This window comes from Manis javanica, chromosome 16, assembly GCF_040802235.1.
Source record: "Manis javanica isolate MJ-LG chromosome 16, MJ_LKY, whole genome shotgun sequence".
In the NCBI taxonomy this organism is placed as follows: Eukaryota; Metazoa; Chordata; class Mammalia; order Pholidota; family Manidae; genus Manis; species Manis javanica.
In genome coordinates, this window is record NC_133171.1 from 35,860,700 (window position 1) to 35,974,826 (window position 114,127).

Genomic DNA, 114,127 nt, shown 5'->3' on the forward strand with positions numbered 1-114,127 from the left:
GCTACATCATTTTAAGAAGATTATCATATCTTCACTGCCCTTTAATTCCTTCCTGAAAAGGACTTTGTCTCCTTAATGGAATCATCATAGAAACTTTTCCAACAACTTTTGTTCTTTCCCTCCTATTATAGATTTCTAAATAAATTCAACTTCTCTGTTTGATTCATTTCCAACTCCTATTTTCCTAGTAATTGAATTACTACAAATAGAGCCTGGGATTAATAGTATTGGAACCTGAAGTTTTCCATGTAATCTGACCCTTTATTTATTGAGATGGTCAGAACAAACTTTCCTTTTGAGGGCCATACCATCATCGCTTTTTTTGTAGAGTACTACTTTTTTCTCTTTTTTTTTCTCCCTATTTTCTCCTACATTGCATTTTTTTCAGATTTACATCAGTTTTTTTTTCTATTACAGTGTAAAAGTCACCCCAAAACTTAGCATCTTAAAACAAAAATAATTATTTATGATCACTCACTATTTCTGTGGGTCTGGAATTCTGGAGTGACTTGGCCAAGTGTTTCTGGCTCAGGATTCTTTTGAGGTTGCAGTCAGAGATGTATTTCGGAGAGATAATCTTGAAAGCCTCCTATTCATCTTCTTTTTGCAAGTTTGTACACTCTGACCATCATCTCCCCACTTATTCAATATACGGTTTGCAAATATTTTCTGCCATTCCTTAGGTTGCCTCCTCTTTTCTTTTTTGTTTCTTTTTTGTTCAGAAGGTTTTCAGTTTGATGTAGTGCCACTTGCTGGTTTTTTGCTGGTGTTGTTCGTGCTTTTGGTCTCATTGCCAATACCAATGTCGGGGAGATTCTCCCCTAATTTCCTTCTGGGAATTTTATAGTATTAGGTATTATATTTGAGTCTAATTCATCTTGAGTACATTTTTGTGAGTAGTGTAAGACAGGAGTCCAGTTTTATATTTCTGCATGTGGTTATTGTTTTCTCAACACTATCAGTTGAGGAAACTATCCCACTGAGTGGTCTTAGCTCCCTTGCCAAAGCTGACTGTATATGTGTGGCTTAACTTCTGGGCTCCCTAATCTATTCTGGGCTCCAGTGATCGATGTATCTGTCTTTATGCCAGTACCATACTGTTTTGACTACTACAACATTGTAATATAGTCTGAAATCAAGGAGTGTGATGCCTCCAGCTGTTCTTTTCTTTCTCAGGATTGCTTCAGTTACTCTTCTGTGGTTCCATACAAATTTTAGGATTTGTTTTTCTATTTTTGAGGAAAATGCCAGTGAAACTTTAATAGGAATTGCATTAAATCTATAAATGGCTTAGGGGGGTATGGACATTTTAACAATAATAAATTTGATCCATGAACACAATATATCTTTCATTTGTGTCTCAATTTCTCTCATCAAAGTCTCATATATAGATCTTTCACTTCCTTGGTTAAATTTAGTCCTGGTATTTTATTTGCTTTGATGCTATTGTGCATGGGATATTTTCTTTCCTTTTTAGATGGTTTGTTGTTAGTGTGTAAGAATGCAGTTGATTTCAGTAATTTATTTTATATCCTGCAACTTAACTGAATTCATTGATTTGTCCCAACAGTGTTATGATTGCACTTTAGGAATTTCAATATGTAAGATCATATCATCTGCCAGTAACAAAAATTTTGCTTTTTCCTTTCCAATTTGGATATCTTTTATTTCTTTATGTTGTCTGATTGTTCTAGCTAGGACTTCCAGTTCAATGTTGAATAGAGTGATGAAAGTGAGCACCCTTGTCTTGTTCTTGATCTTAGAGGAAAAGCTTCAGTCTTTCACCACTGACTCTGATGTTAGCTGGCTTCTATTCTTGCCAGGGCATGGGATCCAAGAAGTTCTGAGAGACTCCAAGCCTGGTGCACTGCAATGGGATTTTAATGCCAGTTGACAGCAGGGTGGCCCTTTGAGGAAAGCAGTCCAAGTGTAAGCTGTACTACTAAAGAGCCTCTCAGTCTTAGACCTGGGACATGTTTTGATAGGAAACACCCTTTGATATTCATAACACAAGAAGAAAAAATGTGACCTGCTCTCTTCTGTTTATAGTAGACACACCCACACTCACAAACACACACTCAAACATACACTTGAAGACACAGGGGAGAGAAGAGAATCCCCAGGGCCGTGCTTGTGCATCAGTGCCACCATAAACAGGGGAGCAGCCCATGGAGCAGGCTGTGGTGATCCAAGTGGTGGCAGGTTCTTGGCCCTAAGAGTAGCAAATTGGCAGCCGTGTTTGGGTATATCAGGCAACATATGCAAGGAGGGGTGGGGATCATTGGTTAGAGGTCAAAGAGAAAGAGGTCGGCTCGCAGAGCGAACATCTAACTTTCCCTCCCCCCTAAACACACATACACTCAGAAGAAAGCATGTTAGCAAGGGGAGGGCAAGTTTACAAGTGCAGTTAAAGCACCTCAGCTACTGGAACAGCACTGCCTCTGTTAAAGCGGAGGGTGGCTTGGGTCCATTGTAAATAGAATTAGACATTAATGCAAACTCTCTTATTTCTCACACCTTCATCTCGATATTAAATCTAATGTTTATTTTCCAGCCCCACTGCCACTGGATTTAGATCCAATCATTATTCTTGAAGATGAATAGTTCTATAACAACCTATCTGAGACCTAAAGTGACAATACCCAGCTCTCAAATTCACTGGCTACAGAGCTATTAACACTCACCAGAACCCAAATCTAATCATATCTCTCCTCTGGATAGAATGCATAAATTGTTCTCTATTACATAAAACTAGTTTCAAATTTCTTCAAATATTACAAAAAGCTTTTCAGTATCTACCCCTACCCACCCACTTAATGCCACTTCCTGCCAAGGGCCCCAGTTTTCCCATTGTGTTCTGTGCAGTTCCTGGAGGGAGTCATAATGCTGCACATGCCCAACCACTGGTGGATTTGTCCTTCTGCCCAGCATGGGTTCCTCATCTCTGCCTTCAAACCCCAGCAAAGCCTTTTTTCTTCCAAAGTTACCTTTCTCTAGGCAAAGACAAGTTTCATCCTAATACCTAGCACCTAAAAATTGATTGTTTAACTTTGTTTACATTCTCCCTCACAAAATGGTTTAGCTTAAGGTAAGGTTAGCTTCAGATGTAGTCCTTTTCACCTGTAGAGCCCTTCCTAGCACAATGCTGAGGTTAAGTAATAAATACTCCGTCTATTTTTCTTTATGAACAAGTCTCATATTGCTCTAACAGTTTTCAGAATAGAGTGAAATGAACTACAACATTACTTATGGGCTCTTCATTTACTGATTTAGTCAACAAAGGTTGATTGATTGCCTGTATCTTATGAGGCTCATGGGCTGGCACGCAAATATGAATACAGCCCAGTTCCTGCTTTCAAAGAATTTATATACTAATAGGGAAGAAAATGCTTAAATCCAAAGACCCTGAATGACAAGTTACTGAGAAGATAGCTCGTACTGGAGGAGTCTGAGAGGGTATCTAGTCGATTACTGAATTAATAATTTCTGAGTTGTTTATACTTTGTCAAAAACCCTTATCTTTCAGTCTTAAGAAAATCGTAACTGAGATGGTCATCAGGATTTGAAACCCATGCATTAAGAAAGGATTTAAATGGATTTGACATTGCAAAAATCCTTTCTGGGAGAAATTTTTATATAAAAATGATTAAAGAGACTGATCATTTGGTAGATACCAAATTCCGCCCGGGGGTACCGAGGTACATAAAGCAGGGATCTTTACTCTTCAGTCGCAACATGGGCAAAGACAGCTTATCCAATAATCTGTGGAATTTGGAGCCAACCCAGCCCACAGACGCCGCAGTCAGGGAGACGAATCCACATTTGTACCTTATCCATATTATTTAAGTTCAAGTCCTCCCTCTGTGATAGGTTAGTAATTTTTTAAAATAAATTATTTGCTAAAATACACAAACTGCTCTATATTTGTAACTAATTTTCAGTTTTGCTTAACATTCATCTCTAAATTTTCCTAAGTACTTTTGTGTTCTCAAACAATTTGTATTTATTTGTTTCAAAAACAATGGAAGTAAAAGATGACATCTTAAAATGGAAATGCCAGAGAATGGGGGTGAATAAGAAGGAAGATAGAAAACAAAGCGGAAGGGAAGCTCCATGGGGGTCGGTCCACACAGCGCTCACTGTAGCGTCCTATGTACAGCAAAGGTGGAATTGGGCAGGTTGCAGATTTGCCTCTAATCCTTCTAGCAGGTGATGTGAAAAGTGAGCACACCTTTTAAAATAGCAAATCATGCTATATTCTTAAGATGAATGAAGTACTACTGATACTAAATCCAGGCAGAAATTCTTCCTTATGTGTTCCTTGACCGAAAACCTGGAATGTCACAAACACAGCCCTCAATACTTTCAAGTAAAGAGAGCAACATCTTCTTAGGACTCTTCTTTGTAATGCTTCTCAGTGAAGTGTGCTATCATCCTACCAAAGAACAGTGAGACATAAAATGTCTATATTATTGTGTGTGTGTGTGTGTGTATAAATTCACAAAACGGAATAAGAGGACACAAAATGGATTTCAAAGTAACGAGAGGAAAATAAAAGACATCATATCCTATAGAAAATTCCCCAAAGATACTGTTTCCTTCTATAGGTTTTGATATGTAAAGGATAGTAGTGTATTTCTGTAAGTTCTTCTAATCATCTCCTAATTATCTTCAGTTAGTTTCTGAAGGCCACTCAGAGGTCTCGTTACAGGTCAACCCAAAGCAACACCATCTGGTGGTGGCGAAAGAGTTTTGCTTTGGCTTCTAAATTTTGGGTATAAAATATTGTTAGTTGAAAATTTGTGGCTGGGAGATTACTCATGAATCTTGATAAGAGCCTAGAATACAGCTATGTGAAACAGTAAAGAACAGAGTCATATGATTTAGCTCTTATGAAACTGGAATTGTGTTGACAGTTTATGAAAATAAGAAGCCAAACAATGGTAATGGCTTGAATGAAATGTCACCCATTCCAATCAGAGTCAGTCAGAGGCCCCAAGACTATAAATATTCTCCTCAAGATATGATGGGGTCAGCTCTAAAGCACACAAATGAGCAACTCACTCCCTACCATCACAGGCAATAAATCAATGGTCAAATGCCAGTCCACACCAGTTGAATCAGAATCCCTGAGTTTCACCCTAGACAAACCAAAATGATGTATGGATGGTGTCAGGGACCTGCATTTCTAACAAGAATCTCAGGGGATTCTCAAGCAGATGGTTGGGTAGTCCCAGATGAAAGCTGGGACACAATTATTTCAGCTTGGCAACAAGATATAATCAAGCACCACAACCATTTAAAAATGCCCAGTAAATCACTCACAGAATGCCCAACTTGAAGCATCACTTTCTTGCTACACCCTTCAAGATCTCCTGGTTGAAAAATAAACACAAACATAACTGAATGATAAGTCCTGCTGAGTAGATGGTCGTGACTTAAACTAGCTAAAATCTTAGGTCAGTAGCATCAAATTGTACAACTTTTGGTTGGTGGCTCTTCTGGGACATAGCTATACAAAATAATGATGTTTACTTAAAATATTTTATTTAAACTCTTTGATGGTAGTAGTTAGAAAGCTATTTCAGTGGCCTACTTTGGATTCTCCCAGTAGCAATTGATTTTGTTAAATGCATGTAAAATGCTGTCATTTTGTTCACTGCAATAGGGAAAAGTGATCCTAATATTTATTAGATTTAAACACTGTATTAAATCAAATTTTCCAAATACTTAAAGGAGGGAGTAAAATTCTTTAATGTGTCATCCCATTGGAAAATCTTGTTAGGGTAGCATTTTGACAGGTCCTGACAGTTGAGAAAATATTGAGCTTTAGAACCAGTATAAGCATCAATAGCAGGGCTTACCTGCACTCGTTGCAAATAAGATAGGGAGGTGGTTTCGGTTCTCTGAACAAGTTGCACTCAAGGCTGAATTTAATCTGCATGTAAGTTGTTGATGTGTGATGAGCATGTTAGTCTCCTAGAGGAGCACGGAGAATACTGTTAACTTTCGCTCCACAGATGTCTGCTAATGGAATGACAGAAATTTTTTGCTTTTCTTAGTCCTAAGAACTCCATGATCTCATTCCATTCCAGTTATGTGCAAAGTCAGTCATTCTAAGAGCACAATTTAGGGTCAAGAAGGTAAGGAGATGATGGCCCCTTTGAACGACTGTAGTAAAACAACCAGGGAATAACTTTTGAAGCTAAATATTCTGAGTCTGTTGGTAAAACAAAACAATACAAACAGAAACATGGTTTATAGATGTTTCCTTATAATAATACATTCTAAGCCTAGATTAGGTTTTCACATGAGGAAAGTGGGCTTTTAGAATTGGTAGAATATAGATTCCAGGCAGGACACATGCCTTGTAAAGAGAAAGGTACAATTTTCTAATAAAACATTGTAATTGATTAAATCATTTCTTCAATGCCAAAAAGTTTGACAATCCACCTGGAGAGTCTCCTCTTAGAGTAAGGAAAGTGCAATATTCGTTTTGTAGTCAAATGGAGGGCGCTCTCTGGGCTTTTCAGAGGCTGGAGTGTGGCAAAGTAAGTTCTACTATTAAAACAGCTCTCAGCAGAAGGAACACAGCCACAGATGTATAAAGTAAAAGAGGCCCAGCCGTAGATGCATTTCAAATGGAACATTTACAAAAAAATTAATAAATTAGGAAATTATTAATAGCTAGCCAAGAAAAAAATGAAATGACCTCCTCTTGTCCCCAAACACCCAGGTTAAAAGTGAAGATTGACCACAAGAAGAGTTGTAGAGGATTTGCAAGATCGAATTAAGTGAATTTATATGGTCTTAAAGAGAATTCATAAATAATGAGATTATTTTCAGAGCAGCTTCTGACGCAGAAGGAAAAATAATGAGGGCTCATGATAGCAGAGATAGGGTGAAGGAAGTGACGCAGTTCATGCCATGGCCGAGCTGGAGAAATGGGTCTCCGGAGTGCAGTCCCGGTTAGAGAAGGGCGGCTGCCTCTGCTGGCCTGGCTACCTAACTCAATAAGGCTTCATGACGTGCTCAAGTCATTTATTTTCGATGCTATAGGAGGGCAGGCTGTCCGTTGCATGAGAAATGTCATGACTTCATCAGGGCAAAGTGTAAGAATTTGGTGAACTACATCATGTCCAGGAATGAGTGCCATGCCACCTGGTGGTCTTGTTTCTCCTTGGGTGGGGAAGAAGGTCAGGCCAGGATGGGACTGATAAAGTGGGATAAAATAAAAGGCTAAATAATCCAGTAGTCTCTTTGGGGTTGAGGGAAATTGTAGTGGGAACACAACTGTGAGATGAAAGGATGGGTAAGTGAATGCTGGCTCTGAATAGACTATTAATGTCTTATATTTCAGAGGAGGATCTGTTCTCATGGGAGATAATAAGGTACAAGGTACACAGCATATAAACTGTGCTATGCAAAACTAGGGGTGAGTTTGATGAACAGGGGGACTCAGTCTTTCATGTTAAGGAGACCAAGGAAGTGGAAAGCTGAATTCTGGGCGCATCACCCACAGGGACTCAGGCTTTTGAGTTGTGACTACAGGGCAGATGCTGAGGTATGTGAGTGAGGGGCAGAGAAATTAGGAGCAGCAGAGAGAGCTCAGTGATGGAGAAGGCCCTAAAAGGGGCCAGCTCTTACTTAGGGATGGAAGAGTGGTGGTCTGAACCTAGGATTGGTGAGCATACTGGTGCAAGAGATCAGAAAATCTTGGCATCTCCGCCTCCGCACTGGGTCTCCTTTGCTGCTTTAACCTTTAGACCAAAAGGGGAAAAAAAGGGGGGAGGGGGTGGGGAAGTGTTTTTTGCTCAGCCCTGTAGCCCTGCACATAGGCTTGTTAATCATCAAAAGGAATTTTGCTGACAGCTTGAGATTTCTGCAAATAGCTGCTTGCCCAAGGCTTGTCTCCCCCAGGGAGATAAGAATGTCAGGACCAGACCTGTGCCGTGGGAGTCAGCTGACCAAGGACGGGGGGGTTTACAACTCTCCTCGGGCCCTCGCTGGTGCTCGGATGTCTGCAGTTATGTCACCTCCTAACCTCAGTCTCCTTCTGCTCCCCCTTTACCTGGCATTAAGGGAGCTTGAAATCAACTCTGCATTTAGATGGATCTTTAGGACATCCTCCCACGTCCAACCTGCCGCTTGTTGAATAAAGCTCTTTACTCCACGGTCTGTCTCTGGGTGTGCTGGCTGCTCAGCTGGCTGTGGAACGGAATGTCTGCGTTACACCAGTGCTACCTCCCAATGTGATGGTGGCCCGAGAATGGGAATCGGTGTTCTCAACGTACGGTTTCATCTCGGTAAGGAAAGAAAAAGGTCTGAGCTGTGTAGACTCTGAGAATACAGGGCATTTTTGTTCTCAGTGGAAAGGGAGTTTTAGAGGCCACATGCAAAGAATTGGGAGAAAATGGAAGAAAAGGATGAGTTGGGGAAAAATCTGCCATGCAACTATTGTTGATTCATTAATTTGAGAGGTATTTAGCTAGTAACTTTGTAGATGTGGAGTTAATATTGATACTGAGAATAAAGTAAAGTAAGTCAGGGGCCTATTAAGGATATAGGGTCTACGCAAGTCCTCTTCTTTGAAACTGCTGATCTCAAAAGAATGTTAAACTTTGCCTTCTGCCAAAATGTAAACATCCTGGACAAACATTTGCCGCCTGCACAAAAGTGGACATTTTTTTGCCTAGTGATCACGTTAGCAAGCGATTATGCATAGCTAAATGTAGGTTACAGTAGTTTAGCCAATCAAGACCATTTACATAAGCCCTCTTAGAGTTACCCTTTTTGTCTTTAAAAACCCTAAATCTTTTCTCCTCCTTGGAGCATAACTTGTGGGTTTTCTCCTGAATCTGTGTTCCTGAGCTGCAATTTCTAAGACCCCAAGTAAAGGCAATTAATCGTTCTACAGCTTTCCCTTTTCCTGGTCGACAACTTCTATATGCCAGGCAAGGTTCTAGGAACCAAGACACAGCAGTAAACACCACAGAGAAGGTCTGGGGCATCAAGAACCTTCGTGACTACTTACATGGAATTTTAGAGGAGATAGGAGTCTACAGATCTCTTTTCACTTGCCTCACATTGCTATAACCATAGTTAAATAAATAAAAAGAGAGGAGAGAGGGAGTGTGGGAGGGAGGAAGGAAGGGAGGGAGCAAAGGGGGAAGGAAGGGACTGGGGCAAGGATACATCTGGAGAGTGAGAAGACACTGGAAGCGGGCAGGGGCAGAGAGGGGCTGCAAGCAACGTCCCCCCTGGCCTAGATGGGAGTAGAGGTGGGTGTCTTCTCTTCAAGGCTCACTCTAGGAGCAGGGGTATCTGCCAAGTACCTGCTCCATGACGATGGATCACTCAAAACATCCTCACCCCTGAAATCGCTATTCCTGGGATTTCATTCCGAAAGTTTCACTCTGTCTTTAAAAACCACTGCACACTCCAATCACATTTCCCTAGAAGGAGACAAGTATTTACTTTGCCCAGTTACTTTGGCTCCATTTTTGATACAAGTTAGAATAAACAGTGCTGAATAAAAATGGATTCTTAAATGAAAATTGTTGGCATTTTATTCTGCCATTTTCAGAATCATTTTGGTAAACAAAAAGCAGGAAATACACATTCTAAAATGTATCACTGAGATTAAAAGAATTCTAAAAGTTTTATATATAATGACCAGGAAAAAATTACTTAATTACATAAATGCAGTGCTTACTAGTCTAATAATAAATTAAAAATCACAAGGTCATCATTTCCTCTAAGTCAAAACAAGATTAAATCTCTTGGCTCAAATAAATGCTCTAAAATGTAATGCTATATATATATGTGGTATTACATAATTTTTATGAAATATTTCTGTATTAATCTTAGCCATCTTTTTCGTAGTACCTGCTCTAAAAAGCATTAAAAACCCTTTATATCATGATTATCCCTGGTTATATAACTTAATGGGAAAAATATTTTGGTCATTAAATACTGTACCCGAGGGCTTAATTCAATCCTGAAATGCGAGGCTTCGACATTAGCTGTGAGTGAACATCCAACTTATCTAATCAACAAGATTTTTCATAAAATAGAGCAATGTGAATGTGATTATAGAATTGTCAATGTGGTTTTTACTTAAAAACTATGTAACAAGCATCCTTTACTATAGTTCATGTATAATCACATTGGATTTGATAAGAAGTTTCTTCATGAAGACACAGTAAATCAGGCATAAAGAGGTTTAAGTGTGTAAGATAATTGTTAAACAAGTGACATGATGTTACACAGATGAGATTACAACACTTATACAAATACATTTCATGAAAACCTTAAAGACATTCTAACTCCAGCGCTTATAAAGAAATGTAAGATCATAGAAATACGTGGCAAGTGGAAGGGAGTTCTTGTCCCCTTTCTGACTGTACTTATGGTCTAGAAAACAATCCCCTTTGAATTTGGGATAACAGTGAGCTTCACGCCTTTGCACTCCATTTTCTGAGGTACATAAGGTAATAGACCTAAATTAACAGTATTTTCTCTGTTTACATATTGTCTCTGAAAAATTTATTTCTTTGCTTCATGCCATTTGAAAACTAATTGCACATAACCTTTTTTTTTGACTTACAACTTGTAAGAAGTAGAAAAGTTATCCATTGTAAAATTAACTGGAATTGAAAAGCTTTCTAATTGTAATGACCGACTACACATATATTTTTTGAAGTGCAGTTGATTAGTATGATGACTTATATCAAGTCCAAAACACTATGATTATGCCAGTTATTAAAATAATAATAGCCCTCTTCACAGTTTGTATCCATAAGCATCTTTGGGATTGGTCGTTCTGAAAATTAGGGTTATGTATATTCAGACTACATTCTTCAGATTAGATATTTACCTGTGTCTTCAATAAAACAATGTACACTGGGAGTGAAACTTAATATTACTGTGCCCAACACTTTGGCAATTAACTCATCAAGGATTTGTAACAGTTATTTAATATTCAAGAAATGCTCCAAGCCTTGGATAATTTAGAAGTCACTGTCTTAGAAACTGGCAGTCATCTTTTGCCAAGAATGAAGTAAAATATAAAAGTTTTCATGAGTTTGTAGAAATTCAGAAATAATGAAGTTCAAAAGGATTCTATGTCAGATAAAATTATTCTCATCCTAACTGATAACAAAATTTCAGTAACATTAATGACATTGTACATTAAATATTTGAAATATAGCAAAAAAAAGATACATATTCTATGTAGAGCATAAAATAATCGCAACACATTCCTTTCATAAGAAGTGTTCTCATTTGTGTTATTAGCACATAATGAGGTAAGTTGTTGACTCTTTGTTCCACCAGATGGGCAAGTTTTGGGAACACCAGTTTCTTTACCACGTGTCCTAGTAAGGTAGCCATACTAAATCCAGACTTCTGAGAATTCCTGTGCCAACGTGTTGAGAGCAATGTGCATGGTCTATTACTCCATTCCCACAGTTTCTCGTAAGTATTGGTGTTTGTTTTCCTTTCACACAATGATCATTCTTAGAAACGGTCTGCTTCCGCCAAACTTAGCCTTAGTAAGTACCAATAGAATTGGAAATTTGAAAGATTTAGTTAGAAACGGAAGTCATCGAGGCAGCCATAAAGCACACAAGTGCTTTCAGACAGGCCTTCTTCACACGGCACTTGTAACACAGCGGTTGTTTCACAAACCATTATCTCTTTGAGTGAGATGGCACTGAGTGACATTCAATGCTGATGCTCAGCCTCTTCGCCTAGACCTCCAACCAGGCTGACGGTAGTGGTGGTCCCTGTTGTAGATACCTGTGCAGTAAAATACTTTATTTCACATGAGCTAATTAGCAGGTGCCAGGTATTATTTGGAGGTATTATTTGATGCAGTGGTTCTCAAATTTTAAGGTACCTCAGAATCACCTGTAGGACTTGTTAACATACAGATTCCTGGGTACCACACCCAAAGTTTCAGATTCAGCAGATTTGGGATAGAGGGTGGAAATCTGATGTCCAATAAGTTCTCAGATGATCCTGATGTTTCAGGAACTATTCTTCGAGAATCACTGATTTAGAGCAAAGGAACTCTGTCTTATGAGTCTGTCTTCAATGTACAACCACACAAGAGCCACCTCTCTGAGCCACTCACTGGCTCTCTTTTTCCTTCTTAAATGATAAAGAACTAGATACATTAGGGTCTAAGGAATTTAGCTCTTATTATGCTTAGCTATTAAGGCATATTATCAACAATTTTTGAAGTTATCCTCAAACTATTTAAAGTGCTAGCTTCCATCACAACCTGAAAACCGACTCTCAATTCGTGCAGCATAAATTTAAAAAATTCTCAAATGTATAAAGGGTAGAAAGGAGAGACAATATTTTGCTTTCATTATTATTCTTGTAATTAGTGATATAATTTTGATAAACCTCTTATGCAAGGGTACTTTTTGCTTTGAGTAGTGAAAAGCACAAGGCAATCCCAAATGCTAAAGTAGGAAAACAATTTGTGGATAATTTTACTGAATTACTTCTTTCTGAAAGCGATGGGTTGGGAAAAAAGAAAAGAACAAGATGATTTTTATCTTCTATGAAAATTTTTCACAAGTAGTATTCTCCATCTGTTTTGTTTCAATAAAATAAGAACACCTGCTGCTGTAGTCTAATAAGAGCAACCTCTCATGAATATTTCTTGAACTTCAATATTAAAGTGACTCACTGAATCAGAAGAATTTTGCAGAGGAACAAACGTGAAATATTCAATGCTTTGAATCCCAGCTCTCACATTTGTACAAAATATACAATATTCCTACTCATTTGTGTGTGAGTGAAGAACAGTCACCTCCATTCTAACCACCTGGCTCTTAGCTGCAGGCTCGGGTGGAATCTGCTGATATTGACAGTGTCACTGTAATTAACTAGAAACCCCAAGTGACAGCTTTACTGCAATGTCCTGGTGAGGAACTTTGCTCATGCTTCACTGCTTTGCCCATGGTGTCCTAATCTGTTCCCCAGAGAGGACTGCTGCCCTTGCAGACTCCGTGAACACATGTCTCCCTCAGTAGCCTCGAGCTCTTCTGAAGGCACATTTGTATAGATCCCTACCTCACTCCCTAGCACCTAGTACAATGGGTGCTTTCTAGCAAGTATTTGAAGAATGTTTATAAAAACTAAATAAGTACCAATATTTGCCATCAAACCTCCATGGCATTAACCTGTCCAATATGGGGTCCCACTGTGATTCAGTTGTCCATTTTTCTTTGTAAAGTGCCTTCTTCATTTGTTCCAGCATGGCCCACTATGTCATTTTTATCAGTTAGAAGAATATAATACTGTGATTTTATCTATTCTTAAATGCTGAAGTCTTTTCATAGAGATGAAATGATTATGTATTTGTAGTTCCTCCAAAGTTTTTGTTTTAATACAGTCTTACTGGCCATATGTTGAGATGAGAAATGTTAGCAATGATAAGGTTACAAACCTGAGAAAATTGTGTAAATGAGTGACAAAATTAATGGAAAATAAAGGTTAAGAGTGTATATTTTTAAGTAGTTTTTAAAAGGTAGCTTTTTGTTATCTAATATGCTGTAGTGTACATAAATATTCTCTCAGATGTTACATCATGATAGTCTTTGTGGGTTTTTTTTAAACTATAAAGTCAACTAAGAAGTCTGTTGTTAATTCAGAGTTAGTGATTGCTACTTCTTTTAGTAGCCAAAAAGAAAAAAAGAAAAAAAATTAGTGGATAATTTTTAGTAATTCTTTGCAACCAATTTGAAGGTGAAAGATTGAAATAACAATTCAAATTAGAAATGTTCTGACATTTCATTGACACAAATCCTAATGCCTGAAACAAAAAGTGAAATAGCCTGATGTAAGTTCAGTGAAGGTTAGCTTTCTAACAAGTTTAAATCAAAAATTGAGAAATTATTTTAAACTAACTTTTTTTATTTCCAAAGAGCCATAGTTAAAAAAAAAATGGGTCCACAAAGTCATTTTACCTTCATATCTTTAAGATCATAAAATTTCTGTGTACAGATATTTAAAAAAAGGATAGTTTTCCTCAGATATCCCTGTCATATGAATAAACATTCTACCAGTTTTGAAGCGGTCCTGCCCCATTGGCTGCTGGGAGTGTGCTTATGCTGGTGAGCACAACTTGCTCGGAGAGTTTTGATATGTTATCAAAGTTGCTGATCTGTGTGGTCAGAGATTTCCGGCTCTCTGTGCTCGTTCGTCCCCTGGCAAGCCGATCCTCCTGGCGATGGTGAATTCCAAGGCAACAGCAAGAAAATGCAGCTTTAAATTCCTCTCGAAATTTTCCTGGCAAACCAAGGAGCATGGAAGGAAAAAGAATTCCGTGTAAATATGTTCCAACAAATCATGATGAGGGTACAACTGAGTTGCTCCCTTGAGCCAAACTAACAATGAGGTGCAACATTTTGCAAAGAAGGGGGAACCAGGAAAAGGAAAGCATGGTATGGGGAGCTTGGGAGACTCTTGAAACAATAAGGTATTTCCATAAAATAATACGACTGCTTTTCATGTATGATATTTGCACTCTGTTTCATTCTTTCAGAGGCAAACTTTATACATTTGCCAGTGGGGGTTATTTTTAGTTAGATGATGATAAGAAAAGTGATCAACAGTAGGATGCCCAGAGATATTTAATAATTTCAAAATTGATGAAACCTATGTTATATGTAGGTAGCCAAAGCTATACAGAAATTCCCTCTGTGTTATATTTTGAAGAAACTATTCTACTGACACAATTAGTTCAACAAAATATCTGGAACAGTATCTTTAATATCTAGCAGGTTACTAAAGCTTCGTGATCTGCATAAGGTACAACAAAAAAATGGAAGGAAAACTAAACAACTTGAGAAGTTAGTCCTTGTCTTTAAATTACTGATATGAAATTGGAGACATAGGAAAATAAGCAATCACCTTTTGAAGGGTAAATGACAAGATTGGAAATCATCATTTCTTCTCTCTGAATTTCATTTATCAAACTGGGTTATTGAGTGATTAAACGAGAAGATGAATATTCATGGACCTGGGACAATAGCAGGCACATAAAAAGTCCCCAGTGATTATCAACCACGTTCCTTCCCTCACTCTTAGCCTCCATGATAGCACTTTCGTTCTGCGGCTTCAGCTTCAAACACCACCCTCTACAACCTTGTAATAGGTTTTTCCCGCTTAGTACAGGGATCAGGGCTTTACACGTCCCTGCACCCGTGACAACTGCTTCCCCATGACTTTCCGAGCCACGATTCCACATGACCCCTTTTCCCTTCAAAGACAGCAGGTGGGAAGTGACATGTGGTTATCATAGCTCTCCTGTAGCCTTTATTCTGGAGCCTGGGGTTGGATGTGACAGGCAAAGTCATGAAAAGTGGCAACTGAGTACAAAACAAACCTCACATATACATGATTGAATTCCTAGGTGAAAGAAGGCAGAGGTAGAGTATATGCCATGATTATTTTAAAAAGTTATTTAAAATATTTCTAATTGGTTGATTGTCTTTAAAAAAAAACCTATACAACCCAAAAGATTAAAGATGAAGTTGAAGAACACACATACTTTATTAAGTATGCAATAAAATAAATTGCTTATCCTTTCCTATAAAATCGTCATATATTTGGAGAAAGAAATGAAAAAGGAATAGCCAACCAGTTAGAGAAGAAGATGATGTAAAGATGTACCTAGCTGAAACACAATTCTAAGTCAATCAGGCAACATGTTATAAATAGAGCAGTTATTAGTTGGAAAGGTTTTTATAATTATATTGGTCACATAAAGAGATAGATTAAATCAGTTACTGGTATGTGTATGTGAATATCATTTAGCTGTGTTACTTAGGAGAAATACCACTTTTTGTAGTGAGTGAGGAATCTCAAGATAAACCCCAGAGACATTATCCACAAGAGAAATGTAAACACAGAAAAATACCTAAAGGGGAAGATTCCAATTCAGTCTCAATTAGGTAATCTCAATGTTGGCAAAGAAATAATATAGCAAGGCTATTTTATTTCCAGATAAAACTATTTTGCGTTTTTGTAAATCATAATTTTAATGTATGATAAGCAAGGTTCTATGGTTATTCAATTCTCACAATTTTCACTTTCCTTCTATGTCAACATTTCTTCTAAATTTTACGGGGAAAATGACGTAGATAAATTTCTCTGATGACGCAGGTAATGTGTTCCCTCCCATAAGGGGAAAAAAATCTCAAGATAGATTAGGGGGGAAAATGTCATTATACAACAAATAAGCTCTTTATAAAATTCAAGAATGTTTTTTTGAAAACTTCTGGCCATTGACCCCACACCTTTGGCTAGGATAGTGGTTTATATGGAAGAAATAGTTGAAAACTCACCACTGAGAAAATTATAAATAATTGGGTTCGCAGCACTGTTGGCATATACAAGCCAGTGTGAAAAGGTAAACCAGGCGTACACAGTCTCTCTGTCTTCCGTGTGGGTGAACATCCCAAATACTCTGTAGGAAAACAAACAACAACAGGAAATTCAGTGTGATTCTGGAAAGTACCTTTCAAATAATTAAATTCAAGGGTGATCAAAGCCCTGTGTAGAAGGGCGATGAAGGCACTGACCATGGTCAGGTTTAGAGCACTACAGTGGCTTTATTATAACTTCAGTGCCTGAGCACAATCTCTAGGGCACAATTGGTAAATCAAAAGTCAAATCAGGTGAGAGAAGGGTCTTTCTGTCCAGTAAACAGAAAATGTGATAATATTTCTTGTGGGGAAGAGTTCAGAAATTGAGGATCTGTCTATCATCTCCCTTCTTGCATTTTGTTTCTAAATACTATTGCACAATGTTTGCTAATATTCCATTTTTTGTGTGTTGTTTAAAAAGCACTCCCAACTGCAGTCTGTAAGTACTTCTTCTGATTTTCATTTGTGCATTGATCAAAGCACTACATTTCTTCAACTTCATTGCTGAAATTTGGCTTCTGGGACTAGTGAAATTCATTTTCACTAGGCAAAAACTCTGGTACTGTGTTAAAATTCGTAAGTTTTATTATTTTTATTTATTATTCTAAGCTCTGAAAAAAGATTTCACTTTTATATCCTCAAAAGTCATGTTTAAGTTTTCTTCCATATTTAGAAATACCCCATCTATCAAAATCTATTAACTAGGCAATAGCCAGTAACTTGCAAGTACCCAGTAAACTTACAGGCTGAAGATTATAATGCATTTCCTGCCACAGGCTCCATCTTTGATTGTGTCTTTTGTGCCCATGACAGAAATGCATTCCTGCAATAAAATGATGCACTGTGGGGTATGAGAGTTTTATGAAAATACACTGTGGAGTTAAACAACATGCACAAATGGAATTAATAACATCTTATAACTCTCTCCCACAGTTATCTTTGAAGTCCTAGACAAGACAGAATTGCTTTAAAGAAGTTGGTTTTTGATGAATCAGACAAAAAAATTAGGTTTCAAGGAGCAGAATTTAGGAATGTATTTGTAAGAGAAAGAAAACCCAAGTGTAACAGGCAAGGGCAAACAGATAAACATTGGAAGAAGATGGGCGGGGTAATGAGAAAAACACTTTTCAAGGTTATTTAAATTAAAAAAAAAATTTTGTGGAAAAGAGCAGAAGTCGCCAAAAGCTGAAAATATCTTAAGTTTAACATAGACTCCTCCTTAGGAAGCCATTTATTTTTATTGGAAAAGAAGGTATGTCCGAAGAATAAGAGGAATATTATGGACAGGTAGGTATTTGAAACTAGTTAAAGGACAAATGTAGGTGCTAAGCTGTGGGAAATCCAAGTGAGCAGAGAACAGGAAATCTAATTTTCATTGAATTTAGACAGACTAAAATAAAAGTAGAAAAAGGAAAAACGGGAAATTTTATTCAGCATCATACCATGTTTACAAAGTCCTTAAAAGCAGAAAACATCCATCTAGCAAAAGATCATTATAAATTTGGCTGGATTTCTGTAGTCAAAAAAAGTAAGAAAGGAATTATGGAAAGATATGGAGGGCAAAGTAGCTTTCATTGTCTCGTGAGCTGGCATATATCTCAATGTCATAAATGGCTGACCATCGCACACATTTCAGGCTGTGTCTGTAGCAAATAATGAAATAATGTTCCTGAACAAAAGTTCATTTTCCATTTCTTCTTCACTGAAAAAGTCACTAAGCAATCCAGAAGAAGGGCAAACAGAAGCAGAAATCTCTGCAGCTGGTTATACCACCTTGAGTCTGTGTGACCTCAATAAACCTGCCTCTCTCCAGAGTCCCCAGCTGTGAGGAATATGACACTGACTTTGAATCAGAGGAAAGTGGGAGGAGTAATCCTAGTTCAAGTTTGAAGACTATTATAAACAGAGTCACTATTCTCTTGGGATCATGTAGTAGTTAGTCTACATGTAGTAGTTAGAATAATTCCAATAGATAATAATTCCCACCGTCCCTGAATCACTGTGTTGGTCTATTGTTTCAACTTAATAATGTGTCTACTGTGTCATCAATACATACTTTCTCTCACTCAAAAATTTTGTGCTGATTTTTATTAGTATTCATTCTGAACTTGATTCAGTGACTTTAGAGAATGGATTTCTTTCTGTGGAAGCCTTCAAAACATGGTATGTGCCGTGATTCCATTTGTGTGTGTGTGTTCACTAATGTATCTTTAATTATAATTAGGATGCTAACAAAACATTCTTCTCCCTTTTAATCCTTCAGATAGGAGGCTGTCATGATTCTCTGTGTCTGAGGAAAAGTTTTAGAAAATCTGTTTGTTCTGGTGAAAAAAGAACACTGAGCTATAATATAAACGGAGCTTTTTGTATTAGAACTTTTTCTGCATCTAAAGCTTTGCAATTAGTTTGAAGAAGTCAGGGGAACATCTGTTTTCCGTCTGCCATTCAACAGAGAATTCGTACAGCCAGCAGCATTCAGCGCCTGAGCGGTCTAAAAGGCTGTTACCTGGTGGTAACAACACATTGAGTTTTCTGGCCTGACGGTTTAGTTTTTACTTTGACTTAAAAAAAGAAGTTCTTAATTAAGAACCAAGGAAAGACAGATCACTTCTTCAAATAATAGGAGAGCTTTACCTCTTTAGCACATTGAGGATGCTAATTGGTAGATAGCAAATTGCAAACACGAAAAGCACAACCATCAGCATCCGGGCTGTTTTCCGTCTGGCTCGGATCTGCTTTATTTCAGCAGCCACAGCACTAATCCTGGACTTGGTCTGCTGTCCTGGCCCTCGAGGCTGTGAAACAGGCTGTAGGGGCTTCCATTTTCTCTGAACTACAGATGATGTTCCAGGGATCTGAAAGGAGCAGAGGAGACCATTCATTGCTATCTGACTTTGGAAAGTTCCACTTTGCAGAAGTAAATAGAAAGCACAGTAAGGAGACTGTCCCAGAAGCCTTTGATCTGGGAGGTTTGAGGGCCTGATTTTCCTTAGAGTGTTTGCCGAGTTGAGAATGTTTTTGAGTAATAAAGTAGAGTGCCAAGTAGGAGTTTAAGGTGGAAAAAAGAAGTTGAAGCATCACAATTTGTCAAGGTCTGAACAGCTGCAAATGGAAAAGGTATCATTTTATAAAAAGAGAAGTTATACATCCAGTCAATGGAATATTATTCAGCACTAAAAAGAAATGAGCAATTCAGCCATGAAAAACCACAGAAGAAACTTACGTGCATATTACTAAGTGAAAGAAACTACTCTGAAAAGGCTGCATATGACATAATTCCAGCAGTATGAATCCTGGAAAAAACTGTGGAGACAGTGAAAAAGATCAGCATTGCCAGAGTTTGGGAGGTGGTGACTGGGGACTGAGGGGTGAATAGGCAGAAAGCAGATCATTTTAAGGCCGTGAGAACACTGCATGATACTGTAATGATTGTCACAAGTCATTATACATTACACAGTGTGTTTGGCTACATTGTCCAAACCCATAAAATGAATGATGGAACCATAAGGTAAATTGTGGGCTTGGGGAGGTTATGATGTGTCAGTGTAAGTTTACCAGTTGTGACACATGTACCGCTCTGGTGAGGGATGTTGATAATGAGGAGGACATTATATGAGCGGAGGTGAGTGCATAGGGGAAATCTCTGTCCCTTCCACTCAAATTTTCCTGTAAACCTAAAACTGCTCTAAACCAATAAACAAATACCTCTTAACTAAAAGAAGAGAGAAAACAACTGGCAAAGAATTGCTGTAAAAGGATGACAATCATATTGTCTTCTTAAAGAGCAGGAAAAACGGAGAATTGCAGAGGAACCCTGAATGGATTTCTTCATGTGTCAATACTGCCATCTGCTGCTAGACAGAAAGATAGGCTCTAACTCTCAGGCTTGGCCAAAGCAAATCTTTGAATGAACGGAATAAAAAATAAATGAAATATTCTCTGTTGCTTATTATCTGCTGTTATGGAATTACTGGAAACCAGTTCTGCAGTTTGGCCCAGCGCTTCCAAATACACACAAAAACATTGAGAATCCCTTGTGGCCTTACATGAACATTTCAAATAACTGGAATTTGTAACCACCGTTACACAACGTGTACTTTTCCATTTCTTTTCAAAGTTGTTTGATAAAAGCGCAGAGTCCCTCCAACCATAATATTTTCTTAATTACAAGCTCATGAAGATCGACAGGGTTTAGTGAGCAAAACAGTAAAATTCAGCATGTGTAATTTTTTTTATAAAGGAAAACCTGCCAACAAGCACCCTATAGCTGTGCGCTTGTTCTAAGACTCCATATACGTCTTCTATAAAGATTCTCAGCTGTTGCTTTTATATCTGTGCCACATGCCAGGACAGACGGGTGTGCCCTGTGGTCTCACAGAATAAATGTTGGATGGATTCTGTTGCTTTATACATCACAAGAACTCAGTCTGTTTGATAATCGTTAACTTGGGAAAGGCATTTTACTTTGATTTCCACCCAGATGAATAAATAGGATGTTCCTTTTGACCATAATTATTCTCTCTCTCGAAAAGAAGCAAATGAAGCTAATGAAAACTTGCCCTTAAGTAGAGAAACAGTTGATAAATTATTTCTCTTTTGAATCTGTATGTCCTGTCGTGTAGGTTGACCTTTTCCCATGGTGGTGTAGCGGTTGGCCCCACTCAGGCTTCTTATGTGTCTCACTAGTTGGAGGGAGATAGGAGCTGAGAATCCTTCCCTGCTAGTCTCTTTTTCGATAGCCTTCTTTAAAATAATTCAGGAGAAACTGCAATGGATGTTGGAAAGTTCCAGAAGACTTCCAGCAGGAGCAACCCTATAAATGTCTGCTAAATGACCTCAGGCTGTTTTCTAAATGATCTCTGAGAGGGCATTTAAACTTTACAACTCTATTACTGAATGCCCTCCTTAAGGAAAGAAACAGTATCCTGCGTCTGATGCAGAAAGAAAGAGTTCCTATGAAGAGAAACTGCCATAGGGAATATGACAATCCTCCCTGTAATCAGAATTAAAAAACAAACAAAAAAGCAGTGATAATATCCTCTTTAGATGATGATTTGCATAAGGACAGAAGATGTTTAATCCTGTACTTATCTTGAGGAGACATGCAAGTCCCCATTGATAACTTGTTTGTGCCCAGAGAAAGTCCTAAAAATAGAAACTACTGATCTTCACTGAACCTCAGGAATTATGCATAATCTTGAGTCATCATTAGTATAGTCCTAAAAGTAGATTATTGGAAATCCCAGTTAATAGCCGGACCTTGACACCTGCCTGTCTTGTGTATTTATGAACAGGATGAAGTCAGAAGCAAAAGGCAAACATGCTGCAGACATTAAAAGGGGAATGAGAGAATATAATGAGCAACCAGTAAATTTGAGAACTTAAAAGAAATGGATAAATACCTTGAAAAACAAAGATTATTAAAACCAACACTATCATTACAAACCTTGCTAGATAGATTCTTAATGAATGCAATCAAACAGTAAAGAATAAAAATTACCAATTTTATTCAGGCTCTGAAATTCAAAGAAATGTTAATGCTTTCCAACTAATTTTATGAGACCATACTTAAATTAATAATCAGACATGACAACAGAGAAAACCACTGACAGAAGTAGATTTTCTTCATGAATGGAGATGAAAACCTCCTTAAAAATATATTATCAAATCAAATCCAGCAAAAAAAAAAAGATAATAGATTTTGCTGAATAAATCCATCAGATTTATTCCAGCAATGCAGTTTGGTTTAACATTTAAAATCAATCAATGTCATTTACCATATTAGCAGAATAAAAGACAAAAAATATGACCATCTCAATAGATAAAGGAAAAGCATTGGAAAACTCGACACTCTTTCATGATAAAACTCTAGTAATAGAAGGAAACTTTCTTAAAAGGCTTTAGCTATCATCCTATGGAGGTCTTAGCCAGAACGAGACAAGAAAAAGAGATAAAAGGCATATAGAGTCTACTGAGAAAACATTATTGCTTAGAAGATTCCTAAGGAATCTACAAGAAGCCACTAGAACTATTACATGGATTTAACAGTAGGCAGGACCCTAAATCAGTAAGCAAAAAATAACTGTACTTCTATATATTAGCAGTAAGCAATTGGAAAATGAAATTTCAAAAAACACAAGTTTTGATAGCAAAAACTTGTATTCTTATTCTTTAAAAAACTATGGACAAAATATATGTGCAGAAAATTATGAAAACTGCTTAGCATTTTTAAAGAACTACATAAATGAAGAGATACATCAAGTCATGGATTAGAAAACAATATTGTTAATATGTCAATTCTCCCTCAATTTATCTATAGATTCAGTGCAATCAATCCCATTTAGAACAGCAGCAATCTTTTCATAGAAACACTGCTTTTTAAAACTTTAATGAAAACGGAAAGGACCTGGGATAGCCAAATCAATTTTAAAAATGAACAAAGTTGGAGGAATCATATCATCTGATTTTGAGGTTTATAATAAAGCTATATACATAATGTGTACGTATGTATATGTATGACTGTGTGTAGCAGAGAGGAAAGAGGACCAGCCTGATTTGTACAATTTGCAAGTAACCTCACTTAAAAAGAGCTTGGGAAAGAGATCACCTAAGAAAATGGTATGGAGTTATGCAAGGACCTAGCAAAGAGCCATTTCATGGCCAGGAAGAAAGGCTGAGTGATTCAAAGGAAAGAGGAGCAGAGAGACAGATCCGAGGGTCCTTGGAAAGGGAGGATGCGCACAGTGAAGCCATGAGCAACATTCCTCTATGCTGGCGAACGATCAAGCAAGAAGCCTTTAGGAAAATATTTTTTGGAAATCATTAGTGATTTTAATGAGAGCTGATGCCATGTAGTGATGAGACTTCGACAGAATGAAGTGGGTTGAGAAGTCATTGGGGGTGGGAAGCGGGGAGTGGGGTGGAAAAGGAGCCCATAAACGGACGTGTCAAGAATGTCAGCGAGGAGAAGGAGCCAAGTGTGAAATCGCAGCCGGAAGGGTCTGAGAGTTTGGATGACGCTCTTTTCTTAGTACATACGTAACAAATGCCTGCTGCAGGGAGACTTCGTTACTAACCACGTTTGTTAACTCGTTACCCATATTCCATAATAAAGAGCAATTGGTACTTGGTAGGCGCTGTCTCATTTGAAACAATTATCTCCTTGTATTTCTTTGTCTGTCAGGGACAACGGGGCTTGTTCGTGTTCCTTACATCCAGTGCCCTTTGAGGGTGATTGTGCTCCCAGACCAGCAGACTTTTTTCCATTTAACTCTACGACTTCTTGACAATTTTTTTTTTGACTGTGGCACTGGTCTTTTAGAGTTTTGAGGCACATGCTAAGATTTTACGATGAAGTTCATAAATATTTTCTTTGTCCTATCTCTTGACTTCATTATCACAATAAATCACTCTACTTTCAAATTCTACAGATAGCCCTTACGACTATACTGCTATTTCCGATCCTCTTCCCACAGCCACAGCCCCATACCTCCTGTCCTTTGTCCACCCCCAGATCTGCTGTCTCTCTCCGTGATTGCATCATAGTCAATTACCGCGTCTCTGTAGAAATTGGTGTCCCCTCTTCTTACTGGGATTCAGTAAATAGTTGTCACTGAATAGGCCCTCTCATGCTTCTGGACTTCTATGGACCTTAAAAGCTTTAGTCACAAATAACCTGTGGCTAGTTCCCATTGTATACTCTTATTACAAAGTCATGTCAAGCTGTGTGTTTAACCTTTTTCCCTTCCCTACAGTTTCAGCAGAAGAATTTTCTAAAAGATATTCCTTCCATTTTCAATTTCTTTTTAATTTTTAAAAACCTGTCACATTTTGGTCTTTCTTCTTTAAAAACAGATTTGCTGAGCTATAATTTACATACCATAAATTAATCCTTTAAGGGATACAATTAAGTGGTGTTTGGTGTATTCACAGAGTTGTGCAATTTTCACACCATCACTAACTCCAGAATATTTTCATTACCCCAAAATGAAACTTCAAACCCATTAGCAATCATTCTGCATTACCGTGTCCTACCGTACTTGCCAACCATAAATTTTTCTGGCTCTAAATTTGTGTATATTCTATATTATTTAACACAAACAGAATCATACCGTATGTAGTCTTTCGTCTCTGGCTTTTTTCATTTAACAATGTTTCCAAGGTTCGTCCTTGTATCAATACTTCATTCCTTTTAGAGCTGGATAATATTTTGTTGTATACAAATACCACTATCAATTCATCCATTGATGGACATTTGAGTTTTATTCACTTTTTTGGCTACTTCGTGTAATGCCACCATGAACTGCCATGTGTAAGTTTTTGTATGGACGTACCTTTCCATTCCCTCAAATATATATATAATTTAATTCTTTGAGACTATGAGGAACTGCTAAACTCTTTTTCAAATAAGCTCCATCATTTTCCATTCCTACCAGCAATGTATGAGGTTTCTGACTTCTCCACATCCTCACCAATAATTATTACTGTCTCTCTTTTTAAAAAAATTATTTCAACCATTCTATTGAGTATGAAAATGTATCTCATTGTGGTTTTGATTTGCATTTCCCTAAAACTAATTCTGCTGGGCATTTTTTTATGTGCTTTTGGCCATTTTTATACCTTCTTGGGAGGAATATTCATTCAAATCTTTACCCAATTTTAATAAGTTATTTCTTATTATTGTTGAATCATGAGTTCTTTATATATTTTGGATACAAGTCCTTTATCAGATGAATGATTTGCAAATATTTTCTCTCATTCTGCCTTTTCACTTTTTATACTTTGAAGCATAAAGTTTTTATTTCAATAGCATCCAATTTATCTTTATTTTTTCATTTTTTTGCTTGTGATTTTGGTGTCATATTTAAGAAAATATGACCCAAATGAAGACCATAATGATATGCGACCATGGTCACAAAATGAATGCATTTTCTTCTAAGAATTCTGTGGTACAGATGGCCCCAACATACAATATTTCAACTTACAAGTTTTTAGTTTTACAGTGGTGCAAAAGCAGTATGCATTCTGTAAAAACTATACATCCAGTTTTGAATTTTGATCTTTTCCAGGCTAGCAATAGGTGGTGTGATACTCTCTTGTGATGCTGGGTAAATAACTGATACACTTAGAACCATTCTGAACATGTACAATTGATTCTGGTTTTCACTTTCGGTATAGTATTCAATAAATTACATGAGATATTCAACATTTTATTATAAGATAGGCTTTGTATTAGATGATTTTGGCCCAAATGTAGGCTAATGTAAGTGTTCTGAGCACATTTAAGCTAGGCTAGGCTAAGTTACGATATTTGGTATGCTAGGTGTGTTAAATGCATTTTCAATTTACAATATTTTCAATTTATATAGGTTTATTGGGATATAACCCCACCATAAATCAAGTAAAATCTGTATTAGCTCTTATCTTTAAGTCTACAACTCATTTTATATTAAATTTGATATATTGTTGAAATGCAGTCCAACTCCATTCTTTTGCATATGTTATAGATACAGTTGTCCAAGCACTATTGTTGACAAGACTATAATTTTTCCCCCATTGAATTAGGTTGGCACCCTTGCCAAAAATCAATTAACCTATAAATATAAAGGTTCATTTGTGGACTTCTGAATTCTATTTCATAATGTATATGACTATCTGTATATAAATACCACACTATATTTATTATTTTAGCTTTATAATAAGATTTACTGTTGAGAAATGAGCCTTCCAACTTTTTTTTTTTTGAAGGTTACTTTGGTGTTCTCTGCCTCTTGCATTTCATATTAATTTTAGTATCAGTGTAACCATTTGTGCCAAAAAAAACACCACCAAAACACCAAAAAACAAAAAAGACAGCTGGGATTTTGGTAGGGATTGTGTTTAATCTATAGGTGAATTTGGGGAATTTTTCTATCTTAATAATATTAAACATTCCAATCCATGAACATGGAATGTCTTTTTATTTATATAATTATTTTTTAAGTTTTAAATATTTTGTAGTTATAAATATATAAATCATGCACTTCTGTTATTAAATCTGTTCCTAAGTGTTTTATTCTTTTTGGCACTATTTTAAATGGAATTATTTTTTTAATTTCATTTTTCAGTGTTCTTTGCTAGTGTAAAGAAATGAAATTGACTTTTGTCTATCAATCTTTTATTTTGGAAACTTGTTGAACTTGTTCATTAATTCTAATATTTTTTATATGTGGATTCTTAGTATTTTCTATTATACAAGATAAAATAATCTACAAATAGAAATAGTTTACTTCTTACTTTCCAAGATTGATGCCTTTTATTTATTATTATTATTATTATTATTATTATTATTATTATTAATTATTATTATTTCTTGACTAATTGATCTGGATAGAATCTAGTTTCATTCAATACTGAATAGAAGTGATAAGAGCAGACATCCTGTCTTGTTCCTGATCTTAGCAGGGAAATACTCAGTCTTCTTTCACTACTAAGTACAATGTTAGCTGTGGGGGTTTTATAAATACCCTTTATCAGATTGAAGAAGTTCCTTCTTATTTCTAGTTGATTATCTTGAAAGGGTATTGTATTTTGTTAAATACTATGTTGCATCTATTGAGATGATTGTGTTTTTGTCTTTTATTCTATTACATTAACTGATTTTCATATGTGAAACTCACATTGGATTGCTGAACATTTGATCATTATGCATAACCCTTTTTATATTTTAGATTTGGTTTTGTAAGATTATGTTGAGTATTTTAACATCTATATTCTTAAGTATATTCGTCTGTAGTTATCTTGTGATGTCTTTGTTTATTTTTAATATCAGAGCAATTTTGGCTTCAGGAAATGAGGTGGGGACTGTATCCTCCTGTTCCATTTTTGGAAGATTTTATGAAGGCTTGCTATTAATTCTTCTGTAAACCTTTGGTAAAATTCAATGGTGAAGCCACCTGGAATTTTCTCTGTGTAGAGTTTCTTTATTACTAATTCAATCTCTTTACTTGAAATAGATCTATTCATATTTTCTAATGTATGAATTAGTCAGTTTCAATAGTTTGTATCTCTGAATTTGTCCATTTTACCAACATTATCTAATTTTTAAGCAGCCAGTTGTTCACAGTATTCCCTTATTTTTTTACTCCTTATTTTTGTAATACTCATGGCACTGTCCCTGTTTCACTTCTGATTTTAGTGACTTGACTTGACTTCTTTTATTTTCCTTGGCTAATTTAAGTAAAAATAGGTTATTATCTTTGATTTTTTTTCAGAGCCAACTTTTAGATTCATTGACTTTTTTCCAATTTAATATTTCATTTATTTAAATGTTAATCTTTATTATTTCCTTCCTACTATTTGCTTTGCTTTTAAAACTTTTCTGTAGTTTCTAATTTCTTAAGGTAGAATGTTAGTTTATTTATTTGAGAACTTTCTTGAGCATAAGTGTCTGCAGTCATCAATTTCCCTCCAAGCACTTCTTTTGCTACATTTAATAAGTTTTGTTATATTGTGTTTTTATTCTAATTCATTTCAAAGTATTTTCTAATTTTTTTATTTCTTTTTTTTTTTTTTACCTATAGGTTATTTAAAAGTATAAAGTTTAAATTTCGTATATTTGTGAATTTTCCAATTTTCTTTCTACTGTTAATTTAGAATGTAATTCCAATTAGTAGAAAAATGTACTTTTAAAAATGATCTCAGTTGTCTTAAGTGTTTTGTGGCTTGCTTTATGACCTGTCATATGATCTAGCCTGGAGAAGATTCCACGCACACTTGGGATGAATATGCATTCTGCTGTTTTTGATGGAGTGTTCTATAGATACGTTAAGTCTAATTGGTTGATAGTTTTGTTGAAATCTTCTATTTCCTCGTTAACCTTCCTCATTTTTCTATCTATTACTGAAAAAGAATATTGAAGTTTTCAATTATTATTTTAAATTGTTTATTTCTCCCCCAATTCAGTTAGTTTTTGCTTCATGTATTGTGGGTTTCAGTGGCTAAGTGCATATAAGTTTATAATTTTTATATCTTCTTGATGGATTGACTTAGCATTAAGAACTATTCCTCTTTATGGATCGTAACACTTTCTCTTTAAGTTTCTTTTGTCTAATATTACTATATCTACTCTAGATTTATTTTGGTTACTTTTCAGATGGCATATCTCTTTCCATTATTTACCTTTAACCTATTTGTGTCTTTGAATATGAGAGGTATCTTTTGTACATAGCATAAAGTTGTATGATTTTTCTTTTTTTTAACTTCTTTAATCTATTCTGCCAATCTCTGGAGTGTTTCATTCATTTACAATTAATGTAATTATTGAAGAGATATAATTTACATCTGTCATTTTACTATTTGTTTCTACATATATTATGTGCACTTTTTCCTCTATCTCTTCACTACTGTTTTATTTTGTGTTAAACAGATATTTGCTAGTGTAAAACTTTTAATTAGCTTATTGTTTTTTCCACTACATTTTTTCTGAATTATTTTCTTAGTGGTTGCCCTGAGAATTACAATTAACAACTTAAACAATCCATTTGTATTAATGCCAACTTAATTTCAAAAATGTATAAAAACTTTGCTCCATTCTAGCTTCATTTCCTTTGAATTACATCTTTATATATTATAAGCTGAATCTTCAGTTTTATAATTATTGCTTAATACTGTTATCTCTCAAGCCAAATAGAAGAAAAGAATTACAAACAAAAAATACACTTATACTATCGTTTATATTTATCTACATGGCTACCACCACCAGTACTATTTATTTCTCTGTATGGATTTGAGTTACTGCCTGTTGATTCTGTTTCTGCTACTACCATTTGTGGTCTATTTCCTTACACTAGATTGACTTGTCATCATCTAATATTAATTATTTTAAGTTATTTTGGAAGAATGTTGAAGAACAAAGGGAAAGTAGGAGAGACTGTGAAAGAAATTGGAACCAGAATGTCCTTTAAAGTTACAGTCCTTGGAAAGCTGAAATTTACTTCCAGATTCATGTATCAATTACAGTTCACCCCCATTTTCTCACACAGTACCATACATATAGTAGGTGCTTGATAAATATTTGTAGACTTAATCAACATAAAGTTGCATGATTATTAAGATGGAATCAAATTATCTGAGGGCTAGAACTAGAAAGAATGGTGATAGATACACATTCTCTAAGATTAGGCAGATCTTCAAAAGAGTTTTAGAGAAGAGTCTAGGATATCCAGTCTGAGTGAGTTCTCTGAGTCACATTGTCAGAGAAAGAGAATTTAAGTCATTGATTATAGCAAAGCACTGGATAATTAATTTAAATGAGGCTTAAATTTCTCCAGAAAGTCAGATAAGGATACACACTTTATTCACTAATAACCTTACACTCACAAATTCCACACACCTCTATAGTTTTAAACAAATAGGACAGGCCCTCCATTTGTCGGCTCACTTAATATAGTCTGTAGCACACATAATGCTTTGGAACTCTGTTTATGGGCATTAACAGTTGGAAACTGAGAGTTGCTCAAGCAGAATTCTACACAATCATCCATGTGGGGTTAATTTACTTTACTGTGGCTGCTAAAGTGAGCTCAGCTGAACTTGGCATTTTCTATTCCAATCTGTTTGTAAATGTTTTTAGTTTCACAGCCCAAGCACTTTACTGCAAATCTTCTCGATCATGTGGCTTGTACTAACCAGGACAATTCATCAAAAGAAAGTGTATTATTTTTAAACCTGCAATAGAATTTTGAATTCACTGTAGAGTTTGGGAAATGGAAAACCATAAGCCGAAATCATGGAGAAGTAAACTGGTTAGGGTTTGGTAATTATCTAATTATTTAACAAATATATTTTGAATACTTTCTTTTGCAAAGTACCACTTTAAGCGTTGGGGATATAAGGATGAACAAGACAGATTTATGTACCCCCCCCAGAAGCTTTAAAGTTATGTCAATCTGTAAAATAAATGAATAAGCAAATACAAATACCTATCATATAATGCATACTAACTAGTAAGAATACAGAAGTAGGGAATGCTCTTTATACTGAGCATTCCTAGTCAAAATTTTCAAACTATATCTAAAATGTCCTTATCATACATGATCATTAATTGCTTTTTCCTTAAAGTTTTCAAATTCTAATTTTTCTATGATTTTTATAGAAAAGCATAATAATATTATTTAAAAGTACCATGAGAGAAATCTATTTAAGAAAGTAGTAACAAACACCAATCCATCACATGTTTGTCATTTTAGAAATATAAGCAGGATTAGTTGAAAGGCTAGAGTTCATTGAGTAACAGCACATAATATTAAGGTATTTTATTTAATGTATGATTTCTATGCTCTAGGCACTTGAATTAATTCATCTAATAAGTATAACAAACTTGTGAGATAGATGCTATATGATGCCACTTTAAAGATGATGAGAGACACAGAAATTTAAGTAATTGATAAAATTAATGTATTTATTAAGTTGCAGAGCTGTCTGGACCTTGACTCTGTGTTTTGGACTTTGCTGTACTATATAATTCATGATTATTTACTCCACAGCTTGCACGAAGATCCCCATTGCCCTTAGACTTGCAGTGCCTTCCTGTGAGAGTGGGATAGTTCCCTTCTTCACGGTCAAGCTTAACCACATGACTTATTTTGGCCAATGAGAAGTGAAGAGACAACATGCCAGTTCAAAGCAGAAATTCAAAGAGATACTACATATTTATCCCAGTGTTCTTGCCCTTTCCCTCTGTCCCAGAACAGCATGTCCCAGCCAGTGCTGTTCCTTCAGACTGAATTCTGGAACGAGAGGACAGGAAAAGCCGCAGCCTATCCTCACCATTCACATGGAACATGAGAGGGAAAAACTGTTGTTGCAAGCCACATATTTTGGGGTGGTCTTTTCACAGCAGAATGAGCTGGCTAGCAAAAAACTGACTAGTATGATAACAGCTACCAAGAAGGGAGATGCAAAAGTAACAAACACACTAAAATCTGTGGCATTGGCTTCATGGCCAAGTGGATGGTATAGAGAAAATTATTACTAAAATCTGGAAACTCACCATGTATGTGTACGTATTTGTTGTTTTAGTGAAAAAGATTGGGGAACAAAATGCTAACAACTGATGGTACTGGCTACTTTTATAAAGCTATCAAAGAAATAATTTCTTTGGAAAAAAGAGGAAAATGAAAAGTTTGGAATTATAAGACATGCAGGGTTGAAAAATGCAACATGCGCTGTATGAACCACTACATGTGTTTGTTGGTAAATTCCTTCAAATCACCAAGGTTCAGCTTAAATATTACCTTCTCTGAATTAGATCTCCCTCCATTAAGCCTTCTGATCCCCCAGCTTATATTTTTTAAGGTGATTTTCACTCTTCATCTGACTGCTTCCATCCTCAGACTATAAGGTTATCAATGACATAGAATAGAGCTTTTATCTTTTTATCAGACATGCATGCAAAAGAAATATGATAAATATTTGATGAACAACTAAGTAAAGCAATAAATTCATTGACAGAGCAAAGTTAACTAATTTCAGTGCTCCCAAGTCAGCACAAAGTTTCTAAAATTCTAAATTCTGCCTGATTTTTCTACTATTCAAAAAAGGAAAGTAAGATCTTTGAAGTTAGAGATTAAACCCATATAATAAAAACGTATTACATAAATCTCATAAAAAATAGAACATTCTTTACTTATAGTCTCAGGAGTCTTTAAATGAATTTTTATTTGTTATTTCTCATAAAAATTAAAATAAATTTCTAATATTAGTCTTAGACAAAAATCAAGTCAATTAATCACAGAGGCTTAAGATTTAAAGTCATTAAGGCAATTCATAAAATACATTCCCTAAAAACTGTCCTAAAAAAATGCATAGACACAGTTTCATTGGTAGGCCTCATTATTTTAGAACAACACACATACTCTTTTGTTGCATAATATGCTGGTTCAATCCACTCTTAAATTTTGTGTTTAAGCACATCCTAAAGCCAACACAAGGAAATTACTTGAATTTACATACCTGTCGGCACCAAAGTTTACGAAATATCTGCAGGTAGGCCAACACCATAAGACACAGTGGTGCCATGTATGTCACCAGAAAGAAACAGATATGATACATCTTGGGATAAATTTCACCTGGAGATGAAAGCCAAAATAATAAAATCTTATATTTATAGATGTTTTAACATACACCTATCAATGGTTTACCTACAAAATACATATTTACCTTCTATATGATTTCACTGGCACAATACATATCCAAAAGGGAAAAATAATTTACAGCCTTACGGTATTAGCTACTCACATATACTCAGTATGTATATACATAAGTATATATATAATACACACACACACATGTATATATACATATATGTATTTAGTAAGTACTAAAGTATATAGATAGATAACTTACTAAATAAGAAGTCTTAATTTCATTTAATGTACACAGAGAGAAATAACAATTAGCTATTTCTAAATTTGTGTTACCATAGTCTATACAAAGTCAACTATTTATCAAAAGCCTTCTTTCTGTCTTGATTACATCTGGCTAATTAATACAAATTAATTTGGATTGTCCTATACTTGTATATACAAAAAGCGACATGACTCAATCAAAACCCAATTATTAAGTTTTTGTTAAAACGGGAAGAGAATGGAAACTCGGTTGATTCCTTCTCATTAGATATGTTTCCTGAGAGATGGGAAGCCACTCCCAGATGCACCTCCAGATAAAAATGTAGAAGAACTTTGGAAGAATAAATGCAGCAAACATTTTTTAGTGACTCTTTTGTTCACTTATGAGAAGATATACGGAATTCTTTGAGTATGTGTTGTGTATGTCTGTATATATGTATATATGCATGTACTTTTAATAAAAAAGAAATTTTTAGTGCTTTTTAAAGTTAGTTTTCAAATCAATATAGGTATATTCTTTATATATATATATATATATATATATATATATATATATATATATCTCCATCTCCTTTATCAGGCATAACCACCTCTATGATTATGATTTCTTATTAATTCCATGTACAAAAGTATTATGTATCACAGAGTTGGCATTTATTAAAGAGCTAATCAATTTATGAATGGCATTGTGATTTAATAACTTTTCTAAAATATATCCTTTATTGACCTTGTAAATAAATGCTTTCAAGGATATTTTCTTTATACAAGTATTTAAATATATCACAGTGATCTGATTACTTTTACTTAAATGTAAAACAGGAACAGAATATATCCTACATGGATTCCATAGATATTAAATGTAATAATTATATATAATTCTAACAGAATGCTAATGAACTAAAGGTTCTTTTTCACTTCTAAAAATTATGTAACTTATTTTGACTTCACTGTTGGCAATTTGGTTGGTTCCAAACTATTATTGAGGGATAATGCTATCATCTACATGTATTTTATTCTTTTCATTTCCTCAGTGAGGACATACAGACACATGACAACTCAAGTTATGTGGCCAAATGTGTAAGGACAATTTAAAGTCAGGACTAACCAATAATAAGTATGATAATGACCATAATGATTACCAACATTTATTGAACAACCGTTCATTTAATTTTTATTGAATCCATTTTCAACGTATCTATGGGTTAAATATCCTCCACAATCTTGATTCCACAGCCTTGTCCTTCGTGCAGGCTGAGTTTAATATTCTCCTTAGTCTCCCTTCTCAAACTGTCTTCTTTCTCGGATAAATGCTTTTCTCCACTGTCATCTTCAGAGGGGACAACAGGGTGCATGTGCTACTAGGGGTCTAAGAGACCAATTTGGGGCATCATGTTTAGCTTCTCTGTGGCTCACACCTAGCTCATCATCTTCTAACTTTCTTTCAAGTTTGTCCTGTAAAACAGGCCAGTTACATAAAAAGTGACAGAATCCAAGCAGCCTGTCTGGAGGAATAACAAACAGCCTTTCCCTTTGAAGTGCTACAGCCTGAGCATTTGCCATGCCAGTTTCAAAGGAAGTGGAGAGTGACCTCAGCATTTCCAGGCACCTGAGTGGCTTTGAACCTTTATTTGTTTTGAAGAAGGTGTCACACAAGCTTCCCACATAAAAACTTACCTTTGAAGCTTTCATACCTGTGAAGCCCTGATGTCTGCATCAGACTAAATTGAGTGAGTGGAGAAAGACAGATTTGATAGGTAATATATATTTTGTTAACTACAGCTGTGGATCACTGTGATAACAGCTTGGAGTTTTAAACACATGGGAGAGAAAGCTCACTCTGTGGTTGGTATATTTATTAAATACTCGGAAAAATATGTCATTGGCTGGTGAATGCATATTAGGATAATGAACACCCACACAGAGAAAAGTTGATCAAGCAAAATTATACTTGCAGGCCAGGACAGATTGTTTTAATAAAGAGATTATTATAGATAATTGGGGGAAACCTGATAGTCTTCAATTCCTCATTTCATGCTTACAGTCTAAGCTAATTGACAATGCCATTAAAATTTTGAATTGTATGTGTCAAAACTCTTTGAAGTCTCTCTGCACCTGATGAGCAATGTCTTCAATGTATTTTAACATTTATATATAACCTAGAATATAGCTCATGAAACTTAACATTACCACTTAAACATTACCTAAATTAGAATATAGCATTATAAGACTGACAATCATTACAAGTCAGTGTCTCTGTTCAACCGATGAATAGACATTATCTGAGTAAATTCTTGTGTATGTATAAAACCAACAAATAAGGAGCAAATATGGATCTTTATTTAGTCTTTAAATCAGAATTAGAGAATAATATCATATATTAGATAGACAAAACTTAATTTCCCTCATATGAGTTATGGTGCATTATTGAGCCAACATATTAATCTAATTATCTAAACCCTATAAACATTCTCTCCATGCTACACCTATGAGGGATTCAATGGACAAGCAAATTAAATATAATTTCCCAAATATTCAATTTGGGCTGCCTTTTCAAAGTTTGCGGGTGCATTAAAATTTACCTGAGTCTTAAATATGTATCTTCTTCCTAAAACTGTTTCAGTAAATTTTCCTCTTAACACATACACATACTTATCACATACTTAAATACTTTCAAAAATCTGATAGTAGTCCAGATACCATAATTAGTTTGACTGCAAAGGAAGGCTCCATAATTATTTTTTTCAGGCCACCCAAGAATAATTTGGCAGTAAGATTCAAGAAGAGAGAAGGTGAATCCACAGTGTCCAGAAAAATGTTTGACAAACAGAACATGCTCATTCAATGTTGGATGAATGATTAGTGAGACAATCATACCTTTCATTGAGCACAAAAGGAAAGTTACTTTCCTTCCAATAGGTTCTACCCGGTGAAACTATGCATTTGCAAGCCAAGCAATCAAGAGAGTATGGATATAATTTTGGAAGCTTTTAAAATTTTAGAAGTGTGCTTGATGTGACTGGAGCAAACAATGAACATATGCAAAAACATATTTTAAAGATCATTAAAATAAATATTGACATATTTATTTTTCGAGTATCAAGTGTGTCTGCCAGAAGGTATGGTTTGTGGTCTTTTTTTATCTTTTTTTTTAACAAGCCATAGGCAGTGCTGAATATAATCAGTTACAGAAATAATGTATCTGCCAATATTCCACATGTCTGTTAATATTTTCCATAAGAGTTCTCAGTTATTTTGCACCATGAGTGAGACAGCATTCGCAAGACTTCCAAAAGGGACAGATTTGGATCAAATGGCCACGTTGTTTACTGCCTCTTTGAACACTAATATTGGTTGTAGGACAATTATTATGTCACTCTCTGCTTTTATGACTACATTATTGATTTAACTTAGTAAAAAGATAAGAAACATAGTTTGTGAATTAATCTCAAATAGATGTTTCACAATAACTTTTGTTAAATTGGGCTAAATGGTATTTAGACTTAGAAGACGTTTGAACTTCACAGAGCTGTAAAATATCATTTCCTATGGTGTTTTTAGGTTGTGACTATCACATATGTGTCTGAGTTTTAACATTTTTAAGTTTTAACATTTTTAAGTTGAACATAGACTTATAAATAGCTTATATTAACAAAGCTCATGCTATGTAAAAATCCTTAAACTAAATGTCTAATGAATAAAACGATAAGAAACTGCTTTGAATTCTTTCATATTCTTCTTGAAAACATTAAGTGATTAACAATTCATTTAATATTCAAAAAGCTAATTTCATAGATTTTATTGTTTCATTTTTGTGGATTATCATTTCAATATCACTTAGTTTTAACCTTTCTAATCATTTTAAGTAACTATGTGCTAATAAAAAAATTACTTTCAAATAGTTTCCCTAAATGACTTCTGAAGGTTAAGTTTAGATTTCTTGTTATTCAACAATAATTGCATTTTTTTAAGGAAAATGTCCCTGCTAGGGCTAGATAATAAAATGCTAGAGATTGAAATGAGTTTTATATATTTATATTCATTGCTCAAAATAATTAGGAAATGCTGTGGCTTTACTTAACCATAATAACTGACAGGATCCCCCAGCTTTGCAATCTTATTGCTAATTGGGGTTAATGTTACTTAATTATTCAGTGCAACATCTATAAAAAAGAAAAGTTTACAAAAGCAGTCCACAAGCTTATAAATGAAACTAATTACCAAAATACAAAACACAAAAATAATTGTTTCACTCTTCATTTATCTAACATTTAATGAACATGTCCTGTTTGTCAGACATTGTTCTGGACACTGGGTATTCATAATCTCTTTGGATCAAATGGTCATGTTGTTTATTGACTCTCTGAACACTAATATTGAAACACTTATGATGCAATTGTTCTTTGGTTGTCTAAAAAAATTTTTAATGGAGCCTTTCTTTACAGTCAGGCTAATTATGGTATTGGCCTATTATAAGATTTTTGAAAGTATATAAATATGTGTGTCTGTGTATTAATAGGCAACCTTATTGTTCCTATTAATTTAAGGTAAATAGTTGGGAAACACCACAGATACGTTGAATGATAGGTGGGTATTTTAATCTAATAACCATCTCCATAAATTTGAAAGATCCCAAATTTTAGTTGAAAGCTTAGATTTAAATGCACTTCTTTGCTTCATTATCTTGAGCACATAATTTAACTTATGCCCCAGTTTCATCAGGAATTAATGAATTAACTAAAGCATTCTGATCAAGAGAGCTTAGGCTATTTCTATATAACTTATTGTATAGGAATTGCATAAAAGTCACAACAAAATCAGTCCTCAACCCACCTTCTTTCCAAACACAGTTCTTCAGACTGCAAATCCCTACATTTCAGAAACTACAAGCTTGGATCATCTTCCTCTCTTTTTCAAGGGACTGTGTCCATTGTGTTGGTTTTCTTGTTTTCTGGGGTACATTTTTCCCTCCTCCCTACCTGGAAAATTCCTGCTTATCTTGAATGCGTTGCTGAACTGTTAGCAACTCTTCTGAAAGCTGTTGTTCGAATGGCCAAATTTATTCTCTTATTTGTATTCCTAGCACTTTGTATATAAGTATTTAAAAATACTAATCAGACTGCAATGTTTGTTTATTTGCCTTTCAGTCTCCCTATACAGAATGTGTTCCCTTAAGCAGAGTCTAATTCTCTCCAGGTTGGCACAATTCCTGGCCAATATCCTAAGTACTTAAGATGTTGTTGAACATTAAATAAATGGGCCTTAAGATGCTTAAGAAATATTGCTACCATTTTGGAACTTTCCATTCTTTTTGTTTTTGTCTGCACTGTTAATTGGGAAAATTGGGAAAAACTGAAAATGATCCATAGAAAATACAGCAAAAGAATAGCATTGTTAGAAAGGAAGGGTAAATTTCAATTCAAGAAAGGGGTACTCAATATTTGGGGTAATGCATTAAATTTATTTATAGACAAATAAAGCAAATTGTGACATTTTAGTTATTATAGCTCTGGCTGGAATATGAAACAATCCCAGTGTCCTTTAAGTGTTACTGTAGTGAAAATATACGTCTACTTTTTCAGTTGCTGACTTCTTTAATTTTTGTGTTCCAATAAAGGTACCAAGGTAGAAATTAACACAAATTCAAAGATTAGTGAATTAATAAATTTGTTAATTAACAAAGTAACAAAATTCCAATACTTAAAAATACCAGATCCATAAGCAATTGGTGGAGTGCATAGCTCTTGTTGCGATGTCTTTCCAATAAGTATAAATGCACATCTTTCTAATAAATGATGCTTTCTTAATGTGTAAATTCCTACATATGAGCAATTGTTACATACTTACCAAAAGAGGATAGATTGTTTTTGTCATATTTCATGTGATAATTTTACAATTAGTTCAAGCTATGCTGAAACGCAGGATTATTTTATTTCCTGTCATTTTTTGCTGTGTCCAGAATTTGTGCCATCAGCAGGCACTGACAGAAATGTTTCTTTCCACTTTTACAGAAACAACTCAAACTGTTGCTGAGAGTTTTAACCCAAAGGAGATGAGGCCTCCAAACTTCTGCTTGTTTAAATATAACTACCATACATATCAGATAGGAAACCAAAAAGGATTCATAATTAATATAATTCTTAAAGCAGAAAATAATTATGCCAGTAATACAATTTATTAATTTAGTATGTTTCGAATAGGGAAAGAAAATTTGGATAATTTGAACCCAAACAAAGAACAATACGGGTCCACATAATTTACTCCAGTCATGCTCCCAGGTAGAATATGGTTTTAAAATGAAAAATCCATGTATTTGAAGACCATTAAAGACCTGACACTGGAGGCAATGCAATGTCCCATCATAAAATGCTAATCATTCCAGAATACACATTTGGGTTCTTATAAAGGAATCCTTTTGGTTTTAGAGAATTTAAGATAAACTAACATACCCAAATCTTAACTGTGGTAAAGCTCTTCCTTTCTCTGCCTGGAAAATAGGAAAACTAGGTAACCGCAGCGCATTTTCAAAGGACCAAGACAGGTGGAGCTACTCCGTGAAACAGTTAAGGTTTCAGCTTGGTTGTCCTGCCTTTGAAAAACTCTATTAACAAATGCCAATAAAAGATTCAAGGCCAGCTTTATAATGGCTATGCAAATCCAATTTTCAGTTTGCAGCTGTAATATAAATGTCAGCTTGTGGGCCATAACGTACTCACCGCCCCAGCGCTCATCACACACTGTAAAGAGAGTGGTTTTATTGGCTAAGCCAGGGAGCATGGTGCTGCACTCCATAACGATGGCCTGCGGGATCATTATGATGCAGGAGACGATCCAGATGATGACAATGCTGTTCCTGGCCCGCTTGGCTGTGCTCTTGAACATCAAAGGGTGACAGATCGCGTACCATCGATCCAAAGCAATGCAGCTCAGGGTGAGGACAGACACAGATACTGACACGGTCTGGAGACAGAAAGAACACAGTACAAGAAAAGCAGTCAGTGTTGAATGATCACTCAGTATTTACTGTTTCAGAAAGGTGGTCACACAGGTAATCAGATATAAAGTTGCCAAAAAACATTTCATGCAAGTGCTTTCTATTAAAAGCAAAAAATCTGCTAAAAAACAATATTGGAAACATATTAGGAAAAAACCTGCATTTCCTATTCAACATGAAAAAGCTGCTATAAAAACATTGCAAATTTGTTTATGGCAAATGTTTTAATTTATAATATGGTGCTCTTTGAATAATTATTATTTTGTCTTGAAACTTTTCTATTCATAGGAGAAATCATATCCTCAAATAGAAAAAAAGTAAAACACATGTTTAGTCTCAACTGGAAAACTTTCACTTATAGGGAATAATATCACATGTCTTCCTTTTAAATTACCGTATAGGAATTTGGTTGCAATTGTATTTAACTAGCATTTTGAATTACGGGTATCTTATCTCATATTTTCAAATAACGAAGGCTATTTGTACAGCCATGCATTTCCAACATGTTGAACCCTAAGAAAGGCATGAGTTAAAAGATACAGATCTCCTTCCCATAGTTCGCTTATTGCTGGTATAAGCACCTTGCCTCTAAAATTCAAATAGGTTCACCCAGTCCTATATAATAAACAATACCACAAATGACATTTTATCTTGGAACTTTAAGGAAATAAAGGAGTGTGTTAAGCATGCCTATACCCACATGATCAGTTTATGCAAATATATTTAATGTATTCTCCCATATTATGGATGAACCGTTGATTCTGCTTTCACTCTCAAACCCAGTCTTTAAAAAGAAGCCTCATTCTCTTTTCGGCAGCCTTCTCATTACAGATTTCTATTTTCTTCTCCGTACTTATCACCTAGTACAATTACGTTATTTATTGCCTCTTTTCTATTGGAACAAACCTTGGGCAGGAGGGACTGCTGTTCACAACTGCATACTCAGTACCCAGGCACAGTGCTTGATGTGTTTAATAAATACTTTTCTTGAATGAATGAATAGTTGTAAACCTCAACCTAAGGTAAGAGATGTGTCCAGTCATCTTTCTCTCTCTCTCTCTGTCTTTTTTTTTTCTTTTGTCCTAGTCATATCGATCCACAGTGTATGGAAGGACAGGTGTCTGCTTCATCCATCAGGACTTTCCTTGATGACGCGCTGGCTGAGAGTACGTATCAGTGAAAGGAATCTAAGAGCCAGCACAGCGCAGGAGAAAGGGCTCTGGGCTGTGCAAGGGAATGACCCATTCATCCCTACTCTCCCATTGGTTAGCTGTACAATGCTGGGTCACCAACTTTACAGCTTTAGGCCTAATGTGTGTGTGTGTGTGTGTTTCTATTAAATGAGTGAAATTGACAGATTAAAATTCTTGCCACTCTGCTTTGGATTGTCTCTGGGAAAGGCAGCTGAGTATAGCTGGACCAATTCAGCAACCAGGTTTCCTGGGCATGAATTCTATCTCACTTGATAAATACTACGTTTTTAGAAAATCATCCCGTGCCAGAGGGTGATCACTTTGTCACGTGATTTATATTTTATCAAAGTAAAATATCACAACCACCATAGGAGAGAGCTATAATTAAAATTACTATGCTTTTCTAGTAAGTGAATCACAAAGAGCTTATATATTTGTCTCAACAGCATATAACCAGTGAATGGCAGAGCAGAAATTTCAAACCTGGTAGTTTGATTCAGAACCTATACTCAAATCTGTACACTTTGCTGCTTTGATCATATAGTTTTAATTTCTCAGTATGAAAGGAAGCCCACCTCTAAAAACAGATGGCCCTTGATTACTTGGACACAGAGAGGCCCAAACATAAATTTGTTCAAGTCCCTTATTTTACAATGGGAAAAATAGAGATCAAAGATGGAAGCTTGTGCAGCAGCCAATGATGACTTGAGGATTCTGCTGCTTTATTTTTCCTTAGAGCTTAATTTTACCCAGAAAGTCTCAAGTATTACTCTCCTTAAGTTTTCCAGTCCCTTAGGCTGGTACATGCCTCTCTTAGCTCCATAATTTACCAGAGGGCCATGTCCTTAGTTGAAAGTACTTTTTCAGTAGTTTCTGTGTTTGAGCCAAAAAAGTAGGCAAAACTTTTTTTACCTGTAAGTAAGGAATCACTTTACAGAGGGACTGTCCAAAGAACCAGGTCTCAGTGATGTCCACGACTAACGTGGCTGGAAGGCAGGTGATGGTCACCAGCACGTCGGCCAGGGAAAGGTTGACTATGAAGTAGTTGGTTACTGTCCGCATGTGATGGTTCTTCCACACTGCCACACAAACTAATTTGGGAAGAAAAAGGAATAGTCACTGTTGTGGACTGAATGCGTGTGCCTCCCCCCAAGGTGATGGTGTCAGGAGATGAGCCATTAGGAGGCGCTCAGGGCGGAGTTCCTATGAGTGGCATTAGCATCCTTGCACGAAGGACTCCAGGGAAATCCCTCACTGCTGGCACCACACGAGGACACAGTGAAACAACGGTTGCCTATGAACCAGGAAGTGGGATCTCACCAGGTACGAAATCCGCCAGGGTCTTGATCTTGTGCTCTTAGTCTCCAGAACTGTGAGAAACTAATTTCTGTTGTTTATAAGACACCCAGTTTAGTTATTCTGTTATAGCAGTCCGGACAGACTAAGACAGTAAGAAAGCAGGTACTGATGAGGAAACACTGCAAGCTCATTAATACTCTTGTAAAGGCCACAAGTAAATACTAACAACAGAGGATAATTTAAGGCTGTGCTATTTTCACTGATTCAGCTAGTCTGTGTGAATGCTGAATATATGCTTAAAATTAGTTCATTTACCTTGCAATGTATTTCTCTGTGGATCATAGACTGTTAATTTTTAGTTGGTTTTGAATTATGATTCCCAGAAGTTAAAGAACAATCTTTGATTTTTCTCTCTATTCCTTCAATGCTAAGCGTGTAGTAGGTACTCAAGAAGTAGTTACTGAACTGAGACGCATTAGGAGGTAGCTATTTTCAATGATCCATAGTGTTTGCTTCCTCCATGATATTTATCCTTATCTGCTCCCAAACTCTACATTTGGAATTTTTAACAGATAAAGAGGTTTAAAAGACAAATGTCAAGAATTATTCAGCCCCTATTATTGCCAAATACTGAGCTAGATGGTTCCTATATTCAGGCTGTTTGATCTTGATAATCCCAGGGGAAGACCCCATTACTGACATATTATACACGAGGCAATTGAGACTCAGGGAATTCACAGAACTTGGCTGAGAACAAATGGCTCATAAAGCACAGAACTGCAGTTACAGCTGGAATGAAATGCCAAGTGAAGAGCTGGTGTCTTCACCACACTGGTTGCCTTCTTTTGTGAAAATAGAGTTCTAACAAAGCACATAGAAATTCTAGAAACTCAATCCTCTCTTTCTTCTATGACTCTTGATAGGCTCTAAACATCACCTCAAATCAAACATACTTTTTCATACTTTCACAGCCGCGCCTTTCTCACTGCCTTCTGGTATATCATCACATTTAAAAGCTGCAGTAACTCACGCAGTTGCTCTTTACAGAAGGAACATCCAGTTCCTCAGTTCTCTGTCCTGCCTGTCTGGTGTATCCAAGGTTGTGTCATCACTGGCTCCAGAAGTATGTAAGCGCTGCTACCTGCACGTGCTGGGGGTTTTGCTTCATGCAAGTAAATGTGCCTTTGCCTAGATAGCATTAACCTGCCAGAGGTGCTATCTATGCACCCAAAGGATACAGTGGTTAATAACCCTATACGGTGAAGAATCATCCTTCAACCACCAACAAGTGCTAATGGAATAAAATACTTGAATTCCTGAGAGTTAATTTTGAAAACTTCCCATCTTCCTCTAACTCCAGCACACTAGCACCCAAATACTTGGATGAGCTTTTTTAGGGTAAAATGTAGCCTATTATTTGAAAGTGAGACTGGCGATTTATTTCCCAGTAAGACTTAAAACACACACACACACGCACATGCACGCACACACAAATTGACTAACACATCATGGCTTGTTCTGAGAAAATTGATTAAAGCGTTACACCAGTGATACTTTGTCAAAAAATGGCCCAAATGGTGCAGGTGTGTATCTAGAGAAGAAAACAAGACTTAAAAAATACAACTAGTTCAAGACTGCCTCTCAATTCTCTGTGTTTTAGAGGTAAGGAAGGCAGTGATGGCAAGAGTGTGTCGATGCTCTGTGTCTAACCAATAGGAAAGCCAGTATGTTTTCAACCAACACTTCTGTAGTAATTACTATGTGTCATACCCTATCTAAACAATTTACATTATCAACTAGTTTAACTCTCACAAGAATACTATAAGTGATTACTATTACTATCTCTGCTTAACTGATGGGAAACTAGGCTAGAGAGGTTAAGGAACCCACCTAAGGACAAACAGCTACTAAGTGCTGAGCGGTGATTTAAATTTTATCCACCATGCTATGGCATCCTAATGTATCCTTAATTGAGGCAGAAGATGAAAAGGAACTTGCCAACCTCTATTGGACACAACTTTTACGTAGGTTCATAGAATTTTGGAACTGGATATTATTCAGTCCATCTGGTGTGTAAATAACCTTTGCAACATCCCTCATCCATTGTGCTTGAACATTTCTGACAGTGGGGCATTCACAAGTTGCTTAAGTACTTGAGTTCCTTTCATGGTGGCCTTAGCTGTTAGGAGTTGACATCTATTTCCTTTTAATTTCTGCTCATGGGTTCTTAATTCTTTCCTGGAACCCAAGGAATAAATCCTCTCTATTTCTTCTACATTGTACAGTTTCCTAGGGCTGCTGTGACAAAATACTACAAATTGGTTGTCTTCAAACAAAAATTTGTTGTCCCACAGTTCTGGATATTTGAAATTCAGAATCAAGGTGTGAGCAGGCTATGCTCCCTCTGAAACCTATAAATCACCTTTCCTTGCCTCTCACCAAGCTTCTGGGGGTTTGCTGGGGATCACTGACCCTCCTTGGCTTGCGGCTGTATAACTCCAGCCTCTGCTTTCATAATCACATGATTTTCTCCTGCAACGGTGTCTTCACAGGGCTTTCCTCTTATAAGACCTGTCATATTGGATTGGGGACCCATCCTAAGAAGCCAGCTTAATGCAACTAATTCATCTGCAATAACCCTATTTCCAAATAAGGTCAAATTCTAAAGACAGGTGTTAATATATCAGCATTTTTTTTTTTTGGTGGGGGCAGGGTACACAGTTCAGCCCATAGTAGTCTGTCCTCCAGTTCCTAAATATTCATGTCCTTTCCACATGCAAAACACATCACTCCATCCCAGCATCCACCAAATACTTCACCCATGCCAACATCAACTCTGAAACTAAAATCTAAGTATTATCTAAATCAGATATGGGTGAGATTCAGGTATGATGCTTCCTGGGGCAAAATTTCTCTCCAACTGTAGACCAGTGAAACCTGGAACAAAATGCATCTTCTTCTGAATGCAATGGTGGACAGCTGTAGGGTAGTTATTCCCATTCTAAAAGGGAGAAATTGGAACTAACAAGGGGTTCACTGGTATAAAGCAAGTGTGCAAATCAGCAGGACAAATTTCATTAGGTTTTAAGGCCTAAGAATCATTCAGTATGACTTGATGTTCTGTCCCCCTAGCCCAGCAGGGTGGTGGCCCCAATCACTCAACCCTGGGTGATAGCCCTGCCCTCTGGAACCTGCAGGGAGATTTTCTCTTGCCTGTTCCCAGCTTCTCACGATTTGCCAGCGATCTTCAGTGTTCCTTGTCTTGCACCCGCATGACACCAGACTCCCAAGGTGCCCAGCGTCACATGGTGTTCTGTGCCTCTATCTTCACATGACCATCTTCTTAGAAGGAGATCAGTCATATTGGATTAGAGGCCTAACCTACTCCAGGATGACTTCACCTTAATTAATTATATCTACAATAAGCCTATTTCTGAATGAATTTACATTCTAAAGTACTGGTAGTTAGGACATCATCGGGACTTTTTGTGGGGACACAATTCAATCCGTAATAGTGTTCATTCAGTTATTTGAGGACCACAGCTAAGACCATTCCCCCTGCCTTTGCTCACCTTGCCTAAAGTCTCCAGGACCCTCATGTGCAACTGAAAGCTTTTGCATCTCACGTCACCCTTATGCCTTTATTCTGAACACACTCCAGATGATCAGCAATGGCACTAAATGAGCCATCTGTGACTGCGCACACGTTTCCAGGTGCAGTCTAACAAGGGCAGTGAAGAACAGGATGATTACTTTAGTAAATATCTCTCTATTAAGATAGACTAAGGTCTTGTTAGCTCTCTTAACAGCCAGGTCACACGTTTTTTTGTGTCACGTGTAGACAGTTACTAGAAATGTATTCCCTTGTGTAGATGTTAGATTAAATCTTTACCTTTGAATCTTGGGGAGAATAGAAAGGGAAAAAAGAAATCTACAAAACATATTATTGAGACAATTACAGAAATCTGAATTTGGTCTTTATGTTAGATAGTATTGCATTGCCCTTTTAAGATACCTTAAGTACGGTGTTCGCATGATGTACATTCAAGTATTAAACACTATATTTATGTCTTTTTCCCAAGGCTTTGCTTCTTTGGGCTACACATCACCAGACCATTCATATCTAATAGGATATTCCCTTTCATCACCATGGCCCCTTCATTTTGAAAATGCTGCAAATTACCAGTATATCTCTAAATGAGCTATTCAGAACTGCACATGCATCTTTAGGTGCATAGCTCCTCAATTTGTACTGACCAAGTATTCATTTGTTCAATCTGTTAGCCATTCAGAGTGTTAAAAGTACAAGGTGAACACTACCATCTTTTGATAGCACATCAAAATTATGCAAAGTTAAACCATCTTTTCCTAAACTTTCATCCTAGACTCATACATCTCTCAAGTATAATATCCTTCCTTTCCCTGCTTAGTCACCTCGAAACCCTCTAAATATCTCCTGCCTGTATCATCTTCTTTCTATCTCTACTGCAAATACCTGATGTCAGATCGTAGTAACCATTAGCTAGAATATTGCAATAACCTAAGAGTTTAACTTGTAGCATGCCTATCTTGACTCCTATCCATTTTATCCATTGATACCACTCACTGCAGTTATTAACAATTTCACTTCAACCGGAGTTCTTTTCTTTTGGATTGAATATAACATCTCAGATGGCCACTCCTCCATTGATCTCTAGTTGAACCTTCCCCTTATATCTTGCAGTGCCACACATAAGATACTCAGCTCCAGGGTAAGTTTGGTATCTCACCGCGCAGCACACAGATTCCATGGGCGGGACATTGCTCAAATTATTCCTCTGCCTGGAAATACCTAGACTCCATTTCAATCCCCTTTTCAACTAATTAAATCCTACCCCAAACCCACCAACCAAACAAAATTTTCTCTTTCACAAAATTCTCCATTAGCTTAACTCAAGATGAGTTCTTTCCTTTCTGAAACCCTATCATATGTTTTCTGGTTTTGAATCACATTCTAAACTTATTTTGAATTACAATGGGTGTTTGTATATTTTTTCTTATTTACCTACCTTTATAATTTTGAGCTGTCTGTTTTCTTTCTCTTACTCTTTGGGGGTTTATAACTCCCCTCTCCCCCATACTTTTCTCCTAGAACACACTTCGCAATAAATATTCCTAGAGTTGATTCACTCATAAACTTACAGTTTGTCACTGCTATTGCTATAGTACATTTACTCAGGAGCTTCTTTAAAAGGAGAGAAAAGCTTCAATGGCTGAATGAAGCATTTATTTCTTTCATTCCTTAGTAAAGCATGACAGCTGACAGAGAACTTAGCTCTTTATCAATTGCCATCTTGGCTCTCAATCCTTGATAAAGTATCTCTAACGCGCTCTCGCAGATCCCAAGACATGGAGTTGGTACTATTTTTTAAATCAGATCTCTGAATGATCATCATACGCCACTATTAAAGTCCATTAGAGTTAGTCTGCACTTAAAGTCTATTGCCATTAACTAAAAAAACAAGTGTGGAATGGTTGATCACACGGAGACGAAAAGAGATAACAGAAGGCGAGAACGGGGAGTCAATGAAACTCCACCTTGAACATGGACTCATTGAAACAGAGATTTTGGAAGTGCAGAAGTGCCAAGAAGATAAAAATCTGTTTATTCATTTTTCTCCCATCCCCTCATTTAATGTACCATCTCTCTTCAGTATCTGATGCCACATAATGCCCATCTTTTCTCCACATGGCTGACAGATGAAAAGTGGTTCAGCCTGTATGGGAACATCTGCAGCTTGTGATGCAAGAAGGATTTTAAAAATAATATACAGGAAATAGGCCTTAGCTATTTTCCTGTTATTGAATGGGCCACAGATTAAACTGACTTTCACATAGGAAAATAAAATGTTAGTTTAAGTAAGGCCTTTGCCATTTTAATCCACACTTATAATAAACTGGGTTTTGTTTTAATATCTATCGGACCCACATATGTCCAAAGTTCCTTTCTCTGCCAAACTAATATTTGCACATGGAAAAATTTAAAGGGAGGTGATATACTGTTAATCTCATCCTATTAGGGATATGACTTGATTATGAAACATATAAACTGCTTAAGTGAGATTGCATTTCTTATTAAAACTTAGGCCTTGAAATATCAACATAATAATTGATATTATGATATTGAGATGACTGTGCATGATACATGATTATTATGTTATTGAACATCTTGGAAAGATCTGTGCTAAATATATTTTATTTTAAGCATTTTCAAAATGATTTAATTTTTGTAAAATTAAAACAATGTATAAACATTATGCTAAACGAAACAAGCTGGACACAAAAGGACAATGATTGTATGAGTCCACTTACATGAAGTGCTCAGAGTAGCCAAATTCACTGAGACAAAAGTAGAACAGTGGTTGCCAGGGGCTAGGAAGAGGGGCGCCTAGTGTGGGGTGCTTTAAGAGGAACTGAGTTTCAGTTCTACAAGGTGAAAAACGTTTTGGAAATAGATGGCTGCAGAACAATGTGAATATATTTAATGCCACTGAAATGTACACTTAAAAATGGTGACATCGGAAAATTTAAGTTAGGTATATCTTAGCATAATTTAAAAAATCAGTTCCCATGGCAAACGTAGCCATGAAATGAAAAATAAAATGTTGAACCCATGATGATATCCCTAAAAAATCTGAAATACAGGCTGAAAATGCCAGGGGACAATCTTAGGTGCTCATTTTATGAAATTTTAAATTTCATTATAGTATCAATGGCTATCTTTGGTAGCTGTAAGTTCACATCAATGGAGTTTGGGGCAAAAAAAATTAATTTTGTGGTTATCTTTGTCTTTTTACCCTTTACAGATTAATTATGAATGGCTAAAACAGTGAAAGAAAAAACAATAATTCAAAAGCATTGGAGTCCCAATATAGTAGTGTCAGTGTTAAAGACAGTAATCATGTGATTGTTATACACGATTTTTGATATTTGTGAAAACAAAGTGTTACCTGGGATAGGTTGTGACATTGCAATGTAGATAATCTCTTAATTGAGCAGCTTCTTGGTTGCTGTTTATTTATTTACTTATATATGTATATAGATATGAAGATGACAGCTCCCTGACATACTATCATGTCAGGAACAACTTAGGAAAACACTGTAGTTCCACCCTTTACCACAAAGTGTCAGTGCGAGCCTATGAAACTGCTTACTAACTGTCCCTTCAGGAAAGAGTCTTACACATTAAATTAGCTGTACTAGTCTTTATAACGTAGAAATGAATATATTTGTTTCAACTGAGATTTTCTAGACCAAAAATAATTGTTAAGAAAGGGTAAAATGGCCAATATCTTCTAAATTAAATACAAATACAGGAGTTAAGGTGAAATAAAACAATTTTCTAATCAACAGCAACAACAAAAAGCAGCTTAATACACATGGCAGACAGCCTACATTTCACTCCCGGAAGGAATCAGTCATGAAAGCAGGTGATGGAATGGAGGCATCCAGAATCATTGCAGAGGCCAGATTTAAGAAGCAGAGAAGTTAACTATTGTTAATCGTCCTAAAAGGATCACACAAACTCTCCACGAAACCCTGAGCTATTTTTGTTTTTCTCATCTTCACTGCACCCCATTGCTCTGGCAAGGGCCCCCCTTCCTATCAGTTTTGTCTTGTCTTTCTGGGCCGATCTGCCAAAACGCCTTGCCCAATCTCCCTTTCTCCACCTCTACACCTTGGCAAAGCTGTCTAGCAATCTCTGTCTGTAGTCAGAAGAATAGTAGGCAGATGTGCCACTTCTTTTCCTATAGGTCTGACAGGAGGGACCCTGCCAAGAAGCACTCTGGTGTGAACGGCGCCACCCAGCGTTATCTACTATTAATAGCTGGCAAACTTTTTGAAAAGTTGCTATGTATGCATACATAATGTATTTTAAATGTATTTTGTTTTTTGTGCCCTCAAGAAAATATAAAAGCCTATAACGTGATGAGTATCTTCTCACTGACACCTGCTCATGATGTTAATGCAGGCAGGGGATTTCATGGGGCCTGATGATGTCACTGCAATGGTGATACCTGTGAGGTGGTGTGGGAAATAATTAAGACTCCACAATCAATCATTTGTCTGGGAAGGGATTTAGAGAGACAGTATCTTTACACACACAAATGTGCAGGGAGGAACTGTGCATAGAAGATGTTATAAAACAGAAACACAAAGGAGATAATGTACAGGAATCATGTCCAAATGATATTCTTCAGATAGGAAAACTACAATGAGGCTCGACGATTCAGCCCTGTGAGTGCAGCATGAGTTCTCCCAGGGAGGGGCTCAGCGAAAACTTGGCACCAGGGCTTCTGTGCAGGAGCTGCCAGGGACCCAAACGGTGCTGCTATTGAGAGGAATGCCTACAGCTGGCCTGTGGGGAAGGTTAGGAGGGTGGAAGGCTCCAATGGTCTTAGCATCAGCAGCTAATGGCTGTATTGATGGCAATCTTTGGTAGCTGTAAGTTCACATCAATGGAGTTTGTTTGGGGCAAAAAATAAATTTTGTGGTTATCTTTGTCTTTTTTACCCTTTACAGATAAATCACTACAAGTCCTGTCCCCTGTGCAGCCTCTCAGAACTGCACCTGAATGTCTATCCTGGCTGCAGAGCTGCTCAGGGACATACGGTCTCCCCTCTTTGCTTTTGGTGCCTTCGCACTAATTAATACACCCAAGCAGTCAAACCTTCCCATGACCTTTAACTTCTGCGTGTTTTACTGCCGACAGTGAACTTATTTCTTAGGTCCTCTTGGCTGAAATGTTTTCCCTCTTCCACCCCATATATTTCTTCAATTATCCTGTCTTTCTTCAATGCTCTTTCCTTTGTTATTAACTCTTACAACTTCAACTCCCACTTTGAGGAGACTAGTTTCTGGAGTTGGGATTCTAGTTTTTTATTTATTTGTTTGTGTTTTGTTCCCTCTTGTTTTCCATACCAGAATTTCTAACTATATTTTTTTCATCTTCTAGATACACCATTGTAAATCTTGGGAGGGGGAAATCCCAGGGCAAAATACACAGCTGAAACTGAAATCAGTCAAAGGGAGAAATATAGTTTAAAATCCATTTATTGCCTACAAGCAGTGGTCCAGGGGCTGTGGCATCTCTTTCTCCTGCTGAAGCAGAAGCAAGGAAATTCCTCTCCCCAAGCTCTCAGGTTCAGATCAGCCCTCAGTCACCCAGGTAATTACCCATTAATATGGAGATGGTCTACTCTCCGTCCCTCGGAAACGCCTGTTGATACGGAGATGCACTAAAGCCAGGCCAGAGATTTTGGAAATATTGCTATTTTAGCCACAACCATTTTTACTCCATATTCCATTCTTGGATCGTGACGTGTATATATATAACATGTTAAAGCATTTGGACATTGTCCTGCAGATTATGAAGAATCACTGAAGGATTTTAAGCAAGGAAGTAACAGAAATAGAAAAATACAATAGGATTTCTGTTCCTATTTTTTCAAAGATGACCTAGGATGAAAGTAGAAATTATACGTTCCCTTAAACTGAAAGGAGAAGAACCAATTTAGAGATCGTTTTAGAATTGTAAGGAAATAAAGTGGTGACAGCAAAAAGAAAAAAAATAGAATTAATTCAAGAAATAACAATGAAGTTGAAATATGAGGCCTTGGTGAGGGATTAGATACAAGGATGAGGGAGTGAGAAGAACCAGAGATGATGGCCAGATATTTTATTTTGCTTGGCAGTTGGGGAGAAGATCACCTGGTCATTGAGCTGCGGAATACAGGAGAACGAGGTGACTTCATTTAGAAGCAGGGGAAGCTGAGGAATTCCGTTTTGTATATGTGAGTTGGAAACATTTGCAAGTTATTCCACAGTCAATATCCATTGGCATTTGAATTTGAATATTGAAAAATATGTTAATACTTCAGGAGATACATGTCAGTTACAAGTAAATATTTGGGATTCATCAGAACAGAGATAGTGATTAAAGCCAGTTGAGTGAATAAAATCAACCACGGTGGGAGAGTAGTAAGAAGGGAAGGACCTAAGTAATATCCAGATAACTGTGATTTCAGCCACAAATTGTTGAAAGGCAAATATCCAAGAAGTGCCAATTTTCCTCTGGAGTACTAGATATTACAGGGTATGCTAGTTTCACTATTACAAAATTGTTTATATTTCTGGGAATGGCAAAGAAACCTGCTGCAGAGCACACCTTTCAGTGCAAACAACCTGAAGCATCACACATCTCTTTAAGATGCTGGAAAGTTACCAAGGTAATAAGGACTGGAAAGGACAATATCATGGAGAAAAGAAGAGGAGAGATATTCACTTGACAGTTAGCACCTTTCTTCTTCTCAAAGTTTTTGGCTATTTACAAGCACCAACTAAGGACTGCAAAGAAAAAGCAGCAGCTAATAAAGTGAGAAGTTGAGCAAGAACTTCAGTAGTCTTACTGAACAGAGGGCAACATTTGGAGCTCAAGGTCTGTCAATGAGGCAAACAACCCTGGTTTACAACTGCAGCTCCAGGTGTGGAATCTAGTAGCAATGAACTTGAAGGAGACACACACTTCTTAAGAATGAAGCCCAGCGGCAAATGATTTCACTTACTACTGGATAGATGTTTTCTGTCCCAAAACTCATGGTATGCCAAAGCAAAAGCAAATTCTCTATGGAAGCAGATAACATTATCAAATAATGTTTATAAGTTTTCATATGAAATGTCACTTATTCAATACAAAAAATCATTAAGCATACGATACGGCAATACCAAGTGACCAGTCTATAGGAAAAATAAAAAAGAATGAAGTTTTCAGAAATTTAAAAATAATTGGATAAATAAGTACAAATTATATAATATGCAAATGTTAATAAGAAATTTGAAAAGATATTCAAAGGGAAAATAGCCAAGTGGAAAAAAATTCAAAGGAAAATGTAGAACTTAAGTATGTGTTAACTGGAAACACAATAGATTCAATGCATTAGATAGACAGAACTATCTAATAGGACTATCCAAACAAGTAGAAAAAAATCCAAACAAAAAATATATAGAGAAAAATAGGAAATGCAAAAGAATATGAGTAATATATGATGCAAATTCTAAAATGCATGTAATTGGATTCTCAATATGCGAAAAGAGAAGTAGAAAAAAGCAGAAACAACATTTTAAGAGCTGTTAGTCAATAAGATATATTATCCAATAATATTTAAAAACTAATTAAAAGCCAAATGTAGAGTCCTGTGACATATCACTACAGACTTAATTCCAGATTAAAATTGGTAATTGATCAACATTACAGATTTACTGTTCAACCATTTTAGTACTATTTAGAAGACGAAATAGAAGAGCATATTTGTTCAACCTGAAGATGGCACAAACCTAAGAGAAATAGTTAATATTTTAAATTCTACATGACAAAATTTTTTGCTAGGTTGGAGCAATGGTGGAAATTTAATTCAAGATATCATAGGAATAAATGTACACCTGCACTTAAGTTCAAAACCCATTTTAGGTATATTACATTTTATCAGGAAAAAAATACAAAATTCATTGGCTTTCATCAGATTTGCTATAATGTAACTGTGTGTAGTTTCCTCTTATATTTATCTTGGTTGAGATTTGTAGCATTTCCAAAATCTGTGGCTAGATGACTCTAATAACAAAAGGAAAATTTTAGTTCAGGGAAAAAAATGTATCACCATCAACACATCATTAATAATAGGCTAAATTCCTAAATAATAATAATAATAATAATAATAATAATAATAATAATGCTAAAGGAAAATAAAAAGGCTTCTTCCATGCTGAAAGTACAGCAATCTAAAATTACTTATTCAGTGAAAATATACTTGGTATATGAAGGTGAAATAAAGTTGCTTTCAAACAAATAAAAGCTGAGAGAAATTGTCAACATTCCCAAACCAGAGGAAAAATTAGTTGGAAGTACAAAAATGTAGAAAATAATAAAGAATAATGGAAATGATAAATATATCAACAAACACCACTTCTGATTGTATAAAATAATAACAAACATCATCATCATGATGTTTTTTGGGGTTTAAATAACATGGCAAAATAGGAGGAAAGAGTAAATAGTGTTCCAAGTTTATGGCAGAATTCAGCAAGTGTTAAAAATATTAATTTATATTAAAACATATTGTTAATGACACATTCTTATCTCTAGGGAAATCTATAAAACAATAACAAGGGAATGTATGATTATCAAGCTTAAAAGGAGAAAATAATACTTTTTTAAAAGGCAAGAAAATAAATTGAATAAGTAGGACAAAGAGAAAACAAAAAGTAAGATGATAGACTTATATTCAAATATACCAACCAATAATCACACTTAAATAAAAGGATCTAAACTCCAATTAAAAGTCAAAGGCTATCAGGTAGAATAAAAAGAAACTCCACCATATGCTACTTACAAGAAACATACTTTTAATAAAAGGAAGCAACAAAAGTGAAAGCATAAGGGTGGAGAATATTTACCTTGAAAATAATAAAAAATGATGGTGTAGCTAAATTAGTTTTTGGACAATGTAGATTTTAAGACAAAAACAATTACTAGAGATAAAGAAGGAAGTTTTAAAGGATCAATCCACCAGGAAGATATGACAATTCCAATATCATAGCTTCAAAGACATATATACAAAGGAAAAGATGACACTGCTGAGGGGACTCATACAGGGACATGTCTTTCTAAGTAGCTGATAGAGTAAAAAGACAACAAAATACATTTACATTTTATGTATATCTATAAATCTCAATCCTAGTCTGTACCTATCTGGAACACTGTACCTCCAAACCAAAGAATACACATTTAATTATGCATTGAACTTGGAATAAATTTTACCATGTTTGGGTATAAGAAAGTACATCTCAACATACTTCAAATGATGGAAATCATAATGGTTATCTTCTTTGAATTTAGTAGAATTAACTAAAATTAAACAAAAAAAAGTGGGGAAGAACTACCACAAGTTTGAATTTAAAACAATGTACTTCTAAATTACGATTGAGTCATAAAATAAATGAAAATATAAATTAAACATTTTGATTACAATGATAGTTAAAATATTAACTATCAAAAACCATGGAATAAAGTAAAAGTTATGCCCACAAGGATATTAATCGCTTTAAAAGAATCTAATAGAAAATAAAAGATATTTTATCAGTGATGTAAGCTACCATCTCAAGAAACTAAAAAAATAGAAATTTAAAACCAAAAAATTAGAAATAAAGGATATAATGAATTATGGAATAAATATGCAAGAACTAAAATTCAAAGCCAAAAGTCTGTCCTTTGAACAAACTAGTAAGATTATTAACTTCATAGCATAAAAAAGAATCACAAAGACACTACAAGAAAAGAAAATTACAGACCAATATCCCGAAGAACATAGATGAAAAAACACTCAACAAAATATTAGCAAAGCAAATTAAAAAATACGTCAAAAAGATCATCCATCATGATCAAGTGAGATTTATTCCAGGGATGCAATGGTACAATATTCAAAAATCCATCAATATCATCCATCACATCGACAGAAAGAAGGACCAAAACCACATGATCATCTCCATAGTTGCTGAAAAAGCATTTGACAAAATTCAACATCCATTCATGATAAAAACTCTGAACAAAATGGGTACAGAGGGCAAGTACCTCAACATAATAAAGGCAAACCTACGGCCAATATCATACTTAACATGAGAAGCTGTAAGCTTTTCCTCTTATCCTTTATCCACAAGATAAGGATATTCACTTTCCCTACTTTTATTCAACTTAGTTCTGGGGGTTCTAGCCATGGCAATCAGACAACACAAAGAAATAAAAGGCATCCAGATTGACAATGAAGAAGTCAAACTATCACTGTTTGCCTCTTGACACAATATTGTACATAAAAAACCCTAAAGAACCCACCCCAAAACTAGTAGAGCTAATAACTGAATACAGAAAAGTTGCAGGATACAAAACTAATACACAGAAATTTGTTGCATTCCTATATACTAATGACGAACTAGAAGAAAGAGAAATCAAGAAAACAAATCCATTTACAATTGCATCAAGAAGAATAAAATATGTAGGAATAAACCTAAACAAGGAAGTGAAAGACTAATACCTGAAAACTACAAGACACTCATGAAAGAAATTAAAGAAGATACCAATAAATGGAAACACATCCCATGCTCATGGATAGGAATAATTAATATTGTCAAAATGGTCATCCTGTCTAAAGCAATCCACAGATTCAATGCAATTCCTATCAAAATGCCAACAGCATTCTTCAACGAATTAGAGAAAATAGTTCTAAAATTCATATGGAACCACAAGAGACCCCAAATAGCCAAAGCAATCCTGAGAAGGAAGAATAAAGCTGGGGGAATTATGCTCCCCAAATTTAAGCTCTACTATAAAGCCACAGTAATCAAGACAATTTGGTACTGGCACAAGAACAGACCCATAGACCAATGGAACAAAAGGCAGAGTCCAGATATAAACCCAAGCATATATCATCAGTTAATATACAATAAAGGAGTCATGGACATAGAATAGGGAAATGACAGTCTCTTCAACAACTGGTTTTGGTAAAACTGAACAGCTACATGCAAGAGAATGAAACAGGATTATTGTCTAACTCCATACACAAAAGCAAACTCGAGATGGTTCAAAGACCTGAATGTAAGTCATGAAACCATAAACCTCTTAAGAAAACATAGGCAAAAATCTCTTGAATATACAAACATGAGCAACTTTTTCCTGAACACGTCTCAGACAAGGGAAACAATAGCAAAAATGAACAAATGGGACTACATCAAGTTAAAAATCTCTGTACAGCATAGGACACCATCAGTAGAACAAAAAGGCATCCAACAGTATGGGAGAATATATTTGTAAATGACAGATCTGATAAGCGTCAGCATCCAAAATGTATAAAAAACTCACATGCCTCAACACCCAAAAAGCAAATATCCCAATTAAAAATTGGGCAGAGAATATGAACAGACACTTCTCCAAAGAAGAAATTCATATGGGCAACAGGTGCATTAAAAGATGCTCTACATCGCTAATTATCAGGGAAATGCAAATTAAAACCATAATGACATATTACGTCTCCCCAGTTAGGATGACCAACATCCAAAAAACAAGGAACAACAAATGCTGGCAAGGATGTGGAGAAAGGGGAACCCCCCTACACTATTGGTGGGAATGTAAATTAGTCCAACCATTGTGGAAAGCAATAGGAAGTTCCTCAAAAAATTAAAAAGAGAAATATCATTTGACCCAGAAATTCCACTCCTCGGAATTTATCCAAAGAAAACAAGATCCCTGATTCAAAACACATATGCACCCCTATGTTTATCACAGCACTATTTACAATAGCCAAGATATGGGAGCAACCTTAATGTCCATCAGTATATGAATGGATAAAGAAGAGGTGGTACATATATATACAATGGAATATTATTCAGCCATAAGAAGAAAACAAATCCTACCATTTGCAATGACATGGATGGAGCTAGAGGGTATTATGCTCAGTCAAATGAGTCAGGCAGAGAAAGACAAGTACCAGATGATTTCACTCATTTGTGGAGTATAACAACAGAGAAACACTGAAGGAACAAAACAGCAGCAGACTCACAGACTCCAAGAAGAGTCTAGCAGTTACCAAAGGGAAGGAGGTGAGGAAGGTGGGTGGGGAGAGTCGGAGAAGGGGATTAAAGGGAATTATGATTTACACACATAATGTAGGGTGGTCATTTGGAAGGCAGTAGACCAAAGAGAAGACAAGTCGTGACTCTACAGTATCTTACTACACTGATGGATGGTGACTGCAATGGGGTGTGTATGGGAGACTTGATAATATGGGTGAGTGTAGTAACGTGGTTCATGTGAAACCTTCAAAGCATTGTATATCAATGAAACCTTAATTTTAAAAAAGAGTCACAAATACTACAAACAGAAATTAAAAGATAGTACTTTATTATATATTTATCTGCTTTAAAGTGTAGAGAGTATAAGAAAAATGTCATTAAATTAAAAAATTTAGATGAAGACAATTTCCTTAAAAATATAGCTCATAACAATTGATACAAGAAGAAATGGAAAATCTTAAGTGCCTTATGTCAACTTTAAAAGTTTAATATATAATTGGAAAAAAAAAAACCCTTCCACAAAGAAAACTCCCAGTCCATATGGTTTCATTGAATCCTTCTAAACATTAAAGGAAGAAATGAAATTTTTCAAAATATCCCACAAAATTAAAGAACACACTTGCCAGCCTTTCATGAGTGCAGCAAAAATCTTGATACCAAAGACATGAAAAAGATATTTCAACAAAGAAATTCATGAATGCTTTTGAAAATAGATGCTAAAATCTTGAACAAATATCAGAACATATTGAGTGATAGGTGTAATAACAATAATCCACAACTATCATATAGGGGCCCACTTCAGGAATATAAATTTGGTTTCACATGCAGAAATCACTCAGTGTAATTCATAATACTAACTGAAAAAATGCATAAAATGTATACGATATTTCAATAAATGTGAGAAAGCCATTTACTATAATTCTTCACCCACTAAGAAATGAATTCTTAGCACACTAAGAATAGAAGGGCTCATCCTTAATCTGAGAAATACTATCAACAACAAAAATTACTAATTTTCATAGTATTTCCCCCAAAGATCAGTAATGAGTAAATTATTCCTCCCAATGGTCATTTCAATTCTGCATTTTGCTAGAGGCAATGCAATAAAGTAATAAAAATAAAACGCATAAATGTAAGAATGGATGCAATAAAACCTATTATTATCCACACAGTGCATAATTTGTAATTAAAAGTGTAGAAGAACCTCAAGATAAACTATTAATCTTACAAATGAACTTTCACATTTGCTGTAAATGAAGAAATATAAAATATACAATATCAATAAAGTACATTATATAGAAATAAAAATCAAGAATAACTAGAAAATATGTTTGAAAATATGTTGATAATTGCATAAAAATACTGAATATATAGGAAAAATTTAGTGAGAGATGCATACAACTTTTACAAAGAAATTATAAAATATCATGAGGGTACTGAAAATAACCTAAGTAAGTGGTAGGATAAACCATATTCATGAAGAGGAGAGTGAATATTATAAGGATGTCAATATTTCTAAAATCATAATATGGATCCAATGCATTCCTAATCAAAATCTCAGTGATTTTGGGGGTGAAGATTGACAAGCTGATTTTAAAATTTATATGCAAATGCAATGGAACAAAAATAGCCAAGATGATCTTTAAAAAAAATGTACAGGATTCATACTCTTCTAGCTACCAAATCTTAATATAAAGCTTCAGTAAACAAAACTGCAGAATTGGTACAAGGACAGAAAATAGATCAAGGGAACAGAATGGAAATCTGAGACACAGAACTACACACATATTGACTCAATGTCTGCAGATATGCCCTACTGCATTAAAAAACAGATCTAAGTAAATTGATATCTACAGAGAAAAAATGAAATTTGATTTCTGCACCACATCATATACAAGTATTGATTCCAGGTCAATACTTATAGATCTAAATATAAAAGATGAAAAATAAATTTCCATGTTAATAACCTTTGGGTAGATAAGCAGTTCTTAAAAAGATTCCCTTAAAAATATTAAATGATAAGGAAAAGTTTGATAAATTAAACAACCCTAAAGTTAAGGCACATCAAATGAGTATGAAATTCCGTGGCACAGAGAGAAATTTCTAATGTACTCTTTTGAAAAATGTCAATTTGCATAATTATCTCTTGTAGTTAATGGGCTTTGTTGTTGCTGTGGCTTTTAGTATACTTTTCATTGAAGAATCACACAGGTAGAGAAATAAACAAAACATAAATATATCACTACACAAAGTGTACACACCCTTGTATTTACTACTCAGACCAAAAAATAGAATACGACCAGAATCCCAGAAGCTCTCTTCATATTTCCTCTCAGCCAAAATGCCCCTTCAACCAAAAGGAAACCTATAGCTTGATTTATGACAACATAGGCTAATTTTTACTTGCTTTTAATTTGATTTAAATGAAATAAAAATGCATGTGTTATTTTGTGTCTGACTTCTTTCACTCATCATTATGTTTGTCAAATCATCCATGTTCTACGTGCAGCTGTGGCTCTATACTTTTCATTGCTGAAAGGTGTGCCAACGTATGAATAGATTACCAGTTGTCTACTACTGATGGGTGTTTTGGTTGGTCTCAATTCAGGACTCTTGCAAACAAGGCTGGTATTAACATTTTTCATAGGCATTTTGACAGACCTATGTTTGGGTCTCTGTTATTTATATATCTAGGCAATACATGAAATTGCTATCATAGAGTGTGTGTAAGACCACCATTATTACATAATTGCCACAGAGTTTCCCAAAACGTTGGTACTGTCAGCTGTTTTCATGTTAGATACTCCATTGGATCAAGTTGAACACATTTATTGGTTATTTAAAAATGGAAAAGAACATTCCTGTACACAACTTCTGTTAATGTAAAGAATTCTTATAAGGACTGTATGGGGTGATTTGATGATTACTTTCAGATATGATTTCTTTCATAATTAACAAAGTGGTTTCCTGGTTTAAATCTGGACTTGTTTTAAAACTAGGTATTTCCCAAATTAATCAAGCCTTTCCTCTCTTGTCTTCCTATAGTACTTTGGCAACTTTTATATTTTCATTATCTAATATAGTCTATCTTTCCTTAAATTACATGTCATTTTAAGGAACCTACAATTTATTTTTTATTTTCTAAAGTAGGGCCCCCTCTTTTGGAATATAGTACATACCCATGAATTGATGCTGAGTGACTGAGTGAAACTGTGTGGCTCAGATTTTGTTTTTGACATTAAAGAATTTAACATGACTATTTGAGCCTGCAGAGAAAAAAAAAGACATGTAAATAGTCACAGTACCTATGTTTACTATGGCACTTTATATCATTCTACTTATAGAAATCCTTGAAATAGTGTCTGACAGCATCTTAAATGAAGAATGAAAGCAATACCTTTTAGATAATAAGATGGACCACATTAAATGTGTTTTCACCTAGGTTAGAGACTGAATAAAAAACCTTTCTGTTAGGTACATTATACTTATGAGAAGTCCAATCTATGAAACAAACCATAACGATTTCTATTTTATAATAATATATGTTTAATGAACAGAAGTGGATGTTACTTAATATATATGTTTAACTTTACTAAATAAAGTTAAATCACATTTCACCCACTATCTTTGTATATAGTTGCAATAATTGAATAAATAAACAGAAGCAAAGACTATTTGCATCACCCCCAAATATTACTAATTTTAGACTTGTTGAGGATTATGAAATTCAAATGCACTTGGATAATACTGTATAATAACTTTTTTAAAAAAGCTCTATTAATTTGCAACAGTGCATCTTTGTCTTGCACTGGACTATATAAAATGTATCTCACTTTTCTTGGATCACAAGACATTCAAGTGTCCAAACCACTGCTGAGAGTTTGAAGCGGTATTAGAGTACTATTTTCTGAGAGGAAAAATAAAGAGATCCTTATGTTAAAATCATCAGTCTACTTGTATTAAAATTATTCTCTTCAAACAAAACTAGATTCCACTGAGGTAAAAGTCATACATTTGGAGTTAAAAAGCCTAATTCAAACCCCAGGTTCAATATCCTTCAACCTTGGGCAAGTTACTTAACCTCTCTGTACTTCAGTTTTGACATGTAAAGATTGAGATGCTTGTACCTATCTCACAGGTACAGTGGGCATAAAAACACTTGGCACAGTATTTTACAAAACTGCATTTTACACATTTATGCAGTATTGCAAAAATACCTTCCAACATGAATGCATGATAGATATCCACTACAAATTATATGTTTTTCAACAGAGTGAAACAATAAAATTTTCCCCAAGTTATCTGTCAGCCAACATCAAAGCCTTCTAACATTGGATATTTAAAAAATGTCAGTGGAGATTTTGATCTTCATTCATTAAAACTTGACTATCAATCAATGATCAATAAGCATTTCCTAGTTTTAGAGCTCACACTGAGTAAGGTAAGATAACATACTTTTAGCAGCACATCAGAGAAAGTGAGATATTTTATTTCAATACAATGCAAGAAAAAAAGAATGTCCACCTGGCTCCTCTAGACAAGAGCAAAGGCATAAATGGCTGCAGCTGTTCAAAATTCACATCCCATAGATTCAGTGAAAACTCCCAAGGAAATAGGAATTGCATGGTACATTTTAACAAGTGAATATGTAAAGATTGTATTAATTAATTGACCATTTGACTAAGTAATATTCATGCTCCAGTAAATGGGTATGAAAGTGAATTACATGCAAATTAATGTAAATAGTTGCACACTGACAAAGAGGATGCTCTTTGAAGCAACTATTAGCATTGTTAAGTTTTTAATTCTATGCTGAGGCCCAATGTTTCTGTCAGAATAGATACTTGAAATAAAAAAAGGAAATAAATTGATACACAAAAATCTGTTTAGGAAAATGGGTTAGGACACATCTGTTCTGTTGAAGATGGTGGACAATTAACAAAGATGGAGAAATTAATCACAGTAGGAGGAGCAGGGAGGGGGTGAGGAGGTCATGCGTTTCATTTTGAACACGTTAAATCTGATGTGCTTAAGGAACACTCATCAGGAAATGTGCTGTGGTGTAGTTAAAATTAGAGCAATAACAAAATGTATGATTGAAGATAGAGACTTGCCTAGATGATACAGCATTTATTAAAGGGAAAGCTCATCCAAATGGTTCACTTTGTCTTCTCTTTGTCATTAACCACCTCATAATTTTGCAGGTCTTGGCAATCTGTTTTCCTTTAATGGTTGAGCTCATAGCTTTTTTTCTTCTTTTCCTTTCATTTATTGTTTTGGTCAAATTATATTTTATAATAACTGAACCTGCTATGTTAGGTGCATACATCTCTAATTTGAAAAGACATGAAGTAGACATTTGCTTTTACAAATCCTTGCTTCCTTGAAAAACATGCAAGTACCATAGTTTACCTTATAAATCAACAACCCTGACACATTCAGTTGTTAAAGTGAGTGTTCCTTTTAATTGTTCTCTATTAAAACAAAAAGAATGATACACTCTATTATTTTATATGGCTATTCTGTTCTTGTTTCTCTTAAGAGAGTATTATTCTCTCTACATGTTTAACTTTGTTACAATAACTCAGAAAAATAATGAAAATGAATACTGACATTTTTGCTGGTCAAAGATTAAAAAGCATCCTTAATAGAATATCTAAGTCTATGCCTATTATCACACATGAATGCTATTTATAAATTCCATGCATTTTTGCTTTGTTACTGAAATACATGTTGATGACTAGTATAAGTAGGATATTGACTGGACTACATATAAAAAAAATTGTGTTTTTCTCTTAGTGTTTACCCACACCACATCTCTGAGGGATGTTCTGAGCCTGGAAGTGGCACGGGAAAGAGTCGGGAGCATAGGAATTATGGGAATTAGCCAACGACCCAGACAAATCTTCTCAAATACTAAATTATCTGATCTTTTTTACTGACTCACAGTTCCTAGTGAAGGATTTTGTACAGAGCTGCAGTCAATTCTCTGCCATTCTAGACCTAAGTTGGACTAAGGGGGTAGAGGGAGATGGTTTTGAAGCAGGGAAAGATACAGAGGCTAATATGTGGTATGGGCCTTGATCTTGTTGGCTAGAAATGAACAAGAAAGGAATTCTTTGAATTCTTTCCCTGGCTAATGACCTTCAGCTGCATGAGCCACACTTGGGTTTTTGCCTGAATTCTTATTCATTAATTCATATTTTCAACACATAATTATTAAGAATAGTATTTCAGTTTGCAAAAATAACTTACACATGTTTTGCCACATGATTGTTCCTTTAGTTCAAAACTACATATTACTAATTCTTTTAATCTGTTTCCAACTATTCATATATCCATTCATATTAAGTGGAAATTTATAAAGTAACTAATACGTCAGTCACTATCCTGGGTGATGGTGAAAAATGTTCTGATGTCATTCCTTTAATACTTCCCTTCCAAATCCTGGGATAGACCAATTCAGGAGAAATAATATAATTTCCCTAATACATCTTTTTGTTATTTTAAATCCCTTATAGTTTGTTTAAATGGACTTCATTTAAATTCATGCATAAATTCTTCTTTTCTTCAATTCATATTATACATTTTGGAAAAAGTTTTGAAATTTGTAGATGATTTTTCTGGTCTTTGAACTACTGCTTTGAGTAGTAAGCTCTAAGGAGTCTGTCATCTCAAACTCTTTCTTGTTGTTGCTGTTAGTATTATTAGAGATATTAGTGCAAATATCACCCATAAAAGCAGATCATTTATTAAGTTTACGGTTGTTGATCAAATCTTAGTAGTTTATTATTTCTACATCTATATTACAGAATTTAAAATAGAATGGAGAAAACTTTAAAAGGTTTTGGCTCTTTTGTTGTTCAAGAAAGGCATTTTAGAAAAAGATAAATTGAATTGTTTGATCTAAAAATGTTTAAGAATACAAATGAACTTGTCCAAGAAATCTGTTTCCCCTTCATCCAGCAAGCTGAATGCAACCTCAACATGAAAGTGGAATGTAGATGAGATCCCAAGAGCTATTTGTTTGACTGCTGTGAAACATTGAGACATGTTATTGGAAAATTTTTTGGTTCACTTATAAAATATATTAACATTATAACTAGTAGTTTACCGAAAAAATCATTGTGGTTCCTATCAATATCATGACTCTGATTTCTCTCAACAGTCATTGACTGTAAGATTCACAAAGGCTTACATTTCAATCCACATTTCAAGCTCAAGATGCTATGAAGCAGGGTCACAAATTGACTTCACAAGCTGAGGATGCCAAACGCTGCAGTGCCATGTATCAAACTCTTGCATTTCATTTTTTCTTATTTCCAAATCAGAAGAACATTTTTTTTGTTGTTCTTCAGATTTTAAACTCCTTCTTTGAACTCTTAGACAAATTTCAATCCTTTTATCTTCCCCCATTCTCCTTGACTTCTTTTCCCTGGTCCTATCATTATTCCTGTTAAGTCCATATGCTGTTTCTACTGCAATTCTGTGATTCATCACTGTCCCGGCGATCCTCTCGCTACGTCAACCATGACTTCTGCATTTGTTCTGAGTATTAACTGACTCCTCCCTCACTGTCTGTTTGCACCACAGTGCCTGAGGCCCAAATAAACCGACCTACCAAATCATCTTCCAGACTCTAACCAGTGCCTAAATAATCTCCTGTCTCCCAACTGTCAAGTCACTACTTATTTGGATAAATAATAACTGTTTTGTTCATCTTTATGTACTTTTCTGAGCTCTCTGTCCCAAGATGTTGATATCTTCATTATATAGATTTATCTACACTCCTAAATCCAAACTTCATTTTTAGTATAATTCCATTTATCTTTCCTTTTCCTTGTTTACAATCATCTTTAATTCCCCGTATTCTCCTGACCACTTATAACGAAGAGCATTACTTTGAATCGAGTACTAAGCACCAGGGAGAAACCAGAGATTCAAATGACGTAGTACCTGTCTTCAGAATACTATTACTGTTTTCATGGGAATAGAAAACAATTTTAGAAGCACACAAGGACAGTCAAGAGCCAAATATTTAATTCTACATTATTGGCTAGGTCTATTGGACGAGAATTGCTTTTTATACAGCACTAAATTCCCCATTCCAACACACATCTTAAAAAATTAATGGGTTTTTATCTGTGTGTGCGCACACACACACACACACACATTCAAGAGATGGGAGAGAGAAAAGAGTCAGATAGAACTGGATTCGAAGTCGGGTTCCAATATATAATAGCTCTGTGCCTTGGGTCAACCTATTTCAGTGATTTAAAACTGAGGGGGATGAAGAGGTACAAACATTTAATTATAAAATATGTTATGGGAATGAAAGTATAGCATAGGAAATATCATATCTTTGTATGTTGACAGATGGCAACTGCACTTGCTATGGTGAGCATTTAGTAATGTATATAATTATTCAATCATGACTTGTACACCTGAAACCAATATAGTATTTTAAGTCAACTATATTTCAATTAAAATTAATTTTAAAAATTAACTGGGGCACTAATTCTTACCCCATGGAATTAATGTAAAAGTAATTGAAATAACACATGTTGGTATCTCCATGCCTGACTCCCAGTAATCAATAAATATTTGCCGACTGAGAGGTTGTCAGTCACTCATCACTAGTATAACCTTAGCTAGTTGCTTAAACCTTTCTTAAGTCCCGTCTGCAACACTGCGGTAAAAATAGTTCTGACTTCATAGAATGACATAGGAGCTAAGTGAGGAAATCCAAGAAATAGAACAATGCCTGGCATCTAAGAGAAATGCTCAGTAAATGTCAATTATACTTACTAGGTTATGCTGATTTTCCCCTAGTTTTATTTCACCCATATCTTATAATTTAAATTCTATCACTTTTACACAATAGATGCATGAAAACTGAAATCAGAAAAGTCACTTTTTAATTAAAAATGCTTCAATAAGCTCCACAGCCTGTTTTTATGATAATGCAAAGATTCTTCTGGGATTTGCTGTCACCCCACAAGCACATAGAGCTCAGAAATCCATCATCAGTGCCGTGAATTCAGGCCTCCTTATACTCCCCTTATGCCACGTAAGAATCATTTCTTTTCCTTTTACTAGCATCCTGAACAAATAGGAAGCTCTTTAGCATACCTTAATTCATCTTGTATCATAACAAAGGCTTAATCAAATTCCTGAAGCCACAGAGGGAAAAAGAAACAGGAGAATGAGAAAAGAGAGAATCAGGAAGAATGGAGACGTGTGAGGATCAGCCCTCTCTCCAAAGACTGCACTGGTGACATTTGATGACCGCTGCCTTTATAAACCTCTCAAGGATTCCATAACTCAGTGTACCTGAACCTAAAACCCTCTGGTTACCCCTCCCGTTATACACTGACGTGCAGTGAGGAAGAAGCAGAAAGCAGCCTCACCTGTCTGTCTTCCGGTGTGATGGTAGGGACCCAGTGAAGATGTTTTGTCAATGACAAGCATATGAAGCGGGGCTTACCAAACATTCTATGTACAAAGACCCTTACATAAGGCAAAGAATGTCAAAGGCAATTAATAGCAGTTAAAAGAAGTTATACTTAATAGAAATCACACTTTCAGTTTCTGTTAAGAAAATACTGAATTACAATTTCAATTTGATTATAGTAAGATGTTTAAATGCATTTACAGTGATTATTATATCATTCTTAATACATCTGAAAACACACACACACACACACACACACACATATATATATGGGAATATAATATTCCTTGGCATTACCAGCTACTTCAACATTGCAGCCTGAATGAATGCATGTACCTGCCACCTTTGCATTATCCATTCATCATTCAATGGGCACTCAGGTTCTTTCCAGCTCTTGCTATTGACAATAATACTGAGAATATTAAGAATAATGGTATAATAAACATGGGAGTACAGGTTTCTCTTCTAGATCTTGTGTTGAATTCCAGCATGGTCATAAAAGATACTTGGTATTATTTGAATCTTATATTTAAATTGATTTTAAATTTAAATTTAAATTAAATCATAAATTTAAGACATATTTTGTGGTCTAGCATGAGATCCCAGAGAATGTTCCATGTTGCTTGAGAAGAATGTGTGTTCTGCCACTGCTGAGTGAAATATTCTGTATGTTTCTATTAGGTCTACTTGGTCTATAGTGTTGTTCAAGTCTTCTGTTTCATTATTGTTGTTCTGTATGGATGTTCTGTTCATTATTAAAAGCAGGGTATTGAAATATCCTTTTATTATTGTGTTGTTGACTATTTTTAACTTTATGTCTGTCAATGCTGGCGTCATATATTTGTGTTCTCTGAGGTCGGATGCATGTAAAATTGTTATATATTTCTTGTGAGATGATCCTTTTATCACTATATAATATATAGAGTTGTTCCTATTTTGTATTTTGTGGCTGTTTTACACGTGCAATCTATTTTTGACAGTATAAGTACGGCCACCCAGGCCCACTCTCAGTTGCCATTCACATGCAATACTTCCTTCTGTTCTTGCACTTTCAGTCTATGTGTGTCCTTAAATATAAAGTAAACCTCTTGTAGATATCATGTAGTTGGATCATAGTTAAAAAAATCCATTCAGCTACTGTATGTCTTTATATTGGGGAGTTCAGTCCATTTACATTTAAAGTAATTACTATACGAAGGACTTACTATTGCTATTTTAATAATTACTTTTTCTATCTTGTAGGTTTTTTTTGTTGTTGTTGCCCCTCTTTCTCTCTCTTGCTGACTTGCTTTACGTGTTTGTGTTGGTGGTGGCGTGGGGAGGTGGTGGGGTTTGTCCCAATATACTTTGATTCCTTTCTGTGTTTCTTTTATGCATCTTCTGTAAGTATATTATTTGTGGCTAACACGAGGTTTACATAAAAGAGCTTACAGTTATAAAAGCCTGTTTTAAGCTGATAACAACTTAAGTTCAATTGCATACAAAACCAATACTTTTACTTCTCTCCCCATCATGTGTTTTATGTAGTGGATGATATAATTTCCACCTTTTTATATTATTTACCATGAACATATTTTTATAGTTACATTTATTCTTAATGCTTTTATCTTTTAACTTACAGTAGGATTCAAGTGATATACATACCATTACAGTATTATAATGTTCATCATTTGTCTATATATTTACCTTTGCTAGTGAGATTTATATTTTCATGTGTTTTTGTGGTGTTTGGTGTTCAAATCGAAGAACACCTCTTAGCATTTCTTATAAGGCAGGTCGAGTGGTGACGATCCCCCTTTTGTTTTTCTGGAAAAGTCTTTCTCTTGACTTCATTCTTGAAGGACAGCTTTGTTATGTATAGTATTATTTTTTGGTAGTTTCTTTCTTTCTGTAATTTGAACATATCATCACGTTCTCCTCTGGTCTGCGAGGTTTCTGCTGAGAAAGCCACTGACGGTCTGAAGGGGTTCCCTTGGACATGTTGAGTTGTTTTTTCTCCTGATCTTTTCAAAGTTCTTTTGACTTTTGACAAGCTGATTATAATGTTTCTCAGTGTAGTTTTCTTTGGGTTCTACTTAGAGTTATTTACATCAGGAATCTAGATGTTCATTTTCCTACATGGATTTGGGAAGTTTTGGGCCATTACTTCTTTAAATTAACTTTCTGCCCCTTTCTCTCTGCTCTGCTGGGACTCCCATATGCATATATTGGTCTGTTTAATGGTGTCCCCAAAACGCCTCAGGCTTTCTTCACTCTTTTTCATTTTTTCTTTCCTTTTGGTTTTCTGATTGGATGATTTCAAATGACATTTCTTCAAGTTTTCCCTCTTTCTTTTGCTCGATCAAGTCTGCTGTTTTACCTCTCTAGTGACCTTTGCAATTAAATTATTTTATTCTGCAGCTCCAGAATTTCCATTTGACTCTTTTTTCATATTTCATCTTTCTTGATAGTCCCATTTTGTTCACACCTGGTGTTCCTGAGTTCATCAAGCATCTTCAGGATGGTTATTTTGGATCCTTTCTCCGATAAATCATGTACCTGTTTCTTTAGCATTAGTTTCTAAAGATTTAGTTAATATCCTTGATTTAGCCAAGTTTCCCTGCTTCTTCACATGCCTTGTAGTTTTGTGTTGGGATCTACACATTTGAGGAATACAAGCCACCTTATCTAGTTTTTATGGACTGACCTTATGAAAGGAACGACCTTTACCCACCAGCCCAAATAGAGATTCGGGGGACCTCCCAAACCTTTTCTGTGGGTAAGTCTTCTCTGGACTTGTGCCTGTAAGTTCCTAATTAGAGGGATTTGCCATTTTCTTTTTTAGGAGCTCATAATCTCTTACCCCCTCTGGTGTCTGTCTTTTATATCGTGGGTCCTCCAGAGCAGAAGCACGCTGCCCAGATCGCTTGTCCTCAATGGCTCTCAGGCTCTAATGTATGCTTGGTTCCATCCGCGCTCTGACACAGGTGAGGCAATAACTAGTGCCTCTAGGGGTCCCCCCACAATCTGGAATATTGGACATAAGCTCCAATTCTTTCTTTCCACAGGGAGAAGCTGGATGTTGGGAATTTTCTCCCATTTATTTTACACCAGCCCAAGGGAAGGGACTATGGCATATGAGCGCCTGCCAGCCCGAACATTGCCTGTTTTCGGTGGCCTCCAGCCTGGTGCCATCCCCTGTCAGTGCTTACACTCAGACAAGACAGAAACAAATTCCTTCTGTGGGCCCCTAAAGTCTGAATGTTGGATATATGTTTCAATCTTCTCTTTTCTCCCCCTAGAGAAGCCAGGAGGAGGGAATTCCCTTCCAATTGTTCTGTGGTGTGCTCTGAGGATGGACTGCGATGAGTAAGTGCCACAAACCTTCCTACCAGTTTCCGTGTGGCTCATTTCATGTTCCCCTAGGATGCACGAGCCTTTCACTGGTTTCAGAACTTCTCACAAAGGGAATTGGTCCAGGCACTGTTGCTGAGTTGATATTTCTTTTGGTTGAAGAAGGGTCTGGAGCTTCCTAGTCTGACATCTCGCTGATGTCACTGCACAGTTACTGGTTCATATTTAATTTTCCCTATATGTTTAATAAGTGGCAAGACCTATAGGAAATAATGTAAATAATTATTTGCTTTATGTGATGATGATTTTGAGAAGCTGTCACAAGTTTGTCACCGTATTGAAACCTGACCTTTGTGAAGCAGGCAGCACCCTCTGCATCCCCCAAGATGCTGCCATTTCATGTATTCTCCTCTTCATGCCGTTCAATCTTCCCAAGTTCTCCAACACCTCAGACCTTTCCTTTCTGCGCTGGCATCTTCTTATTCCTACCCAGGGCTTGACCTCGTGTTGTTTTTCTTTCTTGCCTGTCCTCTCTCCTCCTACTTCTCTTCCCTCTCACATACTTGAATTTTCTTCTCTTTGTGACAGTTATGCAGCCACGCTCTGATCCACCCCAAATAAAAAGCAATATTCACAGTTATCATGCCGATGGAACAACTTAGGGAGGTGTCTCCAGTGAATGCTTGGACACTTTTGTACACTCTGTTTTGAGTCACTGGCCTTATATAACATGTCTAAACATTTGGAATTTCAAACTAGGTCATCTCTTGTGAGGTGCATTTTGATTGGAGCAAAGGAAGATTGCAGCATGCATGATGTTTTTGTTTGCCAAAAAAACAGCTTGAACCACAAGGACACTTATTATTTAACAAGAATCCAGACACACTTTGTCTCAGGCTTGGGTCACACCTTATGAAGTAAAATCATGATTCATCACTGAAGCTAGGCTTATAGCCACTTGAACAAAGTTGGGATGCCTACTGTAAAGAAAAAGGTGGAAAGACACGAGTAGGTATCTAACCACGTGCACCTCTGTGTCATTACCACATATGGGTAGGCTTGATGGGTCAAATTTCCTCCATTTCCACTAGAAGCAAGCCTCATACTCAGGAGAACTGTAGCCACGATGGGATTCTTAGGACCTGTCATATTCACCTTGCTTTCTTGGTGCTGGCAAAGGAATATATGAAAAAAATGCTGGACATTCAGCATATAGACATCAGTAAAGACAGCTATTGCTCTCTCTGGGTATGTGTTAATTAATTATATGCTATTTTTTAGAGCACTTAACTTATAGAGAAGCCCTATGCTGAACAGGGAACAAAACAGCAGAAGCTTCTGCTCTCACAGTGCTCATGGGCTCACTGGTGAGACATCATGGAACAAATAATAGCAAAGAATGAGGTGGATGTTGTGACATGCAGTCCAGCTGTGGGAGTAACACATCCAAGTACTTTGGGAATCATTGAAAGCTTCCCAGAGGAGGTGATGTTCAAAGTGAGACCAAAAAGGGAAGTAAGAGTTGGCCAAGCAGCTCCTGATCGAGAACAGTGTGTGTGCGAAAGCTCGAAGGTCAGGCAAAAACGGTGCTTCAGGATCCGAGGGAAACCCGGTAAGGCTGGAGGGCAGAGTTGGGAAGGAAAGTCACAAGAGATGGGGCTACATCCTGAAGGTCTTTAAAAATGCCCAGGCATTTGGAATTTGCACCCCCACCACCACTCCACAATAGACAGGGACAGGCAACAGACACATAAGTGTTGAATTAAATGAAACACTAGGCAAAATGGAAATTGTAGGAGTAGGGAAAAAGAGACCTATTCTTCCCCTGTAAGTCATTAGGCAGTATGCCTTTTCCAGATCCAAGCAGAGTATTAATTGCAGAGGTTTCATCAGTGATGCGAATTATAATCATTTGCTTTGCAAAAGTGTGAGATTAAAGGTCCAGGACATTCACAATTTGGAATTTATTGTACCTTTAAATTTTTTATTTATTTTCAGTGATCTCATGATCAAATGCCATAAAATAAAATAGAATGAATAAAACTCTTAAGAAGTAAAAACAATGTCACTTGATGTCCAACTGGGCTTTTAAGTCCAGGAGAATGTGGCAAAGTCACAATGCACCAGTCAAGGTCTTTTTGTTCCAAGTAAAAGAAACCAACTCTAGCTTATGAAAAGAAAGAGAAATGTGTTGTAAGGATGCAAGCATGTCTTACAGAGTCCAGAGACATGTTTCTATCTGGCCACAGAAGGGACTGTGATCAGAAAATGGAAGGCCATCAGGGCCATCACTCTGCAGCCTGCTCTCTTTCCTAGCCTTAGTGGACTATTTTATTGGCCTCTTTAGCACTCCCTGTGGACTGAGTTTCTCAGATACCCACCGCAACAATGGACTATGGGTACGTGTCTTATTCTAACATAAGTGACGGCAGAAACAAGCTATGGCTTCTCAGTTCATGCTATACATTTTAAGAAACGTATGAGTGGTCCCAGGGCAGATGTCTACACCTGGTCTTTTCAATGAGGGTCAGAATTACAGATTACAGTTACAGAATGCATGCCTGCTGGCCATCCAGTCCTATGCTTTTGGAACCCAAGTCCCCAAAAAGTGTCATTCTGAGCTAGGAAAGAACCCCAAGATTCCATGACAGCACTAACAAGTTAGAGACTTCTCCTATTCTAATAATTGGGTTATTAAAGTTATTTAGTAATTTCAAGTATGTAGCTAGACTATATCTATCATACCTGCCTAAGAGCACATTTTTAGTAATTCTCTTTATCTATGTATTTTTTTTTTTGGTTAGTAAGGAAAGTATGCTGAGTTAGCTTTGAATGGGGCCGTTCTAAATGACAAACCAAAGGGCATTTCTGGAAGAACAGTGCCATTCAATGAGATTTTCTACGGTTTTTTTCTAAGTAAATTTTCTTGATCAACAAATCTTTTCCAATGACACTTAAATAGCATGATTAAGCCTCCTTTACTCTATGACTCATTTAGTATGTGAATTCAGGGATTCTAGAGATTAAATCATATCTCACAAAGCATGCCAATAATATATGGTAGAATATAATTGTTCATAACTCCATGGGAGGGGTCCACTTCAATGGATTTAGAAAATGGTCTGGTTTAACTTATCGGTACAGTAACACAGGACAAAACTTAATATGCAAAGAGTTAACCTAGAAAATACATCTATAATAAAAGAATCATGGTAAGTAAAATAAAAATAAATTTTCAATTTGTATATATTTTTTCAGTATTTCACATCTCCCTTCCGAGAGGTGCCTCAGCAGCTACGTACCATATTTGGGGATGATTAAAATGACAATGCAATTCAAGATAGTCCTTGTATTCTAAGTACTCTGCTTAGCTTCATGTGGACTGTAGTGAGTAACGCTTTTGTACAAAGGTCAATTTATTGCATGATTCTTTCATTTACATACTTCATCTAAGTCTGATGTTAATTAAAACATAACTCATCATTGAGTCCATCTAAATATAACTATTAATACTTAACATGGATGAATTTCATTACAGATTTAATCTGGAGGTCCTGAAATGTACATCACAGCAGAAAATGGGAAGGATAATACCAGCTTAAAGTGTGAGGTTGAGGTACAAGTTCATACAAATGAGTAGAAATCAATAAATGACATGGATAATGTCCTGCAATAACCTTTCTGTTCCCATTAAGATATACATCCCTGTACTATTAGATTTAATCTGCAATTAGGCAAATTTATGAGTAATACATTTATAAATGGGGGTTTACAGATAAAATTCAGAATTCTGCTTCTTTTGTTAAAGCTCTTGTTAGAAAGATTGAATGTTTCCTCATTAAAGTAGCAATACATGGCTGTTCAAAGCTTTTCCAAATATAAATCTCAAGTTATATCCCATGATGATGCCATTAAAGCTGAGCTAGATTCAAGGAAGATATATTAAAAGAAGATAGGATGGCATGATTTTAAAAGGCAAATTTGGTTTAGTATTTCATTTACTATAAACTGTTTCTTTCAATTTCTGGAGTTGTAGCAGATTTTTTAATATGAGTGCAGATATATTGACATTCAGCAATAATTTATTGCATGCCTTTTCTTGATGTTCGATACTTCTGGAGGGTAGAAAAAAATGACTTGTGCTATTTTACTATTAGAAGAAATTTTATAGGTTACCTTGTCTGACCTCCCACTCAACACAAAAATCTTTAGTCCAATAACTCTGTACAGTGAATTGTTTAAACATTTGAGGTGTTTAGGAGCTTGTATCTTTATTTTAGCCTATTTCATAATTTACAACAATTCCTAGAAGATCTTCCCTATTATAAGCTAAAATTTCTCCCTATTGTTTCTACCTATTTGTCTTAATACAAACTCCACAGATGTATCAATTTAATCCCTGTCTTCTACATACTCATAATCTAATTGTATTTTTAACTTTATTTCAAATGGCAAGCTTAAAAGAAATCATATCCATATTTTTCAGACTTCATATGGAAACCATTGAAAAGAGAATAATACTCATTAAATTAGTGGAAAATTCAAATCCTTAAATTATTAATTTCTACACTTAGAGTAACTGAGTTCAAGGCAAAGAAAATATTCTGTTTTATGTATTATATATTTCATTTAAAATGACAATAGATACTTTCATAACTGAGTGTTTCTATTTTACATGCTAGGAACATACACCTGTAAAATAAATTTTCCTTGCTTTTTTAATGAAGTGTATTTATTTGATTGATATAAATTGGACAGAATTCAGAATTAGTTCTCAACCTTGCTATAAAGCATAGTAAGAGGACTCAATTTCAATAATTTATTAATTTCTATACCTAAATGCAAAGGTTATTTGACTTGTGAGATAATTTGAAAGTTATTCCAATCCCCCCATTATATAGAAAAGCAAACAAATCAAAGGCCAAGAAGTTAAGCATATTTTATATGATCACATATTTAATTAGCTGTGAAGACAGAAATATAATGAACCTTCCTGTTTCTAAACAGGGTTTTTTTCAATTTTTTTATTGCATGATAAATCCTGAACTTGGAAGTTGACTCCAAATCAATGATAATACTCAGCAATAAATTATTCTACAATAATCATTCAACTTTTTTTTGCCTTTTCTGATGTGATCTTTTCAAGAGGAACAGGTCATGTTAAACATTTTGAAGTTAAGTAAGTGATAAAACATTTTCTGATGTATAATAATGCATATAAAATTCTTTATGTTTTCAATAAATATCACATATATTATTTTTGCAGTTATTATTTTTGATCAAGTTGGGATGAACCAAGGACACAGAACTTAATTCTCGGTTTATTGATACTTTTAAAAGCATCAATGGCTTTGCAAAACCTGATCGATAGATGGTACTTTCACCATATTCCTTGCACTCATTTTTCTTTTAAAGTAAACCAAATGCTTATGAATTCTTAACAGACTCACACAGTTTCCATTATCTCATTCCTATTTGAAAATCTATCTTTTCTCATACTTTATCTTAGCTCATCTTTTGAATACTTAGTTTCAAAAAATAAAAACAAATGGGATATTAAATATTTTTCAAAGAAGATGAAGAAAATTCCAAAGTATAATCTCAATCATGAGACCAGTTCCTTTTCATAATTGTCTTGCAATTTTATATTTTTATAATTACTGCTAGTGGTTCTCTAATTTGCAACTTCTTTCAAATATTACAAATTCAAATAAACATTTTCATTCTTATAAAAATTAATCAGTAATTTGTATAACTACACCCACACATTATAAAACTGGTTGAGCCATAAGTTAGTTCTTTCTACTATCAAAGTATCTGAAATTTTCATTCAACCAATGCTTAGCCTTCTCTTAGTCTTGTTAAATGCTCCTCAGAGCTTTATTAAATATGTATTTAGGCCCCAATCTTCAAAAAGAAAGTGAGAGAATGCTTTCAAATAAGTGAAAAAGTTGGTAAACATTATTTAACAAACATAAAAATATCATCAAATTTTAAAAAATGTAAGTGCAAATATAATAAGTGTATAAGAAAATAGAGGCCAAGTAAATTATAACAGATTATCAGTAAATAAAGCCATGTTACAGCAGGCATCCAGAGCAAGGATGAAAAAACATGGATAGGAATACAAGTGATGATATTTCTCTCATCCGAAAAACAAACATAAGAACCAGCCAACAAGCAAAAACTCAAGAAATCATTCTTGAGGCTATTCTGCCCTCCAAGGCATTTTCTTTTTCATTTCTTGTTTTTTTTTTTTTCCCTTAATTGTAAAACTCTTTGAAAGGATTGTCTATATCAATGTCTCTAAGTCCTCTCCTTAGTCTCTAGTGAATTCACTCTACTGACCTTTCCCCTCCCCCTAATCTACACCAAAAGCATCGTCCTTAACGTCATTAATATCTCACAACCCTAAACCCCAGGGCCCATTCACATTCCATGCACCCGACCTAACAGTAGTGTTTGACACAGCTGATGACTCTCCCCTTAAAGCAGCTAAATATTGTGGATCCCGTAGATGTCTTCTTCGCTGGCCTTTCTTCTCAGTCCCTGAATGTTTCCCTGTTTTCCTAACATTTATTGGAGGTCCACATCTCAGTCACTGGATGTTTTCTCTTATTTATTTGTATTTACCTACTTAGTGATTTCATCCAGACTCATCACTTTAAATACCAAGTACCTGCTGCTGTTTCCCAAACACGTATCTTCAACCTGGACTTCTTGGCCAAACTCCACTCTCATATATTTTAGTACTATTTGGCTTCTCCACTTGGATATTGTAAAGCTAGAGACACCGGAGGGAGGAAAGCAAGGACAGTGCAAATGGAACAAAGACAGCACCAAATAGCTCTGTGCCATATTAGGAAGGAACTAACAGCTCTTCCTGGAATGCAGTCCCGTGACGTGCCGGCAAACCCCAGATGCAGAACCCCTCCATCCGGAAGGAGGGGACCTCTGGCTGTCCATCACCTGACCCTGAGCCAATAAAAAAATTCCCCACATACCCCTGGCACTGCCCACTTCCCAACCCCCCTCCCTGTGCTTATAAAAACTCCCCGCCTGTCTGGTTAGTGGCGACTTGCCCAGCCTGTGTCTGACTGGTGAACCTCGCCAGGGATTGTGCTCAAATAAACTGTCTGGCCCTTTGTTGCCTCTCATCACCTGCTTATTTCGGTTAGAATTTATCTTACAGATATCTAATAGACATCTCAAGTTTAAATATTTGAAAATAAAATTTTGATATTTTTTATTTTGGACTCTCCCAAATCCAACCTTCCACTTGCTTAGGGCAACTTTGGTGACATCTTTGAATGCTTTTCTTTTTTAAACATCCCTTTCCACAATCCAATTGTCAACAAATATTGTTGGCTCTGCTTTCACACTATATCCGGACTATGTTAGTTCTCACTATCTGTCCCCACTGCGTCCACCATGTTCTCTCCTACACCACTGCAACAGCTGACACCGTATTTCCTGCTTCTGGTATTAGCTCAGGTTCCCCTAGAAGATGACTAAGAAAAGTATTCAGGTGAATGTAGTTTTTTTTGGGAGATGCTTCTCAGAAACATTGCTGAGAAACAGAGAAATGTGATTGGACAGGAAGAGAATTAATAAAAATGATGTCATGGAGCAAGATACCCCTCTCAGTGACTTAGCTTAATTAAGAAGGGGCCCTCATGGTGATACTGTAACTCATCTCAGAGTCATCCCACCCCAGGAGTGAGAGACAGCTGGGTATTTACCCACCAACGAACATGAGTCAGAGGTCGAGGGGGCTTGTGGTCTGTGCTCCACGGTACTTTCTGCCCTGCTGGATGTGTGGGCAGATAAGCTCTCACAGCCCTTATGAGAAAAAGCTTTCAGGCAAAAAGTCACAAGAATTATAATCAGGCTGGTGAGTTAAGCTTGAGCAGATAAGGGCAGAGTCAATACAGCAGCTGATATATGCCCTCATATTTATTTCAATTTAGCAACAGAGCCCTCCTCGGAAATGTAAATCAGTCCATTCATTTCTCTGCTCAAACTCTTTTAATGGATTCCACTCACTTGCAGAAAACAACCTCAGATCCTTACAATAGATTACAAGTTCTTATCAGCCATTCCATCTGTCCCCAAGTACGTGTCTTTCCTTGCCACTAACTCATTTTTGCTTATAACCTAGACATGATTCTACATCAGGGCTTTTGCACAGCTTTGTACTCACTTTTCTTTGTTGAGAATGCTCTTTCCTGGGACCTCTTTATGGGGTTCTCTCCTCCTTCTTAAGATCTTTGCTCAGACGTTACCTTCTCACTGAGAACTTCTTTGGCTGTCCAGTTCTAAAGGGCACCCATACCCCCCAGACATTCCCTAACACTTCTCTCATTTTATTTTTTTAGCACTTAACTTCACCTAAAATTTCAATGTACATATTTTTTACCTATTGCTTTTGCTCATTGTCTCTCAACTCCCAGTAGAAGTGAGTTCCACAGGGACAGGGATGGTTGCCGGGTTGTTCATTTCTTTATTCCCTGTACTTCTAACAAAACTGGTCATATGATAGGCTCACAGGGAAAAATGAAAACAAAACACCCAAACCATGCCTACAACACTGAGCACCACTGAATCTCATTGATTAGTAACAGAGGTAGCGAATAATCAGGAAAATATATAAACTACTTCTCAGGCTTTGAGCTATGCGTGTTATTTGTTGAATGAGTCTTTACATACACGATAAAGGACAAATGTCTTTCCTTGACAGAAATTTTATTTCATTAACTCATATACAGATATTCTCTTTCTAAAACTTAGGGCACACACTTTATCTTTTTATAAATGCAGTTACAGAGAGGGGGTTCAGGTACCATGACCTGATTATGTTGTTGTGTTTCTGTTCTGATTTTGACATATTAATAAAGCCTGAATAATGTCATGTGCCTATTGCTATTAATCCAGTTGTTTTCACATTTTTAAAGCAAGGGAAATCTATTTAAAACAACTTTGATGTTGAACCAGATATCCCACAGATAAAATTTGAGTGCTAAGGCTCAAACGGAATATGTATGTGTGTGTGTGTGTGTGTATGTGTGTGTGTTTGTACCTCCAGAATGGAGGCGGGGGGGTTGCCCCCCATACTAATTCCTCTTGTCATGACAGCTGTCATATCCAGAAAAAAGTCATTCTATGAAGTTAGGTCAGCTCCTGAAGTCAGGCATGTATAAGCCAAAGATGGCTACAATTTAGATCGGTTCTTCCTTTAATGGAGGTCTATCACCTACATAAAAAGAAGGCATCTTTGTTATGGATATTCAATAAATATTTTCCAATGGGATTTAATTCTGTGAATGAGCAAAAAGGAGTTGGCAAAAATAGGTGGTGGAAAGAAACAGATCTGTGCAGCTAGCAGGTGCTATTTCCTGCCTACATAGCAAAAATAGAAATGAAAAAACTGTCCTCCATCAAAGTTCTTTTTAAAACTTTAATTAATATGTTATTTGATCTAAAAAGTATCCTCCATTTTTTCCCCCAAATCTGAGAGCCAATGGGTTCTCACAGAATCTTGAACTTACTTCTACTGGAAGTGCAGGAACTTGGGTTTAATTTTTTAATATTGCTTTATCTCTAGTTCTTTTCTAATATCAATTCTTAAAATCATTTCTTAAATAAGTTCATTATTTATTTGTTTATGTCTATGGTCAAGAAACATTTCAAAACCAACAAAAACAGTAATCATGCCATAAATATCAACAGTATAAGTACATGTTAATAGTAGAAGTTTCTGGCTGACTTTACTACATGCTGAATAATTTCAATTTGTGGATCTATATAATCTGGAAAACACTAAGTCAACCCAAATTTTCATTGAAATATAGGGTATTAAATTAACCTCTAGCAAGGCAGGAGGTAGAATATGGCTTTGAGATTCATGTAAATTCCTTCTAAGCATTATATATGTCATTTACTGGTTCATTTATACTTATAAAAAAGTAGTTTTGCCTGGCTTTTTCTTCTGTTAGTAATAAATCAATGTAGTTAAGCAAGAAAAAGGATAATTTATCTATTATGTCTACTGTTTAATAACATATTTCTAAATGCAAAAATATCACCAAAAGATCATCTTATTGTCTCCCACTATAAACTGGAATTTGTCATTGAAATTTACTTTTAGAATTTCACATGCTTGTGTTTTTTAAGTGAACTATGTATATTTTGATGTAGCTTCTCTAAACTTTCTGTTCATGATTGCCAGAATAGTTAGCATGACCTAAACACAGAGAAACAAGAACAGAAAATGTCTAAATCCAAATGGAATTTTACATATTGCATCACTGATATAGCTGGATGCAAATTTTTGGGCTATGGATATTCTCTCCCTAAAGCAGAGTAGGATAAATGGCACCAAAGAAGACAAAGTCTGGTATGGCTGCTTTGCCTGCAACCTAATTCGAGATATAAGGAGCTTCCATGACCAGGGGGAAAAAGAAGGTCTTCCTTGAAAATCTGGAAAAACTCACCAAACGTGTCTTCCTTAATTGCTACTCTCAGCAGCTCAACTATTTCTTTACCCATGAAAGTGTGCAATGTGGAGGCAAGGAGGGAGATGTATACAGAATTTATAAATATTTATAAATATGTATGCAGAATTCAAAGGAAATGCTGAAAGCTGTTACACAAAATAAGATCTACAGAATATATATAATGTTGCACAATATATAGTGAGCTTGTAATTGTAGACAAGAAGAGTCAATATTATACTAAATGTCTTGTCAGGAATGGCAAAAATCAGAAATTACAGATTTTAGTTCTGAGAACAGGATCAAGGAAATTGTAAAGAGAGAGATGGGTCCATGCAAAACTTAAGTAGGGAAGAGGGAGAAAGAGCAGTGGAGCCTTTACTAAATAATCATCGTAGAATTCAGCATATGAATCCCACTTTCAAGATCACTAAAAAAGGTTTTAAAAAACAGATGAGAAAATAAACAAGCACAAAAACACACAGAGTTAAATGGGGGAAAAAAGGACATTTTGTGGAGAGAGAATACATACAATAAAAGAGCAGCTAGATTCAGCTAAAAATTGTACAAGGGTCTTAAATAATATGCATTTGCATCGTGATTGCTGCAATTAGAGTAGATATTCCAGGTGGAAAAATCAGATGGATGGGAATGTACACCTGGAGCAGTGAGAGGCAGAGCCCAGGTCTGTCAGGCACCAAAGACCAGCTCTTAACCACCGTGCTGCAGGCATTCACATTCATAACACCCAAAGTAGATTTAAAAAATGTTTTCATTCAAGTCCTGAACACAGTGATAGTATGCAGTGAATAATGTTTTGATGGATTTAGATTTTTGACTGACTGATTAAATCCTTCCCTTATGAATTTTTCATTTCATTCGTGTAAACAGGGGAGAAACGTGGAATTTTAATATAATTTTTTTTCTCACATCATCAATTACAGTGAATAGCTTTTTCCCTAGCTTTAAATTACACTCAAATTACATCTTCTTGTTAATTTTTTAGAAAATAAAACAAATTAATTATTTTAAAGTGCACATAACCGACACTGAATGCTATTATCCTTTAATCATAATTGTACTGTATACTTCTTGTTACTTTTTTAGATAGAATCATTACTAGAAAAATAGTTGAATTTGGGTATGTGTACTCTGGATGGATAGAGTAGGAGAAAAAAGGAAATAACTTCACAGACAAAAAAAAATGATGTTACAGAGTTAGGAAGAAAACAAAGTCATGAATCAGTTTTTCCTAGCAAGCACCTACATTGCCCAAGGTAAAAGGCTACTGCTTACATTCCTAAAAGTATTCAATCCTCCCCTTTCTAAACATCTTCAGTAAGTAGTCTTCAAATTTTTAAGATGATGATCCATCCCAAACTTTGCACCCTGTTGCATTATAAAAAAGGTCAAACCCACAATATCTTTATTCCTAAAATTAGAAAGTTGGTCTAGATGAGAATGAAGGGAAATTCTTCCTCAAGATTTGTAGTGGACATTTGTGCTTGTAGCCATCCAGCCTCCATTATCCTTTCTCCTGTTAGAAACCTGCTTTTTCTTTTGGGGAATCCCACCCCTGACCCAAGCCCCCCTCTCTTCATGTGAGTTCAGCGAGCGTCACTGCCCCCTCTGTCGCTGTCTCTGGGAGTGGGCATGTGATTGAGAGCCTGCCAATCAGAGCATCATTTCAGTTTAGTCATGAGTAGGTAGGGAGGGCAACCTAACCTAAACAAAGTCGAACCCGGCTCACGTTAAACTGATCCTCTGATTTCGTCTCGAAGAGCCAATACAAGAGGAAGACTCTTTTCCGGGGGAGGTGACCCTAGTATGTTAAGGGTCTAGAGCTGGTGACAGTCACACTGGGAAGCCAACAGAGAAGAGAGAGTTCTGGAGCTGGGGACAAACCAGATCCTGATGGCAGAACTGAGGTTAGGATACCTAATGGTAGAAATCTGTGGAATTAAATCATGGATTTTTCAGTTCCTGCAGCCAATAACTACCCCCACTGCACCACCTCAAAACACACACACTGATTTATTTTTTTGTTAAGCTAATTTTCTGTGTTTTGTCACTTGCAGCAGAAGAAATTCTGGATGACACAGTGGTTCTCAGCCCTTGATTCCGCAGCGCTGTTGCCTGATTCATTGTCCAACTGCAGCGAGCAAAGTCGGAAGAGAGCAGAGCAAAGCAGTATGCTCGGCCCACTGACGGGTGTTCGGTTATGATCTGGTTTGGAACCACGGATGGGGCTGGAGGCAGGATTTAGGTCAGTGTAAGAGTTAAAGGTAGGATTGAGTTGGAGATAGTGTTGGAATTGATTTTAAGGTTAGGGAAAGAATTAGGTTTGGGTCTAGTTCTAGAGTTAGAAATAAGGTTAAAGGTAGGCTTGATGCTAATGTTAGGATTGGGGTTAGAAATAGGTTTGGACTTAGCTTGAGACTTAAGGTTAGTGGTAAATATGGGGTTGTGGGTAGTATCAGGATTGGAGTAGAGTTAAGGGTTGGGGTTCATTTGAGGGATATGGTTAGTGATAGGATTGCGATTGGGGTCACAGGTAGAATTTAAATTTTTGTTAAAGTTTCGAGGTAAGTTTCATGGTAGGTTTAGGGTTAGGTGTAATTTGCAATGATGGTGGGGTAAAGATAGGCCTGAGTTTTTTGTTAGGTTTAATAGTAGGTTTGGTGTTAGTCACAGGGTTAGATTTATAATTAGAGTTAGATTTGGGGTTAGTGTTAGCATTATTACTTTTTTAGATAGAATCATTACTAGAAAAATAGTTGAATTTGGGTATGTGTACTCTGGATGGAGTAATAAAAAGGCTTAGGATTATTTTTAGTGTTGTGGCTAGTGGTATAGTTGGGTTAGCATTAGGGTTACCATTAGAATTGGAATTAGGTCCAAGATTAGAATTGGGGTAACAGGCAGTGTTAGAAAGAGGTTTGCTGCCAATATTAGGGTTAGGATTACAGGTAGAATTGAGGTTAGTATAAGGGGTCAGGTTCAAGACAGGGCTATGTTTAGTTTTAGGTTCTGAAATAGAGTTATATTTGGGGCTACATTTAGGGTTAGAATCAGGGTTAGAAATGGGATTGAAGTTTGTGTTATATATGGGTGGGTGGTTGAGGATAGTTTGTGGTAAAGTTAGTGATGGAATGGGTTGGAATTTGGGTTTTAATGAGAATTTTGGGGTAAATTTGAGGTTAGGATTAAGGTTAGGGTTTGAATTAGTTTCAGATGGGTTTGGGATCAATGTTAGGATTACAAGTAGTGGGAGGATTAGAGATAGGTTTGCTGTTAGAGTCTGAGTTAGAGATATGGTTGGGGGTAGTTTTATGGTTGGCATAGATTGGATTGGTTTTTCTTCAGCTTAGGGTTGGAGGTGAGGTTGGACTCAATTCTACAATAGGTTTTCTCATTAAAGTTGGGGGCCAATTGGTTTATGGCTATAATCAGAATCAGGGTTGGTTTTGGGGTTAATGTTAGTTTAGGTTTACAGGTAGGATTGTGAATGTTAGGGCACAGTTAGGGATATAGGAATAATCAGATTAATTGTTAAAGTTACAGTATATAGTTAGCCTTGAAGACAGATTTGAGGTTTCTGAGGGAACAACATATAACCTGACCCATTTTGTCAGGGCTTCCTGGAGGACCACCCAGGCTAGAAGTATATGTATCACCTTCATCCTTCTTCAAAAACTTAGAGAAGAACAATCTCTGAGGAGTGTAAACTATGTCAGAAAAATAAAGGTAGTCAGAGCTTCCCACTTTCCTTCTTCATTTTCTCCTTAATTTTTTTACTCTTCAGTTTTTCTCTCCTTTCTCCCTGCCTATATAAGGCAGGTTGGTTCCTGTTTTTTAAGTACTTTGCAGTACAACCATCCAAATCTAATGATTGTAAACAAAACATGCTGATGTACCTGGGAAGCCACGGTCTAACTGATGCGGATTCCAACACTATCATTACATTTCTCTCCACCTCTCGGTCCCTTTGGAAGCTGGGCAAATTCTCCAATCATAGCTGATGTTCTTCTATGTGGCAAAGGAATGATTCCTGGAATCTCTACACCTGATCATCGCATGCAGCAAAATCTTTGGTTAAAAAGTTCATTTATCTCCTATAAGTGATAATGTAAAATCCACCAGGCAAACTGATCATTGCCATTTGGGTCAAAGTAACACCGCTTTGCCAGGCACTGAAGTGTGGGGCTGGGAAATGAGCAGCCCTTCCTGTCTCTGCCCCTGAGAGGAATGGGAGTGCTGTTTACATGGAAGGACAAAGGGTCAGTTTCCTAAAGATACTTGAAGAAAGGGGAATATGGTTGTTGGAAAGACAAAAAGAACAGCACCCTATTATTGAGCCCTATGACATAGCGAACTTTCTTGACATTTTAGGCATTGCTGAGATGTACAGAACAGTGTTCCTTTTTTTCTTCTCTATCCTTCCTATGCCTGTTTTTTAGCTACTTTAATTCAGATTTTGATTTAAGCCATTTCTTCCAGTTTTATCTTCACTGGGTACCTAGAAATTGATACAATACTTCCTTCCTCATACTACCTTCACCTAAATACATTTCAAAAGTTTTAAGTTCCAATCATTTTGGTATGTTTTTCCTTTAATTTAATTATTATTATGTGTGAGTATGTGTGAGATGTTTCCTTCCCTGAGGTGTTTCAGATTGTAATGCTTCTGTCTTTTAAAAATGTCAATATCCTATTGATTTTTTATTTTATCTTCCTTTTGTCTTTCCCTTTAGTATTTTTACTGGGTATCCTCTTTATTCATTTTTTTTCTCTTCCTGCCCTTTATTCTGAAAGTTATTAACTTCGTAATTATCATTTTCACAATGTTTTTGGTGGAATTTACTGGAATACATGACTGGAGGAAACAGTGTATCCCTGTCTGCATTATGAGATTTTTAAAAACATTTTATATGAATCACTCCACATTTGTTTTCAATCTAAGTTTGGTTTCCCATATGATTGTATATTCATTAAAATCTATTACGTTTTTGTTTTATAGAAATTCAAGAGGACAACATCTGGTTATTAAAGAAGCACCAGATTCCATGATAAAGAACCATCCTTAATATCTCATTGTTTTGGGGTCCCAGGAGTCATACTTGCAGCCCACTCAGCAACAGACACATAAGGAAATACAGACAGAAACTGTATATTATTAAGCTGAACAGAACAGAATCTCCCAAAGTAAATCTCAGGTTTTTTTCTTTGTTCTTCATGTTCATTGTAAAGTTAGGTTCTAATATTAATACTTCAAGTCCAACAGTGTTGATAGTAAAGTAGGAATAACATATAATGAGGGATTAGCTAGCATTTCAGATGTATTTTCTGATTTGAAATTTGGAAATGAATATACTATTTAATTATATAATGAATCATTTTCAAATTTCCACTAAATGATCACTGTCAAGATGACATACATTTTTTTTAAACAGAATGAGGTATGATATGAAAGGATGTTGTTAAAATGATTTCTACTTCTCTTACTACTGTTCAAAAATAAAGCATTATTCTCTCTTGAAGAGAAGCCACATAGTTACTTAGCAACATAAAGTATTTTCTCTTATAAGAATTTTAAATAAATGAACTTACAAATAAACAATGTTTCCAAAAATGTCGAATGCATCCTAAAGCTTTTACAAAATAAGTAAAATCCAAGCATTTAATCTAGCTACAGAAACTTCCATTCTAAGATTTGGAAGATTCTACTCCCCTTTCCCAGTAATGTTAGGCTAATAATATACATATGGGAGAGACTGTCCTTTTGCTCAATTATCTATGACCACAGAAAATAAAGGGAATTTTGGCAAGTATCACACTTGAAACAGGAAACCTATTTAAGGCACTATTTTTAAATCTGTTATGGAAAAAAAACAAAAAGAAACTTTGCCCAGTGTTATAGGGCAGACAACCAACCTGAGATCCTCCACTCATTCATGTTCCATAGCTGAGTGATAACAAGTTGAGAACCCGTATGAGGTAAGCAACAGAAAAGGAAGAGACCTTCAAAGGTCAGAAAGCAAATGGTATTAACTTATCCACTAATGAAATTAACTCTGTAGGAGTGTAGTCTTACACTGATAAAAGTGGTGATGCTAACTCTGAATGTCTGATTTAATAAAAATCAATTTAAAAGATGGTAATAATAAAATAACCAGACTATTACATTTGATGAGTAATTTAGAGATAATGATACTTTGATCCAGTCTCACAGGTAGACAAGAAGATGGGTTGGAGCAGTGGGCATCCCTCCATAAACTGGGGTTTGCCCGAGAGGTGAATAAACCCTAAGGTTTGACACTTGGAGTGGAAGGGAAAAAATTCTCAAGGAGGTAGATTTTTTTTGCCATTCTGAGGACACTAAAAGATGGAGGAAGCTCAAGTTTAGCTTGTTGGTGCCCTGCCACTATTGCACTTTTTGCTTTCCCTTTTGTGCCCCTGTTACTGATGCTTGGATCTCCTGTTTAATGCTTCCTTCTCACCCATTAAGCCAATTTTATACATATAAATAATCCTATGTTTCAGTACACTCTCCAGATCACTTTAATGGTAGCACATCGCGTTTTCCTTTCACCTATTCAATTTCTGTCCTATGCAGGAGACTATCAGCTCCTTGAGAAAAATGATCTGTTTCCTTCTAGGGTTAAGGAGAGTACTTGACAATACATAAATGTTCAATAATTGTTTCATGAATGAATGGTTATCTTATTATTTAGATTTAATTTATACCCATTGAACAGTAGTAGCACATGACCCAAATTAGACTTCTGTAGTATATCAGGAACTGGGCTGCAGGATTCTGATATTTTCTCTCAAGAAAATGGTAGTCCACAACTTGCCAAAGGAATCAGTCCTCTGACTTTACAATCCTCCAGAAACTGTCCACACATTTTCTTCATTTTTTAAATCGGATGTTTTCTTATATAATATTAACAATAAAACTTTAAGTATTAAGTTATAATGAATAGGAAAATGAGCATAAAAACATCATATATTCAAGTATATAAAATAAATTTATAATACTTAGAGATTGCCTAAAGAGGAGGAAGATGATTAGATTTAGTAAAGAATGAGTTTAAAATGTTTTGTCAACTGATGCCTAACATACTTATCAATATTGTAAATAAATGTAAAATAATAATTTGCAATCCAGCTTCAGGAAAGTTGAAGATAATAGCTTTCTTAATAAAAGCCAACATAGATTCTAAATATTTTTCTTGAAATGAAAATAGAAGCTTTAATTTGAGTAGCATGAACTGAATATAAAGGAGAATAAAATTATCTATAATAACTTCCTTAAAATACATCTAAGAATACATAGGTGTTTATATATATATAATATATATATATATTATATATATATGTAATATACACAATGGATAGGAAAAAGTTAACATTTCTACATACCAAAATATCATAGTCCAAAATAAAAATATCTCTTCTCTAACCTGCTATAGCCAACTGTATCTCAAGTCTTATAAATCTTTCACAATATTTTGTAGGAACTACTCTTTGGAGGGAGAATATTTATAAAGCAATATATTGAAGAAAAGAGTAGGTAACCATCTGTCTGCAGCGTATTAGAAGGAGCTTGCTAGAGTTTTATTCCTCCTTCTCATTTCCATAGAGAGGATTAAAGATATTTCAATTAAAAAATTGCATCTCTAATATCTTAGGGTGGACAGGTCCTTGGAGGAGACTTTTTGTTTTCTTAATCCATATCCATCCAGTATTTCCATATCTTTAATATTATTGCTCAAAAGTTTTTGATGTTTTTAGAATTTTACATAATCTAAGTTATCTATTCTGTAACCAACAATTTCTGACATTTATAATTTAACAAATCAGTACTTCTAGATTTAAATCAGAGCCAGTCCTTGACATGCTTATGTGCAAATACTTTTTATTTTCATAAAACCCTCCAATTTTTTCCATGGCATTATTGATTAACTACATTTATTATATGTAGCAATATATGTATAGATTTTGTTTTATAGTTCAAGGGACATACAGTAAAAGGAAGTAAATTTCATTTTAACCCTGAAACAGTAACTTCATATAGAAATCATACATGAGAAAATACAGAAAAAAAAAACAATTGCACTACTACTTGCTTTAGAATTCTCTAGAATTTTTCTACATCTTTGCACTAGTAATTTCATATACAGTGAATTCTGTTTGTTATATCAGACTTCTGGAATTCTTTTTTCCTTTGGAAAAGTACTATAACAAAAATATTTACTGACTAGTGCAATAATAAATTGAGCCAATGTGCACTCACACTTCTGCTTGAAATTTTATGTAACTAAATATTACTTTGAGGAGGAGCAGAATATATGATCCCAAAGGATGGCACTTGGGCGTGTAGACTATCAATCAAGACCGAAAATTCTCAAGAAAAAACATTTACCTTTCCCTTAACTACCTATAAGAAATTAGGTAGGGAGACTGGTCCATAAAGAGAGCTATTACCTGAGGTAATTTTTACCTGAAAGACCTATCTGTACAGCAGGGCAAACATCTAATTACCAAACACCTTTTTTTCTTATAATCCATGAATTACCCTTCTCCCCTTGGAAACCTCAGGCCCCGACCCTATTCCTTAGCCCAGGATAGCTTACAAGCCCCAAACTGCCTGACTTGACCTTGCATCTTACAGCTTTGGGGCTCCCATACATACAGAACTAAATTTGTTTTTCTTCTGTTAATCTGTCTTATGCCAATTTAACTAATGGACTAGTCAAGGAATCTAGAAGGAAAGAAGGGAAAATATTTCTGCCCCTACAACTTCAATGTTATCATGAGAGAACTTTTTGGGATCCTGTACCTTTAATCCTTTCTTTCTCCTCCAACTCCTTCTCTTGGTCTTTTGCTGCATTTTCTCAATTTTTCTGCCTAACCCCATTGCAAAGCAGATCTTTGAATCTTCTCTCTCCGTAGCTTTTTATTGACACAACTGAATTTGTGCCAAAATGTAAAAGTACCTGGCTTCCACTATTCAAAAGACAAGAAATGTAAAATGCTGGTGAGGATGTGGAGAAATGGGAACCTTCCTATACTGTTGGTGGGAATGTGAATTGGTGCAACCATTGTGGAAAGCAGTATGGAGATTCCTCAAGAACTAAAATTAGAAATACCATTTGAGCCAGTAATTCCACTCCTAGGAATTTACCCAAAGAAAACAAGATCCCTGATGAGAAAAGGCATATGCACCCTTATGTTTATCACCTCATTATTTGCAATACTCAACATATGGAAGCAACCTAAGTGTCCATTGGTAGATGAATGGATAAAGAAGATGTGGTACATATACACAATGGAATATTATTCAGCCATAAAAAGAAAAGAAATCTTCCCATTTGAGACAACATGGATGGATCTAGAGGGTAGTATGTTCAGTGAAAAAAGCCAGGCAGAGAAAGACAAATACCAAATAATTTCACTTATTTGTGGAGTATAAAAACAAAGCAAAACAGAAGGGACAAGATAGCAGTAGACTCACAGACACTGAGAAGGGACTAATGGTTACCAAGAAGGAGGGGTTGGGGTGGGTGGGTGGGAAAGGTGGGAGGGGATAAAGGGGCACAATAATTCACAATCACAATATAAGTTGGTCATGGGGACAGTAGTACAAACGGAGAACACAGTTAATGATTCTGTATTATCTTAATATGTTGATAGTGACCTCATTAGAGGGGGTGAGGATTTAATAATATGGGTAACTGTTGAACCACTGTGTTGTGCATTTGAAAGCAACATAAGATTGAATATTAATGATACTTTATTTTTTTGAAAAGAGTACCCAGCTTCTAAGCTGGCTTCCAAAACTAGGAGGCCTCAAGCAATAGGGAGCTTACTTTTACTTTTCCCTGTGGCAGGAGTTCTCATATTCAGTGTACTGGGGCCCTCTTTAAAATATAAATTTGAGAGTCACCAACTTCTGAAATTCTGACTCAGTAAATCAGGCACAGGTCCTATAATCAAAATTTTTACCATGTAACTCAGATGTTTGTTTTTGTTTTTGTTTTTTGATGCGTGGTTCAAGAGGATCATTTTCAAGATTTAAGGAAATAGTTCTGTAATGATTTCAGACAGGAGAAAACCAAGACTAAAATAATCTGTAAGAAAGATATTGTTATTCACTATGCAGCTCCTACTATAGTCTCTCATTTCTATGAGGAATATGTAAGAAGATACAGACATAAAAGATGATACTGGTTATAAAGCTGAGGTTTATTTTGACTGGCCTGACTTCCTATTGAAATGCCTGACTTCATATTTCGATGTTCACCCTGCACCTACCTGCACTATACCAAATTTAGAATATCTGGCACCAGACTTTTGATTCTCTCTCCTCCCCTACTTCAGACCTGCTCCTTCCTCAAGGTTCCATATCTTAATATAAGGGTACCACAATCCACTTACTGGCATTAAAATTTGACTCCTCTCTTTCTCACACATATACACAACCCATCAGCAGCTCCTGTTGGTTTTACCGTCAAAATATAGCCTAAATATTACCACTAGAATATGTTTCCAAAGACAAAGAGCTTTGTCTATTTTGCTATATATATATATTTTTTTAAACAATTTATTTAGTGTTGCAAAAAGGATCTTGCCATTCAATATACCTATTAAGAAATTCACTTCCTCTTTAAATTATTCCAGAAGACATTGTCTATGTAATCCTCCCAAAAACTTAATATATTGCTTGCAAAGCCACACACACACACAAATCTCTGAATAATAAACTAATTGTGGATGGTATGGGCGGGAAGAAAGCCCCACTTTCTACTGGACAGCTGCACATGGATTGTCCACAGCGATTCAAACTCAACCTGACTTAGCCAAATTCGTTAGGACCCCTCTACATGTGAAATTTGATTTTCTTTCTATATTTTATGTCAATGTTAAGAAAAATACAAGACAATTACCATACTCTCTTTTGCCAAAAGCTTCTATTATTCAGAAAAATATTTTCTGTTCCTATCAATTCCCCACATCTGATGAGTTGCCAGTTTCAATCTCCAGAATGTCTTTTATATTTATGTTTCTTTCCCCATAGTCATTTCCACTGCCTTGGTTTTATCCTCATTATCACTTTCCTAAAGAGTCTCAATAAGCTTCTCACTGGTTTCCCAGTACCTGGCCTCCATTACTTAAACACATTCTTACCATCGTTCCAGATTAATCTTCCTTTGAGAAGCCCTGACATATTAGAACACTCTTTCAAGTGACTCCAAGTATTTCAAACTTACAAAATACAATCTAACATGATATAACCCTCAGGTAAGACGGTGGCAGATACCCACAAAATAAAGACCATGAAAGCAATGTAAATCGTCTAAGGGTATTTATGTGAAGTCTCTATTCCTTGAAATTACCAAGAAAAGTTCATGAAAGCCTATGGTTTCCTGGAATTCCCTGAATGACATTTTCAGCATAGTTATTTATGTGTCAGCAAGCAATTAGAAATTTACCCTTACTTCTTCTTCAACTTAGGTACAATTTCTTTTCATGCTTTGGACCTTTTCAAAATTATACTCACATGTCAACAATACCACAAACGCTACCTCCCTCAGCAAAGGAGTACTTCTACCCCAAATGAGATCCAAGTCTCCTGTGTCTATGTTCTGGCACTTAGCATGGGCTTCTGCAATAACCTTCTTACTGTAGGCTCCTGTTTACATGATAGTCTCTCCCACGAGATTAGAAATTCCTTGTAGGTAAGGACCATGCCTTAGTCACTTCTGTATTTCCTCCACAGAATGTAATAGAACAGATTACCCATGGTGGGTATTCAATAAATATTTGCTGAATGAAATAAGAAAAGGAAATAGCTCCAAATTAGATAAGCCCTAGAAAGCCAGTGTGTTGGTTCAGGCTGCTTTATTTTTGTGCATGCCTTTTGCTGCTACCCTTGGACAGAGCCCTCTGCTTCTCTATGTTGCTTTCATCTCCTTCTGGATGATAAAGATACAGTGTATGACTTCAAACTGACAATCTATAGGTACTGCATTGTTGCTGATGGTTTCTCAGCACTTAGAGAATTCTTACAGACTCCTATTTACTAGGAGAGAAATTCTAAGCCAGGCTTGACTCTAACTGCTGCTCGTCTTCCCTCTAGTCTACGGTCAAATACCTACATTGAGTTACACAGACCACTGAAGCAGTAGTGAGTAGTCACTGAAACTCAAGTCCCTTTCAGTTTAGTTTAGGAAAAAATGTGCATGAGAATTTGTGTTTTCCTTAAGTTATGCACATCATATTTGCAACGTGTTTTGCACACTAGCATTGATGCACTATCAAAGGAGGAATGAAAGTGGAGAGCAGAGCATGGTATCTATTGACAGCTCAGGAATGGGGAGGCCAAGAGGAAATAGTGAAGCTTTGCAAACAAATGATACAATAGCAGCTCTCTGATACTCAACTACACCACTGGGAAAAGGAGAAAGTAGCCTTTTCACACAGCTTGTTGTAGGATTAACTAAGGCAGTGGTGACAAATACTTTTGTTGAAGTATTTCCACTGCCTTGGTTTTATCCTCATAATCACTTTCCTAAAGAGTCTCAATAAGCTTCTCACTGGTTTCCCAGTACCTGGCCTCCATTACTTAAACACATTCTTACCATCGTTCCAGATTAATCTTCCTTTGAGAAGCCCTGACATATTAGAACACTCTTTCAAGTGACTCAATTTCAATGTAATTAGGGCGATATAACAACTCCAAGGAGCCTAACGGGTAAGTTCTACTGTAATTCATTTCATTCACAATGATGACAAATATTGATAGAATTGGTTCAGGTTGGTCAAGGATCTGCTAGAATTATCAATGCCTCCCATCTGTGGGCAGGACATCACCCTGATTTTTAAAAATTTATAGTTTAAACCCAGACAGCTTCGGCATCTGCTACATCTTCCCCTGAGAAGGAACCTGGGGAGATAGATTTAACCAGTCTTCCTGAAAAAGAATTCAAAACAAAAGTCATAACCATGCTGATGGACTTGCAGAGAAATATGCAAGAACGAAGGAAGGAGAATACAGAAATAAAACAAGCTCTGGAAGGACTTCAAAACAGAATGGACGAGATGCAAGAGACCATTAATGGACTAGAAAATAGAGAATAGGAACTCAGAGAAGCTGATGCAGAGATAGATGAAAGGATCTCCAGGAATGAAAGAATTCTAAGAGAGCTGAGTGACCAATCAAAATGGAACAATATCTGCATTATAGGGGTACCAGAAGAAGAAGAGAGAGAAAAAGGGATAGAAAGTGTCTTTGAAGAAATAATTGCCGAAAACTTCCCCAAACTAGGGGAAGAATTGGCCTGTCAGATCGCAGAGTTACACAGAACTCCCATGACAAGGGATCCAAGGAGGGCAACACCAAGACACATAATAATTAAAATGGCAAAGATCAAGGACAAGGAAAGAGTTTTAAAGGCAGCCAGAGAGAAAAAAAAGGTTACCTACAAAGGAAAACCCATCAGGCTATCATCAGACTTCTCAACAGAAACCCTACAGGCCAGAAGAGAATGGCATGATATACTTAATGCAATGAAACAGAAGGGCCTCGAACAAAGAATGCTGTATCCAGCACGAATATCATTTAAATATGAAGGAGGGATTAAACAATTCCCAGACAAGCAAAAGTTGATGGAAATATGCCTCCCACAAACCACCACTACAGGGGATCCTACAGGGACTGCTATAGATGGGAGCACTCCTAAAAAGAGCACAGAACAAAACACCCAACATATGAAGAAGGGAGGAGGAGGAATAAGAAGGGAGAGAAATAAAGAATCATCAGACCATGTTTATAATAGCTCAACAAGTGAGTTAAATTAGACAGTAAGATAGTAAAGAAGCTAACCCTGAACCTTTGGTAACCACAAACTTAAAGCCTGCAATGGCAATAAGTACATACCTTTCAATAATCACCCTAAATGTAAATGGACTGAATGCACCAATAAAAAGACACAGAGTAATAGAATGGATAAAAAAGCAAGACCCATCCACATGCTGCTTACAAGAGACTCACCTTAAACCCAAAGACATGCACAGACTTAAAGTCAAGGGATGGAAAAAGATATTTCATGCAAACAACAGAGAGAAGAAAGCAGGTGTTGCAATTCTGGTATCAGACAAAACAGACTTCAAAATAAAGAAAGTAACAAAAGATAAAGAAGGACAGTACATAATGATAAAGGGCTCAGTCCAACAAGAGGATATAACAATTATAAATATATATGCATCCAATACAGGAGCACCAACATACCTGAAACAAATACTAACAGAACTAAAGGAGGAAATAGAATGCAATGCATTCATTCTAGGAGACTTCAACACACCACTCACCCCAAAGGACAGATCCACCAGACAGAAAATAAGTAAGGACTTAGAGGCACTGAACAACACACTAGAACAGAAGGACCTAATAGACATCTACAGAACTCTACATCCAAAAGCAACAGGATACACATTCTTCTCAAGTGCACATGGAACATTCTCCAGAATAGATCACATACTAGGCCACAAAAAGAGCCTCAGTAAATTCCAAAAGATTGAAATCCTACCAACCAACTTTTCAGACCACAAAGGCATAAAACTAGAAATAAACTGTACAAAGAAAGCAAAAAGGCTCAAAAAGACATGGAGGCTTAACAACACACTCCTAAATAGTGGATCAATGACCAAATCAAAATGGAGATCCAGCAATATATGGAAACAAATGAAAACAACAACACAAAGCCCCAACTACTGTGGGACACAACAAAAGCAGTCTTAAGAGGAAAGTATATAGCAATCCAGGCATATTTAAAAAAGGAAGAAAATCCCAAATGAATGGTCTAATGTCACAATTATCAAAATTGGAAAAAGAAGAACAAATGAGGCCTAAGGTCAGCAGAAGGAGGGACATAATAAAGATCAGAGAAGAAATAAATCAAGTTGAGAAGAATAAAACAATAGCAAAAATTAATGAAACCAAGAGATGGTTCTTTGAGAAAATAAACAAAATAGATAAGCCTCTAGCCAGACTTATTAAGAGGAAAAGAGAGTCAACACAAATCAACAGTATCAGAAACAAGAAAGGAAAAATCATGACAGACCCCACAGAAATACAAAGAATTATTAGAGAGTACTATGAAAACCTATATGCTAACAAGCTGGGAAACCTAGGAGAAATGGACAACTTCCTAGAAAAATACAATCTTCCAAGACTGACCCAGAAAGAAACAGAAAATCTAAACAGACCAGCAACGAAATTGAAGCAGTAATAAAAAAACTACCAAAGAACAAAACCCCCAGGCCAGATGGATTCACCTCGGAGTTTTATCAGACCTACAGGGAAGACATAATACCCATTCTCCTTAAAGTTTTCCAAAAAATAGAAGAGGAGGGGATACTCCCAAACTCATTCTGTGAACCTAACATCACCCTAATACCAAAACCAGGCAGAGACCCCACCAAAAAAAGAAAACTACAGACCAATATCCCTGATGAACGTAGATGCAAAAATACTCAACAAAATATTAGCAAACCGAATTCAAAAATACATCAAAAGGATCGTAGACCATGACCAAATGGGATTCATCCCAGGGATGCAAGGATGGTACAACATTCGAAAGTCCATCAACATCATCCACCAAATCAACAAAAAGAAAGACAAAAACCACATGATCATCTCCATAGATGCTGAAAAAGCATTTGACAAAGTTCAACATCCATTCCTGATAAAAACTCTCAGCAAAATGGGAATAGAGGGCAAGTACCTCAACATAATAAAGGCCATTTATGATAAACCCAGAGCCAACATTATATTGAACAGCAAGAAGCTGAAAGCTTTTCCTCTGAGATCTGGAACTAGACAGGGATGCCCACTCTCCCCACTGTTATTTAACATAGTACTGGAGGTCCTAGCCACGGCATTCAGACAAAACAAAGAAATACAAGGAATCCAGATTGGTAAAGAAGAAGTTAAACTGTCACTATTTGCAGATGACATGATACTGCACATAAAAAAACCTAAAGACTCCACCCCATAACTACTAGAACTGATATCGGAATACAGCAAATTTGCAGGATACAAAATTAACACACAGAAATCTGTGCCTTTCCTATACACTAACAATGAACAGAAAGAGAAATCAGGAAAACAACTCCATTCACAATTGCATCAAAAAAAAATAAAATACCTAGGAATAAACCTAACCAAAGAAGTGAAACACGTATACTCTGAAAACTACAAGTCACTCTTAAGAGAAATTAAAGGGGACACTAAAAGATGGAAACTCATCCCATGCTCGTGGCTAGGAAGAATTAATATCGCCAAAATGGCCATCCTGCCCAAAGCAATATACAGATTTGATGCAATCCCTATGAAACTACCAGCAACATTCTTCAATGAACTGGAACAAATAATTCAAAAATTCATATGGAAACACCAAAGATCCTGAATAGCCAAAGCAATCCTGAGAAAGAAGAATAAAGTAGGGGGGATCTCACTCCCCAACTTCAAGCTCTACTATAAAGCCATAGTAATCAAGACAATTTGGTACTGGCACAAGAACAGAGCCACAGACCAATGGAACAGACTAGAGAATCCAGACATTAACCCAGACATATATGGTCAATTAATATTTGATAAAGGAGCCATGGACATACAATGGCAAAATGACAGTCTCTTCAACAGATGGTGCTGGCAAAACTGGACAGCTACATGCAGGAGAATGAAACTGGATCATTGTCTAGCCCCATATACAAAAGTGAACTCAAATGGATCAAAGACCTGAATGTAAGTCATGAAATCATTAAACTCTTGGAAAAAAACATAGGCAAAAACCTCTTAGACATAAACATGAGTGACCTCTTCCTGAACATATCTCCCCAGGCAAGGAAAACAACAGCAAAAATGAATGAGTGGGACTATATTAAGCTGAAAAGCTTCTGTACAGCAAAAGACACCATCAATAGAACAAAAAGGAACCCTACAGTATGGGAGAATATATTCGAAAATGCAGATCCGATAAAGGCTTGATGTCCAGAATATATAAAGAGCTCACACGCCTCAACAAACAAAAGACAAATAACCCAATTAAAAAATGGGCAGAGGAACTGAACAGACAGTTCTCTAAAAAAGAAATACAGATGGCCAACAGACACATGAAAAGATGCTCCACATTGCTAATTATCAGAGAAATGCAAATTAAATCTACAATGAGGTATCACCTCACACCAGTAAGGATAGCTGCCATCCAAAAGACAAACAACAACAAATGTTGGCGAGGCTGTGGAGAAAGGGGAACCCTCCTGCACTGCTGGTGGGAATGTAAATTAGTTCAACCATTGTGGAAAGCAGTATGGAGGTTCATCAAAATGCTCAAAACAGACCTACCATTTGACCCAGGAATTCCACTCCTAGGAATTTACCCTAAGAACACAGCAATCAAGTTTGAGAAAGACAGATGCACCCCTATGTTTATCGCAGCACTATTTACAATAGCTAAGAATTGGAAGCAACCTATATGTCCATTGATAGATGAATGGATAAAGATGTGGTACATATACACAATGGAATACTACTCAGCCATAAGAAGAGGGCAAATACTACCATTTGCAGCAATATAGATGGAGCTGGAGGGTATTATGCTCAGTGAAATAAGCCAAGCGGAGAAAGAGAAATACCAAATGATATCATTCATCTGTGGAGTATAAGAACAAAGGAAAAACTGAAGGAACAAAACAGCAGCAGAATCACAGAACCCAAGAATGGACTAACAGGTACCAAAGGGAAAGTGACTGGGGAGGGTGGGTGGGTGGGGAGGGATAAGGGTGGGGGAGAAAAAGGGGGGTATTAAGATTAGCATGCATGGGGGGGTGGGAGAAAGGGGAGGGCTGTACAACACAAAGAAGACAAGTAGTGATTCTGTAACATTTTGCTATGCTGATGGACAGTGACTGTGAAGGGGTTTGTGGGGGGGACCTGGTATAGGGGAGAGACTAGTAAACATAATATTCATCATGTAAGTGTAGATTAATGATAACAAAAAAAAGAAAGAAAGAAAGAAAGAAAAGGGGGATTACTCCCTGATAGGATAAAACTAACTGTAAATCAACGATTAATGCATGCTTTAAATATCCTTAATTTTGACCACTTAAAGGGTGTCAGATGATCAGCCATGGAGGTACATTTTTCTGATAATATTCCTTTCTCTTAAAAAAAAAAAAGCAGTTCCTATGTGGTGACCTCCAATGAGTTCTACACAATGGTATAAAGGGCATACAAAAGTGTAGGCAAAGGGTCTGTTTGTGTTTATACAGAGGATGAAAGCCTAATTTGGCTACCCAGAAAATGAACTAAGATACGATATGAAAAAGAACTTCCAACATCAGCACTCTTTGGAAGACTCATACCAGAAGATGATCATCAAAAAACCCCAACAAAGATCCACGCGCTGCTACAGCTGTAGATGCACTAATCCCACTGGTTCCTGGACCTGCCATGGGAATGAAGAAGGAGATATCTAAGCTGGCCTGTGCATGCAGTAAATCAACAAATTTGACTGGATCTATACTGTGGGAACTCAACCAAGAATTAGGAGAAGTGCAAATTGTAGCGCTCCAAAATCTTACAACTACAGACTATCTACTGTTAAAAGAACATATGGGATGTGAACAGTCCCCAGGAATGGGTTGTTTTAATTTGTCTGATTTCTCTCAGACTGTTCAAGTTCAGTTGGACAATACCCACCATATCATAGATAAGTTTTCACAAATGCCTAAGGTGCCTAACTGGTTTTCTTGGCTTCACTGGAGATGGATGGTAATTATAGGTATGCTTTAGTTATGTAACTGTATTCCTATTATGTTAATGTGTGTGCGCAATTTAATTAGTAGTTTAAAACCTATACATGCCGAAGTTACTCTACAAGAAGATATGTCAAAGAAATAATCAGTCTTCCCATGTTTTCTTCTGCCTGCTACTTCTATAGCTTTTCTTCTTCCTTCCTAATCAACCCTTAAATAGAATTCGTGCCTCATATCGAATTTACCAAGTATCATAAGTCTTCCAAGTGGTAAAGATACCTCAAGACAAATGCTGGGCATAGAAGCCACAGGGCATAAATATGCAAAGAAGTAAAAAGCTAACCTTTTCAAACAATAAGGCTTCTCTCTCACTTACCAACTTTACATTTCCCTGTATGGGCCCAGAAGATGACTGGTTAGCCAGAGACGGGTGAGATTCCTCAAGGGAGGAACAACCTAAGACAGGCACAGTCACAGGGGAGCCTTCAGGTGAGAAATTGGGGATCAACAGAGGCTTAGAACCTCACTCCCCCTGTTTTGAGAGAAATCTTCTGCATCCGTGGATGTTTTATTGCCTTTGTGTATCTTGGATTAACACTTTGTCTACAGGCACACACCTGATCATCTACATTTGCTCTCTTACAACACTGAACTATGTTTTCTACCTTTATCTTGCATCTACCTACCACTTCAGCATTTTATTAAAAATAATAATAATAAAGAGAGAAATGAGGTATCCACATATAAATCAAGTATAAAAATCAAACGAATATTCCTATTTGACCTGATTGTTTATAGTTCATAATGCATGATCAAAACCAAAAGTTTCTGTGATGACTGCCCTTGTACTGTTCACCATGTAACTTATTCACTATGTAAGAATTTGTTCTCCATGTAAGAACTTGTTCATTATGCTTCAGAAGATTGGAGACTGATGAAAACTGGGCTTGAGATGGATTAATGATTGTGCATTGAGCATTGACCCCCCTATACAGAATTTTATTGGTGTTAACAACCATTTGATCAATAAATATGAGAGATGCTCTCTCAAAAAACAAACAAACAAACATAAAAAGTACAGACTTCCAATTGTAAAATAAATAAGTAAGTGGGATGTTATGTATAGCATAAGGAATATAGTCAAAATATTGTAAGAACTTTGTATGGTGATAGCTGGTAGCTAGAATTATCATGTATATAAATGTTGAATCACTGTGTTGTACACCTGAAACTAATGTAATACTGTGTGTCAACTACCCTTCAATAAAAAAATGAAATAAAACATGAGAAACAGGAAAAAAAATTTTATAGTTTGATGAATATTTCAGGAAACGGGACCAGGGTTAGCTGAAGGGTTTATTGTTTCATTTATTCCCCATTAGAAAAGTGTTTACAACAATCCATTACCAACATTGCTCTTGTGCTCAGCCTGAAAGTATGTTTTTTTTTCAGTTGTCTGCACAGTATGGTGTATGAGAATTGGCATACGTCACTGGAATGGGGGAAAAGGACAAAGGATTCCTAAAGCTGAGACTCCTTGGGCATTCCTGAAACATACTGGGCTCAGATATGGGATATGTCTGGCCCTTTTTATTACAGAAAGAATGGAGCCAGGGTAAGATTCAGAATCAGTTCTCTTACCTCATCTGGTATGTGAATGGTCAAATATTTCCTTAGATTTTTATAAAAACATAAAAAACAATTGTAAATTACTATGAAACAGAGAGAGCTTAAGGAAGGGTTTTGTACATTATATTTTCTCCTTAGTTATTGTAGAAATAGAGCATGTTTTTGGGAAGGATCTTGTGTAACTTCCTTCAGGAAAAAAAAAAACCTGACACAGTTGTAAATTTCATCTGCTTTTCATGAGAAAAACATTAAAGTTTAATGGTAATCAGGGGAATCTCAGTGCTGGGTAGACATTTTATAAATGGTCTCCCATAATCATTACTTTACTAATTATGTTGCACTTATTTTTATGTGTGTGTTCCTTAAGCATTGACCAAAATTATCACAAACATAATTCAAATCATCAAGGTTTTATTTCAAAGGATTATGTAGAAAAAATTTAAAGCCTGCAATGCTTAATTTAAAAAATATATTATATCTAAAGTATTCCTCCTGTTGGGAGTCTAATGCTCTAGTTCATTCAGTAGCTAAAAATTGCTGTTTGCTTGGCACTGTTCTAGACACCAAAGATGCACATGCATAAAAGAAAAATAAAGGAACTATTGTCATGGAACTTAGATATCACTTAAGGGAGAAAACAGGAAAAATTAATAAACAGACCAGTAATATAATTTCTAAAAGTAATAAGTTCTATGACAAAAATAAAATGAGATGGTGTCATAGTAAATGAAGGGGGTAGTGGTTCAGACTTCTTAGAGACCTTTTCTAAACATGTGACATGTGAACTAAGCAAGAGTCAGCCATGCCAGGGTCAGAGGGGGTTGGAAATTGTGAAGACTGTAAAGCAGGAATATACTGAGTCTGTTCAAGATAAAGAAATTCTAGTATAATGATCACTTGCTCAAGGGATGTTCCTTCATACATGAATGTTAATTCAAAGAGTTACTCTTCTCTAGTGTATTTATCTTTTTCGCTTCCCTAAAGGCCAGTTCATTTACTAAGAGGATAGTTGAAAATATCTCTTGATTTTGGGAAAGTCAAGGCTTGACTTAGGGAAAGTTTTTGGCATTTTTAAAGTTTGGAAAGTAGCTTCTTAATCCTCCATGAAAAAAACTAGGTGTCTTAAAATCATATTAGTCATATAATGCAGTCCCCTAAACCTGTGTGTGTGTGTGTATACACATTTTTATTTATGTGTTTTTAAATATGTGTGTATATGTATATATGCATTCACATGTTTTTTATTTATGTGTTTGTAAGTTCTTAAATTCTTATTTTCCCCTTTTCCACTGAGAGTTTAGGTTCCTGACCAGTTGCAAAGTTTATTGTGTCTGGAGGAAAAAAAACCACATAGATTTATAAACTAGGATAATGTTACTGACTTTCAGGAATCTGTGAATCACTATCACCATCTCTGATGACTTCAAAGAACAAGGTCTTTCTAGGCTTTCCTGTGTCTAAAACATAAATCAAGCCCAAGTACATAAATATTCCAATAATTATGAAGTCCTTTTCCTGAACCAGCTGGCAGGAAGATTTGGTAGCATATTTGTTTTTGAGCTTTCTAAATTGCAGAACTTTTGTATAAGTACTCTATTTAGAGAGATTTTTAGCTATTTTTCATAATGAAAAGTTGATTCAGTTTCACCCAATGTCAAAATGGTTTCATAAGCATTTCAATTCTCTACGCTGTCCCAAAAAGATTAGTACAACCTGCACATTTTAAGAAAGACAAAATGGTATTTATAAGCAATATGGTTCTCTACCAAAGTGAATGACTTATCAAATTTATTCTAAATTGATGAATACATTATTATAGATAGTGGCATTCTGACCTCATTTCTAACAATGCAGTGATAAAATCAAGACCCCACGTGGTTATAAACTATGTGCTTTATAAATTCATTGTAGTCACTTAGTAGGAATAAAAACTCACTGAAAATCTAGAAAAGGATATTACAGTTTTTAGCCACTGCTGTAGTCCCATTGTGAGCTAGGAATAGCAAAAAAAAGTGTTTACACAAACCAGTTTTAGAAATTTTCAAGTGTTACCATGTTAATTTCTATAGAAATGTTCCCTATAATTCTCTAAAGGCTGATTTGGGGTCAATGTAATATTTTTATTAATTATTTGAACAATAAAAACGTCACTGAAGAAAAATTTTTCACAGAAACATATTTAGAAAGTTGCAAGTAGTTTTGAGTAAAAAAATGGGGTATTTAATTGGAAAATATGAAATATTTTCTTTAGATCTCAAGTTTTTCATCTTTTGGGTTTCAGAGGGAGGCCCCAAAATGACTTAAAGGCCAAAATGACTTAAATGGCTAGGAGCACAGTGACCCATAAAAATTCCAAAAAAACATTTTTACAAAAATGATTTTAGTGAAAAAATATTCCAGTATTTTATATGAAAAATTTTAATAGAGCTATGACATGCAAGATTCCTAAGTACATATTTTAGGAAAAAAATATGAAAAATTATTTTGAAGAGAAATTACTTCTCAAATTTAAGTATTCAGCAAAGCAAAAGTAGCAACAGTTTTCCCTATATTTTAGGCTTCTTCCTTTTTCCTTTCCTTCCATTCTTATTCATTTTCTTACTTTCTCCTTTTCTCTTCTCCTTCCTTAAGCAGGTTGTAGAAAGCCTGCTAGAAGTAATTAGAGAATTTTGGCTATATCTTTTATTATCTACTTTTTAAAATTTAAGTATGTTTGATTAAATCAGCCCCAAACAGGGTAAAAACCCTAGAGTGAAAACTTTCACAAGTCTCTCTCCCTTTGGGTTCATTCTTTATGGTGCCCCCAGAATTGTCTCATGAGAAATGCAAACCATGGTGGAACTCTCCTTAAAATCTTTTAAGGGTTCCCTTTACACAGCAGAGTTGAAGCCATCCAAGATCTTCAGTATGGCACACAAGGCCTTTCGTAACCCGACCTGTATCTAACGCTCCGGCTTCATCCTTAGACTCTCCTCATCCCCACCTAACACTGGAGTCACCCAGGTGCTTAGCATTCTTTCCATGGCCCATGCTATTTCACGCCTCTGATTTTGCTCATGTTATTTCCTCTGCTCAGAACATCCTTACTCAATTTTCTTCCCCTCTGTAACTTAAATTTATGCATTAAAATTCAGTTTAGGTGTCATCTCCTGTATCTTTCTCTGATTCCCCCAATGGAACAAAGTGTCTCGCTTATATGTTTCCATTACATCCTGTAACCCATCTGTCAGAGCGCTTGTCACATTACATTGAGATTATCTGTTAATATGTCTGTCTCTTCAACTGGAGTGTAGGTTCCCTGGTTTCTACTATCTTCGTTCCCTAGATTCTTAGCATAGTAACTGGTGCAATACTATAAGTCACTCTTATGGGCAGAGATCCAGAATGTGAAGCGGTGAAGTCTATCAGCTTATCTTAGCCTGATGCCATTCAGTACTTAGTCCTCTAAATGCCTTTGTTCTGAGTCTGTGCAAAGCAAAAACACTTGTAACCATCGTACAGTTTCTGTGACAGAGACAGTGTTCCCTCGCACTTTCCAGAGGCGCTTGCACTTATGTTGATCCAGTGTGATTGGTTTTGGCCAAATGATTATGGACATGACTGACGTGGGTTGCGTTTGACAGAGGTAGTTCAGAGCCAGTATTTTTTTCCAGTTCACTCCTCTCCTACCACGACAACTTTAAAGGCTGCATAACAACTTATCCCAAATTTTGAAAGTTAAAACAACATTTATTATCTCAGAGCTTCTAATAGTCAGGCATCTGCAAGGAGTTTAGCAAGACAGTTCATGTTTCAGAGTCTGTCTTTAAGCTTCAGTTAAACCAGGGTCGTGGGGGCGGGGGGTTGGTAAGGGAGGGTAACGTCGCAGTCATCTCAAAACACAGTCAGCCTGAAGCATTTGCATCCCAGATCATACGTGTTGGCAGGTTACATTTTCTCTGTGGTTGTCAGCTGAATATTTAAATTTCTCACCATGTGGGCTGCTCTCAACAAGGCTGCTTACTTTCTCCAGCATAAGAAATCTACGAGCAAGAGAGAGTGGAAACCCAAGGCAGAAGCTGTAATAATTTATACTGTAACCTTGAAAGAGATGTACAATCACTTCTGTTCTATGCTGTTGGCTACCCAAACCATTTGTGGCACAACGTGGAAAGGGTCTACACCAGGGTGTGACGGCCCAGGGAGGAGTGGGAGGCTGTTTGGGAGGCTGTTTACCACGGAGTCCACGTGATGAAGGACGCCTGGGCCATGAGCTATTGGTTGAAACAGACTCTCCAACCCACGTTAGATGTTAAATAAATAAATGAACTTGAGAGGCTGAGCCAATGAGAATTCAGGGTTTATTCGTCACTATGGTAAGGCCTCGCTATTCCCACCAATAAAGCTCTTCATGTAGGTATGTTCATCTACACGATGACTGAAAGAACTTCAAGTATCCCAGAACAAGTAATTTCTTCTTTTAAATTAAAACATTGGAATTCTTTGTTTATTTTCTTTTTTCTGCCAGGGTTGTGAATTTGTTCATGTGTCTGTACTCAGAATGTTGACAAAATCAGGCATAAAAATATCATAGCTGAAGGCCAGATAAAGGTAGTTAGCAGCTCGTATCCTGGCCTCTTGGAGTACAGGAAACTGGCAAGCTTTTCTCAAGCCGACACATGATCCCTTGATATTTTCATGTGCTCAAACTTCTTTTAAAGTGATTTTAAATCACTTTAAGTGCTTGAATTTTTTCAACAAGTAAGACCTACCTCACAAGAATGTTGTGAAGAGTAAATGGGAAAATATATGTAACAGAAGCCTCTGAAGAGTAAAATATTACATAAATATTAAACATGGTTCATATATATGTAATACTGAAAGCAAATTACTGGAAAATACTCAATGAGAAAAATACCAAAATAAAGTACATATTTATTCTGAACAGTTTTTTTTTTATGAGAAAACAGTTCTGGCAAGAAATTTAATGCTATTTTAATATATATCCAATCCATTCAGTTGGTTAAGAGATCATCTCTCATTGAGAACAAAGTTGAAATAAATAAATTTAATCCTAAGAGGAGTCAGTTATTCAAAAAAATGGATCATATATGTCATGTATTTCATCCAATAGCATCTCAGATGTCCCACTGTCAGTGCCTAAAGGTCATTTATATATATATATAAAACACCATTATGTTCTAGAAACACTCTTACATGATATAAAGATTCACCTATTCAGTCAAATCAATGGAACTTGTGATTTTGTTTAAAGTTAATGTTAATTAAATCAGAAAAATAAAGAAGTAAAATGAGTAGCAAAAAAAAGGTAAAGAAGTCGATGAGCAGGTTTGAAAATAAAAAGAAAAAAAAGTCTCTAGTTTACCTGAGATATTAAATATTTAGGCCCTCAGTCTTACATTGTGTCTAAGACAGCACCTTCAATAATAAAATAATCCTTGGCCACAATTAGCCAACATTTATCTGCTGAGTCACACCCCCCCAGAACAGACAAAAGCATTTTTGGCAGCACCTATTTTACCTTGAGATTTTCTCTGGTAAAGTAACCCTCGCCTGACCTTGATCAGCCTATCAAATGAGCTCATGCTCATAGCTGAAGACTGTAGTCTAGCAGAGAAACAGCATGGCAACATGCCAGGACAACTCTGTAAATTGTCCAGAGGGCATACCTAAGCATCGTCTCTGCTCTCTTTTCCTGTGTTTCTCAGGAGTAGAAGCAAGGGAGAGAGACATAACGAGGTAATGGAACACAGGTGGGTGGGCCATGGAACCTGATCAATCTGTATCTGAAACCTAGTGTTGCTATTTACTCTCTGATGAAACTTTGGAACAAGTTAAGGTAGCTTTTTGAACTTAATCTGTCTCAGTTGTAAAGCAAGGAGATTAATCTCCTCATTGTAAGTTAGTCATGAGGCTTCACTGAAATCCATGTATTCATTGTGGAGCCTAGCACTCAGGACCTGGCATTTAATGCTTAATAAATAGTATTTATTTTCCTTTGCACTGAGAAGAGAAACAGGAGATGAACATCCTGGGCTTTACCCATCGCATGTCATTGCCTGAACCTTACCAGTGAGCCACTGCTTAACAGAACCAGCATCTCTAAGTGTGTGGGAGACGTCAGAAGGCTACAAGAAGGTGCAAAGATCTCTTTTCACCAATGAAATAACACCAGTGATGGATGCCACTGAAATTTCAGGAGCTGTGTGACAATTCAGGGACTTTGAAATGATGACATAGATGCAACACACGAGCCTTCACAGGTATATCCTAAAATACGAAATAACGAAAATTCATATGAACATATACACATTTATGCCCTAATAAAATCAAGGAAAAAACCCTGGAATGTTGTATTTGCATTTGAGTGATAGGCTTGGCCTATTTTTACCTTCCTCCTATTTTCTTTCAAACATAAAAAGAATCCATTATATTTAAATTATCAGTAATACATGTTCTCTAATTATTGTCCAGCCATGATAAATGTTGCTGTTACCTATGAGATAGCCTTTTAAAAAGTTATCATGGAGATGCTGTTCAAGTCAAAAACATGATTTATTTTACCCAGTAAAACTAAGCAGTTAGAGTTTCAGAAAAAATGTGGAGGCATCAGTTTAATTCTTATTCACATAAGCATATTTGGCATTGTGTAACTAAAGACACTCAAGTTTAAAGCTTAATGGCTAATATTACCTTTTACAGTCACTATACTGACTTCTAGCAGGTTTGGCAGATATGAGTAATGTGTCGTTGCTGACCTCCTTCTGCTTCCTGTGTATGAAAGGGTGCGTTTACGAACACCCACAGCCCTATGAAAAAAAGCCCTAAGTCTCTTAGATTTAGGAGTAGAAAGAACTTACAACTCTGACATTTCTGCATATGGGACGCAAGATTAGCTCTGTAAGAAGCAACTGCACTGCAGATATTCCTCCCATCCCACCCACCCAATTTAGCTTAACTATTAATGAGTATATTCCTTAGTGAGCAAAGTGCTTTACTAGATTGAATCAACAGATTAACAGTGCATGTATGTCTGCATGTGTGTGCTATTTAAAACACTAATAGTGATAGATCAATCAACCAACAATTCAAAAACTCTGAAGAAATAGGACCCAGTGCAAGCCAACTTAAACTGAGAGAAAATTACGATAGTTAGGAACAACTTTTGCAGAGAGGTGGGAAGGCAATGTTAAGCAATCAGTATGGAGGCACTAAACATCTACTAGGGGATGGGTGGGTGGGCTGGCAGCAAAAAGGAGTGCCAACTCCAATTTACTAATAGCTTTTAGGAAAACACTTAATTGAGAAAATGGCTAATAGCTTTTAGGAAAACACTTAATGGAGAAAATGGCTAGCAGAGAGGCCATAAAGAGCCACAGAGCTACATACTGGCCATGGAGGTGGAAGATGGCTGCAAACCACATCAGGGAAAAATTTCAATAGTGGGAATGAAGGAGTAGAAATTGAAATTGAGTATCTATTATGTGTTGAGAAAAAAAGCAAATGTGTGTGTATATATATATATATATATATATATATATGTGTGTGTGTGTGTGTGTATAGATATGCATATACATATTTACATTATTTGTATGTGTGCTCTTATATGTATTTATTAGAGGATATCTATATATTATATCCTCATAAGATTTCTACAAGGCAGGCATTATTGATCTTAATTTACAATTGGAAAAATCATACTTGGTGAGTTCAATAATTTGCTAATAGTCACACAAAAAGCAAGAAACACCGCTGAACTGATGTCATTTGTTGAATGTTCTCATTTTTCATATGGAGACAACAACAGGGAAAACTGAAACATTCCAGGTGAAAATCATGATATCTTTGAATGGAGCAGTAAGAGAGTCAAAGAACTGCCCATTTCTTTCAGATGTTTAATGTTTGGACCTGACAGAACCTGTCTCACCATCTAATTTCAACTCAAAGAATAAGAAGTAGGAAACAACATCAAATATAGCCCTTTAAATGTCGCCAAGAGCCCTTCCCCCCCAAACACACACACACACACACACACACACACACTAATTTTCAAAACATCATATTGCTCAAAATGTACTGGTCAAGTGCTTGGATGCATCTACTTGGCTATAGTACAAGACATAAAAAATAGGTTCTATGTGGCATAATTTTGAAGATACTGGAAAAACACCGCTTCTGAAAAGAACCTTGTCCCACCTTCCTCTTAGGACTTAAAATTCTATAATTAGACATGCATGTGTCTTTTATTAGAATGCAAATACTCATGAAATTCTATGCATAGTAATTTGGCCTTATTTTGAATGACTTTTGTGCCCTTTTTTTTTTTCCAGGAAACTACTTTGCACCTCTGGGAAGAAACATCTGATACCAGAGAGGGGATAAGGGGATAGAATGAGAGAGGGGGGCTGTGGAAGTGAAGAAGTGGTGTGACATAGACTGTCTGCTCAGAGCATATCCTGTTACATCACTTCACAAAAGGACATTGTGGGGGAAAGGACTTATAACTGATGACAGTATATTTGTAAGTTCAACAAGATTAAGCTTTTCCAAGTAGTCAGTTACATGAAAGTGAAATGGCAAATAAACCTAAAGGGTCAGTGATTACATCTGCTGCCTACACTGTGGTATTTCACCTTCATACCTAATGTGGCCTCTTTAGCTTGCTTGAATAATGTGATGCCTTGTCTTGAAACTCTCCGCAGAAAATAACTTATATCAAAGGGGCCAAAAAGCAATTCTCAATCAAATCCATTTTGCAAATTTGACGGTGACATCAAAAAGCAGGGAGTTGTTTGTGATTAATGACACTGCTCATTTGTTTAGATGTCAGACTTAAACCTCATCAGCTTCCAGGGAATATGTCAGTAAAGAATGGGCTTCAGTTCAGCCAGAGAGGATTTCACTGTCATTCAGTCCTGAGTAAAACAGCTGTCACTATCTTGAGAGCACGGTGCTTTGAGTAAATCTCTGTTTTTTAAGCTGAATGGAATTGGCCATTTCAGCACTTGTTACCATGGACAGTACTCTCTTCCTTGACGTTATGAAACAAGCAGCTTTGCTGTAGAGGTATATTCTTCTTGAGACTAAAACACTCCCAGGCTAGTAAATATGCACCACTAAACTATGCAAGTAGGATATGAGGACTATGCATCACAGGTCTGTGCAAAGCCTGAATGAAATAACATTGAAAAGGAGCAGATTTTATCACAGAAATTAAGCCTGAAATAAAATTAGTGAAAGGAAATAGTTATGATTTGTAGCTATTCCTGTAAAACATGTCAATTTTTTACTGCAATGCAATAACCTTCTTCCTGGATATTTTTGTTGTGGGAGAGAACAACAGAACCATTAACCCTTCTTGGTAATTTATTAGCAGTGGACATAGAGTCAAGGGAGAATAGGGAGTACATGTAATAGGCTTGTAGACAACCAGGAGCAAAGAATGCATTCTCTATATGCTTTCTAGCTCTAGAATGGAGTATCAGTGGAGAGTTCTGGACCTGAGGTCAGAAGAAATGAACTGAATCCGAATCATGTTTCTTAATAAGGCATTTCTTTTCCCTAAATCTTGCTGCTTCTGTCAAATGTGCATTTCTTTAAGGTTTCAGTGAAAGAGGGTATGTGAAGGCATCTGGCACACAGTAGGTACTCAATTGATGTTCAACTTGATTGTTCACTTATCATTAAGTGTTGGCATAATGCAGTGAAATGTGCTATGCTAGTAGTCATGTGTCTTAATAGTTGTAGCCCTAAGGATAGATGACCAAAAGATGACAAATAAGAGAGTCATTAACAGATTTATCCTTATAACAAAGGGCTCTAATGATGTGTATTTCCGTCCTCATCCCTGTTGACGTCTCCAAAAGATTCCCTTTAGGTTTGCATATAAACAACAAACAGAAGGAAAAGAGCCAGAAAAATAATACAGAAAAAACAAACTAAAGTTCCCAGAAGATTCTTCTCTCTCTTATCAAATCATATTCTACCCGCTCTCTCCAGAATGCCTCTCAGTCACATGCTACCAACTACTTTGCCTGCTGGATGGTGAGACACCACTTCCAAGGCTCTCTGCCCAGATTGACAACCTGGGGGGAGAAGGTAAAAATCAGGCAGGTGCTGAAAGCCCAAGTTCCTTAGCCTCCATTGCAGCTACACGTTCCGTACTTTAAACTTCAAAGCCTCCCAGTCTCTCTCGTCTCATCCATCTGATCTTTTCCCCTTTTAATCACTGAAAATCAAGAGCATCTTCTAGCTTCTCTCACCTCCTCCTGTAATTTTCAGCAGAGATTCCCTCCACACTGCCCTCTGCTTCTGAAACGCCTCCCACTCTTCATTCATGAAGGTACACCCTCCTTCCATTCACAATTCCTGTTAAGTTGTCCCTCCCTTCCAAAGCTCCTTTTCTTTAAGTGGATTCCCCAGCAGCCCTAATAAACCCCATCACCACAGCCAGCCTATCACCACTACAGCCCCCTCCCCAATCCTCAGAAATTGTGCAAAGGTAGGGAGTGGGTGGGGAAATCCGTTTGCATATACACCTAGACAGGGAACACATAGAGAGAGCCTAGCATCAAGCTTGGTCTGGTCTTAGAAAAAAAAAAAAAAAAAGTCAGGTACAAACATTCCCCTAGCATGGCCACAGGAATACTCTGGGGAAAAAAAAAAAAAATACTGGTCGAGTGGATGAATGAATGAATGGATGGATGGATGAATGATTGCCATCTCTTCGGTACTTTTCTCAGATGCCCCTCCTCCTTGCTTGCTCCCCGCCCGGTTCCTGTTTAATTCAGCATCAGAGCGTGGCTGCACGTCCTTCCTTTGCCTGTCTCCGCTCCCGACCCTTTCATTTCCACCTCCAGAAAGGGCTGAAACCTCCTCGACAAAGGGCACCCTACCTAGCTCCCAAATCCTTTGTGACTTCAGCAGCCCCGAGAGAGCTTGCTCCTAAGGGGCGCAGAGTTGCATTCTGCCAGCTTCACCTCTCCCGAAATCCCCGGAAAAACACAGCTACTTTACACAAAAGGATGACTAATTTCCCCACACTAACAAGATGCACCTGGAGATGCCCCGTCGCCCTCTCCCCCCGCCCCCTCCCCCTGCGGCCGCTGGTAACCTAGGTGCTCGCAAAGGAAACGCGTTCCCCGCCGCTCCCTGCAGAAAAAGGAGCCGCCGTTCCAAGGGCTTGCTCCTGGTTCGTAAAATCAGAAAACTTTTTTTTTTTTAAATAGAAAACCCCACCCCGAGAGCAGCGACCTCTTTGTTTGCCTCCCAGGGGGAGGGAGGGGTCTTCGGGGCCCTTGCCAGCCGGGGGGCGGAGGGGACGTGACAGCGCCCTGGAGGGCTGGCTGCCCGGGACCAGACTCACCCAGGACGTTGCCGACGAGAGCCACCACGAACACGATGATGTACCCGGCGATGAGGACCCACTCATATTCTTTCGGGTGCAGGTACTCCCTCCACAGGTACCGCAGGAATTCCTCGTCATCATAGTCGGTGGGGTTGAAAAAGGGCTCTTGAGTTTCATTCAGCTCCGAGGCAGATGACCAGTTGCGACAAGGCGGGGAGTCGTCCAGCTTGGTGCCGGACATCACGGGCCCCGGTCCGGTTCCGCTCAGCGCTGCAGGCCGCTCCTCCCCTGCCCCATGAGCACTGGTGATGTGCCGTGGGAACTGCCAAGCCGGCGGGCGCGAGGGGCTCCGGAGCAGAAAATGACGTGAAAAGTTACGGAGCCAATGCCTCCGGAGTCTTATTTACGCCCAGCAACTTCTGCGGCGGCTTTGCTGTCTTGGCAGGCGATGTGCACCGGGAGGAGAGGCGGCCGAGGACCTAGGGACCGGGCACCGGCGGCTGCAGCAATGACACCGAGAGGAGAGAGCTACCTCGGTTCGGCTCGGGCTCAATTACTCTCATTCCAGCACTGAGTCCGCAGCCCACAGCCTCCTCCCGCGCGGAGGGGGAGCTGAAGCTGAAGTGGGGGGGGGGGGGGAGTAATGAGAATTATTTTAACCTGTTTTGTGGGTTAAATTTCCCTCCTTTCTACTTTTTTTTCCCCTGCATTTCTCCTGTGCAGTTTCTATAAGCCATACACAGACACGTGTAAGTCTGTGGACATGAAGAGCGTGTCAGCACAAGGTTAACATGCGATTTGTTGATGTATTATTATTTTTGCAAGATAAATATAAAAGTGATGAGGAGGGGCCACTGGGCTCCTTAAGCAGGACTGTGCAAAAGTCGTTTCAGGCAAATATGTTCACATTTGTTTGGCTTTGCCAACTTAGCGCCTGCTGAATCTTTAAGGCATCTCTTCCTTTCCCCCTCCTCCAAACTGGGGAATGAGACCGTTTTTGAATTGCAGGATATATTTAGCTGGAATTTGTACTTCCAACAGCAAGTGTCATCAGAAATACAGCCACAAAT

At 36.3% G+C, this 114,127-nt stretch overlaps 1 protein-coding gene across 1 annotated transcript; it reads right to left on the reverse strand.

Moving 5' to 3' along the window:
* Nucleotides 1–9,684: 9,684 nt before the first annotated feature.
* Nucleotides 9,685–113,641, reverse strand: HCRTR2 (hypocretin receptor 2). The gene is made up of 7 exons (XM_037020817.2): nt 113,076–113,641; nt 41,936–42,114; nt 39,553–39,796; nt 32,445–32,560; nt 19,086–19,306; nt 16,371–16,492; nt 9,685–14,310 (listed from the first exon to the last, which is right to left on the reverse strand). Exons 1-7 carry the CDS (start codon nt 113,296–113,298, stop codon nt 14,081–14,083), a joined length of 1,335 nt encoding a protein of 444 aa, XP_036876712.1. The 5' UTR covers nt 113,299–113,641; the 3' UTR covers nt 9,685–14,080.
* Between the last annotated feature and the right edge of the window lie 486 nt (nt 113,642–114,127).

What these genes read in the sequence shown, in the direction of transcription:
- HCRTR2 (XM_037020817.2), bottom strand. Translation starts at nt 113,298, where the DNA reads ATGTCCGGCACCAAGCTGGACGACTCCCCGCCTTGTCGCAACTGGTCA. An exon ending in GTAAACTTTGGTGCCGACAG is followed by an intron (nt 19,307 to 32,444) that starts GTATGTAAATTC and finishes TGCTCCTTTCAG; the next exon opens with ATCCCTGGAACATCATCTGT. An exon ending in TATTTATAATTTTCTCAGTG is followed by an intron (nt 14,311 to 16,370) that starts GTGAGTTTTCAA and finishes TTGGTTTGCCAG; the next exon opens with GAAAATTTCGAGAGGAATTT.